General features: G+C 33.8%; 9 protein-coding genes and 1 non-coding gene across 16 annotated transcripts; 5 read left to right on the top strand and 5 right to left on the bottom strand.

The window, feature by feature from the left end:
• Positions 1-2,375: 2,375 nt before the first annotated feature.
• On the bottom strand, positions 2,376-6,998 carry LOC147397015 (putative mediator of RNA polymerase II transcription subunit 26b). Of its 4 annotated transcripts, XR_015181132.1 has the most exons (11): positions 6,568-6,991; positions 5,715-6,289; positions 5,270-5,338; positions 4,894-4,976; positions 4,362-4,414; positions 4,152-4,276; positions 4,013-4,040; positions 3,582-3,889; positions 3,402-3,492; positions 2,990-3,317; positions 2,376-2,640 (listed from the first exon to the last, which is right to left on the bottom strand). XR_015181132.1 is itself a non-coding variant. In XM_086452390.1 (10 exons), the coding sequence occupies exons 2-10, from the start codon at positions 6,156-6,158 to the stop codon at positions 3,190-3,192; spliced, it is 1,323 nt and encodes a 440-aa protein (XP_086308516.1). In that variant the 5' UTR covers positions 6,159-6,289; positions 6,568-6,998; the 3' UTR covers positions 2,666-3,189. The 4 variants fall into 4 exon arrangements, 3 of the variants coding, with proteins under 3 accessions (XP_086308516.1, XP_086308514.1, XP_086308515.1); XM_086452390.1 differs by lacking the exon at positions 2,376-2,640 and having other exon boundaries at positions 2,666-3,317; positions 4,152-4,270; positions 6,568-6,998; XM_086452388.1 differs by lacking the exon at positions 2,376-2,640 and having other exon boundaries at positions 2,666-3,317.
• Positions 6,999-22,880: 15,882 nt separating this feature from the next.
• LOC147397014 (early nodulin-like protein 18) lies at positions 22,881-24,232 on the top strand. The gene is made up of 2 exons (XM_086452386.1): positions 22,881-23,100; positions 23,641-24,232. The coding sequence occupies exons 1-2, from the start codon at positions 22,914-22,916 to the stop codon at positions 24,123-24,125; spliced, it is 672 nt and encodes a 223-aa protein (XP_086308512.1). The 5' UTR covers positions 22,881-22,913; the 3' UTR covers positions 24,126-24,232.
• Positions 24,233-24,616: 384 nt separating this feature from the next.
• On the bottom strand, positions 24,617-31,766 carry LOC147397013 (10 kDa chaperonin, mitochondrial-like). The gene is made up of 3 exons (XM_086452387.1): positions 31,539-31,766; positions 31,025-31,164; positions 24,617-24,880 (listed from the first exon to the last, which is right to left on the bottom strand). Exons 1-3 carry the CDS (start codon positions 31,641-31,643, stop codon positions 24,832-24,834), a joined length of 294 nt encoding a protein of 97 aa, XP_086308513.1. The 5' UTR covers positions 31,644-31,766; the 3' UTR covers positions 24,617-24,831.
• A 24,179-nt stretch (positions 31,767-55,945) lies between these two features.
• Positions 55,946-56,250, top strand: LOC147397012 (signal recognition particle RNA). Its single transcript, XR_015181233.1, has one exon.
• A 4,521-nt stretch (positions 56,251-60,771) lies between these two features.
• On the top strand, positions 60,772-63,058 carry LOC147397011 (basic helix-loop-helix (bHLH) DNA-binding superfamily protein). Of its 2 annotated transcripts, XM_086452976.1 has the most exons (4): positions 60,772-61,004; positions 61,089-61,210; positions 61,693-62,534; positions 62,785-63,058. In XM_086452976.1, the coding sequence occupies exons 1-3, from the start codon at positions 60,923-60,925 to the stop codon at positions 62,122-62,124; spliced, it is 636 nt and encodes a 211-aa protein (XP_086309102.1). In that variant the 5' UTR covers positions 60,772-60,922; the 3' UTR covers positions 62,125-62,534; positions 62,785-63,058. The 2 variants fall into 2 exon arrangements, with proteins under 2 accessions (XP_086309102.1, XP_086309101.1); XM_086452975.1 differs by having other exon boundaries at positions 60,775-61,210.
• An 18,748-nt stretch (positions 63,059-81,806) lies between these two features.
• Positions 81,807-86,323, top strand: LOC147397010 (protein LNK4). Its single transcript, XM_086452382.1, has 7 exons — positions 81,807-81,952; positions 82,694-82,766; positions 82,996-83,242; positions 83,365-83,605; positions 84,676-84,801; positions 84,897-84,991; positions 85,816-86,323. Exons 2-7 carry the CDS (start codon positions 82,745-82,747, stop codon positions 85,922-85,924), a joined length of 840 nt encoding a protein of 279 aa, XP_086308508.1. The 5' UTR covers positions 81,807-81,952; positions 82,694-82,744; the 3' UTR covers positions 85,925-86,323.
• A 5,273-nt stretch (positions 86,324-91,596) lies between these two features.
• Positions 91,597-98,866, top strand: LOC147397009 (dual specificity protein phosphatase-like protein). The gene is made up of 7 exons (XM_086452381.1): positions 91,597-91,743; positions 91,874-92,317; positions 95,626-95,678; positions 95,829-95,893; positions 96,013-96,091; positions 97,358-97,666; positions 98,369-98,866. Exons 2-7 carry the CDS (start codon positions 91,896-91,898, stop codon positions 98,521-98,523), a joined length of 1,083 nt encoding a protein of 360 aa, XP_086308507.1. The 5' UTR covers positions 91,597-91,743; positions 91,874-91,895; the 3' UTR covers positions 98,524-98,866.
• A 2,519-nt stretch (positions 98,867-101,385) lies between these two features.
• Positions 101,386-112,271, bottom strand: LOC147397008 (rhomboid-like protein 20). Of its 2 annotated transcripts, none has more exons than XM_086452379.1 (8): positions 112,111-112,271; positions 111,898-111,998; positions 109,768-109,908; positions 108,131-108,197; positions 104,772-104,923; positions 104,544-104,645; positions 102,658-102,783; positions 101,386-101,980 (listed from the first exon to the last, which is right to left on the bottom strand). In XM_086452379.1, exons 1-8 carry the CDS (start codon positions 112,133-112,135, stop codon positions 101,801-101,803), a joined length of 894 nt encoding a protein of 297 aa, XP_086308505.1. In that variant the 5' UTR covers positions 112,136-112,271; the 3' UTR covers positions 101,386-101,800. The 2 variants fall into 2 exon arrangements, with proteins under 2 accessions (XP_086308505.1, XP_086308506.1); XM_086452380.1 differs by having other exon boundaries at positions 102,664-102,783.
• Positions 112,272-116,001: 3,730 nt separating this feature from the next.
• Positions 116,002-120,847, bottom strand: NPC2 (non-specific phospholipase C2). Its single transcript, XM_086452378.1, has 3 exons — positions 119,476-120,847; positions 117,917-118,096; positions 116,002-116,554 (listed from the first exon to the last, which is right to left on the bottom strand). The coding sequence occupies exons 1-3, from the start codon at positions 120,539-120,541 to the stop codon at positions 116,244-116,246; spliced, it is 1,557 nt and encodes a 518-aa protein (XP_086308504.1). The 5' UTR covers positions 120,542-120,847; the 3' UTR covers positions 116,002-116,243.
• Positions 120,848-123,587: 2,740 nt separating this feature from the next.
• Positions 123,588-137,220, bottom strand: LOC147397006 (nonsense-mediated mRNA decay factor SMG7-like). 2 transcript variants are annotated; one of them, XM_086452376.1, is made up of 8 exons: positions 137,060-137,220; positions 135,117-135,259; positions 133,111-133,716; positions 132,812-132,934; positions 129,943-130,181; positions 127,926-129,850; positions 127,590-127,741; positions 123,588-124,172 (listed from the first exon to the last, which is right to left on the bottom strand). In XM_086452376.1, exons 2-6 carry the CDS (start codon positions 135,186-135,188, stop codon positions 127,951-127,953), a joined length of 2,940 nt encoding a protein of 979 aa, XP_086308502.1. In that variant the 5' UTR covers positions 135,189-135,259; positions 137,060-137,220; the 3' UTR covers positions 123,588-124,172; positions 127,590-127,741; positions 127,926-127,950. The 2 variants fall into 2 exon arrangements, with proteins under 2 accessions (XP_086308502.1, XP_086308503.1); XM_086452377.1 differs by having other exon boundaries at positions 127,590-127,732.
• Positions 137,221-144,179: the final 6,959 nt, after the last annotated feature.

Raw genomic sequence — 144,179 nt, 5'->3', positions numbered from 1 at the left:
TTTGCGAGGATGGTCTCTATGATGAGAAAATCATCCTGACAAAAAATCAGCTCAATCTAAAACTTCTAAGTCCATCAAAAGTGATTTACAAATTATTAGTAAAAAATTGATAGTCCACATTCTACATCACTTTTGATGTGGTTAGAAGTTTCAAATTTGACTGATTTTTTTTTTTTTTTTTTTTTTTTAGAATGATCTTCTCATCATAGAGATCATCCTCACAAAAAATCAACTCAATTCGAAACTTCTAACCCATATTATGAAAAATTGTTATTATTACATATGCGCCCCCCCCCCCCCCCCCCCCCCGCCACACACACACAAAAAAAATATATATATATATATCCTCGACAAAGTTCTAAAACAAAAAAAAAGGAAATTTCCCAGATAAAGCTAAGAAGGGTATCATTTAAGAATCCTAAAAACCTAAATCTCTTTATCATAATTTGTCACGTATAATTTTTTGCTCACAGCCCAACAATTGTTTGACATGTGGTACAAATGACAGTAGTAATAAAGAGAATTTCTCTTCTGCTCATAAATTTCAATTTTAAGATTTAAAATTTTAAAATGAGTCATTGAGCCACATGGATTATCACATCGTCAATCTAACACTACAACCTTCTAGATTTTATGAAAAAAACTAATATTAAAAAATTATATATATATATCATGCTCAACAGAAAGAATGGAAAATTGATTGATAGGGATGTCAATGGGTCAGTTCCTAAGGAACTTAGAACCATAATCATTATATTTAATTTGATTCCTAATTCGTTTCCAAAATAAATGGAATTAGAACCACCAAAAATCACAGGTACCCATCGGCTCCAATTCTCCATAATCGAATGAGAAAAATAGTATTTCAAATCATTATAAATAAATAAATAAATAAAATTTCTTTCAAAAATTTATATATTATCAATAAAATTATTAATTTAATTATAATTTAATTATAATTTATTATACTAAAAGTACAAATTAATAATTTTTTTTTTAATTTATCTTATTTAAAAGTAATAAATTTTTAAAAGAGAAGTCATTTTAAGATCCAATCAATAATTCATATGAAAAATTGAAGAATTTTATACCACCAGCATTTATTTTGAAACAAAAAAAAAAAAAATACCTTATTGCTCTGAAAATTTTCGTTTTCAACCGCTTGCAGGAGAGAGAAATTTCCTATCTTATCACTGATGTCATTTGCACCACATGTCGAACGGCTGTTAGCAAAAAAAAGCGCTCAATTGATCACTTTATTCCTTCCACCCCCACCCCCCACCCCACACCAAACCCAATTGAATTAAGTATCTTAAAGTGATAATAAGTTGAAGGCTTTTGTGCTGTCTTTTATGTCACTAAGGATAATAACAATTCAACATGTTTTGATTTGACTTCAGTCAAAACCCTTTTAATTAACATTAACTTGTTGGAAAGCAATCAAACTAGTATGACCAAAAGCCAAAAATAAATAAAAATAAATGATAAACTTGTTGGGGTTGGGGGGGGGGGGGGGGGGGTGTTTAAACTCCCAACGATCATCTTAAGATGGTCAAGGTCAAATATTGAAAGTCAACAACTAATCCGAATACCTAACAGATAAGATCTCAACCACCAAAAGTGCAAAGTTTTTTTTATGAAGCGTCCAAAAGCGTGATGCATGCATGCAAGTGAAGCATAATACCATATTATTATGATTTCTCACTTTAAATAACTAAAACAGCTAAATAAGAGGCCTTATGTACTACATTAGTAAGACTAAGACTATCTTTTAGTAGTTGATTTTCAAACTATAAAATATAAATATACCCAACATTGTTACTCACTTAAAATAAAAAATGATAAAAAAAAAAAAGTCCATTTTACCCGAAATGACAAAAATCAATTAATCTTTTTTATTTGATTTAAATCTGAACTATAATAACTATACATTTATTATATAACTATAAAATATAACAAGAAGCAATAATACTACTACTATAGAGCTTCTCATCTGAGTAGAAACCCAAGAGATAAAAATGATTATCAGCACCCCAAATATCATATTTAATTTTATTATTTGGCATTTTGTAAAATAAATAAATAATTGTATGGAAATATAGTCTCTCCAATAAAGAAATTCACCTTTGGGTCAACAATGTTACACTTGTAAAAGCCCTTTTTTTTTCTAAAACTTTACAAGTTAAGAAACATATTTATAAAAAATACTGTAAACTTGTCTTTCAAGTCAATATATATATATATATATTTCCAATTCACAAAGGGAAAGTGAAAGATTTTATGACAATGATATTCCAAACAGCTGTTGCATAAAAAATGGATTTTCAAAATCATATTTTTAGAAGAAAAAATATATAATATCAACCCCAAATGACCTACATATTTACTATAATCTTCATAGAATGGTATGGGGTAGAGAGAATCCTATATTTGATCTCTCTGCCATTATAACTTCTCAATTAACTAAAAAACATCACAAGAGAAAGATCAACCCAAACTTAAGATTAATCTCTCAATCAGAAAACCTGAAAAAACACCACATCGTTAGATACTCAATTTGAACAAAATTATCAATATGAGATACATAGCGATTGCACCGGGGGGAGGGGGCACAGACCTCCCACCACTGGATACCAAAACCTGCAATACATATAACTTCTAAGTATAATGTTGAAAGGAGCATTCTATAAAGGTTCATTCTATAAAAAGCACCAGATGGTGCAACATGTATTATCAAGTAATACAAGTCGAAGTTCGAACCAAAAATATGTAACAAAAAGAAAAAAGACTGTTGGCAGCTAATCATCTGATGGGTTTGTTGCAAATTAAGATTCTCCGCATATTGAATCTCAGTAATTAACCAAGAAGTTGGTTTGAAACACCTATAAAATCCATCTCCCAGATATAATTTCTTTGTCTATACTTTGATGTTGATTCTTATAATTGTTTCAAAAAATTTAAATAAGTCTCAAAGTTCTCAGTCTTGTACCTTCACTTTGAACAACTTCCCCATCTCTCTCTTTCAGCTCCAGCACAGAATGAATTTGTCAGACTGTTTTTTGTCAAAAACTCGACCGGGTCATCATGTCAGAATTGGCCATAGTTTTTGTCCTTCTTCCATTGCTGGTGACGAAAATGGAAGAAAACATCAGAATTAATTGGACCCGGCTTAAAAAAATACGGGAGCAATTATCGCCGTCCGTTTAGGGCCCAATGTCGGTGGTGATTCCCAGTTTTCATGTGCGGACTTTTGTGAACCATGCCTGGCTTAGGCAGATCACTCAACTCCATCACTTGTATCGTTCGTTGCTTCTTAGCTATAAATAAGAAACAGAATTTGTTACTTAACTTAAAAGTAAGAGAACAAGGAAACCATTTGAAAATTCAAGGGAGGGACAAACCATTCTCGGCTTGTTGGTATCCTTCATGAAGTTTCCTCTTTGAAGCTTCAAGTTTCAGTCGTACCGACACATCCTCTGAACCCTTGGACTTCTGGTAGTCCAATTTGTGGAAATCATTAGATTGATACTTTATATTGAATTTAAAAACTATGTTAAGAGATACATAATTATTGTACTTACGTCTTGTTGATTAGATAATGGTAGTTTCTGTTGAAGCTTCATCTCATTGTTGGTTTTGTGCTCTGAACTTAGCTTTGGAGGTCTCCGAGGCCCTGAATCGGTGTTGAATAATATGGTTGGTTTGATTGGAGTCACCTCTTTCATCCTTTGGTGGCTCCTGTTCTCCTTTTTGAGCATATTTGCCTCATAAGGAGTTTGTGGTTTCCTATTGGGAGTAATGTGGTTTTCCGATGTGGGCTTTCTTCCACTTTCACGCTGCTTGTCGAATTCCCCACGCTTCTTGTCGAATTCCCTGATGTTACAAAGATCTGCAACAACATCCCCTTGAGCAAATTAATGAATATTCATCAAGAGATGGGGAATTCGACAAGAAAAGTCAACCAACAGAAATTATAAACAAGAAGCATATAAATTCTTGAATTTTGACTCACTTCCGTCATCATCCATGCCATCAAAGAACTTTACACGATCCAGTTATAGAATGCACAAAGAAACCACATTTCAGTCAGCTTAGAAGTTAAAAAAAATGAGATCTTCCTTCAAAAATCAAGAAAATATCTATCTTTCTACCTGGGAGAGCTCCATTGAAGTAGGTTGAGTAGTAAAGAAAGCTCCTTCATCGAGAGGAGGAAAAGGGAGCCCTTCTTCTTCATCGACAACTGATGGGTTCACCGAGTCTGGAGAGTCATCTGCACCTAAAGATTTACGAGTAATATATCTAGTAATTAGTAAAGATAACAAACATATCTATGAATACAAGACTAGGAAAAACCACCACACCTGCAATAGGTCCGTTAACACTGACCCACTCATCTACAGTCTCCTTCCACACACTGCAAATGAAAATAAAAACATATTGAATTTTGAGTCAAATAATTTTACTATCGTGAAAACTCATATATAGCAGAACTTTGAAATGGGTACGTTCATCTAATGGCCATGCTTTGGTACAATAGAAAGTGAAATGGGCCAAGTTATTTTTATCCATTCCAAGATACATACAAAACTAAATATGGCAAACATGAATCAATAGAAGTTGAATTTGCAAAGTTTACATTATCGAAGTTGATATGGGTATGTTGACCTATCTGTAAATGGAAATTGAATAACTAAGCCTACTAATCCACCAACAAATATAGAAGTAATCGAAGAAAGTCTACTTATTTAGAGCAGAAACGTCCAACGAATCCATGCAGATATATGGGAGGAAACCAAAATAGGTAAATCATACTAAAAATTGGTCTCTAGTCTCTTTAGACAGATAAGAAAAACATAGAAGCTAAGTCTACTAGCAGAGCTACAAGTATCGTACTTGATGAGAGTCCGAGCAAGGCGACGGATCTCCTTTGATCCATGCTTCCGGAGACCAGAAACAGCCTTCCCGATTTCTGTTACCTGAATGAAAACAGAACTTCATGAGAATAAATCCAACAAATTCTCTAAACACATGTAGAAAAAAAGATTAATAGAGATTCGAAGTTCATTAAATACAACTAGAAGTCAATATTAATAATAAACGAAACAATCGAAGATTTGAAATTCTCTAAGCACAAATAGAAGGCAACATAAATAACAAGAGATTCAGATTTCTTTAAAGAAAAACTTAAAGCAAGATTAATAAGCACGAGATTCAAATAAAATAAGAGAAGCAAAACTAATAATAACATATTGAACTAGAGATTCCGAACCTTCAGTGTCTTCACAGAGAGCACCATCAATTGAAGCCTCCTTAATGATTCGAACAAAGACCCATCAGACTGTACAGAACATTAGCAATCAAAGCACCTCAAATTAGAACCAAATTACCCACAAAAAAGTAAAGATAAGTTAATATGATCTATCCACATTGTAAGCAAACAATCTCCCCCAACAAATCCAGCACAAAATCATCATAATTTCAAATGCCTAAAACTGGAAACATCTTGAAACTGATCTCAATATCAAGAATTCCACAAAAAACACAAAATCTTCCCATATGATCAGGGGCAATCGAAACTTTCCAAAATAATTATTTTTCGTATTTATAAAACAAATCTATAAATCAGAAAATTAGGAATAACATTTACCATATCAAAACAGATAAACAATGGTAGTAAGCATTACTTGAGAATATTAAGAATTGATGAGACAAACCTCCTCTTCATAATTGAGAAGAATCTCTTTGATCCTCAGAACCTCCCCAATAATCTGATTCTCCTCTTCAATCTCCTCCGTTAATGCCTCCGCTACATCAAAATTGTAATTGCTCTCTTGATTCCCATTCATCTCAATTTGATCATTTCTACTGCTATTCACCTTGCTTTCCTTCCCTTCAACACCACTCTCATCCAAATTACTCTTAAAACTACCATCCCCCTCTTCGTCCCCCACCGCCAACTCGATTTGATCACACCCAAGACACCGATTCAATTGACAAGTAAAGAGCTTCTCCGCAATTCGATCCCTCTTCACCTTGAACTCCTTTGGACGATCAGTAGCAGCTACAGTGATTGCTTGTTCAATCACCTCAAAAATGTCGGCATTTGCGCTCTCGAAGTACTTCCTCCACTGATCAATGGCACTTGATTTTGTCGACATGGAGAAAATCAGCACCACTGATCGGATTTAACCTAAAATCAACTCAACAAGTCGTCTCCTCACTAAAAGAAAAAAATTAAAAACCTAAGATCGATCTTTGCATGGCTTTCTCTCGATCAAGAACCAAGAAACTGCATGAAAGAACCAACTCTAACAATCAGATTTTGGCTATAAAGATTGTAACTTTTACACGATTTTAATCAAAACTATCGCAATTTTGATCGAAAAATACTTATGAGTATCTCGATTGATCGAAAAATCAATCCCAGCTACAGTCAAGAACCGAGTCGTAAAAATGATGGATTACAACTGACAAAACGCCTTTCATTACCGACGCAGAAATTAAAATTCGATCATTCATGAATTAATCAAAATGGGTTCTAAAATTTCAACGAGAATAAAAACCTACCAAGAATTGGGCTTTTTCGGAGAAAAATACGCAAATTTGGGGGGGAAGTGAGTGATAAAAAAATCTATCTGTCTCGCTGTAATTGACAAAAAGGGTATGAAAAACAGATAACAAGAAGTACGATAATTCGTTCAGAATCGAAGACCTGTAATCGGAGGAAACAAAACCAGATTTATAGCGGTTTTGCAAAACCTCTTCTTTTTATGAGAAAGATAGTAGTTTTGTTTCCCGATCCTCTGATCTTCTGGTCTGTTTGACTTGTTTGGATTCAAGCCCTAAAGCCTTCTTGAAGAGAAAGAGCGAGAGAGAGCGAGAGAAACTCTTTCGAGATCGGATGATCTAAGAAAACGAAACAGATTTTGTTTGTTTTCTGAAGCTTTTTCATTATTTTTATTTTTCTTCTAAGGGATTTTTAATATTCCACCCTCCATTAATTTCTTTTTAATATTCCAAGGTGGTATTAGCGTAGATAAGCGGTTTTCAAAACGTGGTTTTCTTCAAAACGCAATTTTTTCGCAGGACGATATAATGTGTGTCCGAATGAATTGCCGCGAGGATTCAGTTATGTCTGAACTATTTCGTATCGGACCCAATACTCGTCAAAAACTCGGCCGCCCTTCTTAGTTTCATTTTCTAGTAAATTAAATTTCTTTTTTTATTTATTTTTAATAGAGGTAGAATAATATTTTGGATGTCAAACATTTTTTTTTTAAAAGTAAATTCCCAAATAATTCTAGAAATTTTCAGTATTTCCAAAATATTGACATAATTACCACATAATATTATCAAATTGTCAATATTACGTGATGATTTTATCAACATTGACAATATTTTGAAAATATAAAAAAAAAAATTATAATTATTTGATAATTTACTTTAAAAATTATATTAAATTTTTTAAAATAATTTGTAAGATTCTGTTAACGTGTGTCCTAAATACATTTTGCAATAAATAAACTTTGAAAATTGAAATCTCAGGGCATTTTGGTACAAAATAATTGCTTAAAGGCATTTTTTATGTAAAATCCAATTTTCAAAGTGCATTTATTGCACTTTATCGTATGCCCTTGATGAGACCCTAATTTGTATTACAATTCATATTATGCATTTGTTTTGGGTAAAAATGGTGACTCATTGGTTCATTTCCTCTCCTTTCTTTGAATAGAAGTAATAATTCTAAATGAACATATATTATTTCTTGACAATCAAACAATTAACTCCACAAAGCACGATTGTTTTTACTACTTCTTTTTAACTTGTATTTATTTTAACAATGTACATAGATTATACATAGCGTTATGAAAGTATTCTCTCACTTTATCCATCCAAAACTATTTCTATAAGTTAAATACTTACGTCTCCCTCTTTCTTGTAATAATTGAACATATATCAAAGCAGTGGTCACTTTGGAGTATTATTTGCTAGTATATATTAGTTATTGCATATTTCTTATTAGTTACTAAGGTTGCAATGTGTATATTTATTTTTTATTAAAACTTCTCCATGAATTGTCTAGCTCAAAAGAGGTGCTTGATAGTTGTCATACCTTCCCAAACTAAATCGATATCATTTTTTATTATTGTAACATTTTCTCCGTAACCTAATGACAATTAGAATAATTTTACGTACCACCTCAACTATATAAAGAACATGCATTGGAGATTGTAATTGTGATTATATACGTGTTTAGTGTTAATGAGCCTTCTTTCTTTTCTTGTTTTTTCAAAATTGTCAAAATTATGACATGAGTTTTGAATTTATTAATCAGTATTGATTTATTGTTAGGATTAGTACACACTGGCTAAATAAATATAATGCAAATAATGATTTTATTTACGAAGGGTTTAATCAAATGAATCATGCAACTACCTAAATCAAGAACAAATGGCCATTCAATTTCCATTACACCAAAAGTGACTCGAGTTACATCACTCTTCTAAAATGTTCTTTCTTTTTTATTTCCTTTTTTGGTCTACATTCAATTTGACTATCTCTGCTATGAGAATCTTATGATGCATGGTTCAGGCGACATAGTTTATGAAGAAGTGTCTTCGCACTGATTTTTTGATTGGAAGTTTATCCAAACGCCTGCCATGATCGACTAGGCACATATCTTGAATCACATAGATGATATTCCCCTTTGCATGTATAACTCCTTCGATTGTGCTCCACAATTGAATTCCCATGTAGTATCATGTTGTTGATACTTGACATGACACCAAACCCTAACAAGGCAACTAAGGATTAACGTTGTCTCCCTTCAAACGTGATATCCCCATGCACCATCCACATTGTTTCAGATATATATGCAAAAAATTAAGAATAATTTTTAAATTTCATGTAGTAGTTGATTTTTATAATATTGAATGGATGGTTGTTAACTATTCAATTAGAAAACTCTTTGTGAGATCTTTACATTAATATTGTCGTGAAATGATTAAAAGTCTAGACAAACAATGTTCTCCAAGTAAAAACCATAGCTTCTCAAAGAAAAATATATCAATTTGACTTGGTCACACTTTTTTTCTTTAATCTCCTTCAAGACAAGTAAAAAGTTTAGCTAGAGATGGTAAACATGGGAATTAACAAAGCATTGCTAATATATTTATTTAAATATTAAAATTTTATATTCAAAATTCTCATAAAAAATAATCTATTTTCACCACCAAACAAAAAAATAATACAATTAATTTTACCTACCCATTTAACATTTCATTAAAACCATATACTAGAAAAAAAAAACTATATTAATCATAAAAAGATGGAAAGTGTTCCTACTTCCATGCATCTCCCTTGGAATTTCCAAAAATGGCTTTCAAACAGACCCTCCAATAAATGACGGCTCGAAACATTTCGGTTGGCGCCAAAGACAACGAGGGAAATCGCGGTAAATTTTGACGATTTTTTCAAAAACCAAAAGGCACGATTGCCCACCTTCCATCAAATGTACATACAACAATCTACGGTTTCGAGATGCTGCAAAAATCGTTAATTTCAATTTCTCGCGATAATTAATTAATATTGAATGTTAATCGTGACAAAATAATTAAATAAGCGAATCCCGGAAATATTGAGTGGAAAAGTAATATCGATTTATGGTGGGTCCCACTATAACTTTAAGATAGAAATTCATTAAATTATCTACGTGGAGAGTCCACATCACGATAATAATTCCAAATAGACCGTTTTGCCAAATTTATTGATTTTGGATGTTAGATAAGAATGTGGGAACCTTTGTATAGTAGTATTTCTTGGAATCGTGTTATCCAACGGTTGATAAGGGATCATAAATCCTTTACTTAATAAGATAGTGAGGATAAAAAGGCTTACAAATCTCGATGTATTGATTTACATATCTCTAGCTGTTTTTGACGATGGATGGGGTTTAGTAAGGTCTTTTTTCCTCAAAAGGGATAAGATTTGGATACAAGAATCTTTTACACTATTTATATTTTCTGCCACGAAGTAAAGAAAATTCTATCTAAATCTTTCATTTTTAACTTAATTATGTCGTGGTCCCATGATATCATTTATTAGTAAATGCCAGAATATTCCTTATTTGCAATCAATTGAGAGAAAAGATTGACATATCAACTTTATTTGTGTAAATGATCAAAATTTTGTGGATCACAATCAACCGAAAAGAATGGGTTCTCTCAACTTGATTGGTATCCAACTTTATATAATACGTTATTGTAGAAGATGATTATAATGTCTAAAAAGTACATGACACATAACTTTATTTTAACACGTAACGTCGAATAGTAAAATTACTTAATTTTTTGTTGGGATTATTGGACACAATACATTCAACACTTTAAACCTATAATTAAATTACTCATGAAAAAATATTTCAAAATTTTTATAGGATTTTTGTTTTATTAATTAGAAATTAAAGAAAGATGTATATGTTCTTGCTCTACCACATTAGCAAAACACATGAGAAATGAGAATTGATACTTATAATTGCAAAAGTAAGCCTTGGAGAATTTTCTCAATTTAAAAATATATCTAGAAAAAAAAACAAAAAAACAACAAACAAGAAGAAAGGATATAAATAATATCCTGAGTTGATTTAGGCCTAATCAAAAGATTCTTGATTCAAAACAAGGAATTATCATGATTTTTAATCTCAAAATTTTGGATTATGAGATTGAGCTGATTTGGACAAGTAAAAGCTCACTTCGAACAAGAAAAAACACATTAATAATCTTGCCAAACATATGCCTTACATACAACAAACTCGATTGAACATTAATCCTAACATGGCTCATGTGTCCAACACACTCCTTAAGTTGGTGCCTAGCATGTATGACTTACATGTTCAACACAATATATCAATTTTCTCATATTTTTTAGTCTTAATTTTTTGGATTATGAGATTGAGATAATTCAAATGGGTAAGTTCATTCCAATCAAGGCAAAACATATAACCAATCCTGCAAAACATATTCAACACAATTGTTATATAGTATCCTCAATGCTTTATGAACAAAGCACTCGATAGTAGGGGTGCACACGATTTGGGTTGAGGGCAAAATTATAATCGAATCGAACATGATCGATTCTACAAATCTAGAACTGAACTACCCCTAGAATTGAACCGACCCAAACCAACCTTAGTTTGATTTAGTTCAGCTCTCATACATTCACATGGCTAACATGGTAAAGTGGATTGTTTTCCAAAATGGGTGATCGTGGGAGCACCAAATAGGGGAAAAATACTGACAAGAAAAAAATCTCTATAAGTGAGGAGGATTTATGCGAAGGAGAGGAGAGTAAACTAAGAAAGATAAAATTTGAAAAAGATAAGTGGACGAAACTACTTTGATATCTCACGTGGTGTGTATTGAAGAAGATCAATGTCCTTAAGCTCTTCCCTCACGCTTTAAAAGACAGAAGGGGATAGTGCAAAATCTTATTAGATGTTGTTGCCTTAATAGTTTTGTAGGTTCAGACTTTAGTGTGTGGCTTTCAATTCTAACTAATGGGGTAGTATTCGAGCTCTTTTGCCAATACTTGTTATTTGCCAACCATGGAAAGATATGGAGAGCGAGAGAGATTACTTTCATAGATTTTTGGTGAGGCGGTGATGAAAAGGATTGAGTTGTTCTTCAACAATGACAACGGTTAGAGTTCTCAACTTGGTTCAATTCTAGAATATCCCTGAATCGAACCGAATCAATCAGTTTTTTTAATTTCTGTACCAAAATCGAAACGATGAAGTGAAAAATCAAACCGAACTAATCCAAAATCCTTTAGTTTGATTTAATTCTCGGTTTGGCCCGATCCATTGTGCACCCCTACTCGATAGTGACCATACTTAAAAAAGGGTTTATAGGTTACCATGGGATACCTCATCAACTATTTGTTACTTGACTCATATGTCTAACATATTCCCTAAAAATTGGCGCCTAAAAGATATGAAGATAATATACCAAACTTGTCAAAACACCAACATTGGTGCCATGGATGGGATACCCCCACTTGCTAATTTTATAGGCGTGATTAAATTTGTTCCAAGTCATACTTCACCAATTATCTCCAATTCTCTAAGTATACTTCACCATTTACTCAACCATTTTTGTCCTACATGGCTTAGAAGTTTTGAAATGGGCTAATTTTTGATGAGGATGATCTCTACGATTAGAAGATCATCCTCACAAAAAATCAGCTCATTCCAAAACTTCTAACCTCATGTTTACAAGTTGAAAAATTGTGGATCGTCCATTTTTTGTAAATCATTTTTGATGGGGTTAGAAGTTTTGGAATGGGCTGATTTTTTGTGAGGATGATCTCCTAAGAGATCATCCTCACAAAAAATACCATTGCAAAACTTCTAACCCATGTAAGACAAAAATGGTTGGGTGTCGAACGGGACCCTATATACATTTACCCAACATGTTTTGTCCTACATGGGTTAGAAGTTCTGGAATAAATTGATTTTTGGTGAGGATGATCTCTATGGTGAGGAGATCATCCTCACCAAAAATCAGTCCATTCCAAAACTTCTAATCCCATAAAAAATGATTTATAAAAAATGGACGGTCCACGATTTTTCAACTTGTAAACATGAGGTTAGAAGTTTTAGAATGAGCTGATTTTTTGTGAGGATGATTTTCTAACCATAGAGATCATCCTCACCAAAAATCAGCCCATTATAAAACTTCAAACCCATGTAGGACAAAACATGTTGGGCAAATTATTGAGTAAAGGGTTGGGTGTCGAACATTTCATATATATATATATATATGTGGGGTTCCGTAGATACATAAAGATACTCATAAAGCTACAACATTTTTTTCTTATATGGGCAAAAAGATTTGGAATGGGCTGATTTTTTGTAAGGATGATCTCTGTGGTGAGGGGATCATCCTTGCAAAAAATCATTCCATTCCAAAACTTCTAACCCCATCAAAACTGATTTACAAAAATTAGACGGTTTAAAATTTTTCAACTTGTAAACATGGGGTTAGAAGTTTCATAATGGGCTGATTTTTGGCAAGGATGATCTCCTCATCATAGAAATCATCTTCACAAAAAATCAGCCCATTCCAAATATTTTTGTCCATATAAGACAAAACACGTTGTAGCTTTATGAGTAGCTTTATGTGTATATGGATCTTAATCCTATATATATATAATAAAAATATTTATAGACAAAAAAAATATATAAAACAAATAAATACAAATAAATAAACATGTCTACGAAAAATATTAGTTCTCTCTTTCCACAAGAATCTTCCTTTGGGGTTCTTTGTGTCCATCAATTCAAGCAAATCAATGTCTCTATTTCCCATCCTCTATACATACCTTTTAATTACTCCCTTTGATAGATCTAGGGGTGTCAATGCGATGAGTTCCCATTGACTTAACTCTAACTCAACTCCAAAGAAACAAGGGACTTGAAATGACTATACCTAGACCTAATCGAGCTAACCTGATGAACTTGGATTAAGTCTGGGCCAAAGTTTTTAAACTTTATAAAATCATGACCTTTTCCTTGGTTGAATACGAGTCGTTATAAATTAATGCGTTAAAACACAAACAATTGATGTGGCAAGTGCACATAATCATAAATTTTTTTCTTCAGAACATACAAGGAAAAAGATCTGTGAGTCTGTGCATTTGCCACATCAACCATGTCATCAACGCACATGTTTTAACACAAACGATTGATGTGTATATTATGCATCACATATTACTATAAATAATTAATTTTAAATAAATATATGTATGTTATTTTTTAATAGCATTTAATAATTTTTATTCAAATGAATGTCAAATAAAACGTTAGATAAAATCTCATCCTCATCCCTTCGAATCTTTAATACAATAAAAATAATTAGCAAGAAACTAGATTTGAGTTTACAATACGTTCTTACTCAGATGAAGATAGATCCACAATAGTGACAACAATGCAAGGGGTTTAGTGGTAATTTTGAAAGATTTTCGTATATAACGTAACGCTACAATGATACGAAACTTCTAAACTTTACGTGGCGAATATATATTAGTATAGAAATGATGTGGACGTGGGCTTACAATACTTCACACGTGTGTTGGACCTTTGGCACAATAACCTAAGTGGCGCAGTAGTGGACACGTATATTAGATTCAGTTCTATCTAAATGACTACACGTCAAAGTACGATAATGCCCCTGAACTTTTAGTCAAAAGCTGGGCCATTGGTCTCTGTTGCGTCCTTGTAATCATAAATTTGAGAGATTTACTCGACAGACCCCATTTTTATTATAAAAATACAAAATTTAAATTTGTGGGATTAATTTGTTACTTAACATATCTTGAATTGGGTTCTAACTCCATGAATATGTCATCTAAAAACATGATCTAATGTCACAAATTATGAAAAACAAAATTATAAGAATTAAAAAAAAATTTTGAAACAAAAATAATTTTTACTATTAAATTTTAATTTTAATTGGAGAAATTAAGATGAATTTTTTTTTTTTTTTTTTTTGAACTCTTTCTGTTGACTCTGTATTTTCCATAAAATCTACAATTCTATATAGTTGGATTTCTACTTTGAAAATCCATGTACGGCAAAGACCTTTAGTAAGATTTAAAATTTTACAAACTTAGTCATGGTAACGTGATTCATAAAGTAAAGTAGGGTTGGTTCACTTAACAAACTTCACGTAACAGACATTGTGCCACGTGGTTATATGTGATAGACTAGTAAGTTGGACCATCATTCACACAGACACGGTCCCACTCTAAATGTGCTGGTGTTCGGCTTATAAATACTCTAAACGGGTCCCACACTTATGGTGACAATAGTCAAACCAATCAAATTGTGTACAAATCCTTATATGCTGCCACGTGTGTACAGAAAGAAAGAGAAGTCCTCTTTAGTGAAAGATTGGTCCGTCAATTTTGACTTTAGATTAGAGATTGGATTCATCATTGGTAGAAACAGTAGACTTGTATACATTTTGATTAATTATTGGATCATAAATTTTAGAGTATTATGTAAGATCTTTTGTATTATAGTCCACATCAATCCACCGACCATTATCTTACAATTAAATCATGTAATTAGGATAATTATTTAGTTACATAATTTTAATTTTAGATAATAGGGCATGGTTTTTAAATTCGGTATCGCGTCTCGTCTCATTCAGCTCCAATACCGAGTCGTCTTGGATGAGTTTTCCGATATGTTTGAGACGTCTCGTGAGATAACTCAAAAAATATAACGTGAGACATAAAACTCGATCAAAAAAATTACTTTGTGAGTTGATCTCGTTCAGCTCTGATATCGAGTTAACTCGGGTGATACGTCTCGATCTCGGACGAGCTTAAAAACCATGCATGTAAGCAACAGATCAGGTCTATATCTAGGCTTTGCCCAATCCATAGACCATGATCTTATCCAAGGATTAATCCTGGAGAATGTGCAATGCCCACATATCACACGCATCAGGTAAGTGAGGGCATGCCCTCACGGGTGGTTCCTGAGAAATTAATGCTCATACTAAATATTAAACTCATGACGTACGGGCATTAACTGCTTGTATGATCTTTATTAGTATAATCAGATCTATTCAGAGATCAACAACTATCTGGATTATTCCCTTCATCTCAACAGTTTCGATAAAAATTTCAACGGGAACAATCTCTAAACTCGCTTCTCTTTCACCTCCTACTAAATTACTTATAAGCATTCCTTCACGGAAAGAGAAGAAAGATCTAACATAAAAGAGAAAAAAAACATGAAACACTAATACTTTAAAAAATAAATTCTAATGATTGAGCTTTCGCCAATTTTATATATAGAGTGTGCCTTTGGTCACTTGATTATCCATAGTTTGGACTGTTATTATCGAGCTTTTCTCACTTTTCATTTTAGCAAATACATCATATTCTTTTGTAATACTTACCACTTGCATGCTTATAAAAGAGAGCTGCTATTGGCACCCTAACTTTTACTTAATACACTCCAATTTTTTAAATTATCCTCAGACCCTAATTAAAAATTAAGACACACTCTTCAAACATTTTAAAGGTTTGGCTCAAATTATAATCTCACATTATAACACTTGATTAAACAATTTCAATACTTGTTAATAATTATAATTAGACTCATATAAAATCCTAATTATAACACTTGATTAAATAATTTCAATAATTGTTAATAATAATAATTAGGCTCATATAAAATCTTAAATTCAAAAATATAGAAATCTAGAAAAAAAAAAAAAAAAAAACAAGAGAGTTTCTATTGCCCCCCTCCTCCCGTTTTACTTATTCTCAATCATTCACTTTAATTAGGATGTAATAAGTAAAAGTTGGGGTGCCAATAGCAGTTCTCTTATAAAATCTTCAGTCAATTGAATCATCTCATGATCGAAAGCAATACAACAAGTAGCATCCGTATTTATGCTATCAAAACTCTTTGGACCCATGAGTCCATGACTTATCCTTTTATTAAATGGATAAGACTTTTCATTGTTGAAAGAAATCTTCTCACCCCATTTTGAAATAAACTCAACTTTGAAAGGATTTTCCAATAAGTTAGGAGATATAGTCTTCATTCCAACCTAAGTTGGGAAAATTCCTCAGTCGGTCCTCGCTCGTATGGAAAATGTGGCTTCCATTCTATATTATGTGTTTTTTCCTAATTAATAAAAAAATTTCTTTTCGATATTATTGCTTATTATATAAGAAAAAAAATATTAAATTTTGATTTTGTTCATCATCTTTACTTTTAGAATGAGAGAAGGACAGATAAGAAGCACGGTTCAGACACCAAGATTTTGGAATCTCACAAATGGCCCAACATTTACATTTAAGCTTACTACAAACAAGATCATTTTTATAATAATAAAAATTGTAGACACCCCAAAATCATACACCAATTTTTTTCGATACAAAGTGAAAGTATTTCGGCAGGACAATGATTCTTCAAGAAAGTTTGCAGGCAGAGAAGAAGCCAAAACCCCACTCCCTAGATCACTTTCTGGAATCCTTGAATCAAATCTTTAATCTTCCCAGAAACCTAGACACCCGAAATTTGTCCAAACACTAAACGTTTCCCAGACACATTCCCGACTTTTCCAAAATGCCCAAAACCCTCCCAGAACCTTCCCATAGCCTTCCTGGCCTTGAACGCCTTTCCTGTAAATCCCAATCCCCCAACTTTCATAGAAATTGAGATTTTTTTCGAGTTCTCGAAACCTTTTTGGGTCCATCAGAAGACCCATTAGGCCCATTTTATGTGCAATATTAGCCCCCAAGCACTCCAAAAAGTCAAATCAATCTAATTTGACTATGGACTATCCAGACCGATTTTACAGATTGGTCTGATCAGTCCTGATTGACTTGCCAACCACCCCAAATTGTCCCTAACATGCGTTCAAGCATGTTGTTGACAAGACAACACACATATCGACCTTCAACACCGTTTTGTGTTGTGCACTATAAAAGGGCACTCCCTCCCTCAGTCAACAGACCTAAGCACTCCAATACCTCTCTTGTTTCCCTTTAGCTCCCACTTACTCCCTTGCTATTTTCCATTCTCCCAACCTAACGATCTGTCCCGATAATTTGATGACCTGATGAGCCCAAAACCCTATCCATTTTACCCTAGACCCCTATATCTTCCATCACCTGTGCAGTTGAACCCTTGCCCAATTTACCCAAGTCATTTTCCACTTTCTCCTGATACTGTCGAACCTCAATTCGATTCCTATCCAAGATCGATCCTATTTTTCTTGACACAACAAAAGCTCTATTGGCCCCCCGACTCAAAGAAATGAAATCCTGTTGAATCTTTGCTCAATCGTTCGTTAAGCTTACATGTATAAAATTGTAAATAAATATTTATGTTGTAAGTTTAAATTCCCGGTTGAGTTTTCAATTTTAGTTCTTACTCTGACGGAGTAATTTGGAACACCTCCTTATGCATTGTGCAGTCGGAAGGACTAAACAAAACGACAAGAGGTCGCTCTGCCAAGTTTCCCACTCAAAACCAATCAATCGAGCTCACTTCGATTTCACACTTTCCCTTATACAAATAATGATCGAATCTCATTCACTCGCCACTCAAAATATCAATTCATAAAGCAAAACAAATCAAAAGATATCTTTCAAAGCAATAATAAAAACGATTGTCCTTTAGGTCGAGGGATTAGGGTGCATAACACCTTCCCTTTTCTCAATTGAATTACTTACCCAAATCTCTAGATCACACATACCAGATTGAGAGTCATCTCAATCGATGAATGATTGTTCATAACTCTCAAACCTGAACAATGGCTACTCTACCAATTTACTAACACACTCTGTGATCCCATAAACTGAACTCCGAGCAGGGTAGGACCCCAGTCGAAGGAAGAGATAGATTTGGATCGGGGGAGGGGGGATCGCGAGGACCGGCGCTACAACAATAAAATTAAGATTTCACAATCATATACTCACGTTAGTTAGTTTTTAAAAATTATAAAAAATAAAAAATAAAAAATCATTTTTATATTTGTTATCTTCAAAATCCCCTTAATTTTAATATTTTAAATTACAAAAAAGATCTTATAATACATGTTTGTTTGCGCACGCCCTATAAATTAATACGATTTACATAGATAGAAATGATATGATTGTCTTAGAAATGAATATTGTTAGGAATGAAAAAAACAAACATTAAAATGCAATTAAAATATTAAAAATACAATAAACACCCATATAAAATATGGAGATGAAGACCAACAAAATTTAACGATATCTACATTGCAAATATTTGAGATCTCGGGAGTGAAAAACAGTTATATTCTACACAGAATGAAACTAATAATATTGCATTAGCTACATACATCTTATTATGTAAATACTTGGTTAAGAACAGCTATTAAGTATTATATACATGCATTACTATACTTTAATTTAAATAAATCTGCAAAAATTACTTATATTAACATACTAAGATCCTAAGTATTATATTTAGCAAACAAAAAATATCCTAAGTATTATACTAATAATTAAATAGTATGTATAATTTCTTATTAGTGATTACTATGATTTCTACAAGCTATTTATAACTTTTATTATTTTTATAAATTTAATCAATATTTTATAATAGTTTTAGTAAAGAAAATTTCGGTCAAAGTTTACTGATGTTTCCACCAAAATCTTATATTTTGATAACTAAAATTTGATTATTTTTCATTGAACTTTACTAATCACCATAAACTTTTGGTGATGAATGATCATTATTTTCATCAAAATATATACAAAAAGAAATTATCAGTTAAATTTCTTGTTCGACCGTGTGAAAAAAAAATGGACGATAACTGAATCTCCAATTTTCAAACACTTTTTAATGGTGTAATATAAAATTGTGGTTGATGTGGCACTCTCTTAACCGTCTAAGTGCACTACAAGAAAAGAGCGCTACAGAGGATCTGCTCCCGAAAACAAGCCATCTTATCGACTTATCCCCCATGTCATTTCATCTTGCAATAATGTGACTCTTTCAATACTTAGTAGTATTATGGGCTCTCCATCTTCTTTAATAATTAAAGGTTTCTCTTTTGACTTTTAACCGATCTCTTTAGTTGGCTCACCATATATTGTGTTTTTGCCTCTCTTTTTTCCTTCATTTTTCTTTACTAGTCTAATTTGCACACACACACACACACAGAAACACAAGTATGTAAATGATTCATGAAAATCTAGTAAGGAAATAAATTCACTAATCAATAAAAGAGATCACGAGGAACATGTTCTCAAACACTATGAAACATGTTGGAAAAACAATCGGCATTTTGATTATAGTAAAATTCAAAAGTGACTAAAAAGGTAAAGAAGAGAGAAAAATACACATTAATTTGTGTAGGACTGAGGCACTCATATTTTGGTTTTGGATCCACTAATTCGTTAAATACTTGTGGACTATGATTTGAGGCCCATTACCACCAGGCAATTAACAGCCCGGCCCATTAGCAATCTTCGAGTTCGTGCTAGTTTCTAATATGTTTCATCTAAAATGAATTTGGGATTTGTTTAAAAAATGGTTTATTTATAATTGATTAATAAGTTTCTAAATGTTGTATTAATTTATTATGTTTAAAAATAGATAAATTTTCTTCATTTAAGATTTTTTTTGTTTTTTACCATTCAATGGCATGCATTTTGATTTAAAAGTCTAAATTTGCCATGAATTTAGAAGCAATATAAGTATTTAAGATGAGAAATATTCCATTAGTATTTCTAATTAGTTGTAGATTCATTGATGCCTTTGGAAAAATATTGTATCATTGGACAATTATGTTACACTTGGGCATTAAGTTAAGTGTAGTGGAGATGAAATAGTAAAATAATTGAAAAAGATAAAAGTTATAAACGAATGCATTTAGATAAATTAAGAGAAAGTCAACTAAAATGGTTTGGACACATTCAACGAAGGTCAATTGCCACTTCAACTAGAAGAAATATTCAAGTTGAAGACCAAAAAAGAGCGAGAGAAAAACTACAAAAACTTGATTGAAGACAATGAAACAGATATAAACTCACTCTCAATTAAGAAGACTTAGCTTTGTACAAATTGGAATGAAGGAACAAGAGTGGTTTAACTAATCCAAAATATTTGACATAAGGTTTTATTTTTTATGTTGTATTTATATTTGTTGAGTTTAGTCCCACATTAGACACTCATTGACTTGTTTCTCTCCTTATAAGCTCCTGGGCCTCTCTAATCATTGCCAATTGATTTTGAGTTCAACTCTCAATTGGCAATGATTAGAGCCACGCCACCCAGTTCATATCTCCAAGTTCTTTGGCCCAGTCTAGCCAACGTGCGGGCAATTAGTTTTGAGCAGAGATGGCACTAAGTCTAGGGGTGTCAATAGATAGCCGAAATCCGAATTCGAATTCGAAAAATCGGATATTATCCGAAATTTTCGGATATCGGATTCGGATTCGGATGTCATTTTAACATTCGAATGAGTTTCGGATACGAATTCGGATATCGTAATATCCGAATCGATAATATCCGCTCCGATAATAATACATATATTATATATTTATGTTTTACAATAAAACCTTATATATGTAAATATATAGTCTATGTATTCGTGTTATACAACAAAACGTGTTTCAAATCTTTATCTTCTCAAAACGACATTCATCTCTAAACACCAGACGACGTTAATGGTGGTGGGTTTCCATTTGATTGAACTCCGTTAGCACCATTTTCTCCGGCCGGTGAGCATTAGGTACCTACTCTCTCTCTCTCTCTCCCCGATTTGAACCAATCGGAGTGATTTTTTGAAGGAAATATGTGGGTTTCAAGTTCAACTGTGCGAACTCCGACACGTCTACTCCGGCTGGCGAGCATTCAGGTACATACTCTCTCTCTCTTTCTCTCTCTACGATCTAAACCCGCCGAAGTGATTTTTCAGATGAAATCCGTGGGTTTCGACTGTGCGAATTTCGATCGGTCGGATATTATCGGATATCCGATATATATTTTCGGATTCGAATTCGAATGTTTGATAGAGATATCCGATCGGATTCGAATTCGAATTCGGATAGTATTTTTTTTTTTCGGATTCGAATTCGGATATAGCAGTATCCGATCGGATACCTATCCGTTGACAGCCCTAACTAAGTCATGTGGTGGTGGTTGTTTTAGAAGGACAGATCGGAGTATATCAAAACCATCACTGTCTTGAAATCAAATCAATTTGTTTTATTATTAATATCAAAATTGCCGCCTCGAAATCATTTAAGGTAGTAAAAAATTGACCCTATAGGGACAGGTTGGGGCGGGGCAAAATTGCCATCCCTAGTTATGAGTTGGAACCCCAAACTTATCATGGTTGAGCAATCGCATGGTGAGGATCTTTCGATGCTAAGATATATTTTGCAGGTAAGACTTTTCCTAGAATCAAGCCAAGATTGGATGATCAAAGTCAATTGAAGAACAAAATGGATTGGTGGGGGAGAGACTTTATATACAAACATGTAGCTGTATTGTATCAGACTTGCATGGGACCCAGGTTTGACACCACATATGTGTTGGACTGAAGCAAATTATCCATGTTACTTAGGTCCACAAACCCCCGACACTGCTTGTCCTCTTGTCTCAAGTGGCACATTCATCCTTCCTGCCAGCTTTATTCCAAGATCTAGACCCTTTACTCTGCCTCGGGATTCAGAGCAACCTTTTACTCAAATTCTCAAATGTCCAGAATTTGGGTATAATCTACATTTCTGCCACTGAACGAAATTACAAACTTTGATGAGATACCACAATGGCTCGAAAATGAATCATGGAATATTTAAGATACCTCTCTTGACTGGTTCTCTTAAAAATTTAATAGAAAATGACCCAAATGCCCCCAACTTCAACCCTTTGTTTTTATTTAAAAAATCCTTGATTTTTTCTTCTCACAAATGTATTGTTTTCATCTTCCTTAGAATCCTATCCTCTTCTTGAGATTTGAAATTTGAAGGAGAGAGAATTTTGAGGTCAAACATTCTAACCCTAAAGGTTGAACATGATGGGCTAGGAAAGAAAAAAATTGATGGACTTTTCCAAGAGATTGAAAATGTGGGCATTTATGTCATCATCTATTGGTCTCTCATAGAAGAGTGCAGTCAAGGGTCTATCTCAGTCATCACTTTGAAAAAACAGTGGTATCTCAAATATTCACCAAAACCCAGAAGGACATGTATTTAAATCAACCATACCAAACAAGTAATTATATATGAAAAATAAAGGGTACTTTGAAGGAGATAAGCTGGCATCAACTTCCCCATTTAATTCTCTTTTTATAACCCAATCTCCAATCTCCGATCTCCAATTTTTCAAAATCCCCAAAAAGATGGAACAAAGAAGAAGTCTATCATTCCTCTGCTCTCTCATTGTCCTCTCTCTTTTAGGACTTGTTGAAGCTTACAAGAACTATACTGTTGGAGACACTTTGGGTTGGTATGACAACCTTCGAAAGCCCAACATAAATTACCAAAAATGGGTTCTTGGCAAGAACTTCAGCTTGGGAGATTTCCTCAGTAAGCCCAATATCACATTAACTATTTTTGTTTATTTATTTATTATTATTTTTTCTATATTTAGAACTTATTCTTGCTGTTTCTTCTTTTGTGGAGGGAATGATAAGGATCTGTTGGTTTGTTGAGAAAATCAATTTTTCTTCAGAAAAGTGTACAATTGTCTGTTTTGGTGGGAAATTGATTTTCTAGCACCCATGGGAAAATATTTTGTTACAAAGGATTTTGTAGATTGTGGTATCCTATTTTGGGTAATTGAGTGAACAACTCCTCTTAGTGTTCTATGTTACTGATTTAGAATATATGGAATTAAAAGAAACTAATTTTTCATGGTAAATCATCATTTATGTGTATGTGTATATAAATCATTATTTATTTGTATGATTATGTTCATGCCTGCAAAATGCACATAAAACCATGATTTTTTCTAATGTTTTAGTAGAAGAATCTGATTTTAACCATCATTGACCTCATATCATTTAATATTTTCGGGTAATTTCATTTTTTACATAAAATCTTTTTAACTTTTCTTTTCTACTGCAGTTTTCAAAACTGATACCAATCATTCAATCATCCAAACATACAATTTAACGACTTATAAAAGATGTGATTACAACAACGCCGAAGACGATGACACAGTCAAATGGTCAGACGCAAATCCATCTGCAATCACTCCACATCCAGTCTCAGTATCGATTCCTTTAGTAAAAGAAGGAATGACGTATTTCTTTTCTGGGGATTACGATGGTGAGCAATGCAGACATGGGCAACACTTCAAGATAAATGTATCACATGGACAGGGATTGCCAATAAGTTTCAAGAACCCATACATAGAATCACCAGCTCCAACCAGCCCTGACCACGAATATTCAACACCAAAACCAGATAATAGTATAATTTCATCGACTCCTAATAATCCAAAAGAGAGTGGTGATGATTCAGGTTCCTTAACAGTGTATATGAGGCTCTTGGACATGAAGTTGCATGGGGTTCTTGTATTGTCTGGGTTCATTTGGATTTTTTGTTGATTTCTGATTTTTTTTTTTACCTTTTCATGATCTATAGAATTTATGTGTTCTTCAATTTCTGCATCATAATCTTAATAATAGATTTGCACTTGTCATATTTCGAGCTACATTGCATGTAAATCTAACTTAAGTAGTGTTTCTTATGAGTTTATCCAAATGGATCCCACAGGCAGGAGCACAAAGGCTGGACCAAGGTCCACATTTGGGCACTTGGTCTGCCACATTGTTCAAAATGACACCTCAGCCTCTAGATTTCATGACCCAGATAGGTTTAGAGAGAAAAAAAACCTTGTTTTTTTTTCTGATCAAAGGCTTTGTAAATGATCTGCTGAAGCATTGGGATTCAAGAGTGCAATAATTTGCAATTGCAGTAAGGGCAATTTGAAATATTCAACAATATCAAACAAATCATCATATTTAAAGAAATTAATCTGCAATGGCCAATAGGCTAAGCGAGATAAGAGGAGATACTTGAATCAGGAAAAACACAATTCTAAAAGAAAAGATTTAATTCCATAGAAAATTGTTCCTTCAATAATGGCAAATTATGTTGTTCAATCTAAGTCTGAAGGCACAAGAATTGAACATAAATTGTTTAGTTGCAATCCAACAACCTATCTCTTCTACATACTTAAAAAGACTACCTCAAAGAGGGCAAAGAAGATCCTTCTCAAACTTTTTACCTTCTTAAGAGGCAACAGATGCATCAATCATGAAGTGTTCCTAATATATCGTCATCTCTGAACAGATGATACCTGAAATGGTTCCAAGGATAACAAAAAGAATTTAGCATTAATGTATGCTGTAGGCCTTTTAACAATCTTTATAGACAGAAGAAAAACAAGAAAAATGCAGAACCAATGTAGCCAAGAAAATGGTCCCAAGGACAACGTTACACGTGCCATGAAATCCATTAATGCAATTATTATAATTTTATAGGTCTAGTTCTATAAATCTCATCCTTGTAAAGAAATTTCACTCTACTGAATGGTCGTGGTATGTGGAAGAATGCCCACCATCGGCAAAGAGCAGTAGATTGAAACTGTGGCCACAAAAATAAGTGGTTGAAAAAACATTAGAAAGGTTACGAACTTCAATTGCCAAACTTTGTTCAGGTTCAATGAACCAAACCTAATCAAATTGTCTGCACTATTGACTAGGTCCACATGTTGAAGGTTTAACTCTCCATTGACCACTTACTCTAATCAATGTGATGGTGAAATCAACTTTCTCATCTATAGATGATTTTTCTGATCTACATCTTCATTGCATTTAAACACAATTCACACCCATTAAAATCATAATTTCATCCATAAAACTATGATTTGAACATTACTGATGGCAACGGAACAGTCACAAAGTCTTAATTGATTATGTAAGTTCTGGGTCGTCCCGTAGATGTGGCTACAAAGACCCAAAGTACTTCCCCTGTAGCCTTACACCGCAACAACATCAACTTCAGGACTTAATGATGGCATCTACAAAACTCCAATTTGGACGGTTTTAGTGGCCACCGAACCATTGTGATATCCACTAAATTCTGTATAAAGTTTCGGGTTAATCGAATTCCCGAAGCCATAGTTATTAAGATCCAAAGTGCCTACCATCCCTGCATCTTTACACTGTGACAACAACTTCTGCACTTAATAACATCAACCACAGAACTCCGATTTGGATGATTCTGGTGGCCACGAAACCATTACAAAGTCTAGTGGTTTCTGTATAAAAGTTGGGTCAAACAGTTTTCAGTAAACCAATTTATTAAGTCTTGAAGTGCCAACTTCTGAAGTCTTTAATTGTGACAGCAGTTAAACTTCCAGAATTGATGTCATCTATATAATTTCAAATGGGACAATTCCAGTGGAAAAAATTCATGTAAAATCCCATACTCATATCTCTAGGTTTCTATAGATGGAGATATTTACTTTGGGGCTGTCAAAATGTCACTGCAATTCTGTACTGCAGTAATAGCAACTTTGGGTAGAATTCTAACTATGGACCAATACAGGAGACAGGAGTAGTGGGTCCCAATATATGTCTTCTATGTTTACGTCTGGGTGTGATGAAACCGCAAGCCATGTCTTATCGTGGCAAACAGGATTTGGAAGCACTTTCTTCGACTCTTTGGTGTGGTGGGGTGTATGCCTTCGTCAATCCTTAACGTGTTCGTGGGGTAACTCCTTTTGTGGTGCTAAGAGAATATTGTGGAGCATCATTCCCTTCACAATTTGTTGGGAGATATGGTTGGCGCGCAACAACCACACTTTCCAAGGAAGATGCGACTCGGATGATATCATTGTAATGTCCATTTTGGGTTTGTTGTTCTTTTGGTGAAAGGTCTCCAAGGAGTTTAGGGGTGTGTCGTTTGAAGATTTTGTTTTTAGATGGGACTGAGTTTGTAACATTGAGAGTACTTGATTTATTGCAACTTCTGGATTATATATTTTGCCAACAAAATTTAGCTGCTTTCGATTTCTGTGGATGCAGACCCATGTTGATCTCTGTCAATACTGTAAAAATCCAGACCCGCTGAAATTCAGTTCAAAATGTAATAAAGTTTGGATCAACCAATCATCACAATAAGTTTGCATCATAGTTGGAAGGGGTTCCAAGATTTGCCAAGCCGACTTGCACTTTTCATTAAAGGAATTTATAATTAAAAAGAAAGGTCTTCATACGACATCTTAAAATAGGACAAAAGTTTGTATTAATTATATTAAAAGGCACGTGTCAAGTATCAAAGGGTTCAAACTCGAGCCAAATTTCCCCCTCTTCAGATCTCTTCAAAATGGCAAAGTCTAAGGTCACCATCAAAAGATGGAATGGAAAGGTGCCTAATACCTTCTCTTCACATGAACCTCTATACCCAACTCTCTAATTTTGATCAGTATTGGAGTCAATTTTGTTGAAAAATACTCTTATTGAGAAAATATTTTTGGGTGACCATTCACTCCCTTGAATTCAATGAATGGCAGCGACTCCAAAACCAACAATGTAATGCCCAAGGCCCACAATAGTACAATATTGTCTGCTTTGGGCTAAAGACCGCACAACTTCAAAACGGTTGTACTATGTAGCGTCTAATTTGTTCATATAGACTATGATCTGAGCGTTATCCTGTTTGATGTGGGACTAAGTTTCACACCCCTCCCTGCCATTCCACCCTGCAACGTGATGGCTCCACTTCGATGACGTGATCTTTGTAGTAGCACACTAGCGAGGCCGTGACTAGTGTTTTAAAAAAACCTATGCCTGGAGGCATGAAGTGTACGCCTCAAGGCGAGGCGTAGGCTTCATGCCTTGAGGCTTAAGCCTCATCAAACATTAGTAAGGCGTACGCCTCATGCCTCACACCTCAATAGGTTCAGCAAAACCCAGTATCATGGGTCAAAAAAATCATTTTTTTTTATTTTCTTGTTTATTTTACACAAATGCCCCCCCCCCCCCCCCCCCAATGTCTCTTATTTACATAACCTTACCAAATATAAGATTTGTTTTGTCTTCGAAGGTTAGATTATCAAGAGATCTCTCAAAATCTCTCTTTCAAACCTTAAAATCTCCCTACACCAAGATTTCTTTCTTGAGGCTCCAATATTCATTCAAATCCGTCGGTTCCTACAACTTTCTTACAAAGATTGTGATAGAATAGTACCAAGAAATCAAGGATATTCTAAGGTTTTGAGATATTTGATTTTTCTAGGTACAGTTTTGAACTTTTTGCCTATTTTTTTTTTCTTTCAAAAACTCACATTTCTCTCTTGTTTTTTATTCTATATTACATTTGAAATGTTTAATTTTTATTTGATGCTTGAAGGTTGTTTTCTTGTTTTTATATTTTTTTGAATTTATTATAATTTTTCTATATATATTTTTTAAATTAATTGAGGCTTATGCCTCGCCTCAAGAACCCAAAGCGCCTTAGGTACTTTAAAACACTGGCCGTGACAACCACCCCATCAAATAAGAAGAGCCGTCATCGGCTCTAATACCATTTGTAACACCTCAAGCTAACAATAGTACAATGTTGTCCGTTTTAGGCTGAAGCTCGCACAACTTTAAAATGCGTTTTACTATGTAGGGTATGGTTTGTCCTTATAAACTAAGATCTAAACATTCTCTTGTTCGATGTGGAAATAAGTTTCATACACCTTCCTACCATTCCACCTCGCAATGACTCCACTTCGACCACGCGGTCTCCGCAGTCCTCCATGTCCAGCCAGTGGTACAACAACAAGGTCATGACAACCTCCCCACCAAATAGGAAGAGTCATCCTTGGCTTTGATACCATTTGTAATGCCTCAGACCCGCAATAGTATAATATTATCCGCTTTGGGCAAAACTCACATGACTTTAAAACGCGTTGTATTACGTAGGGTTCGGTTTGTTCTTATAGACCAGAATCTGAACATTCTCTTATTCGATGTGGGACTAAGTCCCACACCTCCATGTTGTCACGGCTTCACCGACGTGCCATTGGCTAGATGTGGAAAGGGCTGTAGAAACTGCATGGTCGAAGTGGAGTCGTCGCGTTGCGTGGTGGAATGGCAAGGCGATGTGTGAAGCTTAGTCCCACATTAGACAAGAAAACGTTCAAATCTTGGTCTATAAAGACAAACCAGACTCTACATAGTACAACGCGTTTTAAAGTCATGCAAGCTTTAACAAAGCTGATAACATTGTACTATTGTGGGCCTGAGGTATTACAAATGGTATCAGAGCTGAGGACGACTCTTCCTGTTTGGTGGGGAGGTTGTCACGACATCGTTGGTGCGCCATTGACTGGACATAGAAAGGACTGTAGAGACCACGTGGATCGAAGTGGAGCCGTCATGTTGCAGGGTGCAATGGCATGGAGGTGTGTGAAACTTAGTCCCATATCGGACAAGAGAGTGTTCAGATCATGGTCTATAAAAACAAACCAGATCCTACATGGTAAAAAGTGTTTTAAAGCCGTGCGTGCTTTGACCCAAAACAGACAATATTATACTATTGCGGACCTAGGACGTTACAAACTGGTTCTATTGCGGACCTAGCGTAAGCAGGTGAAGGTGGGGTTTAGATCTAAGGTATGTGGTATTACAACTGACAGACTTTACCACCATGCTAAGGTGGCACATTCCTAAATGTGTGTGCATACATTGTTATCTTGGAACTTCCAATTTTTAAGTTTTTATTGAACTGGCATAACACTTCTAAGCACTTTCCCTACAGATGGGATAACTAGTTTTTCAATATTTTTTATAAAATGAATTAACATTGAGTGTGGATTATGTACTTGTAACATGGGTAGCTATCTAACTCTAAATTTTCTTTTATGCAATACTAGATTACAAACTAGAAGACTTGTGTACCACTTTATTGAGTGGTTATGTTGGAATTTTTGGAGGTTGTAGTGCCACACAACATGGCCCTATTGTAGTTAAGGTGGGCACCTTGGTGCGCCTCAAGCGCATCTCAAGGCAAGGTGCACAAAACAATGCCTTAATACATGTGAGATGAGGCAGTGTAAGTGAGGCTCACGCCTTGAATGCGCCTAAAAAAAGAAGCACATCTCACTAAAAAATGAATAAAATAAATGTATTTGGTTTAGATAAGACATTTAACAAATTTCATTGTATGATATTAGCATACCCAAAAAAAAGACATTTGGAAAGTTCAACTTTTTACCATCAGAAATGTTAAATTTTACCTCGTCATTTTTATTCAGCTCGAACCCATTAGGGCTTAGTTGACTTGTGCCCAATAGGATATAGGTTTGGTATAAGGTATAGCTCCACCTCCTTAGGGCCGGGTCAGGGCTCAACCAAGCCTGGCCCAAACCCCAAATTGACATCCCGAGTTTGTGTCATAGCAGCAATAAAACATCATGCTGTTGACATGCTGCTTCCACTCTTCCTTTCTTCTTGTTCTCCTAAATGTTTATCTTTTCTATCACTATTGATCGCTCTTCTTCTTGAAGTGTTGAATACTTTAATTTGTTTATAAAACTCATACTTATACATATAATTAAAAAAAAAAAAAAATCAAGAACTCCCATCTTTCACTATTCATTTTTATAATTTTATTGTGCCTTGCTTCCCTCCAACGTGTGCCTGCCTTGAGCCTCAGGCACTAGGCCTTAAAGTGCACTACATTGCTTGACCCACACCACGTATCAAGCAAACATTGTATGTCCTACAATTTTTTACCTTTTCTTATTTTGTAATGTTAGTTATTCTCTTAGCTTCTAAAAATTTGCTTTCTTGTCAAGTCAACCAAACATATAAAACAAGTACATAATAACAAGTCCCACAGCTGTTGAGAAAAGAATCCCTCAACAAATTTCCAGTTTCTAAGAACTCCCCAGCCCAAAAATGCACAAGGTTTTTTTTATAGAAGAAACATGGTTTAATATTTTAAACTCAATAAGCAATCTTCTATGGAAATGAGGACTGTTCGATGGCATAGTTTTAAATATCGTCTGAGACCGAGATGACTCGTCCGATACATCTCAGTATTGTCCACCAACAAGACAATAGACAAGTCAAACATATCGGACGAGATTTGAAACCATGGTTCATTTGTCTCATTGTTGAACAAGACGACTCATACATATCGGAAAACTCGGCCGAGATGATTTGGTCTCGTTCATGAATGAGAGAGAAATCACAACGAGTTCTAAAACCATGGTCCATAGTCAATCACAACAGCTATTAATTCTCTCTCAACAACTGCAGAACGATAGATTTCATTATCTAGTAAGGATTCTTGATGGAGTAATTAATTGATAAATAACGAACTCCCAACTTCCGAGAAATCAATAACAACCAATTAGAAATGTAATAGCTAAAGCAACCCATTATATAATATCCATTAAAAAAACTAGAAGAAAAGAAGGTAGAAAGAAAATTATACTTACTCTTTCTCAGCAAGCTTTACTTGAGTTCCTCCATAATCAGGTAAAAGTACAGTGTCTCCTTCCTTCACACTAACAGGTATAAGCTTCCCATCTCTGTCACGAGCACCGGGACCCACAGCGACAACTTTTCCAGAATTCAACTGAATCAACCACAGAACAATATAAATAACTAAATAATTGAGGGCAAAACATCAAACCCAGATCAAAATAAGAAATTATGGCCCTGTTTTTAAGAAAAATATAGAGATAAATAACAAAAAATATAGATACATAAAAGTTTCAAGTTCGCATCTTTTTAAATGCATCAAATAAATTGCAGAGAACGGGGTTTCCTGAAAACTAATAAATAAATAATAAAAAAACCCAGATGAGATTTTTGAAATTAAAACAATACCCAGAAGCATAAATATTGATGGAAAATGATCAAACAAAGAAAAGTAAAGAACCAAAGATTAGTTGCAGAGGGCATGAGAATACAGAAGATTAAGAAATTGCAAATATTAGGAAATTTTACCTTGTTGGTCTTCTCGGGGAGTAAGATTCCAGCATTGGTTTTGGATGGAGGAATGATTTTCTCCACCAAAACGCGATTCAAAGAAGGGATCAAGCGCTTCGCCATTCCAAATGTAGAGTAGTGGAGAGAGTCTCAAGTGATCTCGACCGTTTAGTCTCTTGAAGCGTAGTGTGGATCTTGAATAGGGTTTAAGAAGGGTTTTTGTGCCCAAATGAGCAGAACTTTCTGGAACCTCTACCGTTCTGTCTTGTATATCAAATTACACAAATGCCCCTGTTATTAGGGTTCTTGTGACTTGTGAGTTACCTCTTAAACGGATGAGTGATACTTTTTCAAGACGGCTGCGGTTAGTGGCGCCGAACGTTTTAATAAGGGCGCCCACGAGATATTGAAAACTTGAGTACTTCCATGATTAGAGCACCTTGCCTACATCGACATGTTCATGTTGATATTGAAGGAGATATGCCGACATTTTCCCAAAAGATTTTTTGGCTTATTTCGACATGTTTATACATTGCTTGGTCAATATCGACATAAACATATCGATTAAAAAATGGTGCTGAAATATATTAGGTGCTTAAAGAAATAAGTTTGTGGGTGTCTTTACTAAGAATTGGGTTACTTTTAACACGGGCCTTTCAAGATCGGTTTTGGTTGAATTGGATTGGAATCGGCACAATCCGATTTGAAACGCTTCAAATCAATTGGGTTGGATAGAAATACATTTCACATTAAAGAATTTAGAATCATCCTAGATTTGCATAAATCATCCTTAGATTCGGTTCAAATGGGATAGTGTCAATCAGCTTCGACCCATTTTTATTCAAATCTACTCCAAGGATCCAAACATGTTAAATTTGATTTTTTTTGCATCACTTGGGAATCAAACTGGACCCATTTTATGCCTTATCTTATATAATGGAAGAGGACTCCCTATTTGAGAAACAGAAAAAAAAAAAAAAAAAAAGGTGATGAGGTGATAAATCAATAACATGATACCACATTATCACATGTATAGAGCAGTGTTTTAAAAATTAGATCAAACTGGTGGATCAATTGAGTTCAAATAAATTTTGTAACAAAATCAATTAAGCTACTGAACAATCGGGTGTTCTTGAATATTATCTTTTTATGAATATAAATAAACATATTTAAGGAAAAATATATAAGTTTTTTAAAAAACATACATTGGTCTGAATAAATTGAGCTAGGGTCCAGACATGGTCCGACCAATTGATAAATATTTGATTTGATCATTGGTTCAGTTTTTAAGATATTAGTATATAAGTAAAAAAGGTAAAATCTAAACATTTTATTAATACAAATATTTGTCAAATTTGTTCCCACCATTGGTCCATAACCACTTAACCATATTCTCTAGGCTATGTTTGGATTGAGAGGAGTGGAGAGAGGAGAAACTCATTAAGAGAAGAGAAGAGAAGAGAAACTCAATTTCTCTTCACCATATTTGTATTGACGAAGAGAACTTGAGACAATTTTAAAATTTTAAAATATTTTAAAGAGATCTAGGGGCAAAGTTGGAATTATAAAATGTTTTAAAAGGGTGTCTCTCCATTTCTTTTCTCTTATCTCCACTTTTGGAGTGGAAGAAAACTCATTTATTTTAAAAGAGAAATGAAGATAATCTTGTTTATTTTCTCTTCTCTTCTCTCAATCCAAACATAGTGTAAGTGTTTTCTCTCAGCCTTGCTTATAAACAGATTATGATATATATATATATATATATTCCCATCAAAGCTATGCACAAGAAAGAGGATAGGTCTGATAGGACGAAAGATCATAGCTATTGAAGTAACAATCAAGACCATTGTAGTTTGTGGGTGATGATACCATGACCTGAATTCAATTCTCGCCACCCCTGAGTTATTAATCATGTAAAAAACACATACCAATCAAGAAAAAAAAATTGAAAGTTTGGAAAACAAAAATAGGCATCATAAATTATTCTTTCTTTATCAATCGTACATAAGAATCATAGAAGATTCTATTATGAAAATCCAAAGCTCCAACCTTCATTGTCCCATGCATGTCTATCCAAAAAATTTGGGATAGGGCCTCTACGATGTGGAGATTTCTGATAACAATGGTTTAGTAAGCCTGATTACACCAATCATGCCCCCTAATTAATTTGTGTGCTATGATCATCCATGACACAAAATACCATACACTAAAAGTATAATACATAGTTGATAACATATAAATATAAACTTTATTCTATCCATTTTCGCACTTATAATTTTTTTCTCTTTAAGGGTAAAAAGGTAAATTTATCTAAGCATAATTTAGTCATTTTGAAAATATCATTGTCAGAAAATATTTATCTATTTTACATTAGTTTAATGAACATTTGAATCCGAGAAATAATAACTTAATCAAAAAATAAAAATTTCTTTATATTAAGGATATAATCGTCATTTTCATTTGAGTAATTTGTATTTTTGGGCACCCAAATATCAAAATATCACTTTGACTAAAACATAAGAACGATTAGAATATAATTTTACAAAACATATTAGATTTCCTAAATTTTATGAAACAGAAGATTTTTGGATTATTTTACCCTTTACATATTTTTTATGACTTCTTTGGGTTTTTTTTTTTTATATGATTTACTTTGTGATAATCTTATATTTTCTCATAATATGCTATATAATAAAATTTTAAAAATAATATGATGATATTGATAGTTTTATTGATTAAAAGTTGAGAAAATTTTGAAAATGAGTATTTTAGACCCTATTCTTTTTAGCTTCAAGAGCCAATTTTTTTTGCTTTTAAGCCAAAAAAATCAAATCTTTTAAGTAAAAAAAAAAAAATCAAATAAATGATGTTCATTTGGGCATTTTTGACTCCAGTGAATTTCAATTGAAGTATAAAATTAGCTCATAAAAGAAGTCGCCCAAAAGGGACTTCTTCAAATGGCTTTTGTGGGAAGCTAAAAACGTAAAACAATTTAAGTATAATTACTAAAATATCTTACCAAATACCTTTCATCTTTACTAATTATCAAAATACCCTTCATCTTTAATCAAATTTTCGACCAAACTTAACCTTAAAAATAAAAAATAAAATTATTAAAATATCATTCATCTTTACCAATTACTCAAATACTTTTCAACTTTAATCAAATTTTCAACCAAACTTAACTTAAAAAAAAAAAAAAAAATATTAAAACACCCTTCATCTTTAGTCAAATTTTCAACCAAATTTAATCTTAAAAAATAAAAGGGAATTATTAAAATACCCTTCATCTTTAATCAAATTTTCAATCAAACTTAATCTTAAAAAATAAAAGAAAAATATCAAAATACCTTTCATCTTTACTATCAAGACCAAGAGTAATTCATCATCACTACTTTATTATCAAAACACCATTTATCTTTATGTGGATGTTGAATCGTGTATTATACATGTATTTTGTTTATCATATGTTCATTTTTAAGAAGAGATGCTATTGAAATTTCGATTAAATTATAAAATTTATAAATTTATTAAATTAAAAATAATTATTTTTATAATTTTTTAATATAAATTTATTATATATATATATAGTTTAATTACATATTTATTAAGGTATTATGCTCATTTTTTGTGCATTCTGAGTGCATTATCAACATTACAGGTATCATGGTCATTTTACCAGAATCCAGTAATAAAAAGTTATCAAACGAACATCAATTCCTGGTTTATGTGCTTCTGTAATGAACAAGCTTCTGCTGGATGTTACTTTTCAGGCTCTAGGCTTCTACTTCTTTCAGAAGTTAGCTTCTGGAACTGGAGCTGGCTTTTGTAAAGAACATACCCTTTGTCTTTTTAAGTAAGGTTCAACGATGAAGATTTTTTATAAAATTTTCAAAAGTCAAAAAGTGTTTCAAAATATTCTTTTTGAATTTTAAATTTTTGTTGACTTGCGGAAGAGAAAATAGGGTTGTCAATTGATGTTTATCCCATAAATTCGAGAATTTTGAATTTATGAAATCATTTCATTTCATATGTCGCTTTCCTATTGCACCAAACCTTATTTATTTTGATCCAAAATGTGATATGTGTTTTAATCCTACTATTTGATTATATTTAATTGTAAGATGTTTACATGTGGCTCAAAAATAAAAATAAAAATTAATGACGATGGTGAAGTAGGAAGTATTTTATCCTAAATTGATGTTAATTGTAGGATCAAGGCTATACTAATTTGTTGGGAACCTAGGTTACTATTGAAGGATGAGAAAAATAAACTTTTGAAGTTTTAAAAATCCTAGATATCTCATCAAATTCATACTCACCTCACTCCACTCTAAAATATTTAGAGAAACATCCTTATTTGTTTTTTTTAAAAAACACCATCAGAGAAATCCTTAGAATTTCTATCTTCTAATAATAATAAAAAAATAATAATATTTTGTTTGAAATTTTTTGGTCATCTTTTCTTGATGTAAGATAAATTATGTGTTTCTTTTTATATGTCATTTATGGTAGAAGAATTTATAAATGATGCATGCATAATTATAATGATGTTTAAAAATGATATTATTACATTGGCATAATGAATTGGTAAAAATTCTAATTGAGTAAGAAAGAGTCAGAGTGCTTTAGGATAAAAGGCCTCAAGCATCTCATAGAAGACCCCGTGTTATGTGGGTATATAACCTAGTAATGCATGCCGCGTGTTATGTAGGTGACATTTTACATACAATATTCATTGCATTGTGTGTTATAATTTCTAATACTCAACAGAAGATCTACAATATTCTTTTGTTACTTGATATGACTATTATATTTTTATGAAAAATACATTGAACTGAGAATCTAACAATTTAGAGAATACATCATTTCGAGGTATCTTATTAATTGAATAAAATCATATATTTTGGATTGTCGATGTTTATTACTAGTATTAACTATTATAAAGAGTTTTTTAGTGTTAATCGTGAAATACTTTTAAAAAAATACACATAAACTTTATATTGTAAAGGATTTATAATTTTTGTGACCTTCAATATTCGGATCAACCTCTTGACTCACGGGTTGGGTCGTGGACCCGGATTTTGGGGCTTCACAAAAAGTGTATCTCTTCCAAGATTAACAATGAAATCGATCGATTTTCATCCAAGTCATCCCATAATCATATTTGAGAAGTTGGTCGGCTTCTTTTGAGAATCAAACTTGGGTCTAATAAAATATTATTAGATCATTACATCCCATTGATTATATATCAGAGTCGTTATAATCTAACTCCTCCACGTGGGATACTCAAAATACTCTCCTAACATGGCTTGTGCCATAACCATAGTCTTTATGCCTTGGGATACATGTATGTCCCCATAAATATATGTATCCTAATGAAAGAAAATCTATGGTTCTACCACATCTTATGTCAGGAGAGTATTTTGAGTATGCTACGTGGGGGTGTCAGATTATCATTACTCTATATATGAGTTCTCTTCAAGGATACTTTCTTGGCTTGTTCAAGTCGATAATAGTAGTTTGGACTTTGTAAGAAAATCCTAAAAAATGGTTCAATCACTAATTGAGGCTTTTTGTCGAATCAACCTAACTAATTAAAACTCAAGTAAAATCTACATAGCAAGGAAAATGAATTTTATCAAAAAAAAAAAAAAAAAACTAAGCCATCTAAACATTTGGGTGGACTCCACCCTATTGCTCATATGACTATAACAAGATACAAGGTATTCTTATATGTTCCCTAAATTTGAAATATTACCCACATGAGGTTTGCCATTTTAAGTTCATAGAGTTTGCATTTCATCTAGTAGTTGTCTATGTTCCAAGGATGTTAACACAATGACTTTGACTAGAAAAGCAAGTATAAGAGATAAAGAGGTCAAAGGGGAAAAAAACATAAAAAAACAGGAAGAAAGAAAAAAGGCAAAAACCCTAATTGCTCATCCACCAATATTCATTGACTAGTCATGTCATGGGACATAATTAGAATAAACCCAATCAAGACACCAAGACTATTATGTTCTTGGGGCCGAAGGACTGAAAATTATTTAGAGGACTTGAAATGTTAAAAGGAAAAAATGGATGTTTAGCATAAAAATTCTATAGGTTTATGGCAATGGTAAAATTTTTTAAAATAGGGTTATTCGCTACAATAACTCATATTTTTAGACAAAAATATCCTCACTTATAATTTTTCTAATAAAATCTCTAAATTATAACTTTTTCCCTCTCAACATCTTTTACCATCGAGAGAGAGAGAGAGAGATCCATTCTCTACCAAAACCTATCAAAGAGGCTCTAGATTTGAGGAATAATAGTGAACTATCTACATACTCTTATGTTCGATTTCTAATCTATTGAAGATTTTCACCAAAGATTATCAATCTCTCATTTATTTTGATAATTTTTTTTAAATCATTTATATATTCTTATAATCTTGATACATTTCTCATCCATATTTATATAAATGAAAAAATGTAGCAATTTTTTTTTTTTATCTCACGAAAATTTTAAGGTTTTGTTCATAAAATTTACTTAGTGTCAAACCTCAAAGCTGAAATGTACGCGTTATAGAGTCAAGGCTCATCAATACCTATTATCGAAGTTCAATGTTATGGACATTTTTCACACATACAAAAATTGTTGTTGAACAATTTCGTCCAAGTTTAACAAAAGGTACCGTTGAGCATCGACTCTATAATACGTACATTCTAGCATCAAGGCTCAATATTGGGTAAATTTTATAAACAAAATATTAAAACTTTCGTAAAATCAATTTTTTTTTTTTTGGCTATCATTTTTCATTTTCATAACTATGAACGGAAAATATATGAAGGCTATAATAATATATAAAAAAAAATTAAAAATGAAAGAAATAAAAGAGAGCCACAATGATTTTTCTCGAATCTATAGTTATGAAAATGAAATAACAGATCTCTTTCTATTTCAACGATATAAAATATTGGGAGGGGGGAAGTTAAAATCTAAAAGATTAATTTAAAGGTTTATTAGAGAAATTATAGGTGAGAGTATTTCTGTCAAAAAAACATGAGTTACTATAGCAAATAGCCTTATTTTGAATACTAAAAAAACGTGACTTTTTTACTGTAGCAGGCACTAAAAGTTGTCGAATTAATTGGGGTCGAAGTGCTAAGGGTTGTTGAAGAAGGGTATGACCTACTAATCAATGGGACCCAATAAGGATCAGCTCAATTAAACAGTAAATGTTGTATTGTTATGATGGAACAAAGCACTAGAGGTTATTATTATATGGCTGGAGACAAGTATCACAAAACAATCAAATGATCACATTATTTTGGAGAAGATTGTAGGATATATGTTTATGTGAATCCAGTTGGATCAACTTTTTTGACCAAAAAGAAGACATTGGTGGGAGCCATTGATTGGTGAATGATTCACAAAGAAAACCCCATTTTCTCAATAAAATATCATATGGTTTTGGAGGTGGGGGTAGGATCATATGGAGGGTCGTGTACTTATTACATCAAAATATAAAAGTATTGGAAGGTCAAGATCCAATAATCAGTATCATTTATAGATGGTCCCACCATCCTAAAGGTGGGTCAAAGCTAAACGATCTTGATCGATGGCACACGTGATATTTTTAAAATTATAGGTAAGTAGGACTTGGACCGATGACCTCAGAGTTGCTTTGCAATATGTCAAACCAACTAAACTATGGGTCTAAACCCACGTATGCTCTTTTATTGTACACATTGCACAAGACCAACCAATGGGTGGATTGTGAGTAAGAGATGTCTTAAATTGATATTAATAGCCTAGTAGAATGATTGTTATATTAAAATAATCACATTCTTTCGGCAATGGAAAAAACAACAAATAATATTATGATCAAATCAACTAGTTCCATTGGATTGCCTCATGAGATGCATCGGTATGGTATGCATGTGCAACGGTTACATGTTAATGAGATTTTAATTATGCAAATCTTGCCTAATCTTCCCTTTTTTAAAACAAGCATGTATCATGTAGTGGTCTCCTTCAAAGAGTGATCGGGGATACTGTCATGCAGTAGGGATCAACAAAGAGTTTATTTTCACCGGATTCATCCCTCATATCAAATCTTAGAATTGATCAAATTTTCTCGAGAATTGAACTTAGCTTTGATACCACTGGTCAGAGATAGATCATTTTCACAACAAAATCTCTAGTTTGATAACAACTACATACCATTTATAGTTGTTCAATACAATCCTCCCAACAAAAAAAAAAAGATATTTATTATAAATTTTAAAATTTAGATTCTTGGATAAAAATTGAATAAGGGCAAGCTTACTTACAAAGAGCACATCCCCAAAGTGAAAAATAAAAGATGATGATGAAAATAAAGAAGGAGACACTAAAGATTGGTCATGATGAGCATCACAAGAGCACCTTACACTCAAATAAGTATTTTACTTCTCTTCAAAGAAGTGATCTCTTGTATGCATGGGAGACTAAAGAAGGATAAAAACTAATGGCTTCCACACCACACCACACCCTTTGGAAGAGAGAGAGAGAGAGAGAGAGAGAGAGAGAGAGAGAGATTTCTTCTTGAATCTATTTCTTTATTGTCTTGAAAAGAGAGCAAGCTTTACATGGATTAACAGCTACCATGATTGGACTTTATATGAGAAAACCCTAAAAAAAAAAAAATTTAAGACTTGCTCCCAAAGCAACATAATAACTAATTAAAACTTTAATAAAAGTTAAATCATAAGGAATATGGATCAGCAACAATTCAAAAGGTATATTTATTTTCAATTTCTCATATCAAATAGAATCAAAACCCTAAACTAACCAAGTATAATGGGTGGACCCAACATCATTTTTACATGCTTGGACTTTATACAATAAAATCCTAAAAAAACAACTAATTTAGACATGACATATTTGGAAATGTCTAGTTTTGTGCTTATTTTCAATTTCTCTTATAAAATAGATTCAAAATCATAAACTCACTAAATATAATCGGTGAACCGATACCATTTGCTCACATTGTTATTTGAATCCACAAGAGTCAAGTGTTATATAGTTCTTGGTGATTAACAAGATGTTATGTATTTGTGTGGGCTCTCTAAATATGATTACTCATTAATGAGGTTTGCCATTTGAAGCTCATGGTGTTCACATCATATCTAAGTAATTGATGTTCTAATGATTACTTTGACTCATAAAGCAAGAAAGAAAAGAATAAGAAACTCTAATTTCTTGTCCAACAATGTCTAATTTGCCCCAATTTTAGCAACCCAATACTCATAATTACTACAAAGTGCTTGCCATTTGCTTATTTTCATTTAAAGCCATTGGCATTCAAAATGCCGTACATGTAGGCACCTTGACCTAACTTTAGGGAGTGTTTGGTCTTGAGATCAAATTGGGCCTTCATATTATCTTTAAAAAGAATCATTGATTGAGAATTAAGATGACACAACAATATAAATTCAGAATTATATGGTAAGGGGATGAACCACTACACGAAGGGACCCAATTAGGATCAAATCGACCGAGCTCTAAAGTTTGTTTTGTTTTGGTGAACCAAAGGATTGAAGGTTTCCCTATTGGTAGAATAATGGCCCAACGTTTAATAGGACCAACGACTCGCTATTCAATGGGACTCGATCACGATCGAATCGATTCAATCAAATCGTAAAGGCTGTTACATTGCAATGGACTAGAAATGCGAAATGTTGTTCTCAAGGGCTGAAATGTTAAAGGTTGTTCTAAAGAGTCGAAGTGCTAAACGATCTTATTGTTATGGGACGTGTAATACATTGGTCGAAATTATTTTAGACAAGTTTGTATGTTTGTGTGAATCCAGTTGGATCAACTTTTTGACCAAAAACACGTTAGTGGGAGCATTGGCTTGTAAATGATTAACAAAAAAATCATTTGGTCAATAGTCTCAAAATATGATGTGTACCATTACATAAAAAATTGAAGTATTGGAGTTGGCCATGGCTAAATGGTCTTGATCGATGGCATATGTGATCTTTAACTATACACATGGCACAAAACCGACCACACGATGGGTTCCAACAAATAAATGTCTTGAGTTCATGATCAGCCTAATTGAATTCTTGTTATAGTGAACTAAAAGAAAATTTGATAGATTCGATGGTCATGATCAAATGATCAAATCAATTGTTGCCGTTGGATTGTCTCGTATGATGCATTGGTACCATTATCCCTCCAAATTAATGAGACTTTAATTATGCAAATCATGCCTAATTTTCTTCTTTTACTTTTTGATGACAGAGATGGATTGGTCTTCATAGAGTGACCAGAGACACTATCATGTCCAAAAAGAAAGACACTCCCCTCCCACCTGCCCATTGTCCTCCTCAAATTTCCTACTGATTTGATTTTTAGATTAATTATTTGTAATTTTCCCTTAAGAAACTTAAAAATGTCCAATTTGTCCTGTTTTATAAGGGTTTGGATGATTGCTCATGAAAAATGTTTTCCTTGGAAAATGTGATTTGTTGGCAAATATTACTTTTTTTTTCCCCCTAGAATTCAATTTCCTTCCCAAAGCTTACCCCTATCCCCAAATTTAATCCAAATAGTTTTAAGACTCGACTTGACTCATATGCCTATCAAACCAACATCTCATAGGTTGATTTGGTTGAGTAAAATAAAACTGTATTAAATTTATAAATATCAACAAATGTTTTCTATATTTTAAAATCTCATGGTCACACGCACCACCCCCTCAAAAAGTCCTACACAGTTGAGGGTCAACCGAACCTCGACAGTAGCCCCAAGAAATTTACCATGGGTAAGAATTGTTGAGTGTTGTGTTATCCATCTCTACTTTCGTGTGTCACGTGCTTACATATCGTGCCCCAATTCAACTCGTGATCCTCTTATATTCATAATTGTATCTTCCCCATTAAATCGGTCTTTTAAGGTAAATGGATTGTTAACTTGGTATCAGAGTGTTAGGTTCATTTAAGTTATGGGTTTGAGTCTCCTCGAAATAATTTTCCACCCTTATGAGTGAGGGGGAGTGGTAAGTGATGTGTTATCCGCTTCTACCCTCAGGTATCACGTTTCATTTATTATGCCCTAGTTCGACTCGTGATCCTCTTATATTTATAGTTGTGCCTTCCCCATCAGATCGGTCTTGTGGGATAAAGGTAAATGATTTATCAACAAATATAAAAATCGGTATGAGCCAAAATTATTTTCCTAGAAAATTAATTTTCTTAACAGGCAAACAAACAGACCTTCAATAGTGTTGGTACCCTTAGATTGTGTGTTTTATGCTAATGAATCTTGATGGCTTGTGGAATCCACCTCTGCAAATAGACACGTGCCCTTCAATGACTGCCTGATTAGAATTGCTGATGATGGATTGCCTTAGTGCGTGTATTCAAATTTCCAAGCTGGCAAAAAGTATGAATTTTTTTTTGAAAGTTTCTAAAAGTTTTAATTTATTTTCACTTATAACTTGTAAGTTAATTTAGTGAATTTATTAAACCACCCATAGAGGTAGCGTGGCAGTGGCTCTGATTACATGGGTCGAGGTAAACCATAAATTGACCCAAACCAAAAGGGTTTCTAATGGGTCAACTCATCGATGATACCAATACGGCAAAAGGGCTGGCAATGGGTTGGGTGTGGGTCAGATGAAGCTATTTCCATATCCTTATCCAATTCTGGATCCAATTATCTATATCCAATTTTTTACCCATTTATGTTATGAATATCCATATCCAACTATTTATCTACTTTTTAAAAGGATATCCGTATCCAACTTGTATCCAAATTTCAAACGGATATCGAAGTCGGATGTATATACCTCATTATAAAGATGATGGAAAAAATCTTAATTTTTTATTATACATATTCCTTGTTTTGAATTTAGCATATTAAATTTGGATAAATGGATATTCGGGTTGGATATGACATGTATTCATATCCGACCCTAAAATATTCAGATAAATCTACCCGGATTTTTAATTAGATAAAAAATTTGTACCTACACCCGAATAACTCGGGTAGGATAAGTTTGATAAACGGATATCATCCGACCCATTACCAGCCCTATACGGCAGATTGTGTTAATTGTTAATAAGATATTTTTGTATAAACGTATTTCAATTTCAATTTAAATTTTTTAAATAACATGTTTTTTTTTTACTCTAAAAAATGGTCGTCTACTAAAAAACTGTTGTATATGCAGGTAGGTATAAACATTTTCTGACATTTATCATTTTTAAAACTCGGACTCAGATGTCCAATAGCTCGAGTCAACTTGACAACCACGAGTTGACTCGGGAAAAAATCATGTATCACCGTTTTGGTATATTTATTTATTTTTACCAAAATAGGTTCCTGTTGTATGGTCAGTTGGTCATATTTGTAATTTTGCTATTTTTATTTTGTCTAGCTGTATAAAATATCATAATTAAAATAAAATAAAAATTAGAAAAAAGCCAAACTACATTTGGGGTTTGGGATTTATTGTAGGCTGAAGACAATGGGGGTAAAGCCGTAAAGGTAAATTCAGCTGAATTGGTACCATTTTTGAAAAAACTCATTTTATTTGTATGATTTAACTAAAAAAAAATTTATATAAAGTTCAATTTAATTTAATATTGTTAGTAAAGATACTCATTCTCAGAAAAATAAAGAAATACCCAAATGGATATAGAGTCGAGATGATCTAGCTAGCCTATGTAGCATATTCAATTGATTACCTGACGTGACAAATTCGGGAATTGTAGATTTGTGCTCCTCGGGAAACATGGTTCCCTTGAGATATACTTTTTTTTTATGGGGAAGTGCAGTTATGTATCTTGAGGAGTGTAGCTTTACGATTCCTAAAGTTGTCACGTCAGGTAGTTGATTGAATTTGCCACATGAGGGTAGTCAGATTATATATATATATATATATATATATAGAACAGCGTTCCTAAGACTCATATTGGGACTCACATTGCGACACACCGTTTTGTCTTATATGGGTAAAAATATTTGGAATGGGCTGATTTTTTGTGAGGATGATCTCTATGGTGAGGAGATCATCCTTGCCAAAAATCAGCTCATTATGAAACTTCTAGACCGTCCAATTTTTGTTGAAAAATTATAGACCGTCCAATTTTTGTAAATCAATTTTGATGGGGTTAGAAGTTTTGGAATGGGATGATTTTTTGCCAGGATGATCCCCTCATCACAGAGATCATCCTCACAAAAAATCAGCTTATTCCAAACATTTTTGCCCATATAAGACAAAACGGTGTGTCGCAATGTGAGTCTCAATATGAGTCTTAGGAACGTGACCCATATATATATATATATATAGAGGGTAGCGTTCAATGGCTAACTTTTTGGCAAAACATTTTTCAAAACATGAGTTAGAAGTTTTGGAATGGGCTGATTTTTGGTGAGGATGATCTCTACGGTGAGGAGATCATTCTCACTAAAAATCAGCCCATTCCAAAACTTCTAACCCATGTTTACAAGTTGAAAAATCGTGGACCGTCCATTTTTTGTAAACTATTTTGATGGGGTTAGAAGTTTTGGAGTGGGCTGATTTTTTGTGAGGATGATCTCCTCACCGTAGAGATCATCCTCACCAAAAATCAGCCCATTCCAAAACTTCTAACTCATGTTTTGAAAAATGTTTTGCCAAAAAGTTAGCCATTGAACGGGACCATATATATATATATGGGAAATGTTTAGCACCAAATATTTTGGCAAACATTTTGGCAAAACATTTTTCAAAAAATGAGTTAAAAGTTTTGGAATGAGCTGATTTTTGGTGAGGATGATCTCTACGGTGAGGAGATCATCATCACCAAAAATCAGCCCATTCCAAAATTTCTAACCCCATAAAAAATGGTTTACAAAAAATGGACGGTTCACAATTTTTCAACTTGTAAACATGGGACTAGAAATTTTGGAATGGGCTGATTTTTGGTGAGGATGATCTCTACGGTGAGGAGATCATCCTCACCAAAAATCAGCCCATTCCAAAACTTCTAACCCATGTAGGACAAAAATGGTTGTTTGGTGCTGAAGGAGACCCTGTATATATATATGGGAAATGTTCAACACCCAACCATTTACCCAACAATTTGCCCAACATGTTTTGTCCTACATGGGTTAGAAGTTTTGGAATGGACTGATTTTTGGTAAGGATGATCTCTACAATTAGAAAATCTTCCTCACCAAAAATCAGCTCATTCCGAAATTTCTAGCCCCATGTTTACAAGTTGAAAAATCGTGGACCGTCCATTTTTTGTAAACCATTTTTGATGGGGTTAGAAGTTTGGAATGGGCTGATTTTTGGTGAGGACGATCTCTTCACCATAGAGATCATCCTCACCAAAAATCAGCATATTCCAAAACTTCTAACCCATGTAAGCAAAACACGTAGGGTAAAGTGTAGGGTAAAGCATAGGGTGTTGAACGGGACCTATATATATATATGGGAAATGTTCAGCACCCTAAGTTTTACCACACACTTTGACAAACGTTTTTTGTCCTACATGGGTTAGAAGTTTTGGAATGGGCTGATTTTTGGTGAGGATGATCTCTATGATTAGAAGATCATCCTCGCCAAAAATCAGCCCATTCCAAAATGTTTAGCCCCATGTTTACAAGTTGAAAAATCGTGGACCGTCCATTTTTTGTAAATCATTTTTGATGGGGTTAGAAGTTTTGGAATGTACTGGTTTTTGGTGAGGATGATCTCCTCACCATAGAGATCATCCTCACCAAAAATCAGCCCATTCCGAAACTTCTAACCCATGTAGGACAAAATGCGTTTGTCAAAGTGTGTGGTAAAACTTAGGGTGCTGAACGGGACCCTATATATATATATATATATATATGGTGGGGTTCCGTAGACACATAAAGCTACTCATAAAGCTACAACATTTTTGTCTTATATGGTTAAAAAGGTTCGGAATGAGCTATTTTTTGTGAGGATGATCTCTATGGTGAGGGGATCATCATTGCAAAAAATCATTCCATTCCAAAACTTCTAACCCCATCAAAAGTGATTTACAAAAATTGGACGGTCTAAAATTTTTCAACTTGTAATCATGAGGCTAGAAGTTTCATAATGGGCTGATTTTTGGCAAGGATGATCTCCTCACCATAGAGATCATCCTCGCAAAAAATCAGCCCATTCCAAATATTTTTGCCCATATAAGACAAAACACGTTGTAGCTTTATGAGTAGCTTTATGTGTATACGGATCCTAATCCTATATATATATATATATATATATATATATATATATATATGACTTTTTGATATACTTCGAAAGAAAAGAGTTACTATTGCCACACCAACTTTTACTAGTACCACCACAATTCCTTTATAGATAGAGTTGTGTTGGGGTAACATTTTTTGGGTGACAAAAATGACAATTTTACGTGGTGGTGTGCACATAAACGCAGATGCATTTCACTTGTATCTCGAGGAATACTTCTACGGCTATGTGTGATGTCATTTTTGTCACCCAAAATACGTCACTCCAGCATTAGTCTTATAAATAATGAAAGAGTTGCATACAGTTGGTGTGGCATTAGAAAAGGTTGGTGTGGCAATATCAATTCTCTTAAAAAATGAGGATGTCATGTGTACTGTGTCAAGAGAAAAGCTTGATCTCATTTGACCCAGGCTGATAAAGTTAGAGAAACACTTCTTCAAATTTAGTAAGTAAACATCTCTCTCTCTCTCCCTCTCCGTCTCCCTCTCAACTTTATAGGTGTTTTCCCAAGTCAAAATAGAGTTCTGAAATCAGGATCCAAAGAAGTTTCCAACAACAGCCCCTAAACCAAATTTTATTTGAAATAATGCAGCAAACCCTATGTAATTTGACTCTCATCTCTCATTGACCAAATCCCATTTCAGATTTCAAGGCTTCCATCCACCACAAAACAAAATGAAACGTGGATATAATAATAATCTTTTGCTTCTTCTCTCTTGGATTCCTTCTTAAACTTCATTCCTCTCTTTCATCTTTTATAAACAAAAAGGTCTTTGTGATCCTTTCTTTCTTTCTTCAATCTTTTTTTGGGTTTTGAGTAAAGTTATCAATCCATGATTTGGGCTATAAGGAGGAGAGAAATGGGTGTAAGAAAGGAGATTGCTTGCTTGTTTCTTCTTCTTTTGATGATGTTGCAGTTGGAGACTTCATGTTCTACAAATGGGTCAAACAAATTTGACAAGTTGAGTGGTGGGTTTGGTTTTAATATGAGCTCTGTTGATTCTAATGGAGGTTTTGAAGGGAATGGAGATGAAAAAGGTGATGAGGTTTATGGTGTTGACAAGAGAAAAATCCATACAGGTCCAAATCCTCTACACAATAGATAAGTAGAGACACACATCTTTCTTACTTTCAAAGTTATGAGACTTTTTTTTTTTTTACTTTCTTATTTAGATTTGATGCTTGAGGTCTGGCTGGATTGTTGACAAGATTTTGTTTCATATTCAATCAATCAATCAATCAATCTTGCAAATGTATATGAAAGTTTGATGAGATCTGTTTGAGGAATTATTTTTGTTTAATTTAACTAGAAAATTTTCTGATAATTTTCATGAACTTATTATTGCCATTAATGGTGACCATTATTACTGTTGTTGATGTTTGTTGGGGTTTTATTGCTTTGGGTTTATGATGTTTGGTTTGTTGGTTGTTGTTTTCAATGTTAAAGCTGATTACTTTCTTTCCTGCAAATCTGAGTAATTTGCAAAGTTTTGCTTTCTAAATTTTTTCTCTGCAAAAAGTTTCTGCTGTAATTGTTACAGTAATTTTTTGACCGCAAAGTTTGGTCACACAAATTGCATCCACATAGAACAACAATGTTGAACCCACAACCCTACCAAGGAAAAGCATGGAACCCACAATATCTAAAATAATCCTTAGAGAAGTCAACATGAAAAATGCATTATTTTCTAGTAAATAATATAAAATGATCTATTAGGTTTAATTAGAAAAAAAAATTATTATTTTTATATTTTAGGTTAATTGGATTTTATGTTAAGTTCAAAGTATTTTTATAGACTTTTAAAAGATAGTCTCACATAGAAAAGGAATCAGAGTTCCAAGCCACCACGTGCGCTTCTGAGGTGACTTGTCATGTTTTGACTTTCAAGATGCCCTTGGTCAACTTGTTTTGATTGTACTCAAACAAGTTGATCGTTGGTTGTCAAGAAAGAGATACAAACTTCCAAAGTGATCGATACAAAAGGATGTGTGTGTTTTTTTTTTTTAAAACTCTTTGACATTATACCATCAAAATTGTGATCAAGAAATTAAGCTCATTGTATGTAAGAAACGCTTCAGTGTTCAATTTTACCTTTTAAATTAGATTTTCAAATTTTGAACCTCTTTCACTCGATGGAAAAGATCCTAAAATTCTTTTAAACTCAAACCACAATCATAAACACATGTAACATTCAGTTACACAAACTACTATGATCCCAAAGAGATAAGGGCTTAACATTTTTTTTTCACTAATTAACATCTAAGTGCTTTTGATATATTAGTTATACTCATACCATTTGGTATTAGAGCCAACACACTTCTTTAATTTCATCCTCGAAAAGAGAGGTATGGGAAAAGAGTTATCTAAGACACTAAAAAATAAAGTTATCAAAGTTTAAGATTCTACAAAAGGGTTGTAAAAGCATCGTGTGTTACCAATGTGAAAAGAGAAAAACTAACTTTTTTGTATCAATAGCACCAAGGGTGGCTCTCAAACCCTAAGGCCCAAAGATCCTATGAACTAGAGCATAAAATGGGTGGAATTTTATACAAAGTCCAAGTGATCCGAAATATGAATTTAGTGGGTTTGGAACCTTGTAGTAGATCCAAAAAAAAAAAAAAAAAAAACAAAAGGGGTTGAGTACAGGTTGGTGTCCTTTGATTCAAGTCAGATACAGATTCATCCCTATATCCATCTAGATTTGAATGATATATGCTTTGTAAATTATATTTTTTCAAAATACATCTTTTTTATTATTTTAATATAATATGAATTCTTATAAAATAAAAGAATTATAATGATAAAATATAATATAATATAATAATTAGAAAGAAATATAAAAGAAAAAACTGTTGAACTGATTGAAATTATTTGACCTGACCTGAATCAATGAATTCAATTGAGTCGGATCTGGATCTAGATTAAGTAAAAGCAAATTGGTTCCGCTATGATTCTAATTTGTAGGATCTCATTCAGAGTTGGATGTTGATAAAAAAAAATTCGGATTTAAATATGGGTTGTGGATCTCAGGTCGAATCCCAAATCCAACCCATATTAAGCCCTAAACCTTACAACAAGACTACTACACGAGACTACTACTTAAAACACATGGGAGCTAAGAAAATTCCCATAAGCAACCATAGACTCGACAACTCACAAAGCCATATATCCCAAAACCCTAGGGCCGACAAGACCTAAAGAGCAATTAAAGCCGTCATTAAATGCACCCGTCATTAAAGACCTTTGCTTTTGGTGCAGCTCCAGCAGCTAACCTTGAGAACATGTCTTTTATATTTTACATGTAAACTAATAGTTAAAAAAAAAAATTGAATATCTCATGGAGATGTGAACCATTCTCAAGTCTAAGTCTCTTACGATTTTAAATAAATAATAATAAATAAATAAATCTCTTCAGAACATTCACAGTAGACGCGTTAACAAGTGTGTCTTAATATCAGACATCAAAATATAATTAATATTTTCACTTCAACAACCCATTAATATTTGTGCTAAGTGTGCCAAAATTAAAAAAAAAAAAATTAGAAAAAGATGATTAACATGGGTAAACTAACATGTCCATTGGAGTGGGTTAAATTATTGAATAAACTTCACTTGTTAAAAATGACTAACAAGTGAGAAAAAAAAAATACTTAGGTGTGTGACACCTGTAACATATCCATCGAAGATGCCTTCAGAGTGATTTTTTTTGGAGATTCCTTCCTTGATTTTTAGCCATCTAATGTTTTAACTATTTTTTTTAGAGTGCTGATTTTCTAATTAGAAAGTCTTCAGTTGGTCAATACTCGATTGACGTGAGATGAACATTGAATCATAGATCTTTTTCTCAGGATACACAACTGCACACCTTTTATGGCGATGTGCAGCTGTGTATCCCAAGGAAAATGATATGATTCCAAGTATGTGCCACATCAGCCAAGTATTGACCGAGTGAAGACTTTCTAGTTAGAAAATCATTATTCTTTACTTTATTTTATGAGTCGTGATAATGAACTCCCTCACGTGGCGTACTCAAATACTCTCTTGGGGTGGTATGTGCTAGAACCATAGTTTTATGCCTCGGGATACACATGTGCACATCCCCATAAACATGTGCAAGTTGTGTATTTTGAATATGCCACGTGGGGGAGTCAGGAAATCATTACTCTTATTTTATCAGTTTGTCTCTTGAGAGCTTCCATGTTGATTTCTATACACTGGAAATTGAGGTAGAATACCAACTAATGGATATCAATGGGCCGAACTGGACTGAGGCCTGGTTCCCTCCTGCCCAAGGCTTGGTCCCATATCACTTCTGGATAAATTGATTAAGCCCATTTTTAGATGATTGGACTTGGGCTTGCATTTGGATCTACGGTGCAGGTCTTAAGTGTAGCCCATCTCTCTCACATCGAAAGTGTCTGAAAAGCTGTCCTTGCTGAAGCAACTTGCTTATTTGTGATAAACTGAAACCCGAAATAGGGATGTGGTATGTACTCCAACTAAACCCAAAAATGCGATACGGGTTTGGTTCTGGGTCCCCGAATGTACACCCTACCCCCACAGGGTGCATTAAGTAATTTTCCCATAAATTTGAATCCGAGTCCAATGGTAGGTTGAAGGGTTGGTTCCTTAGATTTTACTGTGGCCGAAGTTTGTTTTTTAGTTAAAATTTAAGCCCATAGTCTAGTCCATTTCTTTTCTGGACCTTGAAATTATTGCCCGGCCTATCCATTTCATCACAAACTCAGGCTATAAGGACCAGGTTTAAAGCCGATTGGCCCATTAACAAATCTACTCGTATTCTTGGGGTGAGAGAGTATTATCCATCACATTGTGTGTCTTTTTTCTCGAGTCAATGGACTCAAGTCAACATTAAAATCCTTCACTCGATTAACAAGCTTAGTGTATACTATTATCTAGAAAAATGACTCCAAAAAACAACAACCTAAGACACTCATTGACTTGGTAATGTGCACGGAACCATTGATTTTTTCCTTGTGTATCTCGAGGAAAATTACTGGTTGTGCATATTACTATGTCAGTGGGTGTCGTTTTTTTCTATTATAAATTAAATGAAATTAGTAGAAATTAAACAACAAGAAGATTGTCCAATTTGTTTACTATTAACATAAATTCCATATTTATAGATCATGATCTCGTAATAAAACTAGATATATGGTCATTACTCAACTAGATAAGTCACATTCAATATATCGCCGAATTTTAGACATTATTATAAGACATACAAAATTCAATTTCTTTACGAAACATAATTAAATAAAAAGAATAATTGAGAAACTTTTTTGTTTGCGAGTGAAGACCTCAAGGCATGTGTTGAACATTTGGTCGTCAAGTTGTTAATTGCCCCCACTTGATAATAGATACATGTTTGACGTTGTCACTATCAATCATTAGGACTAGCATATTGGATCACAATAGAATGACCCAATAGGTATAGTGTTCAACAATACTTGAATGACCGCACAGGACACTATGTTTAACACTGAACTGACATGGAGGTGTGCTTAAAATCATAGATGCAAAGAACAGGGATTAGACTTTCTTTTCCTCTCTTTTCTTTAGAGAATAGAGAACATTAAATAGAAATTCAATTACCCTACTTGTTCCTATATTAAAATTTAAAAAATAAAATAAAATAAATATGATATAGTGGTACATTAAATACCAACAAATAACAATATGAAAAATATTTACAAAACTTAAAACCACAAGGTCCTACTTTATATTTCATTAATATGTAGATACCACTAACATTTTAGTCAGTAAACATATAATATTTTTTGGGGACAATGACAGTAAAAACCTACTTTTTGAAGATACGTATCAAAAAGTCCCTTCTAAAAAAATATGGACTCTTTATTATTCTATTTATCAAATATTAGTATAAAAATGATTTTTGAAGCGAAAATATTATAATTACCATTTTAATGATTTTTGAAGTTTTAAAAAACATGTTTATTTGATAATATTTTGAGCTACTCCTATGTATTATAATTAATGAGATGCTCCTTAGCTATGGTCATCTCATATAAGATCAATTAAAAAAAATTGTTTCTCTTAAAAAATTAGTAATCTTTAAACCACATAAATGATGATGATGAGTATGATTATCATCAAATTGATTTGGTCAACATATATTAGATTTATGAAAATATATAAATAATTTTAAATTTTAAATAATTAAAATATAATTTTAAAACTCTTCTTGAATGTTATCAAATTGATTCAACTAAAAAATTAGCAAGTCGACACAAATGAGTTAAATAAAATTATATTAAATTTACGAATAAATTTTAATAAATAATTTTTTATTTTTCACAGAAATATTAATAACTAAATAGATTGGTTAAGTTTTTTATTTGACTCCCTATATTTTTAGATCAAACACTTTGCAAAAATTGTTAAAAGGGTATTTCAAGTATTTTCTTAAAAAATCTTCAAAAGATCCTTAATAGACTAATATTTTACTAAGACTTAATTTGTTTTCATTCTTTATTAGGGGACTATTCAATAGATATTCTCAATAAAGAGTCCTTCGAAGTCATTCCCCCTATTTATTATTTTGCTTCTATTTAATAGAATCACATTTGTATATTTCTAGCATGACCTACAACCTGCATCCTCTGTATTACACCTTATGTGAATACGGGTCCCTTCTCAAAATTCTCCTATGTTTTCTCCTTGAGTCATGATAATATCACGCCCCCCTCTGACATACGCCCTCATCACAATATCGTAGGTCATTTGCCTCGGGATACACAAGAAAAAATTTATGATTATGTGTATGATGAGGCAAATGGTTTGTGGTTCTATGATAAGGGCATACAGGGGTGTCATAAAATCATTATTATTATTTTTCATTTCCTTGTGATGTCACGCTAATTATTATTCAATCACCCTTCACCCAATGGAGGAGGAGAAATAAGACTAAGGCAGTGTTTGTTTACGTTATTTTTTAGTGTTTATTGCTGAAAAAAATTAAATTCCGCACTTTTTGTTAAAATAACGCGTTTGTTTACTCTATATTTTCAGCGTTTATTGCTGAAAATAAGTGAAAAAAATTTAGCACTATTTTGATGCTGAAAAAATAGTATGCCCTTATTCTTAAAAAGGATATTACTTCTTATATCACATGGATAAGTATATAAGTACCCCACAAATTAATAAACCCACACCATGGCTAAATTATTTTGTCTTATATGAGTTAAAAGTCTTAGAATGAGTTGATTTTTGGTGAGGATGATCTCCTTATTAGTATATATAAGTACCCCACAAATTAATAAACCCACACCATGGCTAAATTATTTTGTCTTATATGGGTTAAAGGTTTTGGAATAAGTTGATTTTTGATGAGAATGATCTCTACAATGAGGAGATCATCCTCACCAAAAATCAGCACATCCTGAAACTTTTAACCCTATCAAAACAAGTTCAAGAACTATAAATCGTCCATTTTTTTATTTTTTAAGTATTTTTGACAAGTTAGAAGTTTCAAAATGGACTGATTTTTGGTGAGGATGATCTCTAGACCATATGGACCATCCTCACTAAAAATTTACTCATTCCAAAAACTTTAACCTATATAAAACCAAAAAAATTGGCCATAGTGTGGGTTGCCCTTATTAATTCATAGGGTACTTTTATAATAACATGTCCTTTATTTCCATTGAAAATTATTCATCCAAAATTAAGTTCTTTTAATGTTGATTTTAAATTTTGGTGACTTGTATGACATTATTATTTTTAATTTAAAATTTGTGAGCCTTTATAAATAGAAATTATTATTTATAAATTGAAGATTTGAGTATTATTTATTATTTAAAAATGAATTGTATTTTAATTTTATAAGAAATAATATATTTTATTATGTTTGATAAGAAATAGGCATTTGAAACATGCAAACAATGTATAATATGATTGTAAGGGTAACAAAGACAATTTACCAACTTCAGCAATGTGTAACAAACACGATTCAGCATCTAAACAAACAACTTTTTCAGCACTTAAATTCAGTGCTTAATACTATTCGACACTTATTTTTTTCATTTAACAAACAGCACCTAAGAATAAGAAGAGAGGAAGAAATAAATGAGAACCAAGTAGGGTTGTCAATGGATCAGATCAGATCTGGAATCCGATTAGATAACTTTGGATCTGAATCGATGTTATCGATTTTGATAAGAATCCAATTCGATAAGGTTTTGATTTGATATTTTATTGGATAGGATCTGGATCAACCATGTTTTGATCTGATAATATGTTAGAAAGTATAAAAATTATATTATGTATATATATATATATATATATATATATATATATATATATATATATATATATATATATATATATATATATATATATGTTGAGATATTTAAAGTTTATCTAGATTTTGTATATAAAATCAGGTTAGGTCTGATCGATTGTTAATGGATCAAATTTAGATCTTTATATTAAGATCTGAAAAACCCCGATCCATTGACAACCCTACCAATAAGGATCGGATCTTATATTATTGTATTAGATCTAGATGAACCATGTTGTGGTCCAATAAGGGTTTGATCTGATAAAATGTAAGAAATTATATTTTGCATATTTGTTTAGATATAAAATTTAATTAGATTTTGCACATCAAATCAGGTTTGCTCCAATCCAGACCCGATCCGATTGTCATTGGATCTTAATATTGAGATCCAATAAAACCCCGATCCATTAAGGCCAAATCTATTACTAATAAGATGAGTTCTGAATCCAATCCGAACCCAATCCATTGACAGCCCTAAAACGAAGAACCATTAAACAGGACTGGTCAAGGAGAAAAATTGATGAAATATCTAGAGTAATACACAGCCACCATGAAATCCAGTTGAAATCATAAAAAATCATTCAATCTTATGATTTGGTCTGCTTCGGGGGATCAGAGATTTGGGATCCATTTTATTAGGTCTGTGGGCCACTCAATTAGCTGATCTACACATATTATTTGAGCATCAAGGTATGAAGTCCATTAACACAGCGAAACTTCTCTTGTGCTTCAAGGTTTTTCTACTCCCAAGTTTCAAGTATCAAACAAGGAGTTCATTAGTCCCACATCGGCAAAAAGCCAAACTTCTTAAATTTTTATAAAGTTCACATTAAGCGAGATTGTTCGTCGAGCTAAGTAACGTTTGCTTGTAACCCGAGTGGGGACATTAAGGTGGTTGAACAATAGTTTGACTCTGAATGGTATGGACTGATGGAGGTGATCTCTGTCTCGCCCGTTCCAAGTTGTGAGTTGATCCAATTGATTCGAGCGAAGGCGTGAGTTAATTGGTTCTTAAAGCGGAGGAGACCGCGTCAGGCTGGTTTCACAGAGCAGCGTACACTTCCCGCTCTCAACAGTGGAAGGATAACGCGATGGTGCCTCAACGGTCCAGCAACGCCTGATGAGTCTTGCTACTTGAACAACCGTCTTTTATTATTTTTTTGTTGAGATCACAACAGTAAGATCTTTTGGCATGCATCAGATCAGTATGATTTTCAATTAGATGGCCCCACCTCATGATCGATTGACCACTATCTAAATCTATAGATCATAGATATCTGCTTTAAAATCGAGATATTGGATTAGGGAGTTGATCAGTCAGGACGGCCTAGATTGATGCATAAGTGGGCCACTTTTATTGACGAATCGAGCTGAGATCACCACAGTTGGATCTTTTTGCATCCATGAGATCATTATGATTAATTGTCACACCTTATTATTTCTTGGCTATTATCTAAATCTTGAGATCATAGCCCAAAAAGCTTAAAAATATTCTGTTAAAGATAAATGGAGGGGTCTTTTTATGTTTGTTTGTTAAGAGACTCAGGGAATTTGGGTCATTTACATTAGTATCTCAGAGAAGAATTAGGTCAAGGGGCATTTCATCAGTTTGAAAACACAGCGGTGTAGCATTGAGCGGGCCCAAACTGAAGTAACTATTTACCAAGGCAAAGCCTAGAACCTGGTTAGGGTTGACAACGATCAATAGTGAGAACAAAATCTCGCCCCCAATCAGCTGGCAGAACGGTATTAACCGAGCATTAGTGGTGAACCCAATGAATGGTGTGAAGGTTCTCTCACACTCAAATAATCCAATTAAGATGCCAAAATCGGACTTAGATCCATAAATCACCTCAATTCGATAAAACCTAGCAGATCGGTAAATTCATAAGCTCGAACTCAAAATCTTAATTGTAATACGATAAAGAATTTAATGTGATTAAAGCTCTCTCATGCACCAAATCCTCTCATTAAATACAATATCCACAAGTATTTATCAAAATAGAACTAAGTGTGATATCACCTCAAACAATGAAAACGTGTCAGCATTAATTGCGTTGAGATACTACTAATCAAATTTGAGAGAGTATTAATGAGGTGTGGGCATAATCCTCTAGAGAGATCAACAACCACCATCTAGTTCAAATCCCACGTGGTAGCACACTTGGAACAGTAATGTTGTGACACTTTTCTTGAGGACCCTAACTATAGAAATCACCCTCAAAGGCAAAAGGAGGGTTCAAAAAAATCATTTTATTGACTCTAAAAGGACAAAACCCTATTTGCAATTTGACTGTTCATTATCTTTTTCATTTCCATGCTTCATTTTCTCTTTGATCATCATTGTTTTATTAAATTGATCTTCGGATCATTAGTAGGCACCACACCGGGGTCACATCCTTCTTCCTTCTACCTTTCAAGAGAGACGAAAGTCAATCCCATCTTTCCAGGATCAAGACAAAGATCGTACGATCAAGATCAAATATCTTATCAGAAGACAATTCTCATCTTAGGAGTAGAAACCCAAAAAAGTCTCCACAAACACTAGCCAAAACTTGCCATTTAGACACCGTTCTGGATCCTGACTCAAAATAAATATGAAATAGTGGTACATTAAATGGGAAAAAAAAATGAAATAACAATAAGAAAATATTTACAAAATTTTAAACCAAGGGATCCTACTTTATATTTTCATTAATATTTAGAACCCACCACTAAAGATTTTATTCAGAAAACATGATATCACTCCTTTATTTGAGAAATCGGCCCCAAACAACGTGATGGAGAATACAGGTAATTTTGCTAATGGGTCAGGCTGGCCCAATGGGCTTTCAATCTTGTCTTTTATAACAAGAGTTTGGGAAGTACTTATAGGCCCATGGGTTAGGTCCAAGCTCAATTTTAATGTCCAGTAATTTTAACAAAAACAAACTTTCGTCAGAGTAAAAAAAGGAACAATTGGACCGGACGTGGGCCTAAAACCTGCCCAAACGCTACCAATTCACTACTTAATTCATGGCAGATTCTAAATCCACCACACAATAATATACCGACATGAATCTATTAACACGCCAACTTTTACTTATAACACTTTCCCTTTCGGACTTTTCTAACCAAAACGACCGTTGAGGATATCTATCAAACTTACAGTGGAAACTGGAAATGAGAAGAAGTACAGATTCTCTAGGATCCAATCGCTCGGGAATCCCTTCGAATATTCTCTCATCTCGGCTATTGTCTGATGGTGAGCCTCAAACGATGTTTGACAGTTTGAGGTTAGTATTTTCTTTCCTTTTTACCTATCTTGACCTCTTGGTTGCCGATCATCCTCTTTTCAGCTGCCACGTGTAATTTTGGTCCTCAATGTGATAAAATATAAATGATCGCCAAGTAGGATGATCTAGACATGCACTCCCAATTTTGATCAATATTAAAGATACCCCCTTGTGTTTTAAAATTTTAGACATGTCCCCTTGACCAGGATTTCTCTAAGATACTAAAATAAGTGACCTAAATTCCCCATCTTCAACCTATAGCACCCCAAAAAAAAATCTACTATATTTTCTCTTGAGAATCAGACATTTTCAAACTCAAGTATAAACTATTTTTGACTTATTCAATCCATCGTAGAAAACTACTGCTTTTCTCTAAAAATGTTATATCGTTCTTAAGTTCTAAAAATTGAAGGCAATGGTAAAAAAAAAAGAAAAAACTTATATTACCTTAAGAATCTATACAAGCTACAATCACCAAACTACTAATCCTTATAGTAAAGCATTTTTAAGGATTAAATCTCAGCTTCAATGTCTTTGGATTGAGAGAAATGGAGAGAAGAGAAGAGAAGAAAAGAGAAAATAAATGAGTTTCTCTCCATTTCTCCTGTTTGGATTGTTAAGTAGGGACAGGAGAAAAAAAAAGGTGGGTTTTGTTTCTCTCCAAAAGTGGAGAAAAGAGAAGAGAAATGGAGAGAAACCCTTTTAAAATATTTTATAATACCAACTTTGCCCCTAGATCTCTTTTAAGATATTTTAAATTTTCAAAGTTGTCCCAAGTTCTGTCTTGTCAATTCAAACATGGCGGAGAGAAATTGAGTTTCTCTTCTCTCCACTTCTCTCAATCCAAACACACCCTTAGAGAAATCCTTGGATTTCTTTCTAAATATCAATTTCTCTTCTCCAACAAATCTATCTTGTTTTTAAGGTTTGAAGGTTGAATGAGATAGAATCTTAAGATGGTAGTGTAAATTTACCCAGAGGTTAAAGATAAATGGAGTTTTTTTTTTGTTAGATGAAGGCATTTAAGTCATTTGTATTAGTATCTCATAGAAGACGTCAAGGTGCATGCCAATCCTCTCAAAACACAGGGGATAAAGGAGCATGTTTTAGATATGGTTTGAAATCTTGTTCGAGATCGAGATGGCTCGCTCGAGTCATCTTGGTATCGTTCAGCAATGATACGAATCTACATGGCGTCTCAAACTTCACATCTTCTCACGAGATAAATGAGATGTCTCAGTCAATATTTTGAAAATCTTTGTTGAGTCGATCAGGGTTTTGTAGATTTTACTTAAAATAATTAAACTTTTTTAGAATTTAAATATATATTATATAAATAAAACATGATTTTACGATTAAACATCCTCTAACCTTCCTTATTTTATGAAAAATTATAATTATTTTAAGGATCGTACTGGAGTGACATTGAAATTGATATAGTTTTACACATTGGTATGCACATAACCATAGATGCTTCTCATTCGTATCTCGATAAAAAAACATTTGTGATTCTGTACACACATCCACATTAGCAATGTGTGAAAGGATGTCAATTTTAATATTACTTTAGCATTTTCCTTAGACTAATGATTTTTTTATGAGTGTTTATTTTTGAATTCAACTTGATAGAGAAACTCAAAAATTCATTGACGTGGTATGGGCAAAGAATCGTAGGTTCTGTCCCTCAAGATACACAACCGACTTGCCATCTGCAGTTGGTATCCCAAGTGAAAGAATCTATGATTATTTGCCCATGACACATCGGTGAGTTTTAAGTTTGACTGTCAGGTTGAGTTCATAAATCATTAGTCTTTTTTTTTATGCCCCTTTGACACATGCCTCCATCACAGAACAATAGATCTTTTGCTACGAGATATACATAACGATAAATCTTTTTCATGTGTATTCCGATGCAAATGATCTACGATTCTGTGAGGGGGGGGGGGCATGCGTCAAAGGGGAAGCATGGCGTGGGATGTGTTATAACCATAGATTTTTTTGCTCAAGATACACATATATACATCTCCATAAATATGTGCAGTTGTGTATCCCGAAAAACAAAGATCTATGTTTCATTGGTTTAGCATATGTCACATCGGGAGAGTATTTTGAGTACGCCACGTGCATAGTCAAATCTTTTCCTGTTTGCGGGGGGAATCGAGCATGTCAAACTATTTCAATTGAATAACGATTTCCGAACAAGAAAGTATTAACTCGGTGAATACTCGGCTGACCTGCCATGGACACGGAAGGATGCTCAATCGCACATCTCTCATAAAAGATGTAACATTGAGTATCCCGAAGAAAAAGAAATATGGTGTCATGCTCTTGCCGCATCATCCGAGTGTTGAATTTGTAGTTCGAAAATCAGCACTTATTGCAATTTATCGTTGAATATTAAATTAAAGAGAAAATTGCGGTACCTTTACGGGATTATATCCAAACCAGTAACGAGTGAAAGACAGCCTCAAAAGCACACAAAAACCCTAAAAAATAAAAATAAAAATATAAAAAAAACTCACTCACCTCAGTCGTCATCCAGCACAAATGCAGCCCGAAAACTTGCCTGGAAGTTCAGAACTGTACCGGTTTTTGGCCGGGCAGACTGGAACGGACATGGGATCGTACGGTATTCCTTCGAATTATGATTTTGCAGGTGTCCAAAGCTTTTCTGCTTCCTCATTTTACCCCTTTGAGATGTCTGATATTACAGATATGCCACAAGCACGAGCTCTTGCTGCTTCCAAGAATCACAGAGAAGCTGAGAAACGAAGAAGAGAGAGAATCAATTCTCATCTTAATAGGCTTCGAGGTCTTCTTCCCTGCAATTCTAAAGTACTCTCTCTCTCTCTCTCGGACAAAAGGAAGAGCTTTTGATTCTAGGGTTAGCTTTTGGTTTTTAAATTTAGGGTTTTTGTTTGGGTTGTTAGTTGGATGAAGAAGACAGGATTTATTTTTATTTTTTGAATTTTTGAATTTTTGTGGATTTGAAATTGATGAAATCTAGATTATTGATAGGGTTTCTAACGATTTTCTTCAAAAATTATGTTTGTTTCCCCTCTTCTAAGATTAGGGTTTTAGCAGAACTAGAAACACTAACAACTACAACAAGGGACTTTGGTTTCCTCTTTTTAGAATTAGAGATTTTGAAATTTCGGATTCCATGGATATGTTTTGAAGCTTTTTAAGACGAATAGAAACCTTTTCAGGATTCTGGTTTGGTAAAGTAGCTGAGCTTTTTAGGGTTTTTAGATCGAAAACTAGAGAATTTCTTCTGATGCGTTTTGTTTTTGTGTTTTTTGGTTCTCTTTTTTCAGACAGACAAAGCCTCACTGTTAGCGAAAGTGATCCAACACGTTAAAGAACTAAAGCAACAGATCATGGATGTCTCCGAGACCGAACTATTCCCCTCTGAAACTGACGAGATCAAAGTATTCTCTGTCGATGGGAGATCGATTCTTAAAGCTTCTTTATGCTGTGAAGATCGATCAGATCTATTCCCTGATCTGATCGAGACGTTAAAATCTCTAGGTTTGAAGACTTTGAGAGCTGAAATGGCGACGTTGGGAGGGAGAATCCGAAACGTTCTTCTTGTTACTGCAGAAGATAACTGCAACGAATCAATTGAATTCTTACGTGAAGCTTTGAATAATCTAATCGATCCATCGAGTTCCAGCGATCGATCCAAACGTAGAAGGATCTTAGATCGTAGAACAACAACTTCAAGTCCTCAACAACTTGAAATTTGAAAAAATTTCTTCGTGCGTGCGTTCATGCTCGTTATTCTTGCTTAATTTGTGTGATGTGTGTATTGGTGTGTAACATTGTCTGGTGTGGATTTGTTAGGGTTAGGGTTTAGGTTTTCGTCCATTAACGGACAACACAACAACCAAAAAAAAAAAAGGAAAAATATGTATCAAATATTTATAGTTTGTAGGAATCTTGATTCCTGGATTGAAGTACCTTCAAAAGAAATTCTCTCATTTCTTTCAGATTTTCTTCTATTTTGGGCTGTTTTCATAGTTTGCAGGAATCGTGAAATCAACCTGAAAATGCTCATATTTTTCAGAATTTGTTCTTCTGATGCTGCTTTTTAGACAGATTTCCAGATGTGGTTGAAGACTGAGAATGAGAATTAGAAGATTTTATTCTTTAAAAGGTAATTTTTAGTATTTTTGTCAGTTTTGATTTCTTAGATCTGAACTTTAATGGAGACGAAGATAAGACAACAGTGCGAATCAGCTTGGAAGCAATGCTCCCTGCGTGTTTGCAGTGAAGTGTTGTTAGCTATAGTGACCTTAGTACTGCTCCACTAAAAGACAAATCTCTTTAATTACTAAATATTTATTTATTTATTTATATATCTCCTTTCACTCTCTCCTAGTAATGTTTTCGTTCTTTAAATGTAGTCAAAGTGACGACAAGTTCATAATCTGAATGATGGTGGCAGAAATGGAGGTAGTTGAGAGAGATTATGGCAGTGGTGGTGTGGTGATGATTGACTTTGAGACAAAGAAGTAAAAGAGATGATGGTGGCACAGTTGCGTTGTTGGATATTTTCTATAATCACTTGATCAAAAGCTTGGTAATGCATCTAAATTGTTACACTTCATATGATAAGTTGGAGTTTGATATATTAAATCCTAAAGTTTTATTTTATATAAATTATAACTATTTAAATCATTTCTTTTATTGGAAAAATCTTAAAATTGGTGGGTCAAGATTTTCTTCAAAATATAACTCTAGTAATCTCATATGAGTCAATGTTATGGGCAATTAAAAAATGAGTCATAATCATGGTTTTCAAACTCGTTTTGACATGTCGTCCATGAACGAGACCGAGTCATCCTAGATCTCTTTTTCGATACGTTTGAGTTGTCTCGTTCAACAATTAGAAAAAATGAGCTGAGGTTTTAGATCTCGTTCGATACATTTGACTTGTCTATTTGTCTCGATCTCGAATGAGATTTAAAACCATGATTGTGATAAATTGACTAAAAAAAATACATACTCAACTACTGTGACATATTCACATAACTATTTATTATTTTCCTCGAGATACAGAAGAAAAAAAATCTATGATTCTATGCACACTCCACGTCCATTGAGTATATTTGAGTATCTTTTTGAAAAATGCTGGAATAACATTAAAATTGACATTTGATAATCTTTTTGAAAAATGCTGGAATAACATTAAAATTGACATTTGATAGAGATAAGATGTATGCATTATAATAATGTGCACGAGATACAATGTGTATCTCATCACATATCTTGCAAATCTTATATTAGCATCAATTAGGAATATTATATAGGATTTTGATTGCATATCCCAATGGATTTATATAGATTCTAAATAGTCATGGATATGGAAAGACAATCAATCAATCCAATATAATATTATTAATTGATGCAAATCTAAGATTTGCAAGATATGTGATGAGCGTTTAACACGTTGTTGACGTGGGTGTGTAGGGAACCATAGATGCTTTTCATCGAGATTCAAGTGGAAATCATCTATGGTTACTTGTGCATCTCCACGCCAACAATGTGTGACACAATGTCAATTTTAATGTCACTCCAGCATGACTATCTTTTTTTAGTAAGTTCATCATTATTCATTCAAAATAGAGTTGTCCTAAACTCACTTTTTAGGACATTGTGTTTACATGTCAATGTGCAAAGAACCATGGATTTTTACTCAAGACAATGTTGAACGTAGTGTCCAATGAAGTTAGTACAACATTATCCTTCAAAATATATGAACTACTTCGTAGCTAGGCCAGTCATGGTTGGTATGTAAGGTTTATGGGTTGCTTAGCCACTGGCTAAAACAAGTCAACTAGATCGACTGAGAGGGTTGCAAGAGATCGTATAAGTCTTCTAAAGGTATCAAGCAATTAGGTTTTTCTCGATTATCTCAACATTTCTCAATTGTATTCTCCATTTTTCGTTTATGAATAATGTTAAATTGACTAAAAAAGATACTCAAATACACTCAGCTGACATGAAATGTGCAAAGTACCATAGATTGTTTTGTTTATCTTTATTTGAGTTGGTTTAGCACTACTCTTCATTCATATATACGTAGCACATGTACATCAAATAATATATGTATATTTTACGCTCTTAAATTCACCACCCTCCTCCCCTATGCGAGTTGTGTGAGTCGAACTTTCTACAAGCCGATGCTCCTACATAGCTTATCTTCCCAACTTAAGTTTATTTCTTCGTATAATCGTATTAGCATTTATGCTCAGAATAAATTTCATGGATTGTACTTAGTAATTGAACTTGGATATTTTTTTTATATGCTAAAGTCAATATTTATAAATCATCCGTGACCATGAAGATACTCATCAATTGATCCATATCAGATGGATCGATTATTAAATTTTCGCCTACAACTGGTTTTTACAGGAAAAAATTGTAATTGACGGTAGAAATGCAAATCTTTATACCTAAAGCACCTCTAGTGTTGCACAAGTTTTTCTTACGGTAGTATCACCACCTCGCTTTAGGCCCTTTGTGATCATTTGGCCTCCCCTAAGTGTCAAATCTAACTATTATGAAGAGCTTTGTACATGTGAGCTCCTCGCATAAGAAAATTCTTCAAAATGACACGTCAACAGAAAATTTTGCTGTTTTTTATGATAAAAAAATTCCAACCCATGTATACTTATAGATTTCTCATAGAAAAATAAAATTTGCAATCCAATCGGTGTGCATTGGAACAATGTCTACGTGGTACATGTTTATTGAAAAACAAATCCATTGGACTGCATGCCATTTAGAAATATGGCTTTGTTTTGTGTCTTAAACTCCAACAAAAACACATCACATAGAGATGTTAAATTTGAGTAACAAAAATTTATTAAATCTAATGATTAAAAGTCACTAATCAAGTTGAATGTTTAAGTAAAGGTCCATCAAGATCTCCCATACAGGATTAACAAGCCAAACAAGTTTTCTACGATGCATTAAGGTATCAAACATAATAAATTTGTGACTGATGATGTGTGTCAAACTTTGTCCACTTCACATAGCTTGTCACGTAGGAGCGCTCTCATCAAACTCAAAACTCCAACTCAGTCAATAAATAAGAAGTAAATTTAATAGAAATATTTCATTAATTTTTAGTCAGATTCGAATCTTTGAATCATTTAATATCCAAGCATTAATGAGGGGAGAAGGGAAGACTTATAATTTCCACAAATTGAAGACTTGTTACAAACAGCTAAGTTCTCTAACCTACAACTCTCATAAGTTTCAAACCTTATTATTTTAGTTTGTCTCCATGGCCCCACACCACACCAACCCAATCAAAGCTCTCTAATCTTAATCTGAGTGATGCTGATACAGGGACCCACTATGAAACAAAATGGTGGGGTCATTAACTTGCGGAGAAATTTGAAAAACGTAAAGATACGAGATTTGATTGATTAAAACACGAGTCGACGAAATCCACGTCAGCAGGGAGATGACCGGGCGTACTACTATATGATGAACGATCCCAAAAGAAAGAAAAAGCTGAGAACGCGTGCAGGGAGACTGACAAAACCGGTAATCATGGGTATGAACAGAACTAGAGCCCATCATACCCGACATCTGTTCCACATGTCGGGTTGTGTCGGCACGTGCTTCCTTCAGCGTGGCGTGCTGCTATGTCTTTTTGACTTAACTTGTTGGCTGCTAACATGCGCTTTTTGAATTCTGCGCACCTCAAAATCATTACTACCCAAGAAAAAAAAATGAGAGATTTACCCGGTAGACCCTAAAGTTGCATCTTTATTAAAAAAAACTCCCTTAAAGTTGTGACAACTTCAAGAAAATCTTACTTTAAGAAGTTTACCACCCACCAAATCTCACTTTATCACGTTTGTTATCGGCTAAACCCGAGTGCAATTTTGTTGACGGACGCTTGGGTGACTAACTATGATCACAAAATCCTATTGGAGGATTTTGTGCGACTTTTTATTCAACACATTTTTTTGTATTTTCTACTAGAACACTCTATTTATTAATTAATTACACAAATCTCCAAATAACTCAATACACGGTGATTTTGTGTTGAAATATCAAGATCTTAAGGGAAACACTTTCCTTATAAACATAGTAACATTTAATACTTACTAAGGGTTGTTTGGCTAAAATGGATTACCACATCAATAGTCCAACACCACAGTCCTCTAAGCTTCGTCCAAAAACTCGTCATAATAATTATTATTATTATAAAATTATTTTGAGCTTGATCTAAGGTTTTGAAAATCTCCGTGTGTATCAAAATTCCTCATAACTCCCAAACATAAAATTAAAATTCAAAGGTGAAAAATGATTTTTTTTAATTTTAGAATTTTGTCCTCTACTATACTTATTAAGGGTCGTTTGGCTAAAATGGATTACCACATCAGAAGTCCAACATCACAGCCCTCTAAGCTTCATCCAAAAACTCATAATAATAATAATAATTGGTAGTATGCTGAATTGTAGGGTTGCAGAAAGCCCCTACTTTGGGTCTTGTTACCCATTTTTTTTTTTTTTTTCGGGATTTCTCAAAATGCAAAAGAAATACATTTGGAACTAGAACCAATGAAAGCACGAATGCAAAATTACAGTTTGGTAAGAGGTGTTTTTCAAAAAATAACTTCTTTCGACATATTACTAATCACTTTTCCGATGAGGGGAATATATCATGAAAATAAGAGTCCTTGGGATCTCTTAGGATACAGATGCTATGAGAGGGGATTTTGTCCTCAACAATCAACATTGATGTCGAGATACTTTCACAGCCTTCCAACCGTGTGGTTCCCCAACTGCTTTCCTCACTCAAAGGTTAGGGACTATCTCACAAATCGAATTTCTTGTACGAATAATTCTCCCCAAGGAATGTATTCTAGAAAAATGTCAAGTGATGCTCAAGTACTAATGGTGTTCCTTTAATAGGAGAAACCAAAGGTCCTTGGGCTCACTTTGTGACTTTCAAAATCATGATATGATTCTTTATTGTTGTAGAGAACAAAATTCTATGAATTTTGAAAAAAAAAAAATTCTAAAATAAAAAATTAATTTTCACCTTTGAATTTCAATTTTAAGTTTTAGAGTTATAAGGAATTTTGACACACACAATGATTTTCAAAACTTAAGATTAAGCTCAAAACAATTATTATTATTATTATTATGAGTTTTTGGATGAAGCTTAGAGGGCTTTGGTGTAGAACTTCTGATGTGATAATCCATTTTAGCCAAACGACCCTTAGTAAGCATTGTAGAGGACAAAATTCAAAAATAAAATTAAAAAAATCATTTTTCATCTTTGAATTTCAATTTTAAGTTTGGGGGTTATGAGGAATTTCGATACACACGATGATTTTCAAAACCTTAGATCAAGCTCAAAATAATTTTATTATAATAATAATAATTATTATTACTATTATTATTATTATTATTATGACGAGTTTTTGGACGAAGCTTAGAGGGTTGTGGTGTTGGAGTGCTGATGTGGTGATCCATTTTAGCCAAACGACCCTTAGTAAGCATTAAATCTTACTATGATTATAAGGAAAGTGTTTCCCTTAAAATCTTGATATTTCAATACAAAATCACCATGTATTGAGTTCTTTGGAGGTCTGTGTAATTAGTTAATAAATAAAGTGTTTTAGTAGAAAATATAAAAAAGTGTGTTGAATAAAAAATCGCACAAAATCTTCCAATAGGATTTTGTGGTCATAGTTGGCCACCGAAACGTCCGTCAACAAAATCGCACTCAGCCAAACCCTAAAGTCGGGGATCCACGTCATAAAGTTCAAATTTAGAGTCATGTTGGAGTGACCTCAAGTTGGAACCTCATATCACATACTTGACGTGAAAGATAATATAAACCATGGATGCTTTTTCACTCATATCTCGATGAAAAACATCTAATGTTTCCATACACTTTCATGTCAAGAAGTGTTAAGGCTGCAACTTGAGCGGGTTAACCCGAACGCAAACCAATTAATGGGTGAGTTTGGGTTGGGTTATATGAAAAATAAGTTGAGCCTTGGTTAGGAAATCTCAACCCGACTTAACTTAAACCCGATGCTATATATTTACATATAAATATTTTTATTTATTTAAAAAATATATGTATTAGTTATCTCTTCCTAAATAAAATTTTTCAAAATTAAGGAACAAAATATAATATAAAAATTAATGGACATGGAGATTGTGTTCAAATTTATTTACTAGTGATTTATTTTTAATAATGTATTTTTTTTAAGATATTAAATAAAATTTATGTGTTGATAAAAATAAAATTAGACATGGTCAATGAGCCCAATCCATCCAAAATTACTTAATTTGGGCTAACCCAAGCTATACTCGATTTTAAAAGTTTAATTTCAGGTTGAGCTTGGGTTAATGAGCTCTAACCCGATGGTTGGATTGAGTTGATCTTGAATTAAGGATTTTACAATTTGGGTTGAGCCTAGATTGACCCTCCAACCCGTCAAGGTTGCAACCCTAAGAAGTATGATATATGGTTCCAACTTGAGGTCACTTCGACATTATTCTCAAGTTTATGCAGTTAATTTGTTACTTAACATACCTTCATGGGGTTCTGACCGCATCAATTTGTGGCATTCAAAACACATGATCTGATGCCACAGGGTTATAAAGGAAAAAATTCAAAGAATTTAAAATAAATAAATAAATTTTCCATTGAATTTTAGTTTTAAATTTAGGAGTTACGTAGCCATCATTTTTCAACACCTACGATCAAGCTCAAGGTTTTTTTATTGAATTTTTTTATTTTGAATCTGATTTTTTCCATGAAATCTACAAGTCGATGTCGTTGGATTGCTAATTTGATTATCCATGTGTGCCCAACAACTCTTAGTAAGATTTGAAATCTGATTAAATTAGTCATGGTAGCATGATTCATAAAGCAAGGTTTGTCCAAGTAACAAACTTGATATAGTAAGGGAGTTTTTGCAATAAATTGCAACAAATAGGTCTGCCTAGTGAATCTCTCAAAAAAAAAAAAAATTTGTGAAACACTTGCCTTACGACTATAGTAAGATTTTAAGCCTTACTAAAAGTCTTTTTGCCCAAATGGATTTCCACATCAGCAATCCAACACCATAACCCATTAAGCTTTATCAAAAAATTTCCAACTGTCACGGTCGTATTTTTTTGAAGCGAGGTCGTGCGGTGCAAGGGGGTCAAATCCACTTGCAAGCCTGTAAAAATGATCGTACACCACAAACGTAACTAGCAAACAAGTAAACGAGGCAAAACTCGAAGACAACTTTATTGATATAATATTTGATTATACGGGGTAACGCATTACAAAAGCATAAAGATGCGTTACAAAGCAATAGATAATCCTATGACACGCGAGACTTCTACGGAGCTAGGCATGAGGGCTTTAGTCAACATGGGTGTAAAGATTCGTTTTTTTTTTTTTTCTTCTTTTCTTTTCAACTTAATCAAAGGTTTTGAAAATGGATGGTTACCGAACTTCCACATAATTACCGAACTTAAAATAGAAATTTAACAATGAAAAATAATATTTTTTTGGAACTTTTTTTCAAAGTTCTTAGAATTTGGTCTTCCACAACCTTGAAGCATCAGATCATGTTTTTGGTTGCTGCAAGGTTAACCCAAAGACCCTACTAACTTAGTAAGGCTACTCGGACTCAAAAGAATTTGATGCAAACTCCTCGTATATGAAAAATTATTCTATGATCGGAGAGGATGACACCTAGTTGGAGGACCAATTCGTTATTGTAAAAAAATAGAAAAACACTTTCCTTACTAAGGTAGTAACGAAAGTTTTCTGAACACATCAAGTAGTGGCATCCATGATCTGATGCCACAAGGTTGTAGATGACGAAGTTCTAAGAATTTTTGAAAAAAATAGTTTTTGGTCACCGTTGAATTTTAATTTTAAAATTTGAGAGTTTCATAGTCATCCATGTTCAACACCTTGAATCAATCTCAAAAAGATTTGTTTTCGATATATATTTTTTAATATGATTTTTCTATGCAATGTAAAGGAGTGGGGTGTTGGATTGCCAATGTGGTAATCCATGTGGGTCGAACAACCCTTAGTAAGATTTGAACTATTACTAAGTTAGTAAGGCTAGTTTATAAATAAATAAATAAAATTTATCATTAAATAGAAAGTTCTCTCATCTCCGACATTTTTCAACTAGGACAGTGATGAAACTCCAATTTTAGTAAAAAATGGCATTAAATGGCTTTAAAATGATGCTTGAATTATGAAAAGAAAATTGCTAAAGTGACCATACTGGATACTTCATTAGACATTCAGATGACGTGGAGGTGTGCACAAACCATAAAATACTTTTTTTCTCGAGATACGAATGAAAAACATCTATGCTTCGTGCACACCTTCACGTCATTGTCCTGCACATTCACTATAGCACGACTCTTATGATAAATACTAAAATGACTTCCTCAACATTGGGTTCGACATTGAGCTGACATGGAATTGTACACAAAACCCTAGATGTTTTTCCTTGAGATATGAGCGAAAAGCATTTGTGATTTTGTGTGCACATCCATGTCAACTGAATGTCAAACACAAGGTCCAACTAAGTCAATCGAACATCACAAAATGAGTGGAGAGGCCCAGGAGCTTATAAGGAGAGAGACAAGACAATGAGTGCCCGATGGGGGACTAAACTTAACAAAATGTCATCAATCAAGGTGCGTGTTTACCATTAACTAATACAACAAATTTATGACTCTTGATGACATGTTGATCTCTACTCGCTTTGCATCTCTTCTTATGCGAGGAATTGCATGGAACTTGGGGGAAGAGTCTTCAAACTTGCGAGGATTGCAATAATATTATAATACTATCCATCAATGTGGTGGTTGCATTTGGGACAAGTATGCCCCTTGTAAATTTTGAAAATTACAAGCATACCCTCAAAAATGCAATTGAATAATATTATATTACATCCATTGATGTGGTGGGAGCCTCTTAGTGTAGCATTTGGATTTGGATTTCTACCTCCCCCAATTGTTCACTTAATAATGTATCCATGAGGGTTATAATCATGATTGAAAGTTTCTTCTTGCAAAATTAATGTGAACAATTATATACAATTTTACTATCCATTGATGTGGTGAAAGCTTAATCATATTTTTAGTAGTTGTATATATTTACTCACAATTTCTTCCATTTGTTTATAATTGCTGAGTGTTTATATAAGTTTTTATGGATAAAATCAGTAAGTACTTTTATTTCTTTTGGAGCATAATTTGTTAATTTATAATGTTAAAAATAGTAACTAATACTTATAAAGGCATTCTGGTTATTTTAACATAATCCATAATAGTTCCCAAACACAAAACTCTATCAAAAATACTTCTAACCGTACTTCTCATAATCTGCATTCAAATACACAATAGTTATCCACTTACTCCAAACAGTACTTTAAAAAGTACTTCTGGGGATACTTATGTTTTAAGTACTTCTGGCTCCTATATCCACACGGACCCTTAGTCTTTGCTCTAATAATTCGAATTGGGCCTAGATGGATAGGTTATTTGTGGTCCAAACTTTGGACTGATATTCATAAAACCCAAAAATTAAATGTTTTGCCCAATAGGGAAATTCAATATACCTCTAAGGGTATGTTTGATTGCATAGAAAATTATGAGTAAATTGAAATTTCATGGAAAATGATAATTTTTCAGTGTTTGACGCGTTAAAAACTTTAAATTTGCACGGATAATGATTTGCCAACACCCCCAATTTTCTTTTATTAATGGCAAATCATTTTCTTACCCCCTCCCCTTGAAAAACGATTTGTTAGCACACGGCAAATCAAACAAAAATTAATATTTATTTTATAAATAAAGTTAAAAAAAATTCAAAATGCACACCAAAAAAATTAGATAAAAAAAAATCATAATTTTTTGTAAATTTCTAGTTGAATAATTATTTATAAATTTCTAATTTATAAATAAAGTTAGAGAACTGCTATTGGCACCCCAAAATTTATTGATTACATCCCAAATAAAATAAAATTAAAAAGTTGGGGTGCCAAAATAAACTATCTCATTATTTGCTAGATTTGATCTATTTTTTTTATATTTATGATTATATGATTATATGAACCTAATCATAATCGTAAACAACTACTAAAATTATTTGAACGAGTATTATAATGTTGAGATTATAATTTGAGCCTAACCTTTGTAATGTTTGAAGAATGTGTTTTAATCTTTAATTGGGGTGTGATAAATAATTTAAGAAATTGGGGTGGAATAATTAAAATGTAAGGTGCCAATAGTAGCTCTCTAAAAGTTTGGGATACCAATAGTAGTTCTCTAATAATTTAAGAAATTGGGGTGTAATAATTCAAATATTTCCCAAAAAAAAAAAGATTTTATCGTTATTTTTATATTATTATCACAAAGGTCAATTTTAAATAATCATTTTTTCTGATTTTTTATGCAATTCAAACAATAATAAATAATTTCCCACGAAATTTTCCATGTTGTGTCCAAACAGTAGAAAAAAATTTGCCTTGTAAATAATTTGTCAACTAATATTTTCTCCACAATCAACCTTGCATTTTGCTTGGGATTTTTAACATTAGAGTCCCTAATATTTCAAAAGAGCTCATTTAAAGACAACAACAATTTTTAGAAATAGCAATTTAGGTTTGGTGGATTCATGCCAAATAGGCCGCAAGTAGGATTTGATTTCACAAAGGATTTTTCACAATCTTATCGTAGTGCATCATATCTAATACTTTATTGAGAAACGAGCACATATTATTCCAAAATTACTCGTCCATACATGTCTTTAAAATATCAAAAAGGACATACCCATATTGGTATTTATTTGTTTTTACCAAAATGGATAATCACTCTAGGGTTATTTTATTGAAGGAAAATTCTAAAATGATTGCGCATAATACTACGTTAGACATGAGCTGACGTGGAGGTGTGCACAAAACTGTATATGCTTTCCTTGAGATACGAGTGCAAAGCATCTACAGTTCTTTGGACACCTTCACGTCAGTTCAATGTCCAATGCAGTGTCATGTGCAGTCACTCTAGGACGACTATTTATTGAATTTAACTTTATACTCTTGTTTAGTATTCCTTCCATACAAATTTACTTTTGTTCCCAAAAAGGGTGAGGGTATTGTGGAGGGTCAAATTAGTATGTACCACATGTCACCTTGAGATTTTGGTGAGGTCGGTGGTGGTAGAAGTGCCTACCGAGCTCAAAGGTCCGGGGAGAATGGCTTAGAGCTTAATGAGATATGGGATAGGGTTAGAAGGAATAAGGTAGGGGAAATTCTCTCGAACGGTGTGCCATCACAGATCACGTCAAATCCTTGGAGGAGCGATGCTAAAGAAAAATGATCCGAAAAGAGATAAAATTTAATTTTTAAAATAGGAAAATCTTAATTAAGTAAGTTTTCCTAATTAAGATAAGGATAATCAAAGGTACACAATTTTTTTTTATACATTGAAACTCTGTTAAAATTGTTGTGTAGACTGACTTGGGCTTCAAAGGTTCTATGGTGTAGGTTGCAGATCTCGAGGTAGTGCAAAAAAAATTGCATCTACATGTATAAAAATAAAATCATGAAGACCCTAGAATGGATACTCTTTCTTGGGATTCCTAAGGAAGATATGAATCTCGAGGACCATTAATGGCTTGGTTCTTGTGTGTTTATGCTCTCATGTCAACCCAAACGTTTGATAGAGGGACTCGAATGTATTTCGAGGTTAGAACAGCCCAAGCTTAGACATATGGCCCAATAGCCCAGTAAGTTTGAAACATTGCAAACCAACTCTAAGGTCGTAGGCTCAAGTCCATTTTACCCATTTTTTTTACAAAAGGAAGGTTTAGAAAAGCCCATTATAAGGGCCTCAGTACGGCCCGAACTTGAGTCTTTGGCCATGGTAACTAAGATCTGTTAATTTGGGAAAAACTTGGGATATTAAAATAATAATAAAAATCTGAAAAAAATTTAGACTTCGAGAGGCATTAGCAAAGAGAAACGGATCATTGGTAAGCATATAACTTTGGATTATAAAAAACATCATAAATTGGGATAAAATGTCCATATATATTTGACTGGGATCAATCTGAAATTGATCCAATAAGAGTGAGATCTAACTCAATCCAACAACTTATTCAATCAAGCTTTAATTGAATTGGTTCCTCGTCAAAACTCAATGGTTGGATTAATTTTGAATTGGATGTAAATCAATTCAATAAGAAATATATTATGATCTATAATTAATTCAATAAGATATTGGATTGGATTCTAATATAAATGGGTGGAAAATTCAGAGCATTTGTTAAACTTTGTGGGCTCAAAATAAAGATTCTAACCAATATTTTAGAAATTGGATTGAATTTTTTGTTTTGAAAAGTGTAAAATTTTATAAATGATAGAAAAAAGAGACTGAGATAGCCCACCATACAAGCAAAGAAAAGGAAAATAAATTCGAAGAAATAAGAAAAACAATCCAAGGCTTATAATACAAGCTAAAGAGATTAAAAATCACAAAGAGAATCCCATCTAAAAGTAAAATCCTGAAAGGAAGTTCGTGCAAAATCAATGTGTGGTTTGCTACAAAAGTAAAGAAGATCCAAAATATCAAAATATTCGACTAATTTTCAAATTAGTTGAATAAAAATTAGTCGAATCTCCTTTGGACCTAATCCAATTTTGTCAAGCTAACATAAATAAATTAAAAATATTTTAACCTATATTAATTTTTTTTAAAGGAAAATTACTTGGAGGACCCTAACAGAGAAACTTCTTTCTGACTAATCCCTAAGTTTTAAGGCTTCTCTTAATAGTTCATTTAGTGAAGTTTTTCTTTCTAATCAGTCCCTGAATCTCTCTTCTCAAGTTTCTCATAATTGAATCTCCAAATGTGTCCTAGTTGTTCGAACTCAACATTTTCATTAAAAAAAATGGATTTTTGGCATTTTAATCTAATTTTGGACACTCCATTCCAACGTAAAAGATTTGAGAAGAAAAAAGAGGCCAATTTTCAAGCATTTTTTAAGACTTATGTAAAATATTAGGATTTTTTAAAATCAGTGGTTCACTAATTGAACCAATTTTATTACTAATTTGGTTGAATATGATCTAAGTATCGGTTCAACCCTGTTTTTAAAACAAGGATCCCAACACTAAATCAGATTAATGGGATGGTCTGGTAAGCCCAAATTGAGTCACATGTCAAAGCGGGTGATTCTTTGCTTAAAGCCCAACACCATTTTGACATGTGGTGTTGATGACTTAAGCAATAATAAGAGAACTTTTCTCCTAAAAAAATGAAAATTTCTAGTTAGATCACTTTGTTGCATTTAAAAAGAAGATCCATTACCACATTGTTGTGGAGGATGAAGTTACATGATTTATTTTTATTTTTTTAAAATAAATTATTTTTTACCATTGAATTTTAAATTTGAGTGCTTAGTAGTCGTTCATTTTAAACACCTTTAATCAAACTCAGCAAACATTTTTTTTTTTTTATTTGTTAACCATGAGTTTTTTTTATTACTTACATCATCAAAATTCAATCGACTACCTTGACCTGACAAGTTCAACAACAATAGATCTACTCTCCTCGGGATGCACGGCTGCACTTCCCCATAAAAGTATCATGTATCCCAAGGAGTGAAAATATACAATTTTCAAACTTGTCACGTTAGCAGTGGATTGAATATGTCGGCTGAGTAGTCAGATTATCACGACTCAACCTTTTTTTATTACTTACATCATCAAAATTCAATCAACTATCTTGATGTGATAAGATCAACAACAATAGATCTTCAAGATGCACGACTGCACTTCTCCATAAAAATATGTATTTAAAGAGTATCATGTATCTCAAGGAGTGCAAATGTATAGTTTTCGAACTTGTCACATCAATAGTGGATTGAATGTGTCATGTGGGTAGTCAGATTATCACGACTAAACATTTTTTTATTACTTATGTCATCAAAATTCAATCGACAATCCTAACGTGATAAGTTCGGTACCAATAGATCTTTTCTCCTCGGGATGCAGGACTGCATTATAAAAATGTGTATTTGAAGGGTAACCATACATCCCGACAAGTGCAGATGTACGGTTTTCGAAATTGTTAGGTCAATTGACTATGTCACGTGAGTAGTGAGATTATCACGACTGAACTGTTTTTTATTACTTACGTCATCATTGTCACGTGTCAAACCCGTGTTGTGGCACTGTGACCAAATAATCACTCATGTAAAAGCTGTAAAGTTGACGTTGATCTCGTGCAATTTGCACCGCAAACTAAAAACCAAATTCTGCCACGTGGAACAATGAGAGGAGAGATTTAGATAGCAAAACCCTCCCACAACCACTACTTCAACTTGGGGAATTCTCAGCCACAAACAACAAGTCCACATGTTATAAAGTATTACTCAAAACCACAAAAAAGCTTTCTCTCTTTATCCTCTCAATTTCTTATTATTAAACTCTCAATTTCTTCTTATTAAAGCCCTCTCTCCAAACCATTGTAATGTTTGAAGAATTCTCTCCAAACTTTTGTATTGTTTGAAGAATGTATTTTAATCTTTAATTGGGGTGTGTTAAGTAATTTAAAAAATTAGAATGAAATAATTTAAATGTAAGATGCCAATAATAACTTTTTAAAATTTTAAGATGCAAATAGTAGTTCTCTAATATAATTCAAGAAATTGGAGTGTAATAATTTAAAAAAATTTAAAAAAAATGATTTTATCATTATTTTTATATAATTATTATAAAAGTCAATTTAAAATAATCATTTTTTCTGATTTTTATGAAATTCAAACAACAAAAATATTTTTTCATGCAAATTTTCATATTGTGTCCAAATAGTAAAAAAGGATTTGCCTGACAAATAATTTGCCAACTAATATTTTCTCTACAATATACCTTGCATTTTGCTTGGGATTTTTGACTTTAGAACCCTTAATATTTCATAAGAGCTTATTTAGAGACAACAACAATTTTTAGAAATATCAATTTAGGGTTGCTGGATTCATGCCGAATAGATTGTTAGAGGACTCAAAGATCTTAGGATTTGATTTCACAAAGGATTTTTCATGATCTTATGTGAAGATGAGCTGATAAATCAATATACACTTTATCGCGATGCATCATATCTAATACTTTATTGAGAAACGAGCATGTATGATTTCAAAATTACCCATCCATACATGTCTTTAAAATATTATCAACAAGGACATATATCCATATTGGTATTTATTTGTTTTTACCAAAATGGATAATCACACTAAGGTTATTTTATTGAAGGAAAATTCTAAAGTGATTGTGCACAAAACTAGGATAGACATGTGCTGACGTGGACTTGTGGAGGTGTGTACAACACTGTATATGCTTTTCTTCGAGATACCAGTGTAATGCATCTACGGTTCTATAGACACCTTCACGTCAGTTTAGTGTCTAATGCAGTGTCAAGTGCAATCACTCTAGGATGACTATTTATTGAATTTAACTTTATACCCTTGTTTTGAATTCCATACAAAGTAACATTTTTTTCCCAAAAGAGTAAGGGTATTGGGGATGGTCAAATTAGTATACCACGTTTCACCTTGAGATTTGGTGAGGTCAGTGGTAGAAGTGCCTACTGAGCTCAAAGGTTCAAGGAGAGTGCCTCAGAGCTTAATGAGATATGGGACAAGGTCAAAAGGAATTAGGTAGGGAAAATTCTTTCGAACAGTGTGCCATCAAAGATCACGTCAAATCCTCTATTTTCTAAGAATTTGAATGTGTATTTAGAAGGAATTCGTTAGAGGAAGGATACTAAAGAAAAATGATCTGAAAAAGAGATAAAATTTAATTTTTAAAAAACAAAAATCCTAATTAAGTAAGTTTGCCTAATTAAGCAGAGGATGGATTAAGAAATATTTAAAAAGGGCAATCCCATTCTCGATAAAAGGGGCAACCTCATGCCAATCAAAGATACACAATATTTTTATATATTTAAACTCTGTTAAAATTGTTGTGTAGAGTAACTTGGGCTTCAAAGGTTCTATGGTGTAGGTTACATATCTCAAAGTGGTGCAAAAAAAAAAAAAAATGCATCTACATGTATAAAAATAAAATCAGGAAGACCTTAGAATGGATACCCTTTCTTGAGATTCCTAAGGAAGATATGAATCTCAAGGACCAGTGATGGCTTGGATCTTTGTGTTTATGCTCTCATGTCAACTCAAACATTCGATGGAGGGACTCGAATGTAGTTCGAGGTTAGAAAAGCCCAGGCTTAGACCTATAGCCCAGTAGGTTTGAAACATTGCAAATCAACTCTAAGGTCATAGGCTCAAGTCCATTTTACCCATAAGAAATATATCATGATCTAGAATTAATTCAATAAGATATTAGATTGGATTCTTATATAAATGGGCGGCATATTACATTTTGTGGGCTCAAAATAAAGATTCTAACCAATATTTTAGAAATTAGATTGAATTTTCTATTTTGAGAAGTGTAAAATTTTATAAATGATCGAAAAAAAGAGATTGAGATAGCCCACCAAACAAGCAAAGAAAAGGAAAATAAAGTGGAAGAAAAAAAGAAAAACAATCCAAGACCTACAATACAAGCTAAAGAGATTAAAAATCACAAAGAGAATACCATCTGAAAATAAAATCCTGAAAGGAAGTTCGCGCGAAATCAACGTGTAGTTTGTTGCAAAAGTAAAGAAGACCCAAAATATCAAAAAATTGGACTAATTTTCAAATTAGTTGAATAAAAATTAGTCGAAACGCCTTTGGACCTAATCTAGTTTTGTCAAGCTAACATAAATAAATTAAAAATATTTTAACCTATATTAATTTTTTTTAAAGGAAAATTACTAGGAGGACCCTAGCGGAGGGACTTCTTTCTAATTAGTCCCTAAGTTTTAAGTCTTCTCTTAATAGTTCATTTAGTAAAGCTTTTCTTTTTAATCAGTCATTGAATCTCTCTTCTCATGTTTTTCATAATTGAATCGCCACTCAACATTTTCATCCAAAAAATAGATTTTTGGCATTCCAATAAAATTTTGGACACTCCATTCCAACGTAAAGGATTTGAGAAGAAAGAAGAGGCCAATTTTCAAGCATTTTTAAAGACTTATGTAGAAAATTGGGATTTTTTTTTTCAATTCCTTGCTTTCTTTTTGGACAAAAATCGATCAAAGATGGTTCTTTCTATTTTAAATCATCTAGATTGGTCGTTATGTCTAGTTTTTAGTCTATCTTTTCATGTATTTTAGTCGAAAAATCTCAAAAAATAACAACAACAACTAAAATGGGTGGGTTTTAGAGCGTCGAGTTTGACATTTTTTATTGTCGATTTTGACAATTTTAAAAATGATTGAGGTCAACAATAAAAAATGTCGACCATAACAATAAATAAAAAGCGGTGAGTTCGACAATAAATAAAAAGTGGTGAGTACAATAATAAAAATGTTGACTTCAACAATAAATAAAAAGTTGTGAGCTCAACAAAAACGAGGGACCATTAAGAAGGGGGAAAAAGTTTACTAAACGAACTGTCAAGCTACCGCCCAAAATTGAAGGACTATTTAGGAAGAAAATCCTATGTTAGGGTCCTCCAAGTAATTTTCCCTTTTTAAAATTACTTTAATCTATTTTTAATGAAAAGAAAACCGCGTAAAAATCAGTGGTTCACTAATTGAACCAATTTTATTACTAATTTGGTCTGATCTATTCTAACTATCGGTTCAACCCTACTTTTAAAACATAGGTCCCAACCCTAAATCGTGTTAATAGGATGGTCTAGTAAGTCCAAATTGATCCACATTTCAAAGTGAGTGATTATTTGCTCACAACCCAACACCGTTTCGACATGTGATGCTGATGACATAAGCAATAACAAGGGAATTTTTCTCTCCTACTCACTGTTAAAAAGCATTGAAATTTTCTAATTAGATCACTTTGTCGCATTTTAAAACAAGATCCAATACCATATTATCGTAGAGGATGAAGTTCTACAATTTTATTTTTTTTATTTTTAAATAACTTAAAAAACAAATTATTTTTCACCATTGAATTTGAATTTTGAATTTTAAATTCAAGTGCTCAATTGCCGTCCATTTTAAACACCTTTGATCAAACTCGAAAAACATTTTTTTTTACCACGAGTTTTTTCATGAAATCTAGAAAAGTCTGTGGTGTATGATAGTCTATGTGGATCCCACAATACTTTCTAAGATTTAAAATATAAAATTAAGATTTTTAGGCAGCGGATGTGTGGGTAGGAAAGAGAAAACTTTTTTGAATCTTGGTAATCTGACTATCCCACATGGCAAATTCAATCGACTATCCTGACGTGCAAGTTCGACAATAGTAGATTTGCTCTACTCGGGATGCACGACTGCACTTCCCATAAAATGTGTATCTAAAGGGTACCATGTATCCCAAGGAGTGCAAATGTACGATTTTCGAACTTGTCACATTAGTAGTGGATTGAGTATGTCACGTGAGTATTCAGATTATCATGGCTCAACCTTTTTTTTTATTACTTATGTCATCAAAATTCAATCGACTACCCTAACGTGATATCCCGAGGAGTGTTGATGTATGATTTTCAAACTTGTCACGTTAGTAGTGGATTGAATAGGTCACGTGAGTAGTCAGATTATCACGACTCAACCTTTTTTTATTACTTACGTCATCGAAATTCAATCGACTATCCTGATGTGACAAGTTCGACAACAATAGATCTGCTCTTCTCGAGATGCACGACTGCACTTCTCCATAAAAATGTGTATCTAAAGGGTATCATGTATCCCGAGGAGTGGGATGTACGATTTCGAACTTGTCACATCAATAGTGGATTGAATATGTCAGGTGAGTAGTTAGATTATCACGACTCAACCCTTTTTAATTACTTACATTATCAAAATTCAATCCACTATCTGACATGATAAGTTAGGTAAAATAGATATTCTCTCCTCGGGATGCACAGTTACACTTTCTCATAAAAATGTGTATCTATAGGGTACCATGTATCCCGAGAAGTGCAGATGTACCGTTTTCAAACTTGTTAGGTCAGTTGAGAATGTCACGTGAGTAGTCAGATTTTCACGACTGAACTATTTTTTATTACTTACGTCATCAATGTCACATTTCAAACCCGTGTTGTGGCTCTGTGACCAAATAATTAGTCATGTAAAAAGCTGTAAAGTTGACGTTGAGCTCGTTCAATTTGCACCACAAACTCAAAACCAAATTCTGCCACGTGGAACAATGAGAAGAGAGATTTAGATAGCAAAACCCTCCCACAACCACTACTTCAACTTAGGGAATTCTCAGCCACAAACAACAAGTCCACATCTTATAAAGTATTACTCAAAACCACCAGAGAGTTTTATCTCTTTATCCTCTCAAGTGTTTCTTATTAAAGCCCTCTCTTTTGGCTCTTCAACAAGTTTTACACATCTTCTTGTTTAGTTCTTCAACAAGTTCAACAAGTCTAACACATCTTCTTGTTAAAACTTCTATAAATCTTCAAGGGCCCATCAAAGGTGTGTTTCTCCACTCAAATCTCCAAAAATTTTAGTCAAACCTAAGATTCAAGATAGGGTTTTAATCACTAGTTGTTTTGATTCTCTATGCTTGTGATATATTGTTTTTATGTGATTCTATGTTCTATTAAACTGATTATTGTTGTTGGGTTGTTAGATCTTATTGGTAACACTGATGGGTTTTTACTAGAGTTAAAAAATCTTTGGTGATTAGGGAAATCTGTTATGGAGTGGGATCTTACTGGTAACAGTGATGGGTTATTGCTAGAATTCAATTAACTTAGGTGATTAGAGCAATTTTGGTTGGAGATGGATTGTTGAATCTTACTAAATTCAAGCATCTTGAATGATTTAGGGCAATTTGTCCCATGTTTAGGTATTGGGTTTCCTCGATTTTGACCGATTCTCCAGTTTTTTCTTATGCTGCAAAAAATGTTTCTTGTTTATGCTAATTTGAAAATTGAAAGACTGTAATTATAGAATTAGATCAAATTGTTAAGTTATGTTAATAAAAATAAAAATAAAAATAAAAATAGGAATTAATTGGATTTGTTTACACTTTCTTTGGTTTAATTCATTGATGATTAAATTGGAAAAGAAACATATATTTCTTTTATGGTTATTGATGATCAAAGTTGTATCTCTTTAATCAATGAGAGGTCTACTAAAAATGTTTAATTACTCATTATGATTGAGAGCCAACTTGTTGATTGATTTTGAAATCCAATTCGGTCTTTACAGGTCATTGAACTGGCTTATTTGGTTATTGATTCATAGTTTGAGTGTGCAAACATGCTAATGAATTCTTATAATGGTAAGGTTATACCAAAACCCAATGGGCTTATTAGTTTCTGTGGCCAAACTCACACTTACACCCAAAACGTCTTGTCCATCATTTGGGGGTTTTTCCTACCCAAAATCCGGGTTTTGTGGAAGAATGAAAAAATTAGCTGCTTGTATCGAATTATGAATCTCTATCTAGGTAAATTTCGAATAAATTCAGAACAATTTTTTGTAATAACATCTTCTTGATCATATTTCAGATCTCCACCAAATGGACTCATATTTCAATAGAGATGATCACGTTGTTCCACAAGCTGAAGAAACATCAGACCTATCTTCTTCACTAGACGATTGGTTCCAATGTGGAGAAGGGTTTAGTAATTTGAGCAAGTGTGGAGAATTCCCAAAATTTGATTATTGTGGCGGGAAATCAGAAGAAATTTCTCTACACAGGACAGGAAGTTTAGGTGGATGGTCAGATGACGACCAGATTGATAACATTTTCATGTACAAGCATAACTTATGGCTTCTTAATATACTTGGTTTAATGTCAGAACCCATTTTGTATCTTTATATATATATGGCCTTCTTATGTTAAATATTTTCTCCTTTGTGTTCCCTATGTGCAGGAGTTCATTTCATGAAGAAGTATTATCTGGCATGTCTTATGATTCTGAGTCCAACTTCGACAATCTCTTGACAGATATGATTAATGATTCCCAAAGTATTTCGAGGGACGAATCTGATATACATAGCTCAAAGTATTTAAAAATGTCTGCTCTTCCTCTATCAACGAACTTGAATGAATTCGATGATTCTCCACATTTCATGTCCAATACAGAGCAAAGACAATGTTCTCCGATAACAGAAGTGAGATTTTCCGTTATTGGACTAAATGATAAGCACTAGGTTTTACTTGGCATGACTTTTATCATTTTTTTGTAAAAGCATTTGTCACTGACATTAGCAGTCCCTTATTTAGTTTAGTGAGAAACTCGAATATAGACTTTACGTTAACTTTGACTTCACCATACGTAAATTAAAATGTTCAAGGTTTGTGATGGGTTTATCACAGATCTGTTCGAAGCTTTGCAAGATATCTAGCTCACAGAGGAGTTGAGTTGCTCTCACAGTTTTAGAATGCTATTCAGGTAAGTTTTAAGGTCTAAACTTCGAATGGAAATGCAGATAATTTTTTCTTTTTTAGTTAGAACTTTTCAGGATAAATTTTTTTCCCCGTCTAGGTCTAATTAAATTTTCCTTAAGGATGTCAGTATTAAAAATTGTCATCATTTTTCGTTATCCTCTGAAATATCTTTCTATAGAATGAATGTATTTAGGTAAGTTTTAAGGCTTAAACTTCACATAGATATTTAGTTAACTTCAATATTACGTGCAGTGTACATGTATTTACTGAATTCATGTTCCAAAATGTCTTCCAACCTTAGGTCCATCTCTTCTGGATAAATTCATTCATTTAGGATTTATCTATGAACAAACATAAATGTATGAACCTTAATCCATGAACCTAGGTGTATTAAATTGGGTCAAGAACAATGAACTTCTTTGGTTCATTGGCTCAAACCATACATCCCCTTTGGAAAGTAATTTAAAGTTTTAATAATTTTTTTTCTAAATTATTTTGTTTAAATCATAAGCAAAGAATAAAAAATAAAAAAAATTGTCTTAGTTTTTTTTTTATTTGATTGAAATCGCTTTTTTCTACAAATTGAACTCATGCCAGGTCTACACTGTGCTTCCTTGGTTATTAATGTTTTACACAATTCTCTTTTTTTTTTCTCTTGTATTTTTTTAATGAATATTCATGCATATATACCGTCCTTTTTCTTTATTTAACATACAATCGGTAACATTGATATCTAACCCCATAATTAAGGCTAATAAGGTTGACTAATTATGTCAATTTTTGTAATTTTCAGGCACCATTTCTAGAGGTCTTGATGCCAGGTGAACCCAATGCACCCCACAAAGAAGATGGGCACATGATTGAGCAAGTATGTTTGGAAGAAACCATGCTGCACGATCTTGATGTGGTGATGAAACAGGTGAATGAAGAGCAACTTCAAAAGTTCAAAGAAGCCCATTACTATGTAATTTAAGAATTATATCTGATTGTCTTTCTATTTTTTTGTCGGAACAGTGGACCCAAAAGACCCGAATTTGTTGTCGTGATGCCATGTATCGCCTGGCCAAGAGCTCAAAACAAAGGCGTTTACAAAGCCAAGATGAGCCGAGGTACGTCTCCACTCTTGACATTGCCTTGTATTTGCTAATAATGCATATATACCTGAGGAGCACGACTTCCCTACTTTTCCAAATTCTGGGAATCTTGATCCATCCAGATCGTTGGGAAGACGTCCTCAAGTTGACGACACTTCTCATTAGATTATTTCAATCATATTTTACTTAATTCAGCATTTCTTATATCATTCTCATGTTTGAATCCATCTCCTGTTGTGGCCTTCACATTGAGTGAGGGCACTTAATTATTATGTCATGATGTTCCCACAACAGTTAAAACTCATACCATTGATTCACTTGTGCTGTTCACATGGTAGGTACTAGGTACAGACATGTGAGGAACCACCACTTGGTGAGTCCATAGGTAGAGGGTTTTTTTTTGGTTGACAATTGAACAGATTTAAGGATCCTAACAATTAGATCTATAAATTCAGAAATTGTTAAGATCCCTGACTTGTTGCATGGATATGGGCACCAGCGTTGGAGTCCTCCAACACTGGTGCAGTGTGTTGGTTTCGACAAATATAGTGCAATAAGGAAAAAAAATTGTCATAGAAGAGTCCGTGGAGTGTCAGAATCCGACATGTGTTCAAATAGGGTTCTTCATCCCTTGAGAACCATTGGGTTGGTCAAGTTTCTCATTTAAGAAGGTTTTTGTATTTCAACAGTTTGGTTAGTAGCCAACGAAGTCCGTTTCAAGTTTGAACCATCATATTTGTGTTAATTTACCCTTTTATTTATGTTCAACACAATTATTTCCTCTTGTAACAAAATAAATTAGTTATTCACTTTTAACAAAACATGAAATTCATTATCAGGCTCAGAAAATCGACATTTATGGAATCAGAGATGAGGACCTTTGACAGTACCATTGCACATCTGTTGTTCAACAATTTGAATTGCGATACTCCAATCTTTCCTATGTAGTAGTATGGGCAAAGAACCTTACGCGAGTACGTGGTTACAAGTTCAAGACCTGATCATTGGGGAAGTGTATTGGAATATAAATTAGAAGTCAGAAGCCCATCCAAATATGAAATGGATTGCTCTCCGATTTCTGTTCCAGTTATATAGTTAACTATCAAATTTTGTATCATCGAACCTGCCAAGTTCCTTGATTAGTACAAGATCGGAAGTATATGTGTAGGTGAGCACTCTGTAGTAGTCTGAACAGTACTTTTACTTTATTGTACATGGTAAGTGAATCGTGTTTAGTTTTGGAAGTTTGTAAATCGCCCCTATAGGGATATGATAAGGAGGCGTTCATGTTTGATGTTTTTTATGTAAATTATTTTAATGTTTTTAGTAGATTAAATGTTTCTTTCATTACTACCTTTAGAACTGGAGTCATCATATATATGTATTTTTCCCCTATATCGACTCTTAATTCTAAAAATAAGTGGAATTGAAACCGCCAAGAACCACGAAGAATCAAAATGAGAGAAAAACACCTCAAGTAATGGCAGAATTCCATTTTGAAACTGTCAAGAATCACAAAGAACTTCATCTTCTTTGCATCAAGTAATTTTATTTCCACCATAAAATATGAGAATTCTTTTCTATGAACATAATGCACAATCTACAAAGCATCAATAACATATGTTCCATTAATGATATCAGTTATTATTTTTTAAGGAGTTAAATTCCATCTCCTTTATAAATAACAAACTTTAAGAAGAGAAGAAACACTTTAAATTCAGTTTATATAAATACTTAAAAAGTTTTATGTGATATTTATTAATAAAAAGGTAGGGAAGCTTGTGAGATAACGTTTGATAGAACCAAATGGTTATTGGTTCCCATCGGTTTGATCCTTTTTAGATATAGATAAAAGGATTCTCGAATTGGGGTTTTTGATTTTAATTCTGGTTAATTTGGTTTCAATCTCGATTAAATGGGTGTCCATTGACATACCTAGTAGGAGAATTGTGTCGAAATTTCTTTTTTCAGCTCGGCAAGTGAGATTAATTAGTAGTTAATAAATAGTAGACATTGGCCGATTTTGAATCCGGCTTGTGGTATCACCACTCACATACTTCAACCAACTAGCAAATTGTAACCATTCACGTCCACAGTCATTTGATTCAATTAATATAGTTAATTTCAGCTGTGACCTTAAGATTTAAAATTTAAGGTGCATAAATAAGGTTGCTTCTATCATACATGCTAGAATCAATTTGCATGGACTGCCTTTTTGTTCATGTTTTTGGGTAATTTAAATTTTAGCTAGCAAGAAATAACTAAAAGAAAAGAGGGGTGGGGGGGAGGAGGTTATAACATAGAGAGATGTTTTAGGTAAATGAAGACTCACTTTTTTTTTTTTTTTTTTGAAATTTTAATGCAAAAAAAAAAAAAACATAATAATAATAAATAAAACTTTTTTGGTTATCTTTACTAGTATAATGAGAGAAGGGTGAGTATCTATTAAGAAAATAAGATTAGTTTTTTTTTTTAATTACAAAAACCCTCTTATATTACATTAAATGACATAAAATGTTATAAAACTAGATTATATGTATTTAATTTTTTTTCAAATAATCTCTTAAGTCTTTATTATAATAATGAGAGAAGGATGAGTTGTTGATGCAAATTCACATTAACTAATTTTTAAATTACAAAAATATCCTTAAATTACATTAATAGATATTTGAAAAATCTAACACAATCTCTTAAATCTTTCCTATTTCAATAAGAGAAGGGTGAATGTTGTTGACACAACTTTAGTTACATTATTTTTATTTTTTTAAATAACAATGCTAAAGTGATTGCGTAGGACAAGGCTTTCGACATTGAGCTAACATCGAGGTGTGTTCAAAACTATAGATGTTTCACTCCTATCTCAAGGAGACTATTTATGATTTTGAGCACACCTCTACGTCATCTCAGTGTTGAATGCAGTCTTGTAGGAAGTAGGGTTGGCGATAGATTGGTACTAGGTCAGTACCACTCCAATGCCGATCCGAATTTTTTAAACATATATCCAATTCGATCAGATTAATGAATATATGAACCGAATCCAAAACCGATTTGAATGCATGTCTTATTTTCAAATTATCAATGTTTAAATTTGTTTTAAAAAAATTCACTTTTCAACTACAAATATGGAGGGAAACCAAGAAGAATAAAACATGTTATCTATATATATTTATATAAAATTAAGTTAAAAAAATATATTAAATATATTCAGATCTGATTGGGGTACATCCAAATTTGATCCAAAATTATATCGGATCTAAGATTTCAAGCCGAACCCAAATTTTCATTTTTTTTATTGGATCGAACATCGGATATATTTCGGATCATTACAAGTCATAGTAGGAATTTACTTTAGCATTATTCTTTTTAAAAGAGTAATTTAGGAATACCATCACGCAAAATTGGCGATGTCAGGTTTATGGTTTTCCCCTTGCCAAAATGTATGATTAATTAGGTTTTTACTCTTTGACTAAAAGATAATTCATTCCTTTCTTAACTACAAATATTTTTAACTCTAGTATTAAGGTGAAAGCTCTCTATTTAAAATCATAATAGAGAAAACAAGTATTTTGAATATTAAAAATGAAGAGTCGATTTTGATAATGAAGTGTTTTACGTTATTCGCGTGAAGCTTTGAGCTTCTTGAGGCATCTTTCGTGAGCACGGCAAGAATATCTATTTTCCATTCATTAGGTCTCATCAATGTAACCCCACACGATATTATATGTTGATTGATTGAAACGTGTGAACGATGATCAAAATTAGTAGTCTAGAAAGATGCTTTTAAAAGTATAATCATATTTAAACTAAATTTAACAATATCTTTTTTAAAACTAAACATATTTCATTAACATTTTTTTAATAGAAAAATGGATTTATATTTGACAAACTTGCTAATTAATAAGAGTGGACAAAGATGCAAAGCTTTTGAATAAAAAAAATACCATCAAATGTTCGACTCGTAAGGGTTTATACACAAAATATTAGAAATCATAATTGATGGGATTGGATAACCACTATCAGATCTAAGATCACCGTGAGTTTGCTAAAATCAATCGCTTCCAAAAGTAATTCTTTGATGAAGAGTCACCTATAGCCAAGTACTTGTTGATAAAGAAGTTAACCATTAAAATCCACTTTACTTTTCCATCTACTTCACTTTAATGGGCCTCGATTGGGCCACGATCGATTTTTTGGCTAGATCAAAACCTATCAAATTTTAACCCACCCCAAAATATGGCATCAATCATTCGCAATTACTTGTATCATGCCTTAAAATTGAAAATGGTCTTTGCGGACCACAATGAACTCGATCATAAAATACTCGGAGGCTTTTTTTAGTTAAGGGGGCTTTGGGCAATATCAAACCCAAAAATGATGAAGTTTTTTTTTTTTTTTTTTTTTTTTTAATTTTTTTTCTTTTAACAAATGGAGTAATAGCAAATGGAATGAAGCACATAGACTTGGGAAATTAGTAGGATAGGTATTTAGTGTACCTCAAGCATAATCACAAACCAACTTTGGTTGTATGGAGATACGCAAAAAAAATATCCAAACCACTTGGGTGTGGGGATTATAAACTCAAGAAGGAAGATGTTTTCATCCTTCGATCTAGGTCAATCGAGAAACATGATCGACAATTCAAGAATGTTTGGGGTAAAGATGAACTTAGGCAATCTTGGCAATTGCAAATCTTGACTGATTTGAATGTTGAAAAAAATCTAAACTCAGATGTATTTGAAGTTGAACTTATTGTCGAGACGATCAAGATGAGGCAAGAATTTGATGTTCAATGATGGTAATTGCTCATCTTTGTTGTATATTTGATGTTAAACCTCAATTGTTGTTTGAGTTCGTAAAAGTCCAAAAATGAGTGTGTCCCATTTCTTTCTTGTCCAACTGTTCTAATCCCTACTACAAGATGAAGAGTTATGGGAAGGTTGAAGACCACAAATTTTTAGAAGGGAAAAATCCTAGATTTTCGACAAGAAGTTAAAATAATTTATGGGAAAAAGTCAAAGATATCTTATTAGATAAGTTTATTCTAAGAAGAAAAAAAAAAAAACCTTGGTTTGTTGACAAAAGAGTGCCTAAGATAAGGGTATTTCGGGATAGTTTTGAAAAGATAACATAACTCGCTAAATATAAACAGTTTGTACACAATTGATGTGGCAAGTGCATAGAACCGTAGATCTTTTTATTTGTGTATCCTGAAGAAAAAGATCTATGGTTTAGTGCACTTGTCACGTCAAACACGTACAAATTGAGTAAGTTTTTTTTTTGAATCAGATTATCATGACTCTTTTGAAAATGGTTCAAGATTAAGATGACTCGGACAAATCATCTCGATGTCATTCGTTACTGATATCAGACATAAAAAATCGAAATACGTGTGTTTCCTCTTCTTATTATTTTCTTTTCATTTCTCGTAAACAAATCTCGCAAAACTATATCATTCAATATAATGAGGTTATACATGCTCGATATCATCCATGAACGATGAGACAGAAAATTTGAGATTTGATTCATGCATTTACTATTTTATGTGATTCTTTCATGAAAGTTAGGGTTGAGGGATTTTTTCATCAAATTTGAAAACTGGGTTATTCTCTAATTTCACAAAAATCCGGATATATATAAATAAAGAGAGTTGCTATTGCCACACCAATTTTTATTGATTTATATAGGAATTTGGTGTGGCAATAGTAACTCTCTGTTAAAAAAAAATTTTAAAATAAAAAAATTCATGAGAGTTAAGGGGTGGTGAGCTGTGGTCCAATGCAAGGTACCTATGGAGCCTATGGAGTATGAAAAGCTTTCGGTGCCTTTAACTGTTTTTGGCACAACAAACAAGTGGCATCATCGTAGAGGATGATTTTCATTAGAGATGGTTTGATTTAGACTACTTGTGTCCTATTGTAACTGCCTTTTGAAACGGACAAACGAATATTCGACTAATGTTCACACTGACACGTTCACACTGCACGACAAAAGCAGTGTGGCACGACAATTAACGCTTGGATAGCGATATTCTCTTTTTTTTTTATCTCGATTAATTCAATTTATCGTAAGATGTTGTTTCCATTTAATGAATCTATGAGACAAGTTTAAAGACAAACGTACACTGTTGATCTATTTTATATCATTCGTCTCGAAATCAAAACTTTGTATCAAAGATAAATTAAACTCGCGCCTACCTTTATTTATCGCGATATATTATACGATAATTCGAGAGTGGTTGAAAGATTACGAGTATATGCTGCATGTGAGGTTCATCATGTTTGATGCCCACTTACCCATGTACAATCCACGTTGCAAATAATCAGGATCCAAGAAAATGTTTTAGTGGGCCCACTAAGCTCAAAATAAATAATTCGAGATTTCTAACAATTAGAATGTGAAGAAGATTTATTTAAGTAGAGCTAATGTTCGCGAAGGAGTATCGACCATAGCTGCGCTACACTTGTCAATCTGCCACGTCATCAAGATCAGGTACGTCTAGAGTGTCATACACGTGGTGCAACTGAATTGGTGGATCATTGGGTCCTAGATTCTTTTCCAAAATGCCACGTTTATCTTTGACACGTGGAAGGATCCATTTTACAGTAAATTCCACACGCGTGTTATAGCTAGTAGCTATAGCAGTTACTTGCACGTGCGATGTACTATATATTAAGTTAAGATGAGCCACTGAAGAAGGTGAGCAAGACAAACAGAAACAGAAATACAGAGAAGAGAGCTTCGTTTTACCGCGAAAAATCAGTTTTCAGGTTAGATTTTCTCCCATTTTTAGAAATTATATTTTAATTCAGTTTAAGAAGAAGTTCAGTTTTCGAGTAATTTTCTAGAAAAACCAGTTCTAAGGTAGTTTTTTTTTTTTTTCCGTAAAAAAAACCCTAGGTCAGAGAAAACTGACCTAATCATGCCGTATCTGGTCCGCGATCGTCTCTTCATTGGCAACATCAGTGACGCAGCAGAGATTCTCCAAAACGGGAGCACAGAAATCACACATATTCTCTCTCTCCTGAGCTCTGCATCGATATCTTTCTTCTCTGAATGGCGTTCTGGTATTTCGATCCCAACGAAAGAAATACGAAAAGTTTTGTTTGAAGGATCTGAAGATGATGGTGGTGATAGTTCGAATAAGTCCGAATCGACAGAGAAGATATTGTGTTTGGTTGAATTTGCTGGAAAGGATTTGAAGCTGGTGAGAATGGCAGTTCCATTGAGGGATATGGAGAGTGAGAATTTATTGGATTATTTGGATGTTTGTTTGGATTTCATTGATGAGAGTAGAAAAGAGGGTTCGATTTTAGTTCATTGCTTCGCAGGTGTATCAAGAAGGTATGATTTTTATTTTTTATTTTTGGCTCCAATTTAATATGGTAAGGTTTTTCAATTTTACCCCTTTTAAGTGGTTATTGAATTCGAAAGCAAGATGTTTATTTTATTCACTTTTGTCACTTGTAAAATTCATCAAAATCTATCTGTCATAAAAAAAAATATGTTTGATAAATAAATGAATCATTCATTAAAAAAATAAAATAGAGATACGCTAAGAATAAACTGATCCGATCATGTTATTGTAATCATTTTATTTGTTGTATGGTTGAAATATTGTGAAATGGTCCCGGAAGTAGCCTATAATGATGATTAAGAATGGTAGAGTAGGATTATCAAATGGTAGTCCGTAGTCTTGGCCCTTTCTACAAGTGTACCATGTGTACATCATGGTTAGGTTGAAGGAAGTTTGGGTTTGTGGGCATTTTGAATAGATTCTGCAAACAAAATATTTAATATGTGATACATGACCTGCAAAAATACTTTGATGATTAAATGAGTGTAAAATCCGATAGGGTATAGGGGTGATACCTTTGCTTTCAACCAATCCCCCATTTATAGAACATGGAATACCCAGATGTATCATGAAATGCTAGGTCAATATCATGTTCATAGTAGCTGATACGTGATGGCATCTTACCAAGTCTACCCCCCTCACATATTTATGTGACAGAATGATGTAATCCTCTCAGTATGCATGCCTCGCTTAGGTTATCTACTTCAACAAACCAACCACTATATTACTTTAACTACTCTGTTAGCTATTAGGTCAACCATCTTATCAAAACGCATGCTTGGTTAGTTGTCCATGTGTATAGGTGGGAAAATGAAATCCAACCTTCGCTAGATTTTTGGATGAGGGTGGAAATCTGTTTTGCATGGAAAAAAAAATTAATCAAACACATGAAAAATGAACTTCACTAAATTATTTGGTTTGTGTGTTGCCAAACTCTAGCTTATCCACCTAAGGGGAAAAACTGAAAAAAATCAAATGAAATAGCTAAACCTTGTACTTATCATCTGATTGAGCCTCAAATAAGAAAATCTCCAACTCTGATTTGTTCACTTATACACCCAGGGGCGGAGCTAGGATTTTCTTGTAATGGGGGCAAATTATGGTTAGTTGTATAGTTGAAGAATTTGAAGATGAATGGTTTTAGGGAGATATTAAAAGGTTTTTGGTTAGAAGTTGAAGAAAAATGATATTTAGGTCATTTCCAATTAGTATATGAAAAGGCCCGGTCAAAGAGGCAATGTCATCAACAAAAAATTGAAGGGGGGGAGGGGAGAATTAGAGGGAGGTGCTGGTGTGGGGGCAAATGGGGAGAGAGGTGGGGGAGTGGGGACAACTAGAGCATGTAATTAGTTGAAAATATAGGGGTGTTTCAAAGTTCTGTGGGGGCAATTGCCCCCACCAGCTCCTTACTAGCTCCACCCCTGTACGCACCTTCGGACCTTCTAAAACTCCCCCCACATTATTACTATTGGACTAAAATATAGCTATACTAAATGTTATGCTCTCCATGGAGATATACACCACTTGTCTGGAGGATCAACCAACTAAAAACATCTTTCCAAGACGTTTGTTTTGAACACTAGTAGAGGGAAACAAACCAATGTGCTAATCATATTCACCTTGCAAGCTAGCACTTGAAGCCTTTGAGTTCGATGTGATTCTCGTGCCTATTTACAAAGGTAATTCATCCTCTTGTTAGAGGAAGATAAAACTCATACTTCTACTAGATGCAATTCTTGTTTGATATTGATTCTCAGACTTTTGGTACAAGTACAATTAAAATTTTATTGACGTTAGAGTTTATTACCTTGTCTTTAACATACAAGTTGTAAGTCCATGCATCAGTACAAGTTAGGGTTGATGTTGTTTACGAGATTGTTTATAAGATTAAGCAATGTTGTACCATGTTGTTGTCGTAAGGATGGATCCTGATTTGCGACCTTTGCATCTTTAGCAACAACTCCGACATCTATTGCGCCATCATTGTTCGAACTTCTGATCAGGGCTGAAAATCACGTTTTGATTAGGGGTGAAACTTAATCTGGTTCAAACTGAACCAAACCATGAGTTTTGGGCTGGTTTGGTCCGGTTTGCACTGATTCTCAGTTTGGTTATAGGTTAAAAATATGAAGAACTGGGTGATTCGGTTCAGTTCAGACATTGTAAAAAATCGAACCAAACCGAGAACTGAACCTACTTGAAATAATTTTTAAATAATCTTATAGTACTCCTACGAACTTTCTTGATGGAGTTTGGTAACTTTTGCAAGGAGTAAATTCTTATGGCATCTCACACCTTTTGTTGGTGTTTCTACTTTATATCCCTTTTTGGCATTTCTGTCTTAAAAGGGACATAAACACTAAAATCATTGTGTTGCTAGCCTTGGATATTTCCATGCTATCTCTTGTTTTGACTTTGACTAACCATGGCTATTGTTTTTTTTTTCTTCTGTTGAGGGAATTGGCTAATTCAAGTTCACGAACACTTATGAGCAATATGGATATTGGGGGTGGGGGAGGGTGTCAGGGTGTATTTATTCAAAATACCCTTCACAAACTTAAATTACTAAATAAAAAATTGAACAAAATCCAAATTTTACCTTAATTCATCAACAAAAAAGGGCATTGACTTTCGGTCAAGGGAGGTAAACCTAATATTGATAGTTTCGTAGGGGGTATTACTAGAATTCCCTTTTTTTATTGGATGGCTTTACCTAATTTATTTGTAGGTATGGTCTGTTTCAGTTGAACAAAAGGAGCAAAGCTTATTCATATGTAAATTATATTCTCACTTCGTCTTGATTAATTTTATATGGATTGACATGGCCCACATCAATTTGAGTTCATGACTTCTTTTTATCAGGACCTCATCAACGTAAAGGCTATCATCCTCACAAAAGATCAGTCAAATTTGAAACAAAATGGATTGAAAGTTATGATGAAATGGGTGTCTTAGAATATTTTAAATTGTAATCCATTTTGACAGGATTGGAATAAAATGGGAATAGGAGTATCGTGGAACATCTTCTTCGGGCTTATGTCGAAGATGATGATCTTTAAAAATCATCCTCAACTTATCTTTATGTGCAAGTGTGGCCACCATAGACGAATGTAGAAAATGTTTATAGAATGTTGAAAGTGTAAAAATATGGAGAGAAAGTACAACTGAATTTGTGTTGATGTGGTGTTGAAAGTTAATGTTGTGGAACTTACCATAATGTGCCTTCATGCTGTATGCTTTTTCAGTTCCTACTTCATAAATACCATGGTTTACTCCCTTCTTGTGTTTGTTGCAGTGCGGCTATCATTACTGCATATCTTATGAGAACTGAAAAACTGTCGCAAGAAGGTTCAGACAAATCCCTTTTGTATACTTTGGTGCATGCTTTTGTTTGTTTTTTTAATTTTCTCTTAGTGATGAGATTCAAGATATTAATCATCTTTCATCTGGTTTCATCATTTATCTTTTTCCTGTCTTTTTTCCTACATGTTCCTGCAGATGCGCTTGAATCTTTAAAGCAAAGTTGTGAGTTTGTTTGCCCCAATGATGGTTTTCTAGAGCAGGTGATGTAATGGAATGCTGTATTAACTTATTTACTAGGCAGCATTCAAAAGTGATTCTATGATTTACTTTACAGCACCTCATGCCTGAGTTTGTTTTGTATTATTCTTTTCCGATGCAGTTACAAATGTTTGAAGATATGGGTTTCAAAATTGATCCTGCAAGCTCCATATATAAGCGATTTCGCCTAAAAGTATTGGGTGGGCTCTCTCTCTCTCTCTACCTAAAAGTTCCTTTGCAATTCTCTCTCTCTCTCCCTCTTACTTCAAAGTTCCTTTGCAATGCGTCAATCAATTGAGTTGTGTCCAAGCCCTTTTTGTTGGGTAAACTGGACATTTATTACCATTGACTAGAAGGTGGCTTGTGCAAACACACATGTATCCAAGGGGCTCATCTGTAATTTAAAACATTGATTAAATGGTTTTTTAATATTACATATTATAAAATAGATATTTTTGTAATTTTGAAACCTAACCAACGTGCTTCTAAGGATGTGCGCTGCAGTTTTCTTGTTTTTTTATAACCAAAATGACCTTAATTATATTAAGCTTAAATATAAAGGTGGGGGCATTTGTGGGATCCAAAATTTGGTGTCCAACCATTTTTACTGTCTTCTCTCATTATAATAGTAAAGATGTGCTGTTATTTTACACACACATTTTAGTTTTTGAGGTCTCTCTTATTTAACTGATATCATAAGTATAATACTGTTCTATCTTTAACCTTCCTTGCGCCCATTTCAGACGCCCAAATTTACCATCTATAAAGTTCCTCTACATGCTCACCCTTTCCATCCTATATCTCCAAACATGTTCTATCTTTTTTATCTTTTATCTTCTTCTTTTTTTCTGCTTCTGGTAACTAAGATATGAACATGCATCTTTAAGGGGCTAGTCAATCAGCTCCCATCTCTTCACAAAGTCCATATCCCTCATACTTCTAGTAACTCTACTACCCCTTCTTTTTAAATTGACAAATCTAACAATGTTAAAAAGTTTACCCCAATGCATCAGGGAAGGACCCGCATCCATGGTCCAGGCTTTCCAATCCCAGCGCATTCCATGTAATAGTTTTAGGATCTCCATCAAGAAACATCATAGACTAGATCAACCTTACCATCTAAATTATTGTATCGTTGTGGAGTGAGAGAAAAGGATGGTTAACTGCACAAGAAACATTTATACGTTGTACAGTTATGGATCTTTTCTGGGGTGATTTTCTCCTAGAATGTTTCCTGGATCCATTGAATGGTAGGTCACAAAATGCCTTGTGTGTGCACTCTTGTATGACTCCGACAGGATATGCAGTTATTCTCTCTCTCTACTGGTATGCTATTTAGTAAAGCATGTTAATATTTTTTATTTTACTTTTACATTATTAAATCTCTAGTTATCCTTGAAATTCTTCCAAGGATAAAATCCTTGCTTTGAGAGGTTCCATATAAGACAGATTCCCCATGATTGCAGGTGATTCATATAACAGAGGGGACTGCATAGACAGTTCCAAATTTGGGGTTGATCCTGGTTTGCCCACAGAAGCTGTCTCTTCCCCTAGTGCAACAGCTCCAAATGGAGGAGCTAAACCAACTCCTGCCTACCGCTGCAAAAAGTGCAGGAGAGTTGTTGCGTTGCAAGATAATGTTGTGGAACACACACCTGGGGAAGGCGAGACATCCTTTGATAGGAAAAAGTGGAAAAGTGGCCACCGTTTTAACAGGTCTGATGAAGATGAGTGCTCTTCTATCTTTGTTGAGCCCCTTCGGTGGATGACTACAGGTACAAACAATAAAAACAGTCCATTTTTTTTTTGGTATAAAAAATCCCTCTCTCTGAATTTGTGTGGTTGCATGTATAAGAACTGAAAATTCTACTTGAGGTCCTTTCATATCTTGATTTTATTTATTTCATTATTCTACTGTTCCTTCTGAAAGAGGAGAGATACGAATCGTCAACCTTTGATTTTCTTGTGGAACATACATGTCAATATGATTGGGTCATGCCTTTTGCTCCACTTCCAGTTCTATAGTAATGGGAGTGGTACAGATGGTGCCCAACAACAGTAGTCAGGTTCTCTGAACCCTCCATTCGGTAGGCTTGACACACGTGATCTCCTAGACTAAAAATCAGTTCAATTGAATGACTTTCTCTTGTTTTTGGTTGGTAAGCAGGACTAGAGCCCACAACCTCAAAGTTGCTTTGCACTGTGTCGAACCAACTGGGCTATGGGTCTAAAGCCCATTTGAATGAACTTCTCATTATGATTTGTCTACCCACTCTAGAAAGATTTCCCATGCAGCCTAGAAGTCTTGTCTATAATTTGGATATCCTTGATTTATGATCTTCCCATCATTCTTAAGCCTATGTGATCTCCTGGATTGGTCCCAATTAGTGGAATGATGACTCCGTCTAATCTTTTGTAAGAGCATTAACCTGTAGGATTTGTGCATTATTGATAATCTTTCCCCCCTTTTCAATCAGTTGAAGGAGGAGCACTGCAAGGGAAGCTGGATTGTGCTCATTGTGATGCTCGCTTGGGTAACTTCAACTGGGCAGGTATCCAGTGCAGCTGTGGGAGCTGGATCACTCCAGCCTTTCAGCTTCATAAAAGCCGAGTTGACATCAGCACCGTATAGTATTGGTGAGAAGCAAAACCAGATGCATTTAACTCATACATCAATTGGATGATGCTCTCTTTCTTGCATTGAGGTCGAAGGTACAATCCTAGCGTATATCCCAAAACATGAAAAAAGAATGTGTACATAAGGAACAATTCTGGAATTCTTCTATAATTACGAGCTCTGGTGCAGCAAACTCAGAGTTGTTACTCTAGCTTCTGTATCACCAGGCTTCCTGTAAAATGATATAACTTTGAGGAGCTGTGTCTAGACCTATTGGTTGATGTATTTCAATCTCGTGGTCTTGTTATACATTTTTGATATGGTTTTACTATTTTAATATCTGCACTAGTTTGATTAATTACATGCTTTGGTGATACACTTCATATAAACCTGCACGTAAATTTTGGCATGGAGAATATATTTGTATAAAACATATTTTCAGAAGTCCAAACTATGTGTGTGTTCTATCTTTTTCTTGTTTTCTGGTAAGTTTACGTAGTGCATGGTGGGAGATGAAATGGAGTGAATCAGACCTGAGATCAGAGCCAATTCATAACCATTTTTTATTGGGTCAGATCTTTGATCTTGGATCTATTTTGGGTCATATAGAGAACAACTAAATATGGTTTAACTTGCTTTCAAATCTAACAAAGGATGAGTTGCATCCTTAATTGTACATAGTATCCCGAGTTAAAATTGAATGTTATCCTGAGATAAATGAAGCCAAATTTTCTTGTTGGTTGGGTCAAGGCCAGGCTTCAGGATACGGATCAGATGGGATTGTGTAACATGGATCTGATTCGGCATACATAAATTTGGATCTTGGTCCGGACCACTTGGGTCTGTCCCAAATGCAGAAGGGTATTTTAATATAGAAGGCAAATAAATTGATTTGCAATTTATTCTTGGGGGGTGTGGAATATTCTTCCCTCAGCTATTGCTTGGGGGGTGTGGAATGAAAGAAATAACAGGGTGTTCAATAACAAAATGAGAAGCTCTCACGGTAGATTCTTGGAGATTTTAGGCTTATTGTTTTTGTGGTCTAAACAGAATATAGATTTTACGGGAGTTACTTTCGATGACTTTCTTTTTAGATGGAACGCTTTATGTAATCATTGACTTCTTAGCTTTTTTTCTTTTGTAGTTCTTTGCGAGGCCTCCTCGGCCTCCTTGTATCTTTCCCCTTCATTAATTTATTATACTTATAAAAAAAAATAAATTGATTTGCAATCTTGATTGTTTTGAACTGCCTATGCATTAAGATTTGTTAGACTGCAGCTTAAACAGACTTGATTATAGGTTTTTGTTTATTTTCCTTTTCCTATTGTGATGCTAAAAACTGGTTAATATAACTGTTTGGGAACTAAAAAAAAATATTAAAAAAATTCAGGCCAGCGATGGGGGTAGTCCAGGTCCTGTATATGCGTAGTTTGCAAGTGCAGGCACATGTTTGGTCAGGAGAAAATTTGCGACTATCATTGATTGAAACAGTCCAATATAATCCCAAACATTCCGAGACAATTTGAAATATTTTCAAATCATTCAATGTTTAGGTTTGGTCTCTCAGCCAAAACAGGGATGTTTCTTAAATACTCTTGAGGTAACATGATATATTGAACCATGGAGGGGTGGGGGTGGGTGGGTGTGTGTGTGTGCCTATGTTTTCTTTTGTCAGTCTGCGCAATTATATAAGATTGTTCAATAGTGTGAATGGTGGAAATTATCCGCCTATAAGAATTTGGAGAAGTGAAGAGGGACTAGTTTTTGGGGGAAAAAACAAACTTTAGCACTAGTTTTTGTAAGTTTCACAAAGGTGATGATTCTACAAAGATTTGCCCAACTTTTTTTTTGTCAATTTGTTTTTCTTTGTGGTGGTTTACTTTCATGGGTTTTTTTTTTCTCTGCTTATTTTTTTGCTGTGAAAGTCTGGATTTAAATGTAAGATTTTAAGATCTCTTCTGCAAATTATTTGTCTTTTGTCCTATTTTTATGGGTTTAGGTGGAAATGGAATCAATTCAATGGCCTCGGTGTTGGTATCTTATGATTTTTCTTAACTTTTACTGGTGTTCCATTTTTCAGTTTAAAAGACTAGGCTGGAATTAGAGTACTGGGGGAAAAAAAACAACCTAATTGATTGAGTGGTGATACGTCAAAAGACTAGCCTTGAAATGGAGTAGCCCCTTGAAATATGACATTTTCAAATAGGTCCCTGAGATCGGTCTCATTGTAGTATATTATACATTTATACCCGTGTAAACTTACATCCAGAAGTGGCCCCAAACTTCCAAATGCATCGCCCTTGTTCCTTTTCTTGCTTAAGTCTTTAATAAATCTCTGAATAAAGTTACTTGTATTTTAGCATTTTTGATTTGGACCTCTGAAAAGATCCGCTTAAGAGCCTGAAGTTTGAATGAAAGCCCATTAATATTAGAAAACCAAATTGGATTTCTTATTTGAGGTCAGCTTCAACATTGAAAAATCCAATCTAGAATTCCTCTAAAAGATTCCAAGGATCACAAATTCTAATTGCCCCCAAAACACATTTCATAGGCTGAGAAAAAAATTTCAGATTAAAAAAAAAATAGTGAAGTAGGGGAACAGGCCAAGGCAGCAGGCAAACAGTTCCCCTTTCAGCCGTGTGGAGCAACCCCATTGCAGGGTATCTTGCGCAGCGGCCTCGCAGGTGAGATCATACTTTCTTCATCCATCTTACCATTATGGGTCCCTCATAGCAGATTTGCCTGATTACATAGATGGGATCCATTGAATGGTGGATTTAACCCCGCAATTGGTGCCAAAAACTGTTCCAAACTTCACTAATTTCAATACAAGAAAGTCAGTTTCTAGAAATTAAATTTGTAGCAATGGACCATGAGTAGTTCCAATAATGTTAAATCACCACTATCACAAATGCCAGAACACAGCTCCACAAACAGCTTTTATGTATGAAGCTGCAACTATACAAAACTAAGTCTTTTTTTTTTCTTTTTTTGACAAGTCAAACTAAGTCTCTTTCACATGGAGACGAGCAAGTTTAATACACTAAAAGCAATTGTACAGACTCATCCTACTTTCAAGAGTTTCATTAGTGAATATCATATAAGAATCTCGAATCTGATAATAAAAGAGACTATAAACAGAAAATGGTACCATGAGCTCATTCATGGATTCCCGAGAGCAGATCAATCTGGGTTTTACTTCATGGTTACCCTGTAAAGTGGATTGAGTCTTTCTAGAAATTTCAGACAAACCCATTTTGTCTTTTTCTAGCAAAATTGCATGGGATTCAAATTAGTGGGACTGTGCTTCAAGGAGGATGTTTGTTGCCACGTTGAGGTCGTTTCTGGCCTGCACAAGTGCCTGCCTTGCTGAGTTTCTGTCAAAGCCCATTGACACCAGTGTAGCAATGGAGTCCTCGGGTGGCTCTATAGTAGGAGCCAGAAGTGTAGTTGAAGGATAATTCCCCTGAACCTGGGTAAGGAAATAAGTTGGTGCATTGGAGGCATGAAGAGATGTAGGTAAGCAGGCATAGAAAGCATGACTAAACGGGGTTAAGAGATACTAAAACCATGGCATATTATATATGTTATTAGAAATCCTAAATATGTAATTAAGTATCTTAATAAGGAGTTAAGGGAGTAGTTAAAATCGAAGACACAAAAAATCGATTCAATACAATTTAGGTCTCATGTTTAGAAATGGTTAGGAGTTATGGGTTAAACATGATATTTGGACAGTGCTTCAACAACTATAATAAACATTTAAAGAATCTAAGCATTAAGAAATTCATCATAGCATTGCATTTTCAATATTTCGATTATATAAGCAAATAAAAAGTTCTTAGGAGCTTAGAAAATAATGTACATATCAGGATAAAGTCAAATAGTATGCTAAAACATAGTTTGAAACCTTGGAAACGACTAAAAGCTTGATATAGAGATTAGCTTAAAACAAGGGAAGGGTGAGTCTACATTTTAAACAGAACATAATAAGTAGTTCCAATGTTCAAATTGAATGAAATGTCCACATGCTTTGGACATTACATGACCAAATGCTATAACTAGCTATGCAAAAATTTATAGCAAACGTCAATAATTTTTCAAGATTTGACAAGAAAAATATGAACAATAAATTGTTATGATACTTGCCTCAACTTCACGACCTCTGTAAGAAGGTACATTTCCTATAATATTCCCACTTGACGCTGCAGGTGATGAACCTCCCGTAGAGGGCCAAGACAGCCGTGAGAAAAAGGAGGCGATAAACTCTGGGAACTGTAAATTTTGTATGCACAATCACACTGTCAAGATTTGCCATACTTTAGATCTAGCAAATTGTGAAGTATGCATCAATAGTTGTAACAGGGAGTTTTGAGCACTTAGTCTACACAAAAATTAACTTACCAGCACATGAGCACTTTGGGACTCAAGCTTAAAAATTTTCAATAGTTACTTCTAGTATTTACCTCATTTCAGTTAATATACATAATATATTGATATCAATATCCGCAACACTAAATTCAACACAATGAAAACAAAAAACACATACATATAATAGATGATGCTAATAACTGCAATATGTGGGGTGTTACAAGATATAGAAAGATAAGCTCAAGCTAACCAGTTGATTTGGGATTTTTCTTGGAAAGTATCAAGAAGGATTTGGAAGGTGATAATATTGTATTCTATGAAAGAAAAGGTTATTCAAAGACTACCTGTGGGATAGGGATAGGGATAGATGAAGAGGAAAAAGCACAAAGATTTAACCTAGTAATTTGATTAAAAAAATCAATCTGATTTATTTCATACCTTTTGCTCGATGAGGAAATGAGTCATATTATAACCTACTTTATTATATATAATATGAAAACGTTGAAAAGAATAGAGCGATAGAGAGAACTAATGCAAATGAGATAGAAAATAGCAAAAAAAAAGGGGGGCTGCCAATTTCGTATCTTTATTAAAAAGTTTGTCATCTCTGAAGTCTTGCCATGTTGAGGTTTTTTTTTAAACTAATGACTGGGTTATCTTTTTTCTTTTCTTTTAATGCCAGGCACGTAACAAATGCTAGACAGTCAAAGAATACAAAGTGCCATAATGTGAATGTTGGCCAACCAAATAAAAAGCAAGAAAGTGGTGACCTGATGAGGTTGGAGATTAGATCTGATGTTTCTCATATCTTAATTTGAAGTTTCGTCTAGTCTTGGAATATTTCAACCAAGATATATTGGTTTGTCACACAAGACAATGGGGTTTATCTCAGTTTGCTCACACCATTGTTTATTTGTCTCTTACCATTCGAATGAAACATGCCAATCAAAATGAAAATCACAGTTGAGATGTCTTGATTTTTCAACTAATCAAGACGAACCTACCATGATCCATGTAGAAGTCAACACAAGAATGCATCATGCCAAAAGCGAGTCAATGACTTATATTTTATTTAATGAATTGGTGCATTTTTTTTATTTGAGAATTACTGGTCATTTTTCCAAATTTTATAAACCACTATAAAAGAATGTAATCCTCCAAACCAAATATCCATAACCATTTTCCCTGTGATACATGATTCATAACCTTCAATCTCCTTATCCCAAGCAAGGATGAAGATTGCAGGAGCATTCATATGGTACCCTGAGAAGCTTTTGAGAGCCGCTCATTGATGGTGATCGGTAGTTTAGGATACGAAAGAGGAATAACTCCAATGGTCCTGTGAAATATGTGGCTTCTTGATTCCTTTTTCATGCATAATTGTTTATGACAAATAAGGGTTTTGTTAACATGTGCTCTAAGGGCACACATTAAGGTGCATTAAATACACCTTGGAAACGTATTTTCCTACCAAAAATGCCCTCAAAAAAATTATTACCAAAAATACCCTCAAATGCTTATTTCCAAGGTGTATTTAATGCACCTAAATGTGTTCCCTTAGACACATGTTAACAAAACCCAACAAATCAAGATTACAAATTTGTGATGTTAACTTGTTGAAATGCACATTGAGAAGGGGAAAAAGAAAAGAACAAGAAAGAAACCTTCATCCTACGGATGCCAAATACATTCAGGCGATACAGGGAACCAGCGAGAACACCACATATGCCTGGTAAGATAGATCTTTTCCAGGACGATAAAAGAAGCTGCAAGATAGAAAGGTTACATCAACAGATAAATAAGAATGAAATAATTTAGCTTTCAGCTCGAAGTCACCTATTAAAATGAAAAAGAAGAAGAATCACAAAGTAGTTCTAGAGTTTAGAAGTTACCTGAAGACCCGCTAAATATATAAATGACTTGTCAGAGAAGCGAATGCCAAATATACGAAACCTTGTTGAAACCGGAATGTCAAAGTAGAATGGTACAAAAGACGAAAATATAAGTCCATAGGGTCCAGATGCTAGCATATTCAAGGTGGGAACTGCAGAAACAAAAGGAATCTTGATCAACATTGGTTACCAGAAAAAAATGGGAATGGTGCCAGTTTCCATCAAGATCATCATTACAGCATGAAAAACTTTAAGAATCTGTAGTGATGCAAATCATACTATGCCAAGTTTTGCTGCTTTTAAAGTTGTAGATGGTGACGTTAATGTTAAAAGCAATTAATAGCCTTTCATGAAATTAAATACAATCTACAGAAAATTGGTGATGCAAGTTCTAAATCCATTTTGAAATTATATCCTGCTTATTAAACTCACAGCTTAGATCATTGGCTTATTAAACTCACAGCTTAGATCATTGGCCCTTGAAAATCTACCAGTCAGCCCACCTTCACACCACCAAAGAGCATCAACTATAGACCTTGGACCCCATACTGATCTTACAAACCACCAATTTTTTCCCTTAACAAATGGAAGACACAGGGGTCACTCAACAATGGTTGAGTGGAGAAACAGAATTTTCTCCAATTATTTGTCTATATCAAGTATCAACCACCTCTACGTCTCAAAGCAGTTGGCTAGCTCTCCCATCCAAACTGTAGTCTAGAAAGGTCCTTTAATGCCCATGGTATGCTTGAATCTTCATACTAATAAGCAACCCAAAATAAGCCCTCCTACGATAATTTAAATGCCAATCCCCCATCCAAACTTCTTATAAAATCTAATCACAAGCTGATCACATCAAAATTCCGCGTAGGCACCTATTAGAAATTCCTTCTTGCCCTTCAGAGAGAAAATAGTGAAGACTGTAAAAGATAAATATTCAATCCTGGATGAATATATACTTTTAATAATATACATATAGAAATAAACTTTATATCCTTGTCTCAATATTAATCCAGGATTGAAGAAATGGCTGAAACAAAAGCTTTAAAGTGAGGGTCAATGTAATATGAGAAGAGAGAAAATGGCAAATGGGATGGTTAGTACATGATCTCTTTCCTAAGAGCAATTGGTAAATCAAGATCCGAGGAAGAAGAAGCAATGTAATGTACCAATGAAGCCCTTCCTCCGGCGCTTAATCTATCACTATCTTATCCAAAAAAAAATGTACCAAAGCCAAAGAGAACATATATTCTCACATCTAATTTGGGGAGGAATATCAAATCAGGCATAGTATCAAAATATTCCCAATAATGGGAATCTGAAGTATCCAAATCATAAAGTATAATGGAAATGCCCTAGGATCACTAAAAATGGTCCATACTACGAAAAATCTTCTTAACATAAACCTAACAATAATCCATTATAGAAGAATTTCTTAGATTAAATTATCTTCAATTATTCCTACTCGCTCAACGGTAGCTTTCTATCGTTGGAAAGTGGTGCAGTTGAAGAAATAATAAAGGTGAACCTCATGATCAGAAGCAGATCATATATGACCTTTTTTTTCTTTTTAAGAAAAGTGATGAGACCATACCTAACAAAATGTATTCTTTACTAACATTTTTCCTTCTTTTTCTTTATGATTCAAGCTTCTATATCCACAGGGTGGAGAAATTTCAAAGAGAAGTTTTATATGATGGTATGCATGCCACGAAAAAGTTATCATTTGATGGGAAAAAAATGCGGTTTGTTCTGAAAGGGATAAGGTGTCTGGGATTGAGACATTGAGATCGATGAATGATACTTTGTTAGGTAGGTGACTATGGAGATTTGGGGAGGAGACCAATAGCTTATGATGGAGAGTGACAGGTAGAAAATACAAGAGTAGGAATCCTGATTGGGGCCCACATGAGGCTCACTAAAGCAATGGAGCTAGTCTTTGGCAAGGTTGAACCAATGTTTTTTAAGAAGTTTCCAAATTCTTGGAGAAAATTGGATTGAGTTTCTTGGAATTCTCACTATAGAAGGAATTTGAGCGATTGAGAGATGGATCAATTTGCAACCTTCTTAGGCCTTCTTGAAGAAAACTCTATCTCATCACAAGAAGAACATATGTGTATTGAAAGGTACCTTCATTTTGCAATCTCTCTTATGCTCTTTAGGGTAATTTATCTCCGCCATTTCCAATCAAATTAGCTGAGTGTACTCAATCTCTTCTAATGTGGGGTACTTTTTGTGGACGGCTTCACTCCAAAAAACTCCTAACAATGGACCACTTGACAAACAGGGAAAACATCGTGCCCAATGCGAGTTTCTAGTTAATGCATTTTTTTCTCGTGTCAAGCTAGTTCGATAGCCGTAGTCCTCATTTAGTTTAAATTCCGGTTGTTCCTTCCCCTGCATGTATTGACTATTCTCCTCCCGAACTGCAGAACTGGCCAGTACACATCACAGCCGTCTCGTCAGAGTGTTATGTGAGGACCTTGGCCCCACTGGCTCCAGGATATGTTAGCTTACGCTTGCTTCTGGACTCAGCTCAGTGGGCACTTTCGGTCCTGGATCTCATGCAGTGGTTCGCTCCGGTGTCTAGGGAAATCGCTAGAGTTTTTTTGTATTTTCTTGCACATTTCTGTCCTCTTTATGATATAAAAAAATGGATCAGCCTTTCGAGAATTCTATCCTTAACCCTTCATTTAAATGTATGGGCAGAGAGGAATAATCAGAGTTTCTAAAGAAATGTACCAGTTGTTAAATGTCAATGTTTTATTTTTTTAACACCCTCCTCATTCCATTGAAATAAGATGATTCAGCGAACTCACTTCTTCTAGTTCGTTATTGAATAACGTTTCCTCTAGTTATCAATAAGGTTCTTCTCTTTTTTTGGAAGGTGTAATAAGGTTCTTCTCATTAGCTCTCTATGCATATCACCCTTTTGTATACCGGGGATTCCCGATTTCCTTCCTTTGCTCACTCATTTCATACAACATAATCATAATCTTTAATTATCCAAAAAATCTACCACTAAAATTCAGAAAAGGAACACAAATTTATTCTTAAGGCACCTATGGTGAACAGTGAACACAAGCATGACTATGAAGAATACAAAGAATCAGAAGACCATATTCATCATCTATCCCTTGTCCAAAATACTGGGATTGGCAACATGAACCCTATTCACTGAACAAGTTTGGATCTATGTTAAGGTTTTAACACTATTTTTACAACCAGAAGGGCCTTGTAGAAACAAAACGAAATAGAAGAGATTAATTGCCTTTTAAGTAGTGCCAAGGAGATTAAAGAAGCAAAGCCATAATAAATTACAAAGGCGTCGTTTGAAATTTAATTAAAAGAATGTATACCTTTAAGGAGTGCCAGAGTAAGGAACTCAAACAGTGATGAAACTATCACAGAGAATAAGATAAAGACCTGCACAACCAAAGAGTAGTCACAAAGTGTAGAAACTTAGGTCTCGCTTATAGATAGAAAGTAGCTTTGGGAGAAAGTAACTTTTAGAGAGTAGTTTTCTTTTGCTTTTTAAAATGTTAGGATTTTTACTTTTATAGGTAATTTTCTAAAATGAATCCAAACTTACTTTTTAAATTTTTAACTTTCAAAAGTAATTACTTTTTAAATTTTTAACTTTCAAAAGTAATTACTTTTTTATGTGTATCCAAACGGACACTTAGAAAGGACTAGAAAGCATACTCAATATAATAATAAACCATGAATTTAATTCAACATCAAGGATACTTTAATTTTTTTTCTTAACATAGAAAACATTAGAACAGAAGTGTTATGTTATCATCAAACTATGGTAAGCTGACCAATTAGAGGTGGTTTCATCAAGATAGTGAAAAACATGTGAAGTGGTATAAGTTAAGATACAAGCACCTGGAATTGCAAAATTCAATTATTGGTACAAGTACACTTCCCTCGTCTATCCATAATATTGTTGATCAGGGACTGGCATGTGGTACTCATTAGGTATGAACATGCACTTCTAATTTCCTATTATAAGATTATCCAATTGTTGCTCCCATTGTCTTTCTAGTACCCAATGCAAAAAAAAAAAAAAAAAAATGGTAAAATGAATGAAGATTATCCAATTGTTGCTCCCAATGGCTATCTAGCACCCAACAAAAAAAAAATTCTGGTAAACTGAACTATCTCACATTCTTTTTTCAGTAGCAAGGTTTTAAATTTCAATTGATATGAGATGTCTTGTCCAGACTCCAAAGGGTATTAAAATAACTTCATGTAAGCTTGTTTCAGGTATACTTTCCATGTAATGAGACATAGCATCAAACGACAGAGTCCGATATATTACAGTATATCAACCTATGCAGACCAGAGGTTTAAATACCTCCTTCATAGGGGAAGTTTGACAATGGCCACAAATTTATTCTTGCAGATCCCATTCAGGACAAGATTATGCATCGTTTGGCAACGCCTTAACTCACTATAAAGCCATTCATTGAATATTCTTGCTCCTAAAATGAGATGAGATTCTTGTGTAATACACCTAACCTTAGAATTACCTGGGCTGTGTAATTGTATTCCCGACAGAACTACCCTTTCTCGCCAGACTATCATAATCTATAACAGGTTTGCATCAATTTTCAGCTATAAAAGTGGCTCTTTATGTGTGGATTTTAAATGGAATTTGTAAATATCCATTCTTGGAGACCCTACTTGACATTGACAATCAAGATGGTCTGTCAAGCAAATATCCCCAGCAGGTATTAATTTCGCCCTTTTGTTATTCCATCCCTTCTTATTTCTTTTTTACATGAAGTTATCCATTTATTGAGTGAAAGATAAGGAAACAGAAGGCATTCAAAGCTATGGGATCATTGATAGATAAAGCAAAATGAAAATGTGATGGCAGTAGAAAAATAATAATTATTGATCAACAAAAGAAGTTAAAGCAAACAATCCTCCGAACTAATTTTTCAGTAGTCCTCAAAGGGAGAAGTATAGATTTGAGACTACTCACAGAATATTTATTGGACCCTATTTGTCTCTCAAATACTCTGAAGTAGTAGAGTAAATACAGTCCAAACATCAGTTCTGGCGTAGATGAAAAGGCGAACACAGACGCAATTAACCTCCAAATGTGAAGCTTTCTGAAGATATCCTGTCATTACGAAGAAAAAAATTTGTTTGAATCCTTCACTCTAAGTATACTATATAGAGAGTTGAAAACAGTGTTTAGGAGTCTATCATCAAAAAACAAACACCATATTTGACTCTAAAATTGCCAACATTAGCATAGTTTGTAGTACCTAGTCCTACAAGAATTATAAAAGGAATCAACTAAAATAATCAGAGCATACGATTGTAACCCATTCCAATTATCCTTAGGTACAAAACAAGATTTCCAATCCAATGCATTAAATTGTCATAACTTTTTTTTTTTTTTGATAAGTTAAAATTTATAAAGAAGAAAAAACGAGGTCGAGATGACCCCTAAATTACTATTGTCATGACTTTTTTAAAAATTATAGTATTTGAACAGGTAAATTTTTTGAATATACAACATAAACAAACAACTCCAGTTTTCATATTTACAATCCTTGCATTTTTACTGATAAAAGTGAGAATTTTATTAAAGAAAGCCCCCCCCCCCCCCCCAAAAAAAAAAAAAAAAAAAAAAAACCTAATACAACGGCAAGGGATTGTGTGAGAGAATCTCATAAACACTGTGTCAAACAAATACAAATTTTAGGTCCATCTTATCAGCTCCTTCTATCGAAAGATGAAGTCATAAATTGCTTTCCACTAAACTAGATGATGAAGATTATTTGTAAATAATCCATTTATCTTAAAAATCACCTAATCATAGACCATCCCTTGTTCAAAACTCAATTGTCAGGGAAAAATTTCCCGAATAAAAGCCAAATGGAAAAGGCAGTACAATAGGTCTCCCTTGTAAGGGAAAAATTTAGCACAACAATACATGAGCTTGTCCAAGATGCTCTTAGCTGTCACCCAACATATCCAAAACATCCAGAACAAAATTCACCCCTCCCCCCTACACACACCCACGAGGAGTAATGAAGAAGGAGATTGCCCTCAGTCTCCTTCACTCCTTTGCACATCAAGCACATGTGAGGTACCTTAGAGTGAATGAGGAAACATCATAAAAACTTGTTAGGGAAAGGATCATGAGTCAATTTGGCTAGATGCTTGTAGAACGATTTTCCTAGTAATTCCCATTTTAGCTTCAAATCCAAATTACCTCAAATGGAGCTTAAGTTTACAATGACTCAACACTAAATTGGTAATTCTCGTTGGGGAAACACCCTATTAATTCCTCCAAGCATAGAAGCAACAATTGCATGAAGAAAATTTTAGAATTATGATCAATGTTGAATTTTAGTGGTTGCCTAAAAGCTCCTATTTAGCAATTATCATCTCTTCATAGTTATTTCAGCCGCATAAAGTGTAAATGTAAGCATGGTTCAAAATTTTGTCTTAAGGCATTGCCTTGATTAGGGTAAAAACTAAGACAAACTTTGAGGACATAAGAAATAATCCAAGACATTCCGACCTTCATCTCAACGAATGGCATCTTATCTTGATAGACTTTATTGGTCCTTCTCTTTGTAGATCTTCTCGACCTTCATGTATTGGTATATTTTACTCATAAAATATATTGTGGAGAGTTACCAATAAAGCTAGTTGCATACTTGCATTTGTTTCATATACTCCTAAAAGGCAGAAACAAAGCTAAGACAAATCCAACAGCTCAACAAGAAATAAGGAAAAAAAAACCCCAAATTCAATAACGCAATAAGGGCACTATTCATTAAGAAAGGGGGGGAAAAAACTACAATGCACCTCAGTAGAGCTAAAAAATGATAAACAAAAGTGAAGAACTCAAATCTCTGATTCAATAAGTTTCCACGCAAAGAAACACAAACTAAGTCCCAATTACACATTCAAGAACTAAAATAATCGACGTTTAGAAGAAATTCACATAGTTCCAATCTCAATTAAATCGATCCCCAATTCCACATAATATCACACACAAACCCACTTCAAATTACATCTAATATACAATAATTCATCAACATCTACATGGAAGAAAAAAAAACAAAAATTTCGAAAAGAAAATTAGTACCTGATACGATAATCCAAGTGTCGAAGATCTGCCTTGAATCCCAACGAAGATGGTGAGGAGGGCAGAGGCAAGAACAAACGCTCTTGTGACGGGAGCATTCTCTGTCAAAAAAGTGGAATAATTCATCAAAAATTTGCCCCCAAAAAGAAAAACGAAGAAAAAAAATTAGAACTTTTTTTTTAATTTCCAGTTCTACTAGGAAGCAAAACGTACGGAAACCAGATGGACCGCCGTTCATCTTCGAGAGGTGAAGGACGGCCTCGTTCTAAAACTCAGCGAAAAAGAGTTTGTTCTTTACTTCGTTCCGGAAAGAAAGATAGAAACCATCTTCCCAGTCATCTACCACGTGCTTTTTTAAATCGTCCGAAACCGAGATGGCTCGGACTTGTTGACTTTGACTAAGCTACAATCGTCATTCACATGGACCAGGACTCTTGTTAGCCATTCGGGATACGATAAGTCAAAATTCGAGTTCTATTCGATTTGGGTAATTATAAAAGCACGCCACGAATTAATAAGGGCAACCCATATCATAGTCAAATTATTTTGTCTTACATAGGTTAAAAATTTTGGAATGAGTTGATTTTTTTGTGTGGATGATCTATTAATTTGTGGGGGGTGCTTTTATAATTAACCTTCGAAATATACATTTAGTAATTTGGCTAAATATTCGAAGAACGACAAAAATGCAATATGAGCGTGGTTTGACTATCGTCTTCATTACTTTAGAAAACTTTCAAAATTTTGTGTGTATACAAATTAAAATCTTCGTAGTACTCTCATATCCAAAATTTAGAAAACTCCCCCATCTTTTTAAGATTTACTTTTTATATTTTATTTTTCAAAATCACCATCAATGCCTTTCATCTTTGAACTCATCATTGGTAAATTTAGAATATATGATACTTTTATGCATGTATATCAAAAATTCAAGTCTTATTACAAACTAGAGATCACCCGTGCCTATGGCATTGGCATCCTCTTCCAGGTAAAGGGGGGTAAAAGCGAAAAAAATAAAATTGGAAAGGTATTATTATAATATAAAAAAAATTGAGATTGGGTAAAAATAAAAATATAATAAAGTGAATTACAGGGGTTCAAAAATTTATTAAATTTAGAAGAGGTGGATAATAAATAAATAAAGTGGGTACCAAAAAACTATAAATTGGTGGAAGGAGTATTATTTAAAAAAAAATAGATTAAAGGTGTAAGAGATGAAAAATAATAAAGTGGATTAAAAGGTTAAAAGAGATAATATAGTAAAGTTGGAGGAGATGGCATCCTCTATCAAGTTAAGAGGGTAAAAGTGAAAAAAAAAATAGAATTCAAGGGGTATTGAGATTAAAAGGGTAAAAGATGATAAATAATAAAGTGAATTAAAATGGTAGAAGATAAAATATAATAAAATTAGAAAATGTGATGAATAAATGAATGGGTCTTAGGAAACTATAGCTTGATGGAATATTTAACCCACAAAATTGTTATAAAAAATTTTAGATTAAAGGAAAAAAAAATATATATTTTTTTAAACATTAAAGTGGATTAAAGGAGTAAAAGAGAAAAATAGTAAAATAAAGGATTGAAGAATAAATAAAATAAAGTGAATCTCAAAAAACTATAACTTAATGGAAAGGGTATTAATAATAAAAAATTGAGATTGAATAAGTAAAAGATGAAAAACAATAAAGTGGATTAAATGGGTAAAAGAAAAAATATAATAAAGTTAAATGGGGCATCTTCTTTCGGTTAAAAAGGGTAAAAGTAGAAAAAATAATGGGAGGTGTAACCCACAAAACTATAAATGATTTATTTCTACAACTTCACATATCAAATCCTACCAACAATCTAACATATTTCATAGATATTTGGGATTATAATGTGTATGTGTTTCACAACCCAAAAGGATTTGAGGGAGGAGTCATTTCATTTTTTGATCTAGAAAATACTAAATAGGTTCAAGAGATGAGAGAATTAAGGATAGCTACCAAAAAGACTAATCTAATCCATAATGATGTACTAGACAATACAACATTTTTGTTACTTGACCAACATGGGACGTTTGTGTCACACACAACTGTTCCAACTCAATTGTGTTTTATTATATAGATAATAACACTTGGATACCATTACATATATTCCATTTTAATATTTATTCTAAAATAACACTATTTTTTTTTTTGTGATTAATTGTACTATTAACACAAATCTTCGTAATGCAACAAACATACTATCTAACTTAATTGACTTACTAAGGCTTGTGTTAAAAAAATTCGAGAGGATAGAAAAATTAATTGTTGACTGATAATCGTGAGATTTGACAACAAACAATCATATAATCATCCTAAACATGTAAATTTTTTCATTCATGCTTCTTTAAGAATACTACCGTAAGCCAGATCTCCACACGAAAAACAAGTGGAATTATGAGAGATTCTCCGTTCATTATGAAGGCACCAGTAAGAATGTAGTAATCATATAATCGAAATTAAAATGAGTCAAAATCACAAACTTTGATGGGATATAAGTTTTAGAATGGCTTGATTTTTTGTGAGGATGATCTCTATGATGAGGAAATCATCCTCACAAAAAAATCAGCCCATTCTGAAATTTCTAACCCTAATTTAAAAGTTGAAGAATCGTGGGCCATTAATTTTTTACTGTTAGTTTGTAACCACTTTTCATGGAGTAAGAAGTTTCGGAATGGGCTGATTTTTTGTGAGGTTGATCTACTCACCATAGAGATCTTCTTCACAAAAAATCAGCTCATTCCGAAACTTTTTAATCATATAAAACAAAACTTTATCTAGAACGTTGTCTACAATTTTGTGTACCGAACATTACCCATTATAAAAAGTTCAAGTTTCTATACAAACTCTATATTTGAGCTTAGAAATAGTTCATATATCCTAAGAGTTAGTTACTTCTAAAGAAGATGAGTTTTAATTTTTATGTATAGGGAATGGTGACGTCCAAGACTTTATGAGGATGTTAGTATTGTCCAACAATTTTTTTTTCCAATAACACCCCTCCTCGTTTTGTATTTTAATGAAAAAGACAAGAGTGTAGTGGTCTTTTACATAATAAATGTTTATTTACATAATAAATGTTTTAAGTATTTTAAATTAAATTTTTTTTTTTTTTAGTAAATGCTTTGATAATCAACGCCAACATAATAAATGCATTTATTAAAAACATAATAAATATTTTTATTGGATAAAAGACTAAAATGCTCTTATCTTTTTCACTAGAAGACAAAACGATAAGGTATATTATTGAAAAAAAAAGAGTTGGACAATGTTTATGTCCTCATGAGGTCTTAGATATTAGCATTCCACACACACATATATATATATATATGAGGGCGGATCATGGGACATATGTGAAAGTAATGACTTTTCAAAATATGGGTTAGAAGTTTTGAATTAAACTAGTTTTTTTTATGAAGACAGTCTCTATGATGAAAAAATCATCCTCACAAAAAATCAACTCAATCTAAAACTTGTAAGTCCATCAAAAGTGAATTACAAATTATTGGTAAAATATCGACGATCCACATTCTAAATCACTTTTGATGGGATTAGAAGTTTCAGATTGGATTGATTTTTTTTAGGATGATCTTCTCATCATAGAGATCATCTTCACAAAAAATCAGCTCAATCCAAAATTTTGATCCATATTTTGAAAAATTATTATTATTGCATTGTTTTTACATGTCTCATGATCCGTTCTCTATCTATATATAATAGAGTTCTTCTTTGCCTATGACATGGTCATCATTTCGGGTTAAAGGAGTAAAAGCATATAAAATAAAGTTAGAGGGGTATTATTGAAAAAAATTAAGATTAAAAAGATAATAAAGAAAATATAATTATAGGAAGTAAGTGTAAAAGAAATAAAGTAGATCCCACAAGACTATAGGTTGATAGGAGGATTAAAAGGCTAAATATATAGGGGACGTAAGTATTCTCTACAATATTTTTTTTTTCTTCTAACAATATCATTACCTATTTTATCTTTCAGTGAAAAAGATTAGTCCTTTTACATAATTAATATTTATTTATATATTGTATCATTATTTCATAACAAAGTTATCTATAGAAGACATTTGTAGAAAAAAAACTGACAAATGCCACAAACAACATTTTTTTGCTAGGTATTATTTCATAACATTGTGATTCATTTCTTTGTTCTTTTTTTATATATAATTTTTTGAAGCCTAGGTAGTGTTCTTTACTTTCTCTGCTTTTTTTTTTTTTTCTACATAAGGAGATTGCTTGACCTAAGTGGAACACTACAAATGGATCGAACCCATGACCTATGAGTCATTGTTTCACTAACAATACTGATTAAGGATGTGTAATCAAGGGGGAGGATGATCTTGTAGTGAGGGAAGGTCTCATCTTGACGATTTGCTCTTCATCCACACCCATTCTTTTTGCAGAAACTCCAGCTTCAAAGAAGCATTTGACCGCGTCGTCCATGTATTGCTGCCCTTCCTTCACACTCATTTCTTTCCCAATATTTTCAGGATAACTAGTGAGGAGATGATCGCCTTTCAGTACCGCGGCAAGCTGTATTAGTTCTTGTTGGAACTCGCTAAGCTTTGCGTCTTCATTGGCTTCACTCTTCCTAATCTTCACAGGAGTAGGTAGTTGCTCTGCAAAAATTACAATCACAACGAGATCGAAAATTAAGATCAAACCTGTAGAAAATGATAACTTCGATGTCATCTTTATATGATGCATCTTATTCTCTAATAAAACATTCCCGATCAAATATATACTCCAAAATAGTTACAAATTTTTTTATATTTTAAAATAGTCGTGCTGGGGAGACACAAAGGTGACAAAATGATATGGTATCGCGCACATTACCGTAGATGCTTTTCTACGAGATACGAGTAAAAAGCATTATGTGCGCACCACCACATCATTTTTGTCACGTTTGTGTCATTCCAACATTTTCCTTCAAAATAATAGATGTTAAAATCACAAATTCTCATTTTATATTAGATTGGACAAGGTAAGGTATGACTCTCATACTGAATTTACAATCAAATATCCCAACAAATGGCAAAAGGGAGTAATCTCCACAAGTTATGGCCCCTCAAAAACAGCTACAACATAGCAGTTGGGACACACATCCATGATAGAATATTTGGTTAGCACTTGAGCCATTTAATTCAAGTGTTAATATATGTATCAGTCGGGTTCAAGAGATAAGATTCTAGACAAAGTGTTTTGTCCTTTATGAACTAAAAGTTTTAGAATGGCCTGATTTGTGAGGATAATTTCTTTGGTGAGGAAATCATCATCACAAAAAATCAGCCCATTCTGAAATTTGTAACCCTAGGTTGAAGAATCGTGGACCGTTTATTTTTTACCGTTAGTTTGTAACCACTTTTCATAGGGTTAGAAGTTTTGGAATGAGCTGATTTTTTTGTGAAGATGATCTTTATGGTAAGTAAATCATTCTTACAAAAAATCACCCGATTTTAAAACTTCTAACCCTATGAAAAGTGATTACAAACTAGCAGTTAAAATGAACAGTACACGATTCTTCAACTTGTAAACTAGGGTTAGCAATTTCAAAATGGGCTGATTTTTTGCCAGTATTATTCCCTCACCATAGAGATCATTGTCACACAAAAAAATCAGCCCATTCCGAAACTTTTTGCCCCTATAGGACAAAACACGTTGGCTACGTAACCCAACCCTATATATATGATTACCTCAATTTTTCACGAACGCATTCATTTCTGATTTTATCTCTTCCGAGTTTTTGAGTAATTCATCTCAACATCCTCATCTCTACTATGTGCAATCTATAAACATGTTTCTTGATTACTCAACATTCAACTTCACAAAAACAAAATTAGACGGATGAAGAAAATTCAATCAACTCCAAACTATTGAGATTAGGCTTTGATGAAGATGAATTTATTATTATTATTCTTTTAAATAAAAATGTCTGAAATAGATAAATAAATATAGAGATTATAGAAATGAAAGAGACTAACCTGGGCAATCAGTCCTGGGTTGGGCCCTTGTGTGGAGGATACTTTCAAAGGTTCCAGCCCATTCATCCCTCTTTGTTAGGAAGGGAGAGGAGAGGTTGAACAGCTTCCTTACAGTTGCTGGTATAGATGAGTGCTCGAACTCAGATGTAGCGAATGGCGAACCATTAGGCCCATGAACCACTGTCAATTCAAGCTGATAACTTGTAAATTAATTAGGACAACTCAAATTAAAATTAATTTACTTATAGATATTAAACAATTGTCTTATGGTATATTTTAAAATAAATTATAAAATATTTTGGGTCAGGTTCGTTGACTCGTGAAATATGATTCAAGAAATAACACAAGATCTTGACTGTAAATATAAAATCCAATTGTTGGGATTTTATGTGTATACCAAAAATGCATATCACAATACTTATCTCGATGATAATTCCAAATCTTTGGATTTTGTTTTTGCACAATCAAGATCTTGTATGATTTCTTAAGTCAACGAACCCAACCCATTTATTTTACCCTCCACCACCACGAAAATATTAAATATAACAACATAACCCGTTAGATTTTCTAACCCAACTCAGTGCATCAAATCATCTTGAAACCCAATCGAGTCAACTTGATGAGTTTTAAAAATATAATCTCAAACATAGCCTTCAATGTTGTGTATTAAACAACCTACAAACTTCGTCATCAAAGTTTTTTTGGCATGTATCACACTGGTGGCACAGACTGTCAATGGTCCATCTAATGATCGGTCCATGCCATATAGGAGTAAATCATCAAACTAATAGGTCCAAGTGTGGCCCGCCATGCAGGTAATATATACAATGAGTCATGCTGGAGTGACCTCATATCGCACTGCTTGAGGTGAAAATGGATAGAAACCACAGATGCTTTTTCACTCGTATCTCAATGGAAAGCATCTATGGTTCCCATACACTTTCACATCAAGTAGTGTGGTATGAGGTTCCAGCCTCTGAGGTCACTTCAGCATTATTCATATTTACAATATATCAAGTTATAAAGATTCAAAGTTGAGAAGTATTGTAATTGCAAGCACTGAAATGATCATACCAATAGGCCACACACCTCTGTTGTTATAATACATGAATTTATATATATTTCATTAAGAAAATGCTAGCCTCACTAATGGGTTGACCCTCTCCATCAACATGACCGTTGGGATGGTAGGATTTCCAAGAAAATGTATCCCTAGGAAAAGTAATTAATCTCTAGAAGAGTGAAACTAATGTCGAGGAAATCTGTGTTTTTCCTCAAATCATATGATGATGGAGTTGAGGCTATTTTGACAAAATCCTAGACAACAGGCTGGATCGTAACGACCCTAACTTTTAAATCCTTAACATGAATCCGGCCTCTCTCGGCCCGAAAACTAAATGGGTCTAATTTCACTACCCAAACCTAGTCCATTACCAAAGCCCGGCCCATTAATAGCCCTGACTGAGACAACAACGTATATAATCAAAATAGTCACCACATAAAAGGAATCCAGTTTAACGAAATGTACTGGATCGAGAGAGAGAGAGAGAGAGACTAACCAGTACCCTTATCGATCCATGGCGAGACCATAATAGTTGGAACCCTAACACCCAATCGATCGAACGCAAACAAAAATGGTTGAGGCCCAACAATGCCATCAGGACTAGGAACCCCTCTCACTGGTGTCTGAACATGATCATAAAACCCACCATGTTCATCATAAGTTATCACAAACAAAGTCTCATTCCATTGTGGACTCGCCCTCAACGTCTCATAAACTTCCTTCACAAACATCTGTCCTTGATACACATCATGTGAAGGATGATCATCATTTGCAGGAATCAATTTCAAATCCATGTATCTCTGTTCCACCACAACGTAATTCGGCAAATTCCCCTGTTTCGCATCCCTCTTAAACTCCAACCCATATATATGAAACTTGTTTACGTACTTGAGTTTTCTCAGATTTCTGTAAAACAGAGTTGCTGGGATATTTTGGTAATAAATTCCGAAAGAAAGTCCAGCGTCGTCTATATTTTCGAAGAAAGTCCTCTGTGGGTACCCATTGACGAGTAAGCTTGGGATGTTGGATGTAGCACCGTGTGAGGTGGCTGAGTGGACGTAGAGTCGATTGGGTTGTGTTGAAGAAGGAACAGAAGCGAACCATCGATCGAAAACTGCGAATTCTGACACGAGTGTCTTGTAAACAGAGACCATTTCAGGGAGGAAACCGTTCATGACGCTTTGAGAGGAATTGGTGGAGTTTGTGCTGGAGAAGGCTTGTTGAGCGAAGCCGTTCATGAGTGGAAGAGAGGATTTGTTGGAGCCAAAGATTTGTTCTTGGATGGCTTGGAAAGAGTGGCCTGGGTCGTATGGGTCGATGTAGTGAGATTGGTTTTCGAAGAGGATAAGTGGGGAATTGGGGTTAGTTGTGGAGAGAGGATTGGATTCGGTTCCATCGACACCATTGATTTCTGGATTGATTTGTTTCATCCATCCAAGCATATGGTCGAATGAGCGGTTTTCCATTACTAGAATTACTACTGTTTTGATGGGGTTTGTGGAGGTTGAGTGATAGAGCAGGAGAAAATGTATTATCGCCATTAGAGAGAGCTTGATCGACATTTTGTGGCAGGCAGAGAGAGAGAGAGAGAGAGAGAGGGCTTTATTGGAATCGACCCTGTGAAGAACTAGAGAACCCGTGACACTTGTGGTTGGATTTTTGACTTTGATGCATGTTTTTACTTTTTTAGTGTGAATTGGTCCCAAAATCGACTGGTTTTGTTTGGAAATATACGTAAAATAAAGGTGCTGTCAACATGTGCCCTGAGGGCACACATTAAGACACATTGAATGTCACATCGAAGCAATCTAATATAGTAGCATACTTTATTTTGGATGTAATGTAAACTAGACAAATTTCCAAGTCTAGTTTATAAATTAGCTTAATTAAATTTTATGAAAATGTCCAAAACCCAAATGGAAAATAGGATGCCGTGGTGATTTTCTTAAGAGAATAACGTACTCCTAAAGGTAAGTTGAACGTGAGAATGGCCATGCCCTTTTCTTCCAAATTTAATAAATAAGAAAAAATTTGATACCCATCCATTGCATCATAATATCTATTGTAGACGATTATCAATCAAGACCATTAAATACAGTGGTCATCTTTCTTAACAAATGAATGCTAGCCATCGATTAATTGACTTTGTTGATCGTTGAAAGTAAGTTGGACCATGTATGAGAGACAAATATAAAATGGATGTTTGTGTAATAATTATTTGTTAAATCACATATTTGTTATAAAGCAATGTTTTAGAACTCCAAAGTCTGATTCAGATGTCCGTCAGGTTGAATATCATGACCAGTGGGTCAAGTCAACTCAATAACTCATGATTCAACTCAGTCTGCCTGTAAAATGTATACTAAAATAACGCTTTAAGTTACATTCAACTCAGTCTGCCTGATTGTACATTCAGATGGGGTGGTGCACATAACTCAGTCAGAATTGATGTACATTTCAATGTTACTCCAGCATGACTCATGCTTTTATTTTTCAAAGAAAGACATAAATATAACATAGTAGAGATTGAAAAAAAAAAACACAAAAACACACGCACAAAATTAGATATAACTTGATGAACTTTTGAATTGATTCATCAAGTTTCCAAGACAATTCGATCATTGATGCTATTGAGTTTGTACATCAAGTCAGGTTGAACTTCCACCTAGTCGAGTTGTCTCAGCTGATTTTTAACACCTATATTATCTAGGTTTGGGGATAGGATTGAACCAGTTAACCATTCTTAAAACACTGATGTGGCTAATTCCACCATTCTCTATTTACTTAATTTTTTATCAATTGAATAAATATAATTTTGAAGTTCAAGAATAGTTTATTTTTTATTATAAACCCGTCTAAAATATGCATATCACGATTATTTAAATTCTTATAATTGTCTTTACATATGTTATTAGCCATTCTGATGTTCACTTTGTAATAGTTGTACCATACAAGGTATACCTTTGGAAAGATCAAGGAAGACTACTATAGTGTTTTCTTGAAGTAGATTACTCTTTCAAAACTCTACTTCATAGTTTTTTCTTTTCTTTTTTCGAAACCAACAACCAGCAAATTATTATCAGAGGACCAAACACACTCTTCATCACTAATATCAGATCCGACCATACTTTGTTCAATCATCATTGAAATATTAGCAAAGATGTGTCCAAACAGCACCCCATCCCATCTTGCTTTTGCAACACCACCACTGACAAACAAATAAGATAAGGGACGGCTACCTTGCCTACTCATGCACACTTAACCTACAACACCTAATGACAGATGATATAAAAAAAATTTAATAATTAATAATTAAAATAAAAGCAAGATAATTGCATCCATCAGTCAATGGCAGTATGTATGTAGAAGAGATGTGGAAGCTTGAACAGGCCAGGCGATATTCTAAAAAATCGCCTAAATAACCTAAAGATTATAATTGGTTATAGAATTACTGTGAAATTGTCTCAAATCTATATTAAAGCCCAAGGGTATGTTGAAAAAACGGAAAAACGAGTAGTGGAGTTTGTGGCTGGACGTAGAGAGAGGCCAAAGTTTTTGAAAATCAATCTCCTGACGAGGATTGCTAGAGTTAGTAATGCCTTTCATAGACCTCAGGTTGCGTAACAACAGAAGAAGATTCAGAATCGACTGACATCGGCTCATTAGTTTGAACTTCTTTTCGATACCAATGAGCCATTGAGAAGGATTTTTCAGTGTGAACAAGATAGCAATACAAAGCATCATATTTACAGCTAGATATATATATCATCAGATCAGAAATAAAAATATCAGGGAATAAATTGGTTTTGAGAGATCACTCTATGCATGCCTAAGCAAGTCATTCTGGGTAAATTTTTGTAAGACATTTTTTTTTTTTTTTTTGAAAAGTATAATATATTGATCAGAAAGGGGAAATAAGAAACAAAGAGGCCGAGAAAGCCTCAAATAAGAACAATAAAGAAAAGAAAAACAACATTAGTAATTACAAAATGAGTGACATCTAAACACAAAATCATCAAATGTAGTGCCCGCAAACTCTATATGCTGCTTTGACCAAAGGTATAACAAACCCAAGATCTCCAAAAAACCTGCATGAGAACTGTTACTCTGATTATTGAACACTCTGTTATTTCTTTCGTTCTAGATCTCCCAAGCGATAGCCGAGGGGAGCAAAGCCCAAAGAATCATTTTTCTGGAGTGGAAAACGTTACTAGTCCATTCTACTAACAACGAGGAGAACTTACGAGAAGGAACCCAATTCAAACCGAAGAGACCAAGGAATTTCGACCAAATATTATAAGAAAATGAGCAATGGATCAACATATGATCGACAGATTCCCCATCATTCATACAAAGAGGGCAACAATTGGGAATGATCCAACCCCGCACAATCAAATTATCCAACGTAAGGATCCTACCCAAATTAGCCAACCAAACAAAAAAAGATACTTTAGAGGGAACTAACCTGGACCAACTAATAGATCCCGCTAGGGAATTCTCTGCGTAGGAGGTAAGCCAAACATAGAAAAGCATAGTAAATTTTTGTAAGACATTTATGACCTGAATCTGTTCCGAAAGCTAGCTCACAATTGTATATAGAAAAGAACAAAGAAGGGAAGGAACCGATGCTATAAGGATATATATTCCAAACTAGTAATATATTGTTATTTTATAAAAGGGTTCAAATCTACCTTCAGACCAAACACGTCTGATGGTCTGAGAGCCCTATGTCTGTTATCATACTTCGACAAGCATAGTAAAAGTCTTTAATCAACAAACCATAGTGCATAAGAAACCCTAGCTACATGTACTTACTATAATTTTAAAGTCGGCATTTGACTTGAGAGAAACTCAACCACAAATCCAGCAACCATCCCACTTAACGCTCCTCTGAATCTTCAAGCAGCTAACACAGATCAGATGTATAACATATCATCCACTAGGGTGCTCCTACTATTGTTGGTGACAGTAAAATGCTGACAATGATTGATATCCCTTCGTCAATGGCTTAGTAGAATAACTAGTTCACTTTGATCCACCCAAGTTCTTGGAAACTAAGACTGCAAACCTCGTCCAGGATTTATATCTCCAGCTTGTCCAACCAGACAAGGCATTACTTTTCCATATAAATATCCCATTTAAATACTCCCTTCACGATTTCATCCCCCTCCAGTCTGGAAAGCTCGGCACCAGCTGCAAAAATAAGTAGAGAATTATTGGTAAATTATTCATAGAAAAAGCAACATTTCTTTTAGAATAATTTAATGCCATTGCTCCAACAGATTATAAAATATTCTGAAGCTTGCTGATGGAATTGATCTGGAAATTGAGGAAGTTTCAGATGATCAAATTACAAAAAGAGTGAGAATCTATAGAAATCCAATAAAATGGACACCTAAGCCCACAAGTTTCCTTTCTTCTTAATTTAATAACTGGTTTCAGAACGGAACAAGTTAAAAATATCCATGAAAAAATCAAACAGTCAAGTCACCATTGGTAATTTGTTTGGAAAGTCTCAAATAAGTATAACATCTGAAAAATGTTTCAAAAATGCCCTTACCTTTTCCAAAAAAAGATAACATTTAACATCCAAAAGACCAAATTACCATTTGCCCTTTTCACTAAAAGACAACACATAAGATTATTAATGGAAAAGATAAGCATGGGAGGATGTTACATTATACCTATATTTGTACTTGTTGGATGGTATTTTTGTAATACCATTAGCAATCTCCCACAAATATGGACTTCCAAAAGAATGGCCTTAATTTTTTGTCTTGAAGTGCAAAAGGTAAGGGTATATTTGCACTTGTTGGATGGTATTTTTGTAATATCAAAAACTTAATTTCATTATTTAAAAGGCATTTTTTGCATAGAGACCAAAATGCCGTCGAGATTTTTTATATTTACCACACACACACAAAAAAAAATCCAACAATGGTAGTATTAAATTTCGACACATTTCTATGAAATATACCAAAATATTTCCATTTTCACAACGTCCAACACGAAATTTTACCGACAGTTTCTGTATGTATATATATTTCAGTGCTGAAAGAGATCCAACACTAAGTGCTAGGGATTAGCAAAACAAACCTAGGGATGGAAATAAATTACCTCGAGATGCGCAAAGATCTGACCCAAGTCCAATCCGACCCAAACCCAATCAAAAGAGGGATAAAGCAAAAGGCCAACACCCCATCCATGTCATAGGTGGCTCAGCCCTTATATAGTGGCCAACCTCCCTATCCCACAGCTCGACCTCCCTATCCCATGGTTCAACCCTTACATAGAGGTCAACCCCCTCTATCCCATGGATAGGTGGCTTAGCCCCTATGCTCTCTCCACCCTATGGGTCTGCCCTCACACTCTCTCTCTCATCCACAAGGCTTGTCCCTTATTCTCTCACATCAATGGCTTGACCCATTAATGCGGAGCACAAATCAAGTCAACAGTCAAGGGTTTCGACGAAACATTTGTAATTATTTAGCTTTTCATTTAATTATCGTCAAGATTATTTTAGATTCGTTGTTTTTTTAGTTTTGAGTTGTTTAAAGACTTTATTTTTATGTTTTAAGAGCTTATTTTCATGTTTATTGGCCCATGGTCTTAATATAATATTTAGAGGCAGTTCGGTAACTTTAGAGTGTGTTTTATTTAAGTTTCTTAGGGTTGAAAATTTAGAAGAGAGTTTTACGAAAATTAGGTATTTTAATTTTATTAGGACTCTAGGTTGATTTTCCTTATTTATAGATTGTATTAGGGTTTATTGACAGAGAAGGAATGGAATAAACAAATTATAGAAGTTTATGTTTTCTTTTGGATGTTGGTGCATTAAATGTAGTTGATGCCATGAAAATCATTGGGGTGATTCCAAGGTAAATATCATTTTTTTTTCTTTAATCTTCTCATTATTCTCTATTTTTTTTTGTTTATTTGTGAAAGATCAAGAAACCTTCAAGAACCCTCTAATCCTTTCAAGAACTCAACCCATAAATTTTGTTTTCTTGATTCTTAATTTCTTAAAGTCTTGGATTCTTGAAACCCCTTTCTTGATTCTTGATTTTTGAAACCTACAAACCCCATTTTGTTTTACCCTTTAATCCTTCCCCACTTTCTTTGACCCTTACTTCATTAATCTCCTAAACCAAATCTACCCTATACCCAATACCCTCAACCTTGTAATTTCAAAATATTCTAATCGGAAACGCTATTCCTATTGTCACCCAAATCCTTAACCTAATCCCCGATCAGATTTCCCTAAATCCCTTATTTTTCCTAAATCAAATTCCATTTTTTTATCTCCCTTCATCGTCTCCTCTCTCTCTCTCTCTCTCTCTCTCTCTCTCTCTCTCTCTCTCTCTCTCTCTCTCTCTCTCTCTACAATAATTTCTCTTCTCACCCTCATTAAGACATGGGATAAACCCACACCAACCACACATTATTTCTTATGAAATCAATCAATAAATGATAGAGTGCATCAATCGAGGTCACATAAGGAGTGACATCAGTAGAGTCAATTCAAAATAAAAGGCTACAATAAATAAAGACCACCCAAGTGGCAACCTCCAACGAAGTTAACAATGTCTTTCTAAGTGTAGGCATGATTATTGTCAGATTCACTTCTATATATGTTTCAAAATCGTGTGCCAACCAACTCTTGAGCAAGGTTTCTCATTTTGAAACATTCCAAATCATTCTGAAATATTCAGAGACGATCCAAAACATTCAATGTCTCGAAGTCAATGTTTTTTCCAGTCTCAACTGAAACCAGAATGTCCTGCTAAAACATTTAGAAACGGCATGAAACTTTGAACCATGCTCTCAAGTAACAGATTGCCTTGAGTAGTTTCTACTCACCTCGATGATTTCCTCTATAATCAGAGAGTGTTTTTCTTGTTGACATAGTCTTTTGCCCCTTTAATAAATAACTCTTTTAGCAACCAAAAAATAATAGTAATAATATTGATAACAATAACAATAAATTAGTTGAATCGATCAATTGGATACTTTAAATAATTATTTTACGACTTTTACCACATATTTTAGTTATGAAAAAATAAAATTTTAAGGCATTATAAAAAACCTCCTAGCTAATAACTTCCTTACCATTCCATTTTCATTTCAGACCAAATAGGTTTCGAAAAACTTTAAAAGAAATGAGGGATATCAGTGTTAGGTTACTTTCCGATAGAAAGGTAAACAGAGGCACGTGGAAGAACATAGTAATAAGTGACTGAAGTTTTCTAAAGTCTGGCAAGGAGGTTTTCTTTACTGGGAAATCAAAGAGGTTGAAATGCTGCACAGCACCAACACTAAGTGCCAGACATACTGACCTAACACAAGCATGACACCAACAAGCTGGACAGTTCATTCCATATGAAGAGAAATATGTTACTAAAAACTTTTGAACAAGCTGGTGTATGTTATAATTGTATGCCCAATACAAAGGTAACAACTGGAATCAGAACATTTTCAATAAACTAAGATTTGTTTAAGAAAGTGTTAGCATGCGTCCAACACATAACTATGCTATCATGTTCAAAATGATAAATCTTGAAAAATAAAATGCCTTGGTTCCATAGAGGTGGAGAAAGAAGCATGACTCACCTGTTTCAGAGGCAGGGGCCTGCAACACTTCAAAATCATCCATGCTTCAAGAATTTTAATAACATTGAAAAGGCTTCAAAGGCAGAGGCTGTACTCAGCAGGCACCAGGTTACAGAGAGATCACCACAATAGATTCTTGTCTTCTTAACAACCTCGAGCAGAAAGAAACCATACCAGTCATGTTTGTCAGTAGAATTATTTGAATATTGATTCTAACAGTATTTGAAGCCAAATTAGAAAGAATTACAAATATAATCAATGGAACATCCAAAAGCACAAGAGTGTCTACATTGATCATAACATCAGAAAGAAATATGGGGACGAGAATGATCTTACCATCTGTGCTCTGATGGAATGGATCTCACACGAAGAAATGATCTGACCACTCGGACTGTCCCTGATATTGTTCAAGTAGCGGGGCAGACTGCTGTGCTTGCTGGAGCTGCTGTTGTTGCTGATGCTGTTCCCGATATAATTTCATATGCTCTAGAAGCTTGGCATCCTGCCAGCTATTTTGGTTTTCAATGTTGACCTGCATAGCTGGAACTTGTTTTCCAGGAAAGGGAAAACTGATTGTACCAGTCAAATTATTGCTGTTATTCATAACATGAGGGTATACATGTGTAGTGTGATTGATAGACTTATTAGGGGTCACGCCTTTGGTTGCTGAAGACAATTGATACCCATCAAGCCAGCTGTAATCATCAAGAGGTGGATTCTCATTCTTCAGATTCGATCCAACCATGATCTCATCCGCAGGTTTAGGAGGAATAGAGCTGAACCCAGGTGGGGGCCCGAGATGCCTAACAGGTCGACTCACTGGATTCTTTCTTGATGTTGCTGCCAAGGTTACAGATGGATTCACGATCAGACTCTCACTGTTTGCTCCAGAATGCACAATTGAATCAAACTTAGATGGTATCACAGCTTCTGGAACTTCTCTATGACTGTAAGATTGTGGAAAGGGAAGAGAAAACACAGGAGGCTGTGAAGACCTCAATCCTTCTTGAAACTCAGATTTCAAAGAAAGCCCATTTCCAACACCCAAATTCTTCATTCCATTAAGAAGATAAGCTTGTTGTTCCAAAAGCATCCTTGAAGCACCTGAATTGATGGGTTGCATATGCTGCTGGGGGATCATATTAGCAAAAGATACATGTGGTTGCATACTGGCATCCAAAGCATTCTGAGGACCAATATTACTGAGAGGTGCAGAAATAAATCCAGCATACCTTGCCCATTCATCTTTGGAGGTAGTATTCTCACCAGGCCCAAGAACCTCATAGGTGGTCAAATTTGGAGATGGTGCATCGCCAAGCTTCTCAGCCACAGTTGGCTTGAAAACAATCTCTTCATCCTCTTCTTCTCCTTCTGTATGTACGTATGCTTTTGGTTGCAAAACTCCTAAATTCCCTGTCTTTTCTACTGGATTAATAATTGATAAGGGCATCTCAGAAGAACTAACAAGCACGAAATCTTCAGAAAGTGGGGGTTCAACACCAATAGCAAAATTCCTCCGCTTCTGATCAAAATATATTACTTGCTGATCAATCCGGACTACATTTGCAAGAGCCCTTCCTGCAGCTACAATCCTGTGAATACGAGCCCTTTTCTCCATGTTTCCACCATCACTACCAGTAGAATGTTTCCTTGAAAAATCCAAAACCTGCTGTGCGGGAAGAAGCGGGAAGAATCCTCTCAACTCAAAGTCTTCCCATAAGGCAAGCCGATTGCCAGTTTCCCCTTCATCATATCTGCTCATATTGAAAAAACAGGTCTCATCTTCGTCACCATCAACGAATGCGAATCGGCTTGACATGAGCTTGTTCAGGAAAGATATACAATGATTCCAAAAGAACGACCTAGCAGTAGCTTGCTTCTCCTCCATTTCACTGCCAACAGCAATATCTGGGCGACAGGCTAACCACTCAACGAAAACCAGAATGCCAGGTAAAAGATAACTTGACGAAGGATCATGCAATTGCATACATCTCTTGAGAATGTGTCCCACAAGCTGAAAAGCAGCAGTAAATGCATTCTGGAGCAGAACTGAACGCTGTAAGATCTCAGCATATGAGTGGCCCTCAGTCTCCCTATTCACATTATGAACTGTAAATATGAGAACAGCAACAAGCCTAACGATGACAAGTCCATTCTCTGCAGCATCTGAACAAAAATTCAATTCCTCTTCTGGACCTGAAGAAAGAAGCTCACACAGGTTGCTGCTGACCAATGAGAAGACCTCTCCAAATGTTTCCAAGCTGGAGAAAAGACAGCACAAAAAGGTTCAATGAATAGAAAACCAAATCATTCTAATTTTTTATAAGTAAAGCACCTAATTTTCAACACATACCTTGTGCGGGTAAAAAGAATACCATTTAGACGGACAAATCGAATACAGAAAGCTTTGTAAGTCTCAGGGATGCTCTGAGCCCTTTCCTCAATAGGTGTGACTTCCAATTTTCCATTTTTAGGAAGAAGCATTGTTTCCCCCTCTCCTCTTCCTCTTCCTTTCCCAGTCTTTTGTACAGGAACTGTCTTTGCCGAAGAAGCTTTTGTATCCCCGGGCAGCAGTGAGTAACTCTGACGGTTCTGCAAAACACCAATAGAGAACATGAAACCCAATTTTCCAAAAAAAATTAATTACTATATACTATGACTTAAGACTCCATAACTCATTATCCATGAACAATAAAAAATTGTACAAACACTTGTAATAATTAGTGTTGTCAAATGCAATCGCATATGCTATTTTTTATCAGTAAATTGTATATGCCATCATGACCAATGTGATTTAGAGTTTCTGGATCATTATGCCATCATATACAAAAGTATGAGATGGCATGTTACTCTAATGGGTAAAGATTTGACTATTGGAGCATTAAGTTCAATTTTTTTAAATTTATCTTATCCTACAAATACCCTATTTTAATCCCTATTCTTGCATTATTCTAAACTATTTATTTTATTCTTTCACTCACATATACTCTCTTTAAGTCTTATTTTTACTATTAATTTTCCAAAATATTGAGTTTATGTATGCTAACATAAGATCATGGTATCCAACGATTAAACTATTAAAGCGGAGTCCACTTTAATTATCTAGTACTCGATAACTAAAGTAGAGCCCACCCTCATATCATGAATAGTTTATACATTATTGACTTTTGGCTAGTTGAGTACTTTTATTCTTGTTACCAAATGACTAAATGTAATCCATTTTATTCAATTTGGAAAAAGAATGCTATCCAAATATATTGTTTTATGTTAGTTTTTATTTTCTAATTTTTTTTAAAAATATTTTCACCATTTTCCCTTATTTTGTGCCATATGCGCATATATGATAACATTAGTAATAATAATCAAAGAATTTACCAGAGAATCATTGTTCGAAATATTTCGAAATTCAAGTCCAACAAATAGAGCATATTTTCGCAAATATATATATATATATATATATATATATATATAAAATAAAACACAACTGTAGTGCCCACTTTGCTACAATTTTGATGGGGATAAAAGTCTCATCCCACTTAATACATTTTTTAGGAGGATAAACGTCTCATTGTGGGGTCCACACTACCCACTTTGTTGTCTTTCCTCTTCACCCCCTTCAACTTTATAACCCCCCACCCCCCTCCTCTCCCCACCACAAATAAAATCCCTCCAATTTAACTATCTTTCCTCTTTTGCCTATTTTTTCAATCATACCCCTCTTAACTTTACTATCTTTCCTCTTTTACCCCTTTAACCCACTAAATTGTCTTTCCTCATTTCTCCCTTTCTTAATAATACCTCTCCAACTTTTTTTTTCCTTCTTTTTACCCCCTTAACCTCAGATTTTTACTAATACTCCTCCAACTTTAATATTTTTTCCATTTTTACCCCTTTAACCCCGAAGAGGATGCCTATGCCATAGACACGGGGTTGGAAGTTTCAGATTGGGCTGATTTTTTTATGGGGTTAGAAGTTTTAGATTGGACTGAATTTTTGTGAGGATGATCTCCTCACCATAGAGATCATCCTCACACACAAAAAACAGCTCAATCCGAAACTTCTAACCCATATAGGACAAACGTCTTGGCTCCCTGACGTTGGCCGAACTGGACCCTATATATATATATATATATATATCAAAACCATGTATCATCAATTCATTAACAGATTAAACAAGTAATCCTCGCAATAATTTCATTGCAAGAGTTGCTTTCTCAGGTTCTCGGGTGTATGGTTGGAAGGTTCCCAGCATCTGATCTAGACCCACCCCTAGAGGCAAAATACAGATCATTTTCAATTTGAGATCCTATTTTGGAAAGATTGGACAAAAAGATTGCCATCATGGAAGTATATGTATCTCTCAAAAGGAGGTAGACTGACCTTGATCAAAAGCATGTTATCCAGTATTTCAGTCTTCATTATGTCTTTGTGTTAAATGTCAATGGAAGTGGTCAATACAATTGAAAGGAGAGTAAGAAACTTTCTATGGAGTGACAGTAAGGAACAACATTTGTTAAGTGGGAGAATTTTGTGCCCCCAAAGCTAAATAATGGGCTTGGCTTGAGGAGGAAAGGAATGAATTGGGCGTTGTTGAGGAAATGGTTACAGAGGCTTGGTGAAGAGTAGTTTAACTTTTGAAGAAAATAATTGTTTAAAAATTGGGGCAATGTTTCAGATGGGATCTAAGTGATCCATATGGATGTGGAGTTTATAGAGATATCCTTAACAGGAACTTTAGGAAATGCAATGAGTTTCAAATGGGGAAGGGAATCAAATAAGATACTGGGAGGTTAGGGAACTCTTCATTTAGGTCCCAAAACAACCAATTATTCTCGTTGTCCACCAAGAAGAAGCTCAACGGGATGTACTCTCTTGAAATTTAGGTCTTAGAAGAAGCCTAAATGGTTGGGAAGTGGACTCTATCACTAAATTGAAGTCTTGTGTCACTTTTGTTTCCCTTTTCCAAGGAAGAAGACAAGAAAATGGCTTAAAAGTCGAGATCAGAAACTCTCCCTTCTCTCTCATCATTCCAACCACCACCAATTTCTTGAGGCATTCATTTGGGGATCTAGAATCCCTTCAAAAATGGCTTTCTTTCTATGATCAGCTGCCTTGGAAAAGATTCTTACCATTCATCAATTAATGAGTCACAAATACATCACAAGTTCTTTATCTTGTTCAAGGAAAATAGAAGAGAGCATTGTACATGTATGTACCAATACCTTCTCAAATGCAATAATTAAGTTATCCCTTGTAGTTGTAAAGGGGGTATTCACTGCCAGACTCCGAAAGTACCGATAAACTGCCACCAAATCATCTCCTGAGTAGGTAGCCAATATTGCAAGCTGAGAAAAAGGCAAAGAATTAGTATCGATCGAACCAATATAAAAAGAATCATTAATGCTGAAATTACAACAATCATGAAACTTCCACATGCATAGACAGGAAACAAAAAATTACTACAAACAACATAATAAATGCGAGTTGAGTCTCACTATGACAACAAATGGAAGAGTAAAACCTGATGGTGGGGGTTTCCACTTGAAGGCCAGAGTGAGGCAGCCTGCATATAGTAACTTGATGCGGCTGCATAATCAAGATTTTTGGAGTCACCCTCTCCATAAAGTCCCTTGTAACGTGCAAGGTCACCCAAGTAAATCAGACAACGATGACAGGACATCAGCCCTTTCTTCATCTCAGAAGATTTCTTTCCATCCTTCGCCATAGTAATTTGATTATCTGGATCTTCAGAGAAATAACCCAGAGGAAGCCCATATTTTGCTCGGATTTTCAAAAACAGGTCATGATAAAACCCAGTTGCTTCTGAAAGAAAGGCTTTCAACTGAGAACGGATTCTCTTAATTCGATCAGGCCGGACAGGACCTTTCACGCCCTGGGAAGTAGCTGATCCAGCAGGTGCTAGAGCAGCACTGAAATGCGCTCTCAACTCCTCAATTCGCTTATAATGCAATTGCCACAGAGCATACTCTATTCCATGTTGTTCAGAAAAAGCATGATCCTCAAGGATAATAGCTTCATAATTCTCACGCGCTTGTTGCCAGGCATTGGGGTCCGAGGGGATTTTTGCTTGGGCTGACTTTCGACGCCTATTCTCAAACTCAATATTCTGTAAAATGGGACAAATGTCAATAAACTGCCAATCAAAGTGCTACATGTAAAGAACACTAGAAAACATATCCCCTCGTAATCAGCACATGGAATTGATGCACATGCATTTATTCACATTCAAACCAATTGTTGATTTATTCACCCATTTCAAAGGTGACAGCTGACTGTAGCAAGTACTTTAATAGCCAAATTTAGACTCCATTTTCAAGAGTAGGAATTGAGTGTAAAATTGATTTGGATAAAGCATCTGACCACAAATTCCTATACTAGATGATGGGAAGAACGAGATTTGGTAGTGAGTGGAGAAAATGGATCATAATATGTCTAATACACATTAATATATTTACATATAAAACATCAGCATCCTTCTCTTAGTGAATGGTAGCCCAACATGTCATTCTAAAAGCTCAAAAGTGTTAGGACAAGGAGATTCCTCGTCCCCTTTTTGTTTGACATTGTGTTGAAGGAACAAGGGGACTTTCTTCAAGAGTTGTTGGGAGAGATTACTTTAGAAGGATCTGCAGTGAATGAAGGAGGTCCAATGGTGTTCCACCCACAATTTGCTGACGACACCTTAGTGTCATCAATGCATCCTCAAGTCACTTTCAATCATTGAGAGGTTTGTTAAGTTGTTCCAAAGCTATATATGGACTTGCGATCTATCCTTCAAAAAGTAAGTGTTACGGTGTGGAAAAGACTTGTGATGGCCCCTTTCTAGTCAAATCATATAATCATAAGCTTCATTAGGCTATTGATCAATGTGCAGACCTAATGGTAAAACTGTCATTTGACCTAGCATTGACAATTTGGTCCTGTTTTATCAAACTTTGTGCATACACTCGACTGCTCCTCAATGTGTTCCCTTATCCCAAAGTTGCCAATCATCGTCATTTGCTTGTAACGGGAGGATTTTGTGGAGGCTGACATTGTTACAATCTGTTGGGGACTCTTGAAAGAGAGAAATATGAGAATCTTCAAAAGTAAGAAGGACATAATGTTGGAGATCATTCGTGTCTTAAGAAATGCCATTCACTTGGTCCAAACTCCATAAAGGAATTTTCGGGTTGGTTTCTCGGGGTTGTCTATGAGTAAATTCTAGATTGACTATGTATAAATAAAGTATACTAATTTCAGTAATGAATGCCTATATTTCAGTTAGGTTCCCCAACCTCCTTCATTATGGATGTATCTTTGTTATTGTATATTTTTTCTCGTGAGGAATAAAATGCTTTACAACTGTTAAAAATAAACAGATCCAAACAGCATGGTTCTACTCCTTTCCCCCACCTTATCCCAAATATTGGGATCAACTACACGAATCCAATTTTTACATTAAATCCTATCAAGGTCAAAGCTCCCATTCTGCACAAACAAACAAAAAAAAATACAATAATATACCTTCTTGTGAAGACGTTGAACAAGCTCCCGTGATGTAGGAGCAGCCAAGTTATCCATCGGAACAGTCATCATCCATCAAAAATGTGTAATAAAATCTTCTGCTTCTAAATAGACAGCTTCAATACAGAAGCAGAGCACCAGATCTACAAGATGCAACAGTAGAAAATTTTCAGATGAAGAAAAGAGGGCATGAACCCAAAAAAAAAAAAAAAAAAGACAGGCTAAGCATTATCTCCACTACAATTAGAAGGGGAAATGTGATAAGAGCTAAACAGGGATCATGTTATAGTTCAGAGAGTCAACTAATTTTGTACGCTTTGTCTCAGACTGCCACTTTAACCTCATTATTATTTTGATTTATACTCGATTTGAATCAATGTCCGAATATTGTGGTCAAGTTTCCAAATTCAAAAAAGATAACTAGCAAAGTTAACTACTTTAATCACCGAGCCAATATTTGCATGAACAAAGACCACCCTTACTCTCAAAATAAGAAATAAAACATTGACGCGACTAAAGATCCGATTCTGGATAAGCTGGGTCTTTCCTCAAAATTTCTTCACGTTGTTGGAAAGGTGGGTTAAAAAAGTTTTCTCCTACAGAAAAAGACACTTTTGGACTATTCTTCTCTTAGCTATTGCTTAGAGGTTGTGGAATGAGAGAAATAACAAGGTGTTCAAAAGTAAGGCAAGAAGCTCTCGGTGTTTTCATAGAGATCTTGGATTATCTGTACTTTTAGTCCAAATTGAACAAGGAGTTCTCGGGGATTACTTTCGATGATTTTGTTTTTAGATAGAATTCTTTTTGTAACACCCAGTGTTCTAGCTTTCTTTTGGTTCGTTTTGCTTTCTTTTCTGAGGGGCTATCTCGGCCTTATCTTTCTATAATTTTGTAATCCTTCTTTCTTTAATATAGTTTATACTTATTTTAAAAAAGATCACGGTTCGAGGCATCAAACCATCTTGGGTCTTGGTTGAGACGTCTTGTTACAATAAATATTGACGAATTGGTGCACACCAAAAAAATTCAGTTACAATCACCTTCGTGATATGGTATTATTAAATGCATTATAATTTCACCAAACATCATTTTTAACTTAATTAAGCATCAATTTCTCGAGACATTAGAAGAGACCAAAATTTTAAGCCTTGCTCATGGCCCAACAATTACTTGGTATGGCTAGGACAGTTATCAGAATTCATGTTAGGGGGTGACAGATTTTTACACTGGCTGCCAACCTGACTTTTGTGTACTATAAAAAAGATTAAAATTGGAAATAAATTCATGAAAAGGACACCGCAACTGGTCTTATTAGGGACATCTCATGATGTTAATATCAATCTATCATGCCCGTTTGGTACACCTCATACAATAATTGTCCAACCATATCTTTCGTTTCACTTCAAGAACAATCAAACACTTCTTTGATTACGAAACCACTGCAAGAAATTCAATGTTGACCCAAAAGCCATCTCCAGCTCAAGCATTCAACTTTTTAGTTAGAGATCAAATTCATGGGGCTTATGTAGGATCCGCTTTAGGTAAATATCTAATAAGTTCCCCGAATGCAGAGAGCGTTTATAGAGGGCAAACTATGGGATTTTTATCAAATTCTAAATCGATTCAAGGTTTCTTGCATGAGAAGAAACCAAATCCGACACGAAAGGCACCTCGACAACAATCGATAAATCCATGCAGATCCAGAGAGACGGACGGATCGAAGAATTATTAATCAGAAAACCATAATTCATCATAAATATATAAAAATTTATGCGAAATTATGAAAAAACAAGTCATAAAAGAAATATATTTCGAAGAAAGATAGCTAGAGAAAAACAGATCTAAAGGGGGGTGGGTAGATGAAATCCGATGAATCTGAACCGATAATTAAACATAAATTCAACTTTTAATCAACAAATTAACACAAGAAGAAGAGAACTCACCTTCGGAATCAGATCTGATTAGATCGATTTCCTTGTAGATCGATGCCTCTTTCTGGTTGTTGGTTGAGAAGGAAAGACGAGGAGGGGTTTGAGATTGTGAGGTTTTAACGTTTCGTTTCGTTTTTCCGTTTTTAGGTCTAGGCGGCAGAGAACCGAAAGTTCATCAAAATTTTCGTCCTTTTTTTCTATATTTTATTACAAGAGATTTACCCGGTACACCCAACTGTTGCATTGTTATTAAAAAAACACCCTTAGAATTATGACAACTCCAAGTGAACCTTACTTTATCAAGTTCGTTTCTCAACAAACCTGACTGTATCATGTTTGTTACCCATCTAACCTTGGAGGGGTCATCCATGTCACAAAATTTCAATTGAGGTTTAATTGGTTACTCGGCAAATCTTAGAGTGCATCTAACCACATCAATTTTTAGCATCGAATATGATCTGATTTCATAGGGTAATAGAAGAAAAAAGTCTAAGAACTTTGAAAAAAAAATTCTAAAAAAAAATTAATTTTCACAGTTGAATTTTTGTTTTAAATATGGGAGTTTGGTAACCCTCCATTTTCAATAGGATCAATCAAGCTCAAAATGTAATTTTATTTTAATTTGTTCTTTTGAATCTGAGTTTTTCCATGAAATATAAAAGGATGTACTGTTGAATTTCCCATTTGATTATCTATATGGGCCCAACAATCCTTAGTAAGATTTGAAATCTTGCAATATTAGTCACATTAGTCTGATTCATAAAGTAAGTTTGTCCACGTAACAAACTTGATTAAGTAAGGGAGATTTTGTAATAAAATTATAACAAATATGTCCGTCTAAGAAATCTCTTTTATTATTTATACAGTTGATACGGATGTCGGTTTCAAAACTTCAAGTCCATAAATAAGTTGACCTCGGATCCTATTGAATCTCGAATTGAGTGGTTAAAGATTCTAAAGCAATCCAAACTATTATATATCCATCTTCTGATACGGACATCTTTATCGAAATCTATTATTTAATAACTAATAAAAAGTTCAACGTTTTGCGTACTTTTATCTTTTTAAATTGGAAAAATTGCTTAATGATCCCTGATGGAAGGTTTTCTTTCTATTTAATCCTAAACTTTTAGTGATTAGCTAAATAATCTATTTAATAAATTTCTCTTTTTTAATCAGTCCCTTAACCTCATTCTAAACATTTCTCGCGATTGAAATGTCGAAATTGTCCTAATCATTCAAATTCACCATTTTTGTCCAAAAAAAATTTTGGATCCCAACATTCCGATGGAATTTTGGAAACTCCATTCCGATGAAAATGAAGAAGAAGTCATTTCAAGGTTTTTTCAAGTATTTTATTTATGTATGTAAAATTAGATGAGGGATGATTTTTCTTGAAAATGTAAATTTTAGGGGTTTGATTATGATTTTTCCTCTTGAATTTGAATTCTCACTCCATGTGAAAATTCCACGAAGGTGTTATTCTCACAGATTAGCCCTACTTTCAAAATTAAAACTCATAGTTTTAAAACTCAAAATCTCCATCTAACTTAGTTGTCCATTGTATCAAGTCAAGTCAAGAACACACAAGTCAGTTCAAACGAGTCAAACAAAAATATATTCAATTTATAAATGTTTCAAAAGTAGTTTTAATGTTTTAAATATTTAATTTTTATTCTTCATTAAAATATTAAATATAGTTGAATAATTTGTCATATTTTTGACCTAACTAGGTCCATTTTCAAGTTGATCCAATGAGTTGACAAATTGATCCATAGAGTTTATTTTATCGAATCTTGGGAGCAAGACATCTTGAAATCCAATCTAGTTGAGTTGATTCGATCGAGCTTGAAGTTTACTCAATGAATTTTAAAATTATGTCAAAAAAAGTAACTCTCTTGATTATATTTTTGTGGTGTAATGTAAAAGTATTTTCCACTTACTTTATTCATTTTTTCCATGATCGATTTTCTAAGGAATTCGAGTTCCCATAAAGATGAATTCCCTACAATAAAAATGACTCTAGATAATAATATGTCTAATTGTTTTTCTATTACAAACCAGCTTAATGGATGCTACATCACAAAACTTTATTTTATACATCAATGAAAAATAATTAAGTTATTTAAAGTGAATCCTTGCCAAGGTTTAAGAATCGGAATTTGGTATTAGATTTATATTTGTCATGTTTATTTGAGCTAGTTGAGCTACTACCAATTCGATATAAAATGACAAATATGGATAATTAATTTGTTTATTAGATATTAGATTAATGGATGCTATCATCATAAAATCCCAATTTATATATGTAAGGGTATAAAATAAACTCCCGATAAAATCAATCAAGGTGGGAAAACCATCGAGGTAGTTGATGGAGAATGGGAATTCTCGAAACCTTATCTAGGCCTCTAAAGTGTTGGAACATTTGAGTGTTAGTGTTTTCCAAGGGAACTAAGGCATCCGAGGTGTTGGAATAGGTGAACAATTATTTGTTTGTGTTCTTCGAGGAAAGGGGAAGAAGCGCGAAGATTACAGCTCAAACGGAAAAGAGTATGTGACAACAAACTAGGATGTGTCAAGATAAAGGAGAATCTTTTTAATTGATGGAAGACGGTCATTAACTGATTTATTTCCTAATTTGACGAATTCGCAAGGATAAGGGTCCGTTTACAGAAGATTTCGAATTTATAGGGAAAAGAGACAGAAAGTTATGTTCTGTAGATGGCACTTTAAAAGAGCGCAAAAGTATGCAATTTTTATTACTTACACCATTACTTTACATGATTAATGGCTGACTTTAGCATCTGAGAGTTTTCTAGACAAGATGACCGAAGTTCACTAGATTGATCATTATTTATCCAAGGGCATGAGAGTAATCAGAAAAAACCCACTCACAATATCAATCCCACATATTTAAACCCGATAAAAAAAATAGGTCCACGCTAGTTGTTACTATAATATATTTTCGCTTGTATGAAGAAGGGGTGAATGTGATTCGTGATTACGTACTATTTTGGTGGTTGAAACCTAAATATTTTGAAAAATTACTTAGTGAACCTTAATGGAGGGATTTCTTTCTAAACACCCCTAACTTTTTCATGGTTGCTTGATGATACATTTAATAAATTGTTTTTTTTTTCTTAATATCCCCTCGCACCATTTCTATTAGTAAGATCGGTGATTCAAATTGTCAAGTTTGACAATTCAAATCATTGAGATCCAGCTTTGATCCAATCGTTGAGATCGACCTCTTACAACTGTTGAGATCAACGATTTTATAGATAGCCAATCACGACTTTGAAAATGAATTAACGAGACAATATATTCAAATTGTCAAGATTGTTGATTTGAATGATTAATCCCAATGGTTTTAATTGTCAATCTCGACAATTTGTGTTTAACATTTTATCAAGACGAGGGGCGTTAAGAAAGAAAAAATTTACTAATCGGGTTGTTAAGACACCGTCCTAAAATTTAGGGTGCATTTAGAAGAATTCCCTTACCACGGGGTCTATTAAGTAATTTTTCTAAATATTTTATATACAAAACTATTCTATGATTTAAAATGGGTCATCTTCCACTAGAAGCAAGTTAGGTAGCGTTTGGGCCAAGAATGTGTTTCGAAAGCCACGCTTTACTTTCCAACATCCGCAAATGAATTTTGATCTGAAATTAAAAGCCAAACATGGCAAAAGCGAGTCAAACATCAGTTAATATTCTCACGCCCGTTGAGTGTATCTGAGTTTTTTTTTTTTGGTTTTTTTCGAGTCAGTTAGTATTATTCATATAAATATTCTCAATCTCCTATAAAAAAAATCATGCAAATTAAGTACATTTTTACCGTTTTGACCCTAATTTTTTTATTTTTAGTGGTAATCAACAAAGACCCCTGCAAAACTTTCAATTTTGTTCCTATTTTTCAAAATTTCAGAGTGCACCCTTATGTGTACAATAAATTACACTTAGACCACGTTTGGTATGCTGCAAATTATTTGCAAATGATTTTCTAAAATCAATTTTATTAGAGATTGTTTGCATTGAAATTTTTTGCATGGATCACTTAAATTCTTAAGAAATTTCAGCAATGATCTGTGGCAGAATTATTTGATTTCAACCTATGCATCTCAAAGTTATTAAAATGCCTATTATCAAGAAAACTAATCAAATTATAAAAATATCATTAGTAATGGGTGTAGATACAAATAAATTTACATTAACCCTTAATTTTCTTCAAAATTATAAATAACCCTTTTATTCTTTATAAAATATAAAAATGATCCCTAAGAAGTAAGAACTACTAATGGCCCTACACCTAAATGAGGCCCGTTTATTAAAATTGCCTTTTATGGCATAGACTTAAATTTTCACAGATAAAATCTGTTGATCCTTCTTTGACCAAATGATATATAGTAGGTTGTGGGCCCATACACTCATAAATTGGGTTAATCCATGATCCAGCCTTCAAAACCCATCAAATGAGTTTTCTAAATCACTGAACATCTTGATCTTGGGTCTTGTAATTATAAAGATGGACAAAATCTATTAAGAAGACTCTATAACTATCAATATTGAAAAGAGACAATTTTGACCTTTAAACCAATTTACTAAAACTTTGTAAGCTGAGGGTAAAATTAGAAAGTCACTTTTACCCGATTCTATAAAATACCAAATCTTAGGCATTCAGAAAAGGGTTTAGATCATTTTCTCCCAAAGAAGGGAAATATTTCATTTTCTCTCAAAAGAGAAGCTCATTCTCTAAAGAAAAATAAGCACACAAGCCCTCCTACAGAAAAGTAACAAAGATCTATAACACTTGTACACCAACATCCAGAGAACATCTAGTATGAAGCCCTTCTCCAAAGATAAAATATCATTTTCACTTGGTAAAACGTGAAGTTTGAAGAGACAAAAATCACACATTATCATCTTCAAAGATTCAATTGTTAATCAGAGAAGATCGTTTCATCTAATGAGTATACTGAGAATTGTATCACCATCATTTTCATCAAAAATCAATAAAATCAGTTGTCATCGTATTTTGCACATCTCGAGGAGTAGATCGAGAAATTTATTGTCGACACTTGGTACAATAATATGCACATAAGTTTACGTCAATATCCTTTCTCCGCGATAAATTGAATTGCCCGTTGAAATTACAAAAACACATATCCTTAAAAAAAAAATTAATTACAAAAATAACCCTCAATACTTATTGCAATAAAACACCTTTGAATTTATAAAAATACATATCGTCATAACATATACTTATATATGAAATTAAAAAAAAAACGGTCATCAATTTTATTTCAAAATATCTCTCATCATGAAGGTAATTTTGTAAATTCATATGCATGTTATTGTAACGAGTACGAAAAGTATTTTTGTAATTTGAATAATTAATTTGACTATGGGTATTTTTATAATTCCAATGTGTAAGTTACTATACCCTTTGATAGGTTTTTTTTTTTTGGGTAAATTCATACATATGTTAATGTAGCGGTATTGAAGGTATATTCATACTTTGAATAATTTCTTTGACGAGGTTGAATAAGTTAAAATTGTTTCCAGTTTTATTTTAACAAAAAGTCATGAAGACTTTTTTTTATTGCAAATATCAACCAACCGCAGAGGGAAAAAGAGAAAGCTTGGCAAGAGATTTCCCAATGGTAACCAAGTAATCGTAACTCTTTCACTGCAAATGATTTGTAGTGTATCAAGTTGAGCCTTAATTTGTATAGGACACGTGGTACCATTATTTCCAAATCAAAACAAGAAAACCTGATTTGATTAATCAACTTCGAGATTCTTATATTGAGCATTTTGATTCTACTAAACTCAAAAGAATTGTGAAGTTCTAGTATGAAGGGTGGTTTTCTTTCTAATTGGATGTTTATCTTTCCAATTGAGAGCTAGTGTTTGGTTTCTAGTGGGGAGTTAGAAACCAAAGAGTAGATAAAAATATAATATGGCCAATTAAATTGGCATCCCATCAATCAAAGTATCAATCTTAACTTGACTCAATTAGATGACTACTCACCTAGAGGTGAGGTCTAAAATAAAATCCATGAATGACAATTCACCATTATCTTAGAAAAAAGATTCTAAGGAGAAATGATTTTTTTTAGAAGATTATCAATTATTCAAATCTAAAATTGTATCATGTAACACAAGTATTTTAGAGAATTGGCTCTGAAAGTGCCCTATAAACACGTGTCATTGTATTCTTGATTATTCATCTCTTGATCGTGATAACAGTAGCCTCGCCATCCCTTATCTATTAGATGATAACAATGGCATTTCTACATCTCTTATAGCAACATCTCTATATGTGTGTGTGCTCGCAAACTTGTGTGACAATATGTAACTCTCCCTCTCTCTCTAAAAGAAGCAATAATGTCAGTCGTTTATAGTACATAAAATCTTTTTTTTTTTAAACATGCTTAAGTGACTGTGCACGAAAATGCGTTAGACACTGCACTGTTGAGGTGTGCATGGAACCGTAGATGCTTTTCCACGAGATACGAGTGAAAAATCTACAATGCACATATCACATCGACGCAATGTCTAACATAGTGTCTTGCATAGTCACTCTAGGACGGCTATTTTTATTTTTATTTACAAAACCACAATTACCACTTAGAGTCTTAGAAAACATGGTTGTTAGAAGCAATTACACTGCCAGAAAGTTGGCCTTACCCAACATCTAGCCTTACCCGATAACCCACCTCTTTATTTTATATTTTAATCATTTATCGGCATCGTCCTTTGTTACCCCTCTTAATTTCTTCAAATATATATATTCTTGACAATCATACATGTTAATCAAACAACTACTCCAAGAGACAGATCTGTTGGAGAGGGGAATAACAATAGATATAAGTAGGTCACGGAACTTAATTGGGGTATGACACACCCGGGAGTGGAGGAAAATATACACCATTAGTTTGAATTTTCAATTACGTGTTAAAAAAGATGAAATATTTGTCACAAAAGATCATCATTTCCAAAATGAATCCTATCCCAATAGACTTGGAGGATAAAGTGGTAGTTAAGGCTAAGACGTTTCAAAACAACTGATTTAAGGATTTGAGAACAGCTAGCTACAATGGTGTTGATGGTAAGGCTGTGATTG

This window comes from Akebia trifoliata, chromosome 8 (genome assembly GCF_017979445.1).
Source record: "Akebia trifoliata isolate Shusen 1 chromosome 8, ASM1797944v1, whole genome shotgun sequence".
Classification (NCBI taxonomy): Eukaryota; Viridiplantae; Streptophyta; class Magnoliopsida; order Ranunculales; family Lardizabalaceae; genus Akebia; species Akebia trifoliata.
The sequence above is the reverse complement of the archived record's forward strand: the minus strand, read 5'-3'. Positions and strand labels throughout refer to the sequence as shown.

Coding starts and splice junctions, on each gene's coding strand:
- LOC147397015 (XM_086452388.1), bottom strand. CDS start 6,158: ATGTCGACAAAATCAAGTGCCATTGATCAGTGGAGGAAGTACTTCGAG. Junction 5,339..5,714: donor TTCTCAATTATGAAGAGGAG/GTTTGTCTCATC, acceptor TGTTCTGTACAG/TCTGATGGGTCTTTGTTCGA. Junction 3,318..3,401: donor ATACCAACAAGCCGAGAATG/GTTTGTCCCTCC, acceptor TCTTATTTATAG/CTAAGAAGCAACGAACGATA.
- LOC147397014 (XM_086452386.1), top strand. CDS start 22,914: ATGGAACAAAGAAGAAGTCTATCATTCCTCTGCTCTCTCATTGTCCTC. Junction 23,101..23,640: donor CAGCTTGGGAGATTTCCTCA/GTAAGCCCAATA, acceptor TTTCTACTGCAG/TTTTCAAAACTGATACCAAT.
- LOC147397013 (XM_086452387.1), bottom strand. CDS start 31,643: ATGGCGAAGCGCTTGATCCCTTCTTTGAATCGCGTTTTGGTGGAGAAA. Junction 31,165..31,538: donor TCCCCGAGAAGACCAACAAG/GTAAAATTTCCT, acceptor TGGTTGATTCAG/TTGAATTCTGGAAAAGTTGT. Junction 24,881..31,024: donor GTAAAGCTTGCTGAGAAAGA/GTAAGTATAATT, acceptor GAACCATTTCAG/GTATCATCTGTTCAGAGATG.
- LOC147397011 (XM_086452975.1), top strand. CDS start 60,923: ATGCAGCCCGAAAACTTGCCTGGAAGTTCAGAACTGTACCGGTTTTTG. Junction 61,211..61,692: donor TTCTTCCCTGCAATTCTAAA/GTACTCTCTCTC, acceptor CTCTTTTTTCAG/ACAGACAAAGCCTCACTGTT.
- LOC147397010 (XM_086452382.1), top strand. CDS start 82,745: ATGCTAATGAATTCTTATAATG. Junction 83,243..83,364: donor CAGATTGATAACATTTTCAT/GTACAAGCATAA, acceptor CCCTATGTGCAG/GAGTTCATTTCATGAAGAAG. Junction 84,992..85,815: donor CAAAGCCAAGATGAGCCGAG/GTACGTCTCCAC, acceptor ATTCATTATCAG/GCTCAGAAAATCGACATTTA.
- LOC147397009 (XM_086452381.1), top strand. CDS start 91,896: ATGCCGTATCTGGTCCGCGATCGTCTCTTCATTGGCAACATCAGTGAC. Junction 95,894..96,012: donor ATGATGGTTTTCTAGAGCAG/GTGATGTAATGG, acceptor TTTCCGATGCAG/TTACAAATGTTTGAAGATAT. Junction 96,092..97,357: donor ATTTCGCCTAAAAGTATTGG/GTGGGCTCTCTC, acceptor CCATGATTGCAG/GTGATTCATATAACAGAGGG.
- LOC147397008 (XM_086452379.1), bottom strand. CDS start 112,135: ATGAACGGCGGTCCATCTGGTTTCC. Junction 108,198..109,767: donor TAGGGTCCAATAAATATTCT/GTGAGTAGTCTC, acceptor TTGGTTGTGCAG/GTCTTTATCTTATTCTCTGT. Junction 104,924..108,130: donor TACTCTGGCACTCCTTAAAG/GTATACATTCTT, acceptor TTGTTTCTGCAG/TTCCCACCTTGAATATGCTA.
- NPC2 (XM_086452378.1), bottom strand. CDS start 120,541: ATGTCGATCAAGCTCTCTCTAATGGCGATAATACATTTTCTCCTGCTC. Junction 118,097..119,475: donor ATGGATCGATAAGGGTACTG/GTTAGTCTCTCT, acceptor TTGAATTGACAG/TGGTTCATGGGCCTAATGGT. Junction 116,555..117,916: donor ACCCAGGACTGATTGCCCAG/GTTAGTCTCTTT, acceptor TAATTTTTGCAG/AGCAACTACCTACTCCTGTG.
- LOC147397006 (XM_086452376.1), bottom strand. CDS start 135,188: ATGATGACTGTTCCGATGGATAACTTGGCTGCTCCTACATCACGGGAG. Junction 132,935..133,110: donor GTGGAAACCCCCACCATCAG/GTTTTACTCTTC, acceptor CCTTTTTCTCAG/CTTGCAATATTGGCTACCTA. Junction 130,182..132,811: donor TAATTATTGCATTTGAGAAG/GTATTGGTACAT, acceptor GGTGTTTTGCAG/AACCGTCAGAGTTACTCACT.